General features: G+C 44.1%; 7 protein-coding genes, 3 long non-coding RNA genes and 1 pseudogene across 47 annotated transcripts; 4 read left to right on the top strand and 7 right to left on the bottom strand.

Moving 5' to 3' along the window:
• Window positions 1-14,096: 14,096 nt before the first annotated feature.
• On the bottom strand, window positions 14,097-17,940 carry LOC136506733 (caffeoylshikimate esterase-like). Of its 2 annotated transcripts, none has more exons than XM_066501623.1 (4): window positions 17,894-17,940; window positions 17,528-17,639; window positions 16,774-17,427; window positions 14,097-14,557 (listed from the first exon to the last, which is right to left on the bottom strand). In XM_066501623.1, exons 1-4 carry the CDS (start codon window positions 17,923-17,925, stop codon window positions 14,255-14,257), a joined length of 1,101 nt encoding a protein of 366 aa, XP_066357720.1. In that variant the 5' UTR covers window positions 17,926-17,940; the 3' UTR covers window positions 14,097-14,254. The 2 variants fall into 2 exon arrangements, with proteins under 2 accessions (XP_066357720.1, XP_066357721.1); XM_066501624.1 differs by lacking the exon at window positions 17,894-17,940 and adding an exon at window positions 17,715-17,733.
• Window positions 17,941-18,590: 650 nt separating this feature from the next.
• Window positions 18,591-29,898, bottom strand: LOC136508430 (caffeoylshikimate esterase-like). Of its 5 annotated transcripts, none has more exons than XM_066503099.1 (9): window positions 29,749-29,898; window positions 23,768-24,051; window positions 21,157-21,250; window positions 21,027-21,059; window positions 20,562-20,708; window positions 20,228-20,358; window positions 19,942-20,079; window positions 19,747-19,845; window positions 18,591-19,129 (listed from the first exon to the last, which is right to left on the bottom strand). In XM_066503099.1, exons 2-9 carry the CDS (start codon window positions 24,035-24,037, stop codon window positions 18,869-18,871), a joined length of 1,173 nt encoding a protein of 390 aa, XP_066359196.1. In that variant the 5' UTR covers window positions 24,038-24,051; window positions 29,749-29,898; the 3' UTR covers window positions 18,591-18,868. The 5 variants fall into 5 exon arrangements, with proteins under 5 accessions (XP_066359196.1, XP_066359195.1, XP_066359197.1 ...); XM_066503098.1 differs by lacking the exon at window positions 29,749-29,898 and adding an exon at window positions 28,517-28,587; XM_066503100.1 differs by lacking the exon at window positions 29,749-29,898 and adding an exon at window positions 28,044-28,462.
• A 20,047-nt stretch (window positions 29,899-49,945) lies between these two features.
• On the bottom strand, window positions 49,946-51,386 carry LOC136507858 (uncharacterized; the record flags this gene model as incomplete). Its single annotated transcript, XM_066502455.1, has 5 exons — window positions 49,946-50,482; window positions 50,571-50,628; window positions 50,723-50,741; window positions 50,830-50,889; window positions 51,006-51,386. Coding segments are annotated over 5 exons (537 nt in total), but the record flags the coding sequence as incomplete, so codon positions are not given.
• Window positions 51,387-58,848: 7,462 nt separating this feature from the next.
• Window positions 58,849-59,637, bottom strand: LOC136507857 (actin-related protein 3-like). Its single transcript, XM_066502454.1, has 3 exons — window positions 59,333-59,637; window positions 59,012-59,234; window positions 58,849-58,935 (listed from the first exon to the last, which is right to left on the bottom strand). Exons 1-3 carry the CDS (start codon window positions 59,377-59,379, stop codon window positions 58,849-58,851), a joined length of 357 nt encoding a protein of 118 aa, XP_066358551.1. The 5' UTR covers window positions 59,380-59,637.
• A 2,063-nt stretch (window positions 59,638-61,700) lies between these two features.
• LOC136507856 (exocyst complex component EXO70H1-like) lies at window positions 61,701-63,652 on the bottom strand (annotated as a pseudogene).
• A 6,878-nt stretch (window positions 63,653-70,530) lies between these two features.
• Window positions 70,531-78,121, top strand: LOC136508131 (protein GAMETOPHYTE DEFECTIVE 1-like). Of its 12 annotated transcripts, none has more exons than XR_010771878.1 (5): window positions 70,531-71,310; window positions 71,458-71,615; window positions 71,907-73,165; window positions 73,565-73,859; window positions 75,992-78,121. XR_010771878.1 is itself a non-coding variant. In XM_066502759.1 (5 exons), the coding sequence occupies exons 1-5, from the start codon at window positions 70,672-70,674 to the stop codon at window positions 76,067-76,069; spliced, it is 2,175 nt and encodes a 724-aa protein (XP_066358856.1). In that variant the 5' UTR covers window positions 70,531-70,671; the 3' UTR covers window positions 76,070-78,121. The 12 variants fall into 12 exon arrangements, 3 of the variants coding, with proteins under 3 accessions (XP_066358856.1, XP_066358854.1, XP_066358857.1); XR_010771877.1 differs by having other exon boundaries at window positions 73,565-75,242; XR_010771883.1 differs by having other exon boundaries at window positions 73,565-76,567; window positions 77,912-78,121.
• Window positions 78,122-79,417: 1,296 nt separating this feature from the next.
• LOC136508132 (uncharacterized) lies at window positions 79,418-81,508 on the bottom strand. Of its 3 annotated transcripts, none has more exons than XR_010771886.1 (4): window positions 81,439-81,508; window positions 80,374-80,632; window positions 79,879-79,985; window positions 79,418-79,702 (listed from the first exon to the last, which is right to left on the bottom strand). It is a non-coding gene; the product is annotated as an uncharacterized lncRNA (long non-coding RNA). The 3 variants fall into 3 exon arrangements; XR_010771885.1 differs by lacking the exon at window positions 81,439-81,508 and adding an exon at window positions 80,855-81,406; XR_010771887.1 differs by lacking the exon at window positions 81,439-81,508 and adding an exon at window positions 80,855-81,406 and having other exon boundaries at window positions 80,374-80,548.
• A 13,950-nt stretch (window positions 81,509-95,458) lies between these two features.
• On the top strand, window positions 95,459-98,424 carry LOC136508381 (uncharacterized). 2 transcript variants are annotated; one of them, XR_010771945.1, is made up of 3 exons: window positions 95,466-96,216; window positions 97,035-97,096; window positions 97,231-98,424. It is a non-coding gene; the product is annotated as an uncharacterized lncRNA (long non-coding RNA). The 2 variants fall into 2 exon arrangements; XR_010771944.1 differs by having other exon boundaries at window positions 95,459-96,216; window positions 97,035-98,424.
• A 3,922-nt stretch (window positions 98,425-102,346) lies between these two features.
• LOC136509054 (uncharacterized) lies at window positions 102,347-109,310 on the top strand. Of its 3 annotated transcripts, XR_010772205.1 has the most exons (5): window positions 102,347-102,682; window positions 102,780-102,841; window positions 103,520-103,663; window positions 107,920-107,969; window positions 109,046-109,310. It is a non-coding gene; the product is annotated as an uncharacterized lncRNA (long non-coding RNA). The 3 variants fall into 3 exon arrangements; XR_010772206.1 differs by lacking the exon at window positions 102,780-102,841; XR_010772207.1 differs by lacking the exons at window positions 102,347-102,682; window positions 102,780-102,841 and adding an exon at window positions 103,102-103,143.
• An 8,534-nt stretch (window positions 109,311-117,844) lies between these two features.
• Window positions 117,845-118,321, bottom strand: LOC136507855 (lysine-rich arabinogalactan protein 19-like). The gene has a single exon (XM_066502453.1). The coding sequence runs from the start codon at window positions 118,319-118,321 to the stop codon at window positions 117,845-117,847; it is 477 nt and encodes a 158-aa protein (XP_066358550.1).
• An 8,854-nt stretch (window positions 118,322-127,175) lies between these two features.
• Window positions 127,176-130,497, top strand: LOC136509024 (uncharacterized). Of its 17 annotated transcripts, XR_010772187.1 has the most exons (6): window positions 127,176-127,774; window positions 127,954-127,979; window positions 129,462-129,500; window positions 129,623-129,744; window positions 129,881-129,933; window positions 130,471-130,497. XR_010772187.1 is itself a non-coding variant. In XM_066503819.1 (5 exons), exons 1-4 carry the CDS (start codon window positions 127,584-127,586, stop codon window positions 129,709-129,711), a joined length of 345 nt encoding a protein of 114 aa, XP_066359916.1. In that variant the 5' UTR covers window positions 127,176-127,583; the 3' UTR covers window positions 129,712-129,744; window positions 129,881-130,031. The 17 variants fall into 17 exon arrangements, 3 of the variants coding, with proteins under 3 accessions (XP_066359916.1, XP_066359917.1, XP_066359915.1); XR_010772185.1 differs by having other exon boundaries at window positions 129,623-129,933; XR_010772191.1 differs by lacking the exon at window positions 129,623-129,744 and having other exon boundaries at window positions 127,176-127,844; window positions 127,954-128,092.
• Window positions 130,498-142,742: the final 12,245 nt, after the last annotated feature.

Genomic DNA, 142,742 nt, shown 5'->3' with positions numbered 1-142,742 from the left:
ATATATGCATTACCAGGAATAGACTGATTTATCCGATATGGACCTTCCCAATTAGGAGACCACTTTCCAAACTTTGAACTTTTAGTCCCAATCAGTAAAATCAATTTCCAGACCAGATCTCCATCGGCAAACTCTTTTACTTTCACCTTCTTGTCATACCATCTAGCTACTCTTTTCTTATTTTCTTCAATACTAACTAAAGCCCTTAACCGATGACCCGCCACATCTTCCAACTCATCCTTCATAAGAGTATCATAATCATCGGTTGTCAGCTGATTTTGAGAACGTATTCGTCTAGAGCCAACCTTAATTTCCCAAGGCAATACTGCATCGTGTCCATATACTAACTGATAAGGCGTTACTTTGGTTGCACCATGATATGACATCCGACATGACCACAAGGCTTCATTTAATACTGTATGCCACCTCCTAGGATTTTCTTCAATTTTGCGCTTAATGAGTTTGATGATCCCTTTGTTAGAAGCCTCAGCTTGACCATTAGCTTGAGCATAATATGGAGAAGAATTTAAAATTTTAATTCCCATACCTACAGCAAACTCATCAAATTCTCCTGATGTAAACATAGTACCCTGATCGGTAGTGATAGTCTGAGGAATACCAAATCGGTAAACAATATGCTCTTTCACAAAATCAATCATATTGACCGATGTCACCTTCTTTAAAGGAATTGCCTCAACCCACTTTGTGAAATAATCGGTAGCAACCAGAATAAATTTATGTCCTTTACTCGATGGCGGATAGATCTGACCAATGAGATCAATAGCCCATCCCCGGAACGGCCATGGTTTGATTATAGGATTCATAGCCGATGCAGGCGCTCTTTGAATATTACCAAACTTTTGACACCCCTGGCATCCCTTAAAATATTTAAAACAATCTTCAAGAATAGTCAGCCAATAGTACCCATTCCTTCTGATCATCCATTTCATCTTGAAAGCCGATTGATGTGCCCCACATACTCCTTCATGAATTTCACCCATCAAGCTTTTCGATTCATCATTGCTAACACATCTGAGTAAAACTCCATCTATAGTTCGATAATATAATTCATCATCGAGGAGCACATATTTGGTAGCTTGGAACCTTATATGTCTCTCGACCTTTCTACATGGATCCTTTAAATAATCGACAATCTCTTTTCTCCAGTCATCGGTATCAACTGCCGATGTTAGCACTTCCTGAATAGGCTGATACCCTGAAGCATGCTGAGCTAGTCGATTAGCTTCCTCATTATGCAATCGAGAGATATGTTCAAGACGAAAATCTCTAAATCCTTTCAACAATTGCAAACATCTTTCATAATACGGAATCAAAGCTTCACTTCGGCATTCATAAATTCTAGCTAATTGATTTATAACTAGCATAGAATCGCCAAAGATTTCAACAACATCGGCACGTATCTCCTTCAGCAATTCTAACCCCTTTATCAAGGCTTGGTATTCAGCTTGATTATTTGTCGCTGTAGCAACAATCGGCAACGAAAATTCATACTTCTTTCCTTGAGGTGAAATTAACACAATGCCGATACCCGCTCCTTCACCACATGTGGACCCATCGAAGAAAAGTGTCCAGGGAGCAATCCCCAAAGAATCCACCGTATTACAATGCTGAGTGACAAAATCAGCCATCACTTGCCCTTTAACTGCCTTAGTTGATTTGTAGCGTAGCTCAAATTCTGATAATGCTAACATCCATTTGCCGATTCTACCACTTAATATCGGCATCGACAGCATATACTTGACCACATCGTCTTTGCATATGACCATACACTCGGCAGATAACAAATAATGCCTTAATTTGACACAAGAAAAGTATAAGCACAGACACAATTTCTCGATAGCCGAATACCTCGTCTCAGCATCCACTAATCTTCTGCTCAAATAATAAACAACACGCTCCTTCCCTTCAAATTCTTGAATAAGAGCTGAACCGATAACTATATCATCAGCTGACAAATACAACCTGAAAGGCTTCCCATGTTGAGGTGGAACTAGCACTGGAGGATTTGATAAATATTTCTTAATTTCATCAAGGGCTAATTGCTGTTCAACTCCCCATACAAATTCCTGATCAGCTTTTAATTTAAGTAGTGGGCTGAAAGCCTTGATCTTACCCGACAGATTAGATATGAATCTTCTAATGAAATTAATCTTACCGATCAAAGATTGCAATTCAGTCTTATTGGCAGGAGCAATCACCTTGTTAATTGCATCAATAGACTTCCTACTGATTTCAATGCCCCGTTGATGCACCATAAAACCCAAGAATTGTCCTGCCGATACACCAAATGCACATTTATTAGGATTCATCTTCAATCCATGCCTCCTTGTGCACTCCAGTATTTTTCGCAGATCGGCTAAATGTGCTGTGATATCTCCAGACTTAATCACTACATCATCAATGTAGATCTCCACTAATGTGCCGATGTACTCATGAAAAATAAAGTTCATAGCCCTTTGATAAGTAGCACCGGCATTTTTCAAACCAAACGTCATGACTATCCACTCGAACAACCCCACATGTCCTGGACATCTGAAAGCAGTCTTGGGAATATCCTCCTCAGCCATGAATATTTGATTGTAACCTGCATTACCATCCATGAAGCTAATAATTTGATGTCCAGCCGCAGCATCAATCAACAAATCAGCAATCGGCATTGGATAGCCATCCATCGGTGTGGCTTTGTTGAGATTCCTGAAATCAATACAAACACGAAGTTTCCCATTTTTCTTATAAACAGGAACCACATTAGAGATCCACTCTGCGTATCGACATTGCCGAATAAACTTTGCTTCAATTAATTTAGTTATTTCGGCCTTAATGTCAGGAAGTACATTAGGGTTACATCGGCGCGCTGGCTGCTGATGTGGCCGAAATCCAGATTTGATAGGTAACCGATGTTCAACTATCGATCGGTCTAATCCAGGCATCTCAGTATAATCCCAAGCAAAACAATCTTTATATTCTTTTAACAAATCTGTTATTCGCTGCTTACACTTGGAATTTAACTTAGCACTAATAAAAGTAGGTCTTGACCTATCACCATCACCGATATCTACTTCTACTAAATCATCTGCCGATGTGAACCCTTGACCTAATTTTCCATCATCGGCAAACCTATCCATTAAAACTCCTCTTCAGAACCGACTGCTTGGATCGGTGGAATTTCATAATCAGCAACTCTAAGGAACTCTTTTTCCCAAGCTTCTCCTGATATGCATTTAGTTCGCTCATAAGTATCTGATTCTGCCGATGCGATGATATAAGAAGAATCACCAGGGACGACCTCAATCTTATCCCCAATCCATTGTACGAGGCATTGATGCATTGTAGAAGGAACACAACAATTAGCATGAATCCAATCCCTCCCTAGAAGCAGATTATATGCACCCTTGCCGTTGATAACAAAGAACGTCGTTGGCAAGGTTTTGCTGCCGATGGTCAATTCAACGCATACTGCCCCTTTAGCCGGTGACACATTGCCTTCAAAATCTTTCAACATCATATCGGTTTTGGTCAAGTCTTGATCTCCCTTACCAAGTTTCCGATACATCACGTAAGGCATAATATTAATCGCAGCCCCTCCATCAATAAGTACCTTAGACACAGGCTGCCCATCAACTGTGCCCTTCACAAATAAAGCCTTAAGATGCTGTCTCTCGTCATCGGTAGGTTTCTCAAAAACAGCCATCATTGGACCTAGCGTTAGCTGAGCTACTTGATCAGAGAAAACAACTTCTTCCTCATTATCAGATAGTGCCAGAAACTCCATCGGCAACACGAATACCATATTAACATCTGCCGATGGACCCTTATTTTTGTGTTTTACCTGCCACTGCTGATGACCAGGCCTTTCATTGGAAGAATTTTCCTCCTGGTATAAATCCTCCTGACGCTCACGTTGCATCCTCCTTCTCTGCGTCTTTGTCAGACCCTCTGGGCACCATCGAGGAAACTTGGTTTTCCAAACCGGCTGATAACAAGTCCTAGTTAGTTCTACGCGACGTATATTAGGGTCCCTGTAGAATATCTCCTCATCGGGAACTCTTGCGTTTGCCATTTCCTCAAGCTCCTCTTGATTCCTTGGAAAATATCCAGCGCGTTTACCAAGCCTCTCATGTACACTAAGTCTGCTCCCCAGCCGATCATGCACTGATGCTCTGCCTTTGATCGGCTCGTTGATAGACAAACCCTGATTACCACGTTGAAACCTCCTTTCTGAACGATTGACTCCGTAATAACCATTACACTCAGGGCAATTTTCAACAGTTGGCAATTTAATACCTTCTTCCCAGCAATGGATGAAGAACGGACATCTCCAATGATCTTTATGTCGATTCCACTCTTCCTGACGTCTCATTTCTTGCTGTTGCCGATATCGGTCATTACGTTGACGCCAACCCTCCTGCTGCCTTCGATGAGTAATCACAATGCCAGGTCGAGGAGGTTTTTTGGAACTACTGCTTTCCCCTAGCAAATCCTTACTCTTTGCATCATCGGTAGTTATCCGATGTTGGGGGTCTACTGACGCGTTTTTCTCAGCAGCCTCTGACGTCAATACCTTGGTCTTTCCTTTGGCATCCAACATATTTGCTGGAAAAGGGTGTTGATCAATTTTCATCGGCTTTTGGGTCTTGGAAGTACCAAACTTAATTCTCCCAGATTCAATAGCCGATTGTAACTGTTGCCTGAATACCTTGCACTCATTTGTACTGTGTGAAGTTGCATTGTGCCATTTGTAGTACAAAATCTTCTTCAACTCTTCTGCCGATGGGATCACGTGATTAGGTGACAGCTTAATTTGGCCCTCTTGAAGCAGAAGATCAAATATTTTATCGGCCTTGGTGATATCAAAGGTAAACTTTTCTGGCTCTTTTTGACCAAAGGGACATGATATCGGCTTTTTATTCTTAACCCACTCAGCTAAGCCGATAACTGGTTCTTCATCAGAGTCAGAATCTCCTACTTCTTCAACAAATGATACCTTTTTACTCCAGTTCTTTTTAGGTTCAAAAACCCTAGTATCTTGATCAGAGATCCTTTGCACAAGATGACTGAGGCTTTCAAACTCCTGAGAAGCATATCTGTCCTTAAGATGTGGCAATAACCCCTGGAAAGCCAAATCGGCAAGCTGCCGATCATCCAGCACCAGGCTGTAGCACTTATTTTTTACATCTCGTAGCCTTTGTACAAAGCTCTCTACCGATTCATCATTACGCTGTCTCAATTTTACTAAATCGGTAAGCTTCTTTTCATGGATTCCAGCAAAGAAATACTTGTGGAATTGTTTTTCTAGATCAACCCAAGTAATAATAGAATTTGGTGGCAATGAAATGAACCATGTAAATGCTGATCCAGACAAAGATGATGAAAATAATCGAACTCTTAATTCATCTCTGTTAGCTGCCTCTCCACATTGAATAATGAAGCGATTGACATGTTCCATTGTTGATGTATCATCTTGCCCAGAGAATTTAGTGAAATCCGGTACCTTGTACCGATTTGGGAGAGGAATTAAATCGTATGCAGGAGGGTATGGAGTCCGATAAGAATAAGTATTGACCTTGGGCTTTATCCCAAACTGATCCTTCATAATCTCTGCTATCTTATCGGCCCAAAAAGCATCAGCCTCCTGCTGACGAACTGGTTGAATTTCTACAGGAGGTGCCTGCTGACATCCTTCCACATATCTTTGTGGCCCACGATCTCCAGCAATCGGCATATTTGCCGCTACTTGTGGTCCATTAACCTGTTGGAAAGGATTCATCGGCTGGGCTGCCGATGCTTGATTCTGGAAACCAGCTTGCACATGACCTTGTTGAATCCCTGCAACCTGCTGATTTCGCTGAACTGTATGTTGAACAGGTAACTGTCCTGACCAATCATTATTAGAACTCATCGGCACAAAACTTACCGATGGCTGGTAATTTGCTGATATTGTTGGATAATTATAACTGGTTTGAGGCATGAACTGAACCCCAGTTTGACTCATAGCAGGGGCTTTCTGCTGCATCGGCAGTACGCTCGCCGATGGACTTGAATTGAATGTTTGAATCATAGGCATCTGGAAACCTCCTGGAGTTGGTTGTACAGAAGTAGTTGCGGCATATTGAGGCACTTGAGCCATCGGCGAAACGGCCGATGATATAGGCGCTCTTCCTGCTGCATCAAATACTTGAGGTAATCTAGGATTGAAAGCAGATGACTCTGGAGGCATGCCATATCCCCACCAATTAGTAGGAATCTGGTTATTCTGAGACACAGGGCCTGACATAGCTGATGCCGATAGATCTGTATTAAGCTGAACTCGCCCTCCTGGTAACACCTGATCTGATTGTATCGGTGTAGATTGTATATCAGGTGAGCCTGCCAATACTGGAGGGGAAGTAACTTCTGTACCCACAACGGCCGAAGGAGCCGATAGAGTTTTGACAGATGCCGGCTCTGGTTGATGATAGGCAGGCCCAACGTAATGTGGTGCCGCTTGTCCTTCTTTGAGAGTTCGAACCACAGCATTATGAACAGTATTGGACAGCACATTGGAATGATTAATCAAAGCATGATTTACTGCAGAATTAACCATCTCTTGAAGTTTACCAGGATTGGAGTCAAAGGTAACCTGCCGAGGCAACGGCAAATCTTGCTTCTGGATGACTTGTCCACTCTTGTTCAAGCTAAACGATCTCAGACAAAGCTGCTTGTATTCTTCTACAGCCTTTTCCATAGCCTGCCTCTGTTCTTCCTTGAGATCTTCTTCTGATACTGCGATAATGTTCCCTGGATCGATCTCGGAGTTGAACATATTGGTTGAAGCGTCCCACCGGGCGTGCCAAAAGATGTGTTGATGCAAAAGTGATCTGCAAACACAAAGGGCTAATACCCGAATCGATATCCAAAGCGTGCCAGTCGATTTGACCTGCTAATCGACAAGGATGAAGAAACGAACACTTTGGTCCTGACAACAGCGATACGCCCGGAAGTCACGGCCAAGAGGTGCTCACGCGGAACTCGAGAATCGCCGAAGATCGCACTGAAGCGATGCAGCTCGCCGAATCAATGAGAACTCGTAAAAAGGAAAATATGCAAATTGACGAAGTCGCCGAAAAGTAGATGCAAATAGGAGTAAAAGTTGGTTTTGATATTGATTGATCTTTTTTATTACATTGCCCCTTACTCCATATTTATACCCTGATCTAAAGAGACACAACCAAACACAACTAGGACACCAATCCCATATCTAAGGAAACACGTGACTCTTACACGAATCATAACCTAACAAATACAGAAAAGGAAATCAACTCCTATCTATTTCCCTGTCCGCCTCAATTACGATGGAAATCTCACTGTCCTCCTTCCCATCGGCATACTCCCTATTTCATCGGCAGTAGGCTTCAAGTCTTCCTTCATCGGCATACTCCCTGCTTCATCGGCAGTAGTCTTCAAATCTTCCTTCATCGGCATACTCCCTGTTTCATCGGCAGTAGTCTTCAAGTCTTCCTTCATCGGCATACTCCCTGTTTCATCGGCAGTAATCTTCCAACCTCATCGGCAACGCCCGAGTCCAAATCAACCTTTCCATCGATCATCACCAGCTATCGGCAACTATTTTTTTTACAAACTGGCTTTCATTGGCTATCAAAGTATTCAATAACTTTCCCCTTGCCGATTAGTCCACTCCGATTATTTTGACACGTGCAAAAAAACGGTGTCAACATTTCTTTATATAAAAAGGAGTTCGGTTACTTATAATCATTGACTCAGTACAAACCGATCATCGTTGATATCTTATTGTCATTGATTAATATTTGCTTAAATAACATTTATCCTAAATGATAACCGATTCTTCTTATACAACCCCATGAGCTTTAATCGATTCATTCTTGCGAATATGCTAGGATCAACTATTTAGTCGGTCTCCTCTCATATCGGCTCTCAGAGCCGCACATTCGGGACTGTCTGGCAACACTGGCATGTTCCGCCCTTAATTACTGATGAGCTTTCTTTTCTTGTCAATTATAGGGTCAAATTGACTGGCACGTCTCGGGAGGATTGCGTAGAATCGACCACCCTTGCATTGAAGCTAGGTGGATCTGCTCCATCGAGCGGACCCTTTCGGCTTGCTGCATGTGTCCTCGGCACAGAGATGAAAATTTTGTGTCGACATAATATAAATAGAATACCTATCATATAACCGACTAGGATACTTTCCTTGTAATCCTATCCCTCCAAAGTATATAAGGAGGGGCAGGGGTCCCCTAGTTGGCATCCCAAATATCTCAATACAATCCATCGGAACACAGGACGTAGGGTTTTACGTCATCTTGATGGTCTGAACCTGTATAAATCTTGTGTCTTGTGTTTCTGTTATCATCTAGTTCTTGATCACATGCACCTCTGCCAAACAATCTACCATCATGGGTATACCCCTCAGTGGACTGCCGATGATATTCTATCGATAGGGAGGCTGGAGCCGGTTGATTCCCGCCATCGGGGTGGGAGCCGATGGCGAGCGGTGGAGCGCGAGCACCACCAGCACTAGCCATGCTCGTGGGTTCCCTTGGCTCAGCTGGGGATGACCTAAGGCACCCTAGCGCATGCGCCTAGTGGCCATCAGTTGGGGCGGTGGCGACGGCCTACGGCGGTGAGGCATCCTAGCGGCGCTAGGGTTGGGGAAGAGACTGAGGAGGCGTTGTGCGAATTAAGGGAGGAGATAGCGTGGTTAGCTTGGGTGGAGGAAGGAGAGGCAGCGATGGTGGCGCAGGGCTTTGCTGCTGCCAGCGGACGCGAGAGAGACCAAGAGATGGGGAGGGAGAGAATGGGGAGAGCGAGATTGGGGCACAGTAGGAGATGGCCGCAGGGGCGCGCAGCACAGGCGGGAGCGAGCGGATGACGCGGTAGCGAGTGGGGAGATTTCTGTGGTCTACAAAGTCGTGTCCGTCCGAACGGACGCCAACATCTGAGCATTACTGATTATGTTTAAATGTAACTTGATTTTTCAAAATTGTAAACATAGCAAACGTATGTTTTGTTGATGTTGATAATAAAAAATGTGCTTCACTAATAAATTCCTACCGTCGAGCAGATGGAGGAAAATATTTAGCAGAACAAGAATCCTGTGATGTGGCTCGGGCAGAGAGCCTGGGCCTGTGAATATTTAGCATAATAAATTCCTGCCGCCAAAGCAAAGAAAGGACAAATTTGGGCTTTGCCATGCCCAAAATGCCTAGACCGGTTTCCCTGTGATGTGGCTCGGGCAGAGAGCCTGGGCCCGTGAAAACCAACCAGGCCGATTTTCCTGCCTATTTCAAGTCCAATTTATTTTCAAATTAGTTTTGGATCTATTTTTAACGTGAGAAACTTGGAGATTACGTGTTAGACATGTTTTTTACTGGAATAAGACTCCCACCTCTATATAAATGAGAGGATCATGACCAATTGAGGAATCCAACTTCCAATCATAAAAACACACATTTACTACCCCTTTTGCTCTCTCTCTCTATATATATATGCTTACTATTCTTCACGTCTGTCGATAAGATTTGGCGACGTTCTAAGTGATCTTGCCGATCCTAGGACAACCTCATTGTGCCCCTCCTTGATGGGTCTTCTCATTGTGTTCATGAATCTACCAAGCGAAGAAACGAGTTTCGAATTGGCTTAACCGGTTTGCTGGTTGGTTTCACTGATTTACTGCATTCTTGCTGCAATCAAGATCATGTGCAATCTCAGGCATGCTAGCCCTTGCTAGTATGTGACCTAAATCAGCGTCAACACATTTTTTGGCGACTTTGCTGGGGAAGAAAAAGAATAACAAGAACAAATCTACACTACTACAAAAACATTTTTTTTTTATCAACGGGAGCATTTTTTGGTAGAGGCGGCTCAATGCCCTATGAACCAAGCCACCTCTGAAGATGCATATTTAGAGACGACTCCAAATCCAGCTACCTCTACAAATTCATCTTCAGAAGCGGGTGGTGTTACCATCTATCTCTGAAAATAGGGGGATACACCCACCGCCTCTGAAGATCTTTTGTAGAGGTATAGAGCCACCTCTACAAATGGTCCAGTGTATATGTAGCAGCCCACTTCTTCTTCCTTGGGAAATTTACTATAACTCAAGGTGGAAGGAAGGAGTGCCTTGGGCTATCTCCCAAAAATTACAAATCTAAGGGGGGAAGGTTTTGATTTTGATTCCTTTGGTGGAGGAGGCTTTAGAATGTAAGTACGTGCTAATCCAAGTCTCTTTTTGCAGTTTAGTGGTTTTCATTTTCTCTCTCTTCCATGATGGTTTAGGCATTTGTGAGTGCATTTATATCAAATCTTTGAAGGCGCTAGGGTAAATTGAGTAGGGGAACAAGATTCTACTAAACTTTAGCGGCCATGTCTTCATTTTAGTGGTCTATTTAATAGTTTTTAGGGAGGGATTGGTTTGCATCTAGTTCTAGAACTAGGGTTTGAGATTAGTTTTTTTATTGTCAACATTGATATTTTTTATTTAGTAAATGGGATTAAGTTTACATGAACAATAACGGATGAAATATTAATTGGTGCCAATTATTTTCTATAAAATCATCCATTTCAATTAACAAAAGTTAAAAAAAATACTTGTTTAGTGGTTAGTTTCTTAACTAGGTTTTAATCTCTTGCATGAAGAATATGTAGTACCTATATGTGTATTTTACGATAACAAGATAATGAAAAAATTGAACAATATTATCTATAATTTTAAGTAAGAATGACTTTCTATAATTATATTGTTAGATACTAATTATATTCGTCTGGGTTATTAATTATTCTTATATCTAACTTAATATTTTTATTTTTTTGATTTGTTGGTGTTCATAGGAAAAGATGGAGTACAGGAAGTCATGGATGTATGGTTCTTTAAAGTGGAAGCCGTGTTTCCGACAAAAAGTCGATATATTTCTGGAAGTCGTAGAGAAAGCGCATACAATAGCGACAAAGAACATAATCGGAATTCTTTGTCTATATATGGATTGCAAGAACCATTTCACATGGGATGATGTGGCTGTAATTAGATCACACTTGATTGTGCGAGGTTTTGTGAAGGACTATACAGTCTGGATCCATCATGGTGAAACACCTGTTAACATTGAGACACGAGAAGCAACTACAGAAGAGAGCCTTGATGCATTTATAGATGGGCTTGATGCAGAAGTTTTCAGTGCCCGTGAACAATTTAGTGTTGGTGATGGTGGTTGGGCTACTGAGGAAGAAGCTGGTGGGAATGATGGTTGAGGACGTTTGGAGGACGAAGCTAGTGGCAATAATGACAACGTAGGACATGAGGGGGATAAAGCTGATAGTGATTATTTGGAGGAAATGCTTTGGGCCATTGGATCATAGGTGATACTCAAGAGTGCAAAAAGTCTAGAAAATTTGAAAAGGGTAAAAAACAGCAAAGGATAGTTTGTATGGTGTTGAAAATGGTGCTACGTTTTATGCTTGAGCTCCTCATCCTGAAGGCTAAGTAAGGTTGGTCGGACTACAATTTCAATGATTTGTTGTGTTAGGGTCATAACCCTGGGGTGTCTCAAGGCATCGATTAGTCAACAGGTCATGCGGCCCGCAATACATCAGCTAGCGAAGGCCTGAACAACCGAGGCCCAGCTAAGTCAGGTGAACCAGGCTGGACGCTAAGGCTAGGGTTAGCCACGACCCCTCCTTCGCGCCATAGCCACACGGCGCCGGAAAGGCGCACGACTCCTCCCCTGTCATGACCCCTGGAAGGAATGGAGAAAGGTCAAGCCCAGCCAAGCGTGCCTACTCAGACAAGAACAAGCACGCCGCACTGGCCCCGTAAGGACCGAGGGGACGATAGTCACCTCGGTCCAGTCAGACACCATCCTATGCCACGCCGCACAGACAAGACAATACCGCCTAGGGCAGTGACGATAGGTGCGATGACCACCGGCCGGATACGGCCTGACAAGACGTGGGTACGACCCCACCCACTACGCGATGAGATCCACGATGAGGGCTTTGACATAGAGGCCATCCGGGCTGGTGGGAACCACGATCCCAGCGACAGGGGTCGTGGCCCCCCACTCCCCCCACTCCTCAAGACAACGAGGCGATCCACGACCCAAGGGCGGCCACCAACTTCTGAACGGCGCCCTAGTAAACCAGGAGATGATGACGAAGACCACGGTGGAGACCACGTTGCACAGGACGACTGGCGAACCACCATCGTGCCTACAGTGCCGCCACGGCTGGCACAGTAGCACCACACCACATCATGCCACGACGTGGCCACAAGACCGTGACGATAGCCACTCCTAGACATACTCCACATGACGACGTAGCTTGCAAGCCAAGTTAGCTAGGACCCCTCCCTTAGGCTCACGACCCTTTGGTCGGGAGAACCTCCTCCATTGTATGTGCCCTGGCCTCGAACTCTATATAAGGGCAGCCAGGGCACCTGTCTCAGAACATTCTAAGTCCCCTACTCATTCACTCACTCTCCATCATAGTAGGGCTCCTAAAACTTCCATTCGGGCTACCCGTCTCCTAGTTCTAGCCCTTCTTCCTCTTCCACCATTCTTGCACCCCATTGTAAAAACTTCAGAGCATTCAAGCGAGGAACACGCACTCAATCATCTCTGAGACACGTAGGGCTCCGGCCTGAACCAGTATAACTCCTCGTGTCTTTTGGACGCTATCATCATCTTCCTAGAGTAGCGCGACAATCGTATAAGTTTACTAGTCCGGTTTATGAAACACCGACATGTCGTGTCTCTTGTCATGGTTTCTCCCACAGCCAAACTTAGTTTTGGCCAACACATATGAAGCGAAGAAGCTTATAAGTATCTAATATAGGCTTCCAAGGGCTGAGACTATATGACAGCGAGCATTTTAGGCCTCGAAGAGCACATAGATGTATGTGACAAGGTGCTTAGAGGAGGCAAAACACTGATTCAGTGCCATGGTGGAGCTAGCATGAGCGTCAAAAGGGTAAAGTCGAAGGGTTTAAGGCCTGTTTGGTAGAGCTCCACCAGCTCCAGATTCACCAAAACCGTCTAGATTCAACTTTTGTAGCCAAACGCTTTTAGATCCAGCAGCTTCATCATGGATCTGCTCCACCAAAATGGTGGATCTGCCCCTAGATTCACCAAATTTGTGGAACACCCCAATGGGTGCTCTACCAAATCCAACTTTGGTGGAGTTGAAGAAAATTACTCACCATGCCACCAAATCCAACTTTGGTGGAGTTGAAGAAAATTACTCACTATGCCACTGATTACACAAAAAATAGTGTGTTCTATTCTTTCTCGCTCCACGCCATCACCATGCCACTTTTCTTTCTATTTTTGCATTTTGCCCCCTGGTACATGGGGCCCATGTGGAAGTGAGATAGAGATGAAGGTGGAGCTATACCAAACGCTTTGACGAAAGTCATATCCACAGTGGAGCTGCTCCATGGTGGATCTAGGAGAATCTAGGATTCAGATTTACTTTTTTCATTGCCTGTGCTCTACCAAACATGCCTTGAAGACTATAATTATACTCCTAGCATTGAATCCGGTAAGCATGATGAAGTGCCAGATCAGCGTAAGGAAATACTAGTCTCCAAAGGGGAAAAAAACATGAGTTGGGCCATGGGGCTACAACCCACTATGTACTGCTGCTTCTATAAGGTGGGCTTGATCTGTGTTCCTTCTGTGCTTGTGTCCTATGTTTTTCAACTTCTTTTTCTTATGGGGCATATTGACTAACATGTATGTTTTCCCTAGGTTTCTTATGTTTTTATAAACATGTAATATGATTTTGAAAAGTCTACTGTTACATACATCATCGGCGGTTACTTTTAAATCAATTTGTATTAAAAAGATACGTGGATATACGATCATATTTGTAACTTTTATGTACTATGTAAGCATGCATATATACTGTTGAAAATTTACAGTTTGATTATTCCAAATCCTAATGCCTTGTGCTGGGGCTTCTTCCATTAGTAGTAGATAGGAATCGGATGTAGCTAGATTGCTGCAGCAATCCATATAGTGAGCGCATCAGGTCGGAGTATCAAATTTATAAAAGACTTGATGATATATATGATTTCATATATATATCGAACTGCTGATTGTTTAATTTCTAGGTAAGACCGGCCTAATAATTTAGTCGGGTATGTATCACTGACATGTCATGTGTATCCATGCATCACCAAATTGAATGGTTCGTTCTATGAAGAAGAATTGCAAGCAAGCAGCTATTTGTTGCCGCCGTGCTGCTGGTGATGATGCTGGTCGTCGTGCCTGGCCTTCTGCTCCACCTCCGACAGCAGCTCCTGCTGGTCCGTATCGGATGATCTGTGGTCGAGCCAGGCGATGATGTCTTGGAAAACTGCGTGGATGTTGTCGGGCGACTCGCCGGAGGTGAGGGCGTGCCACATGCCCGGGTATAGCTTGAGCGTCTTGTCATGGCTCGCCGCCGATCGGTACAGCAGCTCGCTCACCGACGGGTCCGTCACCTTGTCTGCCCCTCCGTGTACGATCAGGAACGGCAACGACACCTACACGTACGCAACATATATAAATTCTTGAACGTGCCATTGGCACACTATTCATTAAGCAGAAGAAGAGTTTTATAAATTAAAGCTGGGACGGTAATTTATGATTACCGAGCCAAACACCAACAAAGCTCACACAGTTGTGATTATAGAAGCATGATGTTAGTATGATTATAAAAGCATTATGTCAGAGTTTTACAAAAGCATGATGCCCGGGTACGCAACATATATAAATTCATTCAACAAATAGTATATAGCCATAGGTTGTTACTACTATCAGCGTATCATCGTCTCTTACCAGCCATACATACACCCAGTTATTCCTAATGTTTGAGTGGAGACAATGTGCCGCAAGTTTTGACTAGGAGAAGATAGTGACAAGTCCCGATCTAACTTTTTGAGTGGAGACAGGACAAAAACACACACACTGACACACAACAAAGGGGGTGTATCAAGTCACTCCTAATTAAACGACTTCGGTATGAAAACCGCCAAACCAATAACAACTTAGGACTTCACATTCAAGTAATCCTAAGCCAACTCAGTCAAAGCATCGACCCAACTAAGGTCCTGTTTGATGAAGCTCTAGCTCCTCCATGCACTGCAGTTTTTATCTCTCCTCTCAAAATAAAGTATGAGCTAGTAAAGCCACTATTTTTTCCTTCTTCGAGGAGCCATGCCAAAAGGGGCCTAAAGTTGCTCAATGGCACAACTAAACCACTGTCTAGACACCGAAACACCATTGAACTAGGCAACAACTCTATTTGGACTGACTCACATAGCACCCAACTAGTGAAGACTACTGCTCGGTTCTTTGAGAAAGAACAACAAAAAAACCACTAGAGGTACACTAGAATCAAGAAAAAGCTACCAAATCAGGAAGCATAAGGAAGATAGCCTTGAGCCATGGTGTCGAGTTCGACCAAGGCCTCGACATATAAATAGAAGCTCTGGCCCTCGAAAAATATTAACTCCATCGAGTGCCCGACGAATCACACGTACATGTGGCTTCATGTCGATAATGCCTTCAAGTTCACGACGCATATAGCACTGTCATTGCCAACCCAAGGATTATTGGTCGAGTTCTCACCAAGACAAAACCGCCTGAGGCGAAGCGCCACTAAGGAGACACCTTCAATAAGGTCTACGATGCCCATACGCGCCACTGCCAAGGCTCGAGCCCAACCTCCATCGAATCGCTAGGGGAAGGCACCCCAACCAAGCACAACATATATAGCTTAAGCACTGTGGGCACCGGTGTCAGTGTAGCCACCACCATGCCCCTCGATGCTAGCACTGGCGTGGCACATGCTGCATGATGCAGCAGAGAAATATGGAGATGGGGGGGAGGAGTTGGGAGAGGGGAGAGGAGCAAAATAGCCTATCACTTCCCTTCTCGCTGCTCGACAGACATTTTGCCAGCATTTTTAGTGGCGATGGAGACATGAAGAGTGGTAAGCGGGGGATAGGGCAAAGGAGACGAGGGAGCTGCCCCATGTCGTCCGTCTTGGATAACATTGGGGGCGAGAGAGTCACTATTATCACATTGAGATAATCATATATCACTCATAGTAAAAATATCCAATATAACATGGGAGTATTTACTTTCTAATGTAAATGTAATTTTATATTTTTGTATAAAAATATAAAAAGTATTGATGAATGGAATCAAAATATAGCTGGTAATATTTGGACAAATGTTAATATATACCACCTTGGTCCATAAAGGAATGCAATTTTTTGCATTGACTCGGTACTATGTGAGAATTGCATATTTTTCGGATGAAGGTAGTATCATAGGGTTTCAATATGGCGACCAATATAATTCCAATATCTGATATCAATCCTAAGTTTGTTTAGGATTTCTTTTAGGCAATGTTTTATGATTTGGACATCTATTTTTTTCATAATAAGTAGTATATAACACTCTTCCTATTGCAAGCCATATTGGTAGTCAATATTGTCTGATGGGGTAGTATTGTACTAGTGTATTCGAGTGCAGTAATAATTTGTGGACTAATCTCCTTGACTGGTCAAAGAAGCAACTAATCGAATAGGCTGGTAGATCTCCATCCACGTCTATCGTGAATCACATTAATATTGTGGGAAGCAAGATGACGACGAAGGGTCACCCGGCTGGCCCCATGTGATCGATCGATTTGTACAGCTAGGGAAAAGAAAAGAAAAGGAAATTGAAGACAAGGAAAGATGAATCTGACCTGGTGTAGGAGGTTCTGCTCGAGGTCCAAGCTGACCTTGAGCAGCTCGTAGGCGGTCTTGAGCCTGGGCTTGTCCTTGTAGCAGTAAGGGTTGCCCCGGATCTCGTCCCTCTTCTCCTGCGTCTTGTAGGCGGCGTCGATCACGTCGTTGCTGGGCACGATCTTCCAGGTCGGGATGATGGAGGTCATGGCCCTGAGGATGTTCACCACCAGCGGGTGCGGCCGCATGTCGTCGGCGATCTTGCACATGGGCGCCACCAGCACGGCGCCGCTCCAGAACTCGGGCCGCCTCAGGTGGAGGAGGAGAGCCACGGCGCCGCCCATGGACTCCCCGAGCAGGAACCGCTTGCTGTCCTTATTTGACTGCGACTGCGACCGCACCACGGAGGTGAAGTAGTCGTCGCAGTCCCGGACCAGCAACTCGAAATCCGGCACGTAGCCCTGCAGCCCGTCGGAGCGGCCGTGGCCCTCGTAGTCCAGCCCGTACACGGCGTAGCCCGCACGCGCCAGGCGCTCGCCGGTGCCGCGCATCGTTACCCCGCACTCCACGGCGTAGCCATGGCAGAGGAAGACGAGCGCCTTTGGTGTCCTCCTCTTGCCTGGCAGCCATGTGCATGCGAAGAGGCTCATCCCCCGCGAGTTCCTCACGTACTCCTACCATATACCAAGTATCAAGCTGTAGACTATCTAGATCCGTGAATCATGGATGGATGGATGGGTGGGGTCAGACGGAGGTTACCGATTCAATACCTACCTCTTTGTACTCGTGGTCCAGGAGCACCTCGCCACCGTCATCTGCCCCGCCGCCGTTGCTGCTGCCGCTGCTCCTCATCACGGTCCGGTCCTGCCGCCCGCCGCTGTGCCGCCTGCCGGAGAAGAATTGAAGGACGATTCAACTCTTCAACTGCTTTCAGGGAAAGAGCAGGGCAGGGAAGACGAACCAGAGGAGAGTTGACTCTCTAGATGATTGATATGGAGTATATTGTCTAGATAATATATATATATAGATGAAGACGAATGCCAATGCATGCAAGCAGGGAAGGGGAGGAAGGGAGATATATATATATATATATGCCATCTCTCACTTGTAGGATAAATAAATATATACAGTCTGATATACCTATGCAGGATTATATTGTTCAAACTCAGCATGCGCACAAGATTTTTATTTATGTATGTAGCACCTAGAGAGCGAATGAATTAATTTGAATGAATGGACAATATATCTCAATTAATTCAAACAAGCGCAGCAGTCCAGCGATGAAGGAGACCTCCCAACCAACAGAAAGCCAAGCCAAAAAAGGACCGGGTCCAACACAAAATACACACAAAGTTCCATCTATATCCATCCATCTTGCTGATGCATTTTATTTAACGACCTTGATGGTGGCCTGTGACATTACGAGAATCCCACATATGTCAACACCGTCGACTGTTCCACCTGTCCGCAGATGGATGTCATCTTCTCATACACTTATTACACCCAACTAAGTAACTACAAGCAGGGAAGGGGAGGAAGGGATATATATATATATGTATATGTACTCCTACATGCCATCTCGTATTTGTAGGATAAATAAATATATACAGTTATGATATATGCAGGATTATATTGTTCAAACTCAGCATGGGCGCACAAGATTTTTATTTATGTATGTAGCACCTAGCGAGCGTATGATGAATGAATGAATGGACGATCTCCATTCAACAAGAGCAGCAGTCCAACTGATGAAGGAGACCTCTCAACCAACAGAAAGCCAAGCTAAAAAAAGGACTGGGTCCAACACGAAATACACACAAAGTTCCATCTATATCCATCCATCTTGCTGATGCATTTTATTTAACGACCTTGATGGTAGCCTGTGACATTACGAGAGTCTCACATATGTCAACACTGTCCACAGATGGATGTCATCTTCTCATACACTTATTACACCCAACTAAGTAACTACAAGTCAGCCCACATCAACAAATTAAATGTCAAATCTAGTAACTACATCTGGTTTACTATCGTCTGCCTTTACAAGATGGTATATTACAAATTATCTCTAACAAATAAAAATACGTATTACCATCTACTCAATGTTTTTTTTGGCTAACAACATTGTTCTTGTAACCCACTGTTGGATCCAAGCTGGGAAACTGATGGTACCCTCTCATTCAACCATTTGATGATGTCTGCAAACACAATATCAATGTTCTCCTTGGGTTCTCCTGAAGTCAAAGCATGGCACATCCCAGGGTATAACTTCAATGTCTTGTCCTTGCTTTCCGCTAATGTATATAGAGCTTCACTTACTGTGGGGTCAGTTACAGCATCATCACCACCATGGACTATGATGAATGGTAGAGTAACCTATTCGGAATGAAGACACGAACATAGAAACACAAACATGCATTATTGTTTCAATGACAGAATGCAACATACAACATCCAAAATCTAGTTTTATTAACTAATGGATCATATCTTATACAATGATGCAAAATCAGTTGTGGCCACACATGATTTAATTTTCACATTTCTTCCAAACTATTTAGAATATTTTTATTCATTTATAACTTTGCAATGGTTTTCCATGTACAAATAAAATATGTGCATGTGTAGTCCACATGAATCTTTACAATGTTTGTGAAAGCAAGTGTTGTTCTTTTTGCACATTTACATCATCAAGAACAAACTAATCTCTATGATTATGAAACTACATTTTCAGAAGAAGGCAAATTTTGCTCAAGGACACCATTCTTATATGGTATTTGTTGATACACGCCATCAACCCTTGAATTTGCCCATTATATGTTATTATGAAAAGCATGTATTTTTATCAGTGGACACTATGCATTAAAATAATCATTTATCCAAAATGTCTAGCGCTCAAATTTTGTTAGGTTGGATGCACACAAAACCTCAAATGCCATTTTTTTTGAATCACAAGAGTATTGTAAGAACGAACACAATGATAACTTTCCTCATACCTTATCAAGATTGCTTTCAATATCCAAGCTTGCCATGAAAATTTCATAACCAGTCTTTAGCCTAGGTTTTCCTTTGTAGCAATAATGATTATTTCTTACCTAATAATAAATAATGGTATTAACAAGTAGCACAAAAAATGTTTTCCATGAAACATATTAGCTTTTAAGATTGGGTCATCCTATCTTTTACCATACCTCTTCACGCCACTCCTCGCTTTTAATTGCCCTATCTATGATATCTTCATTAGGAATGATTCTCCATGTAGGAATCACATTGCTGAGCTTACTTAAAACTGAAATCACAATGGGGTGAGGCTTCATATCTTCTACTATCTACACGAATGTTAGCATCAATAATCAATATCATGATCAAACCTAACATACATTATAGTGTCCTATGACGAACAACTATAGACAACTTATCAAAGATGCCAATGCACCTAAAAAATTTTAAAAAAAAGACAAATTGTTGGAAAGTAACCTTGCACATCGGAGCAACCAAAATGGCCCCATCCCAAAAGGTAGGTTCCTTTCTGTGAAGCATAAGCACAATTGCTCCCCCCATGGATTCTCCAAGCAAGAATCTCTTTTGTTTCTTATACTCTTCTTTCTCTATACAAGGGGAATCAGGCTATTAGTTCATAAAATGTTACATCAAGTCTAATAATAGATTGATAGGAATTTCATATACATTTCTTTTTAAGTTTTTTTTCTTAAAGCATGTGGTCATTTAAGAGAAAATAAATGGCTTCTTATGAATGTGGTTAAAAAAGGGCGACATAACAGGATGCTTGTATTAATTTTGTAAAACATACCATAGACACTTGCAAAGTACTTAGAGCAATCAACCACAATGTCATCAAAACTACTAATATATCCTTGAAGTCCAGAAGACTTTCCATGGCCTTCATAGTCCATTCCATGCACTACGAATCCAGCCTGCGCCAACCTTGTACCAGTGCCTAAAAGTAATAATCCCAATATGTATAAGCTAATTATGAGACTTTTAAAATATTTATGCTACATATGTTAAACTATAATGTAATTATATTACCCTAATATGACCTTGAAAGTCTATGGGGGTTTCTAATTATCATTCGTGTTTCTACCATAGTTAGTATGTCTAAACTCATCACTATTCATTCACGATCAAGATGCAATTCATATTTTTACCACAGTTAGTCTAAACTCATCACTATCCATTCGCGATCAAGATGCAATGACATTGTTATAATTTTAAGTAAAAGTGCCCATGGAATTCACCAAATTATAATATTTACCTCTCATTGAAATACTGCATTCCATGGCATATCCTAAAAAAAGGTAGCAAAAAATAAAATACATATGTAACAGGCAACTTCACTTGGATTGGAAAATTAAAAAACAACATCACAATAGTAACCAAGTTACCATGGCATAGAAAGATCAGGGCTTTCGGTTCAGAGTTCAAAGGTCTCCATTGGCATGTGAAGAGATTAATTCCTCGTGCATTCAACACATATTCCTGGAACACAAAAATCCAAATGGATAATATTGAGAGGAAACATGGTATGAGCTTTAATGAATGGGTGACTCTTCATATCGGCTTGAAAAGTATAAAAAACTATCTACATAAATCAAAGTATAAATTATAAGAATAAACAAAATAAATTGACCTCATCATACTTGATATCGCCGTTATCCATTTGCTCTCAAATGGAAGCGACAACACCAAGGCATAAAACAATGTGTACACATGCAACTTATATATTTAGGAATGGTCAAACAGAAGTAGGTACCCCATTGTGTGGATAGTTTAATTTGAAGGTAAGTAGTTTTGTGTGGTGGTGTTTTTATGCATGGATGGGAACACAAATTGTGTGGCAGAGGCATAGTTACATTTATGCGGTCTAAGTTTAGCCAAAAAAGCTATCTTCTCCATAAGCTCATTTTGAAATTTTATGCTATGGATTAGCATGCTCAAATTACCGAATAACCATTTTTTTATCTTTATAGATAGAGTATGGTTTATTCTGCCAAACAAGAGATTAATGGTTCACATCAAGAATATTCTTTTTCATTTTGTAGTTGAATCAAATCTTTAAGAAATTTTAGAATGGTCTGAGACCAAGAAGTCATCAATGCCTCTCTAACATGCTAACTAAGTTTCCATGCATATACTCGGGGCACCCTTTATCTGTGAGGAAATTACTAAGCTTAAGTTGTTCTTCTTTTCATTCACAAAGTGGCTAATACATTAGCAGGTGCGAAGGTTGTGCTTTTGACAAAGGTAGTCACAACAATTATAGTTTGTGTTTTCCTAGCCTCTATCCCCCTATTTGAGAAAATTCCTCATTGGAGACTTACTTTGTCTTTCTTTGACCCTGGAAATTTCATTCTTTCTCATTTGACACTAGACTTATCTTTTGTTCCTTATTTGACACTTTTATCACTTCTATTTACTTCTTCCATTAAATGACCTTTAGGACCATGGTAGAAAGACAAAGATACCCTTGGTTCCTCATACTTCAACCATGCATTCCACTCCATCCGCACAAAAAAGCACCTGGCATTGAAATCGTAGCCTAGAATCAGCAAGCATTCATGACTAGGTAGGTGGGCCAGGATTGGTGATCATATGACGTTGTCTTTTGGGCACCGTGGGCACATTGCCTCGGTGGCACTGGTGCTGCTTCATCGCATTGGGGCCGAACATGTGGCCTGGGAGGCACCCCGTGCCGGTTGCACACACTCCGGTAATGCGATAGGGTACTATCGCCGGGCATGGTAGTAGGCATTGAAGGTCTTGCAATGCCGGAACACTGCCATGTGTAGGATCTAAGGAACTGGCTAGAGGGAGGTGAACAGACGGTGACCAATAAAAATTCACAGCACTAGGAAAAACTAATTAGTAACACAAAAGAACCTAATACACTACTTTCACTATGCTAGGTGAAGGTTTGAAACATAGGGTGACAAACCACAAATCAAGTCTAAGAATAATGTAACAACGCAAAGTAAAACCTGAATGAAAATTGAGATTAAGAGATCACCACAATGGAGACACAATACTTTTTCCCATGGTATCGATGACTTATCATTGCTGATCCATGTTGAGGTGGGTTCATTGTTCACTAATTATCTATCAAGTCTTCACTTGATCTCTATGCCGGATAGAACAAGCTTGTGTTTTGTGCTTGCTTGCTCACTAGTATGTGTAGGAGCTCCCTTGTGCTTGCTTGAATAGCTACAAGGTTTGTGTGACCTTGCTCTAGAATTGATTAGGTGAGCTCTCACTAGTTTGCCACCTTAGTTTTCCTTGTGTAGGATCTTTTATAAGGTGCTTGATCAAATAGATAGTTGGGTGTGGTCGTGGCTATAGACGATTAGTATAATTCCATATTTGTTTCGACTAGCCAACATGATTAGATTTATAAACGACTATTCACCCCCCTCTAGTCGGTCATCTTGACCTTACAATATGCATAACACCTCTCTTAAACCTCCATCCCCTCTTTGTGTAAATGGGTTAACCCTGAGGTTCTATTTTTTGGTGCAATGACGATTATAGGATGACATCATCCTCCTAAATTTTGATTCTAAGGTGGTTCTTGGGTCACATAGGCCAACAACACCACTACTAGAAAGCTACTAACAGGCAAGGGTGCTACATATTAGAACAAATATAGGAGGGAGGTATTGAATTATGTGTTGAAATTTACTTTACGTATTTTGAACAAAAATAGGAGGGAAGTATCAACTTATCTGTTGAAAATGTATTTATGTGAGGAAATATTATCAAATAATGACATAGACAAAAAGGTATTGCTCACACGTTTAAACATTAAACACTTCATAGATATTGTAGCAATTCTTCCCAGCATATGCCATCAATAAAGTATGTATTCTTATTGTAGATTGATAATGACACATATAACAAGTAATTTATAAAAGCATTACATGTGCGTTAATATGAACCAACTCATTTTTATTTTACATATGTTAGTTATCGTACTTGCATGATCCAATTTCATACTCTTACCTGTAATTTGACTACTTCCACCTCTTGTATTTTCCTCCAAAGAACCCATGATGGTGATGCTTCCACCGTAGAAGGCCATGTTTTCATCCAAACCCAATATGCTTCCCAAATTTTCCATGCTTGAACTTTTCCAAATTTTCCATGCTTAAATTTGCCAGAATGCCCTAAATGGTGACCATGAGGGTGATGCCCATGGGTTAAGTGATGTACACCATAGGCAGCGGCAGCGGCAGCAGCTGCTGCCGCTCCGCCAACAAGTGCCGCCCCCATGTTAGATCCATGACCTGAGAACATGCAACATCGTGGTATCAAGTTATAGACTCACGAAAGAAAACCCAATCTGACCTAACCAATCATCACGTCAGGTGGATGCAAACTGTTTTTTTCTATCTTTTTGCTCGGAACAAATTTTGAGTTGAAACCAAGACTATTTTTTAGACCGTGGGCCGACCAACTGGCCCAACTAGTAGAAAAGAAAATTTGAGAAATTAGCGCTGGCTAAATCTCCGAGCATATGATTCTCAAAAAAAAAAACCTCCGAGCATATCGTCACCCAGCTTCCCAACCTAACATCAGCCCACCACCACGTATAGCCGTAAAGAAAATCAGCCCATCACGAGTTGTATCGTCGTAGCCCAATAGTATAGAGAGGCCAGATGTGGACCACATCACCCAAGCTCCAGCGGCTCCGCTAACGATTTTTTTTTTTAATTTTAACATTTTTTAGAAACTAATTTTAAATCTAACACGGTCGGCTTTTTTTAAACTAATATTTTTGGCCGCGCCTATTGCCTGGCGTGGCCAAATGCCTGTGCCGCGCCATACATAGTGGCACGGCACAGGGCTGACGTGGCGGTAACCGGGTCCGCTGACCGCTGACGGGGCAGGGCCGGCCGCGCCACCGATGTTGGCACGGCTGGGCCAAATAAAACCCCACAGCAAGGCTACCCGCCCCACCGCCGCCAGCCGCCTCTGCCCCGCCGCCGCCAGCCGCCTCTGTCCCACCGCTGCCTATGCTGCATCCGCTTGTCCACGCCGCGCCCGGCCACTCTTGCCACGCAGCGCCCGCACCGGCCGCACGCGCCCGCCCATGCTGCGCCCGGCCAGTCCCACCGCGCAACGCCCACGCCAGCGCGTCAAGGCCGTCAGCTCCTAAGGTACCTCCCTCTCGATTTCATGTTATTTTGATTATTATTATTTTAGGATAATTAGTGATTGATGATAATTAGTGATTTATAATAGTTAGTAATTTATGATAGTTAGGGTTTTATAATTGTTATTGATTTATGATAGTTTGTCAAATTTATGATACTTACTGATTTAGGATAGTTAGGTTAGTGAATTTGTTTGTGATTTACGTAGGTAGTTTTTAGGTTCGAGGTTGTGTGTTCTAGTATAGTTAGGAATTTGGGTTTAGGGATTGATTAGGTATTTATTATTTAGTTTATAGTTATTTATTTAGTTAGGGATTTTGGGTATACCTACTAGTTTACAAATGCCGGTACTTACTAGTGCGTGATACGTCGATTTTGATGACTTCATAAAGTTTCGTCAAATGCTTATATTCCTAGTGAAGTTGTTTATGTTATAAGTGTGTGATATGTCTGTTAATGTTACTTTAAATATATACATGTGCTTTCATATTGTGTTCGTATTGCATAACAAGTAGTTCAAATTTTGCAAAGCTACATAGTGTTAATTTCAATTTTGTTAATTTGAATACTCTAACGTTTTTTTATCAATTTGTAACAGGATGGCCCCACACACGCAGCACCCGTTGTACCCCATTCTTGAGGTGGAGTACGACGATCAGCACCGAGCACATATCTTGAGTGACAACGATGCAGAGGTGGCCTTGCCTCCTTTGAGGCTCCGCACGCACACCAGGGCGCACCAGTGGGACGAGCGTTACGCGCCGTACATATGGCGTGCCGGCTTCCTCAAGCTTGTCCGTGTTGTCAACCACGGTCTTCCGCCCCTTAACCCAGCACTACTTACTGCAGCTGTAGACATGTGCGATTGTATTCTTTGTACGTAAACTTTCTTGTAACAAATTTAAAGCAAGTAACAGTAGTTCTATTCTTATATCAGGTGGAGGCCTGAGACCCACATGTTCCACCTACCTTATGACGAGATGACCTTGACCATGCAGGACGTGAAGGCTATTTTTGGCCTTCGGTTGGAGAGACTTCTAGTGACAGAGATAGTTGACAACGGCCACTGGAGGGAGTTGGTGGCTCAGTTTATTAGCTTTCTTCCACCGGATGACGAGGCTTCCAAGAAAAATAAGTGAGAAATTGAAGCTTATTTAATACTTGTATTGCTTTCCTGCAGCCATCGGGTCTCATTTTGTTTGGTAAATTTTAGGAAAACTTCCGATGTTTCATCGTCCTGGATCACGAAGCGCTTTGATTACTTGGACCCACAGGCTGAGGAGGCTCAAATTGATAGGTTCGCTCGAGTTTGGCTCTGGCACTTTCTTGATGCTTTCCTCTTCTCAGACGTCTTGGGCAACACCATCAGCTGGATCTTCCTTGACATACTACGCCAGCCGTGGGAGAACATAGCGGCGTACAGCTGGGGCAGCGCAGTCCTGGCATGGACGTATCGACAACTATACGTTGCCTGCCGTCGCACCTCAGTGTACGCGAACCTTGGGGGTTGCTCGTACCTACTCCAGGTTTGATGTTGGGAACGATGGCCCATTGGGAGGCCCCTTAATACTAGTTTACCGGTAAGTACTTTGGTTCATTATATTCTTCGATATGGTTACATACGATGAGTTTATTAATGGCTAATTCATTATTGTGTTCAATGCAACACTGGAATGGATAGGATACACTCCCTACAGCTCTGTTTATCTGGACAGAATCAGAGTTAGTTAGAGGGAATGTGAGGCACAAGTATAGGGAGTACACGAACGGTCTCGATGTCCTGACACAGTACCAGGTTACACTCTCTTTACTATCATACATGTGTCTTGTTCGATCTACACTATATCACAGCCTAACTCAATTAAGAAATGTTCAGGTGCATTGGTGTCCTTTGGATGCTCTGGAGTTCTAGTACTACCTCAGTCCTGTCACTAGGGATAAGTTATACGAGTATCGCTGCAACGTTTCTCTTATTTTCTTCCACGTGGTCAAGATTTACATGCCCGTCAGGGTCTGTAGACAGTTTGGAAGAATGACAGGCTGCCCACCACCGCTTTACTCCACCAACCAAGGATTGCACGAGTGAGTTATCGATTAATAACAGAGCTACAATTCAGAGGTATGTGTGGCACAACTAACATCATTTTGTTGCAGGTATGACCGCAGGAAAAGGTACAAGACCAAGGATTGGCGCGTGACACACAACACGCGCATCCACTTGTGGGAGACCAGGGAACAACAACCGGTCCATGTGGGTCCTCCACACGACCAGCACATCTTCGATGAGTACCTGCGCTAGGCTTCACAGGTCTATGAGGACACATATCAAGCCCCCGTACACTGAGGAAGCGATTGACGAGGACTCGGAGGAAGATGTGATCGAAGATGTGTACGACGTTGCTACTAGAGAGGACACACAGCTATAGAGAGCCCCGCTACAAAGATACGTGGTAAGATACTTGAATGGTATAATTTATTATCCATTTGGATAATAAGTATGTATACTAAAACTGTTCAACCATGTTTCTGTACCTAGGCGACACAATTGTCGAGGCTATCCAACGAAGCAGCGTACCGACTTCACGAGTCTAGAGGGCAGGGGCCAGGCGTTCTACAGGCTTTTGTGGAGGTAAACATAAACTAGTCCGTTCCGAAATTGTTTCTTTAGTGTATATGCATTTGGGAAATGCACTAACTTTAACGTCTATTTATGCAGAAGGTGAAGAAGAGCTGCAGGAAGCTAGCTCAAAAGTTGAGCTGCATGGACACTCTTTATGAGAAACCGCCACTCCTAGCGTGGTCGGGTGGCACGTCTTTAGCCTCTTTGAGGACACCAGCCGGCTCTTCTCAGACAGTGACAGGTGCCACTTCCGCGGTGCATACAACACCACATCATAGCGCTGGCAAGGACCCTGCAACCGAAAACAACGAGAACGACGATGACGACGACGACCAGTGGGAAGATTGGCCGTAGGACGAGATCGGCATGTCTCAACTAGGTGGTGCCCCGCTTGGTACCCAAGGAGCCTCACAGATACTAACAAAGCTAGTTTCTTTAAATACGTAGGCTACATGAACTAACGATCATAAAGAATTCTAAGTAATCAGTGCATATCACATACTTGCAGGGTACGAGTCGTACACACCGGCAACGCGACCACCCCGACGTCGGCTACACTCCCAATGTGTTGCCAACAAATCTGAAGAGACAAAGGCGTCCGAGAGATCTTTATACTCCTGGGTCTTAGTTTGTTAGGTCGAACTATTATTGGCGTCCGAAACTTGCAGGCTTAGGCCCCGTTCGCTGGTCTGAAACTTGGCTGAAAAACACTGTTTCGGCTGAATTGTTGTGAGAGAAAAATACTATTCGGCTAGTTTAGTGAACAGTAAACTGAGAGGGGAATCAGCCGGCTGGCTGGTCTGAACCAGACCAGCGAACGGCCCCTTAGTTGATTATGTTATATCGAACTTATGTCAAACCAATTAAAATGTTATGTAGCAACTTGTCAACTTATGTTATTTGTTTCATATCTGTTTCAATGCGTCGCGTCATCACTGCTTGCGAGATTAAGTAGCAACTAGTTTAGAAACTAGCAGTCCCAGGGTATCTCAACACCGGTGGCCGGCGTCTTGCACGAGGAGTCGAGGAAGCCGGGGTCCATAGTCGCGTCGCCTGCCGATCCTACAATATGGGGGGTAAAAATATCATTGGCTTATCAAATTCTCTATTCGGCCGTAAAAAAAATTTAACAAAATATAGAAACAAATTCATTATTGACTTTACGTTAAGCGATACTTAGAATAACTCCCACTATCGACGCGACACGTTCCGGGATGGACGGCAGGCGCGGTGGCCAGGCTTGCTTGCTGCTCGGCGGGCGCGGCGGCCAGGCTTGCTTGCTGCTCGGGCAGGCATGACTGGCAGCTGGGGTTTTATTTGGTGCAGTCGCGCCATGCTCCGTGACGCGGCACTGCCGCGCCAAGATCGGTGGCGCGGCAAGCCCTACCCCGTCAGCGGACCCGGTTACCGCCACGTCAGTCCTGTGTCACGCCACATGCGGCACAGTCATTTGGCCGCGTCAAGGCAATAGGTATGGCCAAAAGTGTTAGGTTTAAAAAAACCTGGCCGTGTTAAATTTAAGATTAGTTTCAAAAAGTATTAAAATTTTAAAAAAAAATCGCGCTAACCGGCGGGCGGCGGCGTCCTCTCCCGTCTTCTTCCCCAGGCGGCCAGGCCCCGTCTCCCTCCCCTGAACCCACGCCACAATGGGATGTTGTGCCGTGTCGCGGAGACGCTACGCAGCCACGCAGGGGAGGCGGACTGGCGGAGGCAGCAGCAATCGGGCCGATGTATGATTGATGACTAGTACAAGCAAAATGAGTAGAGTAAGCTCTGTGGAAGAGAAGGGAAGACATGGCAGTGACAGCGGAAGCGGTGGCGGAGATGGGACTGGAGCGGCGGGCAGTACGCGCGGGTGGGGCTCCTCGGCAACCCCAGCGACGTGTACGGCGGCAGGGCGCTATCCTTCACCATCGCCGACTTCTCGGCCTCCGCCCTTCGCCCGAGCTGCTCATCCAGCCGCACCCGCACCACAATCTCGTCGCCTTCCCCTCCCTCCCTCAACTCGTAAGCACCCTGTCCCTCTTCTCTTTAATTTCTTTGTGTCGATCCATCTATCAGCCTAGCTATCCGATTCCCAATCCATTCAATCAATCGACATCGTTTATATTATTTAAATAAAATCGAAAAGAACAAGATAACTGAGGAAGCAAGAAGAGTATATAGTAGTAACAAAACGCAGCGGCAGTGCTTAGTGTTTGCATTACCTCCGAGGCTAGATCCATCCCGATGGTGAAACCCAGCTACTGTCTGTCTTTAGTTTTTTTGAACGTAAACTGTCTGTCTTTAGTTCCTCTCGCTTAACAAAGGAAGGAGGGGCCGGTGCTTTTTATTGGCAAGCTGCTCCTGCTACATGTTCTCCCCAGTCGTCTAATGCACTAACTCGAGAATAAGCCTTCCTCTCCTATTCTAAGATAAGAATCTTTTCTTCTTTCAGAATTACTTTATATTACTGAACGAACGGATGGAGTTAATAAATCCCTTGCACCGTGGGATTTGTTTTGATTTGATTCGATTCCACTCCATTGCAGAAAACATAGTTAACGAATATATTCTCATGTTTCTCTTGTCTTATTCAGTCCTCTTTTCACCAAATCAAACAAGATGGCCATGTCATCCTGCCTGAAACATGCTACGTTCTTCTGTTCGCTCCCACTGATGACCATCATGCATCATTGCAATGAATCAATTCTCTTGAGCAAACCCAATCATACAATGTCTTTGTGCATCTCACTTTTGTGCACATTTTCAGTCTGCGGAATCCATATGAGCCAAGAAGGAACAAGTTGCACACCGATATATCAAATTTTCTATATGAATTATGAATTCCGGACACCCACACCTTGTATGCCAAAGAAGAAAAGAATCAGAGCTTACAATACAGTAAATAGGGTCTTTCTTAAAATTTCGGCGCAAGGCAAATTCTTCTTGAACTGTTTTCAATACAAATGGAATGAACATCTAGTCCAAATACAAGGACAAAACACTTGAATCAGTCTGCGGAAACAAAAATCTTGCTGAAACATCGAGGCATTTCACTATTTTTTAGAGGAACTACAGAAGGCGATTGCCGGCCTGAACATTATATTGAAATATGCCAAGTTCAAGGCATTTAACTATCGCTAACATTATTTAAGCAAATAGCTTATGTTGCTATTATTTTTTTTCCTTTTTGTTTAGGTGAGTCGTTTGCAAAGTGAAGGATATTATGGTGGCGTCTGGCTGCTGATGGCTATCTGTAAAGTTTCTACAATCACTGTATTCAAAATAATATCAGTTTAAAAGCTCAAAATTTCACCTTGTCATATGATACTAATATTCCTCGGCAGGTAACAAGTCGGGATCCACTTCATTTGTTTCTCTCCATTACTCGCATTACATATTGGCAGCTGCAGATTAATCCTTGCTAAAAGCATTTTCTTGATATGCTGATGAGTTGGAGATTAAATGCATATTGTCTTGATTCTTTTGTTCTGTAGGCTGGGCTGTTGGGTTCGAGCGCGATTGTTTGTGCTGCTCTAAGCTGCCTTCTTGACTTCTACTGATGTCAGGCATCTAATAAAAGTTGAAATGAGACCTAATCTAATTCTCAATGCTGAGAAAGAGGTTGGAATTGTTGCTGGACACCAGGACCGAGTGGCACAGGTTTATGGGGGACTGGTTTATATGGTACGTGATATAAGCATTCATTATTGACAGTATAGGTCTTGCAAACATACTTCTAGCTAGTGTGAACTAATACAAGCATGTATTAGTTGTTGCATAAGTACTGCTAGCTAGTTTGAACTCTGTTTGTTAATGTTTCAGTTTGTGTATTACTCAGGATTTTAGCCAGGAGCATATGGACAAGCTGGGTCATGGTATATACATGCCACTGGATGTTAATCTGCTTCCTCCTCTATACCTCATCTAGGTTCTCTGGCGACCTTTTACAATGGTTGGAATCGCTTCCTATCGTCTCCCATCGCCTCCGCAAAATAGCCAATTTTTGTTAATTTAATTCGTCGAAGGGCAGTATGGTCATTGCGCAGGGTCCTCTCACTCCCGCCGTCCCCCACGCCGAACTGGGGTAGTGCGATCTCCCAATCGCAAGCACCTGCCTTGTCTCCCCTCGCTCTAGCCGCCGCCGCCGCCCTCGCATGTCGTCTCGCCGTCGGCCCTGCCCTCTTCCTTGCTCATCGCAGCGGCCGTCCTGCTCTCGCCCTCACTCATCGAGGCGGCCGCTATGCCCTCGGCCCCAAGTCGACGGCGGCACCAAGGCAGCGGTGCGGCACCCAGCCAACGACGCACACCCAGGCAGCTGCGCCGCACCCAGCCAACAGCGCGCCCCCAGGCAGCGGTGCGGTTCCCAGGCAACGGCGCGCCCCCAGGCAGCGGCGGATCCGGCTGCTCTCCTCGTCTCCACCTCGTTCAACTTGGCGCTAGGGACTCCAAGGCGGCGAGCTCCTCCATCTCCGGCACGGCAGCCATGGTCGCGTCACCAAGCTTTAGATCAGCAATCAAGGTGTGTGCCCTGAAACCCTATCAACTCTAGAAGTTTTGCTTCAAAATCAGTTCCTTTTATTAGGTGCCATTCAAATAGGAATACTGAAAATGATTGTGGTACTGTTCCTTGCTCCTTAATTCTTGTAGTCTATGCTTAAGCTAGAAGAGGTCTAGAAGTTCCTCTAACATAACTGCACTTTCCACCGAGCTGTGATGCTGTTTTACCGTAAGTTACATCCCAAAATTTTGAAAGGAAATAATGAATGCACTGTTAGTGTCAGTCATTGTAGAAAGTTTCTGGAAATAGCTCTGCAACCGTATGAACTGCCTAACTGAGGTGCATTCAGAATTTCAGATCAGTTGAATGAGTGTTTGATCAGTAGAGACGTTGTGATTGCCGTAGAGACACTGTTGGTCTGACTGTGATTAGTTTCAGAGGTCGCTTGGTTTAGTTTTTAGAGTAAGCAGCTTGCTGTTGGGTGAAATCCATCTGTGTTTCTTGTGCTGAATCTATGCAACATCAAGTGGTTATAAATATTGCTATGCATATGCATATATACAGTCCTATTGCAGAGCAAAAGCATGTTCCTTTATGCCAGTATGTAGATAACTAGTTAAATAACATTTCGTGATCATGGAAAGAGCTGGACATAACCATTCAACCTGATGACTAAGGTTATAATATAATCTTTGTTGGGATTGCAGTAATTTTTTTATCCTTGTTACTACTTGTACTGGTTTATAGTCAGCACTAGTACTGTGACCTGAGTCTTGGACCTTGAGTATTTAAGCATTAGATATCTTCAAAGTTCAGCTAGGCGCTAGGCGGAATCTACGCGCTGACCTATTGCCTAGCGTCTAGTCGGGAGTACTCGGTCTTAGGCGCTCCTAGGCGTTTTGGCAATATAGCCATAAATTATATATATATTATGTATATAACTATATATATGTATATAAGTATATAACTACTATATATGAGTCACAGTAAGTATAAAAAGAGGGTGAAAGCATCTAGGCCCCTAGTTGGATTTCGGTGATTAATGACAATACAAGATTACTATGACTAACTGTGTGTTTTGCAGAGGCAAATAAAGTTAGGTCATGGTAATGGAGATCGATTGGGCAATCGAAGTTGTCATGCCCCTACGATGGAAATCGTTTCGGTTTTCAAAGGATGGACGACAAGGTTAAGGATGACTAGTTCTAAGTGTCGATTGGAGTTGGAAAGACACTTAGAGTAGTTTAGGACTTTATTTTTCCTTTGGCCGTACTATTAAGAGGGGGTATGGACGGGTAGCTTGACCTAGTTGAGTCTAGTGAGTTAGGTGTGGTGCACACTTGTTAAAACTAGCTCTAGGTAGCTCCTATGAATGCCTAAGATCCTTTGGAGCAAACTTCATTCACAAATAATCGAGAGTTGGAAGTGAATGGAGGGTCAAATACTGACCGGACGCTGGCTCCGGTGCGACCGAACGCTGGCCGCAGGGTCCGGTCAGTTCATTTGACCGAGGAGAACAAGTCTGGTGTGACCGGACGCTGGAAGGTCAATGTGACCGGACGCTGAGAGCCAGTGTCCGGTCGACTCTAGTAAGGGTCCAGACTTGAGAAAGTTTGACCGGCCGCGTCCAGTCAGTGATGACCGGACCCTGAGTATCCAGCGTCCGATCGAGTACAGTAAGCATCCAAGAGCGACCGGACGCGTCCGGTCATTACTGACTGGACCCTGACAGCGTCCGGTCATCACTTGAAAACTGTTGCGTGGGTTGAGCTGACCGGAGCATCCGGTCAAAACGATCGGAGCGTCCGGTCATCCCGCAGAAGCTCATAACGGTTCGTTTTTCAGGCTGCCTTATAAATAGAAGCTCCACTCGTGTGTGGAGTCACTTTTGCTCATTCCAACAGCTGAGAAACACGTTTGTGAGTGCCAAGTAGAGCAAGGTCCTAGTGAGGTGTTTGTGATTTGAGAATCCAAGAGTGAAACCTCATTAGTGAATCAAGAGTAGACAAGTGTGCATCCATCTTCTCATTAGGCTTCGCGTGGTCAAGTGAGAGTTCGTGCTTGTTACTCTTGGTGATCGCCATCACCTAGACGGCTTGGTGGTGATTGGGAGCTTGGTGATCACCCGACGGAGCTTGTGGGTGACCCAACTCAAGTTGTGAGCGGCTTTGGGTAATTCGCCGCGACGGAGTGTCGAAGAATCAACCCGTAGAGAGCACTTGATCCTTGCGCGGATCAAGGGGAGCTACACCCTTACGCGGGTGCTCCAACGAGGACTAGTGGAGAGTGGCGACTCTCCGATACCTCGGCAAAACATCGCCGCGTTCCTCTCTCCATTTACTTTGAGCATTTACTTTAAGTATTTACTTTGAGCAATTCAATACTTGTCTTTACATTCATAGAATTACTATGCTAGAGTAAGTTTGGAACATAGGTTGCAAGTCTTTTGTGCGTTAATTTGATAGAAACACTTTTCTAGGCACAAGGGGTTAATTGGGCTATTCGTAGGATTTGATTATTGCAAGAGAATTTAGAATTAGCCCAATTCACTCCCCCCCTCTTAGGCATCTTGATCCTTTCAATTGGTATCAGAGCCTCGTGCTCACGTTTTTAAGCTTAATCGCTTAGAGCAAGATGTCTCACAGGGATGGACCTCCTCCAATCTTTGAGGGAGATGATTTTCCATATTGGAAATTTGCATGGAGGCATACCTAGAAGCTCTAGACGTTGGAATTCTTAGAGCCGCCTCTCAAGGGTTCCCAACACCTAAGAATGCCGCACAACTTCAAGGCGATGAAGTGAACTATGAAAATGGAATGCAAAGGCTCGCAACACCATCTTTAGAGGCCTTTGCAAAGATGTGTTCAATCGTGTAAGGAACCACAAAGACGCCCATGCACTATGGTCGGACGTTTGTGCGCTCCATGAGGGAACCAAGAGTGAGCGTGAGGAGCGCTATCATCTTGTAATTAAAAAGCTAAATTCTTTTGAGCTGTTTCCCAAAGAAAGTGCTAATGAGATGTATTCACGTTTGAATATTCTTGTAGAGGAAGTCAATGGGCTTGGACTTACTCAAATGTCGCCATCCGATGTTGTGAGAAAGATTTTGAGTGTCCTCCCCATTGATAAATATGGCCATATTGTGACCGTGCTACACCAAGGTGATCTTTCCACCGCTACACCAACACAAATCTTGGGAAAGATCAATGCTCATGAGATGTACATGCACATCGCCCCCACAAGATGGCTCGTCCTCTACAAAGAAGAAAGAGAAGGACTTAGCATTCAAAGCTAGCCAAGATAAGGGCAAAGCAAGACTTGAGTATGAGAGCTCAAGTGATGAAGATGATGAAGAAAGCCTTGCTCTCATGGTGAAGAAGACCGCCAAGATGCTAAAGAAGCTAAACAAGAGTGGCATCAAGTTTGACGGCAAGAAGAAGAAGTTCTTCACTACCTAAAGAAGAAAGCCAATCTCCGAGGTGGATTGCTACAATTGTGGCAAACTTGGCCATCTAGCTCATCAATGTACAAAGCCCAAGAAAGACAAATTCAAGAACAAGGGCAAGAAAGATGATTCAAGCAATGAAGATGAAGATGAGAAGAAAAAGAACAAGCCATACAAGAAGAGAGATGGCAAAAAGAGGGACTTCTATAAGAAGAAGAAGAGTGGCAAGGCCTATATTGTCGGTGATTGGCTCACGGACATTGATTCATCAAGTGGATCATCCGATGATGATAGTGACAATGAGAAGGTGGCCGCTATTGCTATTGATCTTGCATCCTCACCGCCACCATCGCCATCATCCTCTACTTACCTATGCCTTATGGCCAAGGGTGAACGCAAGGTAACTAAAAGTGATGATAGTAGTGATGATGAGCAAGCTAGTGATGATGATAGCGATAGCGATGATGATTCACCTACATATGATGATCTTATCAAAATACTAAGAAAATACACTAAGATCATTAGAAAGAGTAGAGCTACAAATGAAAAACTTGATGCTAAAAATGATTCACTCTTAGCTAAGTGTGATACATTGGAAAAGGCTAATGATGAGCTCAAAGAAACAAATGATTCTATATCATCCAAACTCAAGGAGCTCAAATCTTCTAAGAAAGAGCTTAAAGATAAACATGATAAACTTGAGTGGGTGCACAATGAGCTTATCACTAGTCACAACAAGCTAAAAGATGAATACACTACTCTTAAGATTAATCATGATACTCTTGTTATTGCACAGGAATTCTTACCAAATGAGCCACATGATGCTACTAACCATGTTGTTAAGATTGATATAGCTACCTCATGTGATGATTTAATTGGTGAGAGCATTGAGCATGGATCTAGTAGCAAAGGCAAGCAAGTGGTTGAGTGCAATGACTATGATGAGTATGTCAAGCTCGAGAGTGACAATGAGAAGCTCATGAAAGATCTTAAAGAGATGAAAAGTCACAACACCATTATGCTAGAAACTCTTGATCATGACAAAAAGTTGATCCTTGAGAATGAGAAGCTCAAAGAAGAAAACAAGAAACTCAAGGAAGAAAAGAACAATGATATTCTCAAGGAAGAGAACAAGAAGCTCAAGATGGAGAAAGAGCATCTCAAGGTGGGATTGAGCAAGTTTGCTAGAGGCAAGCATCTCTAAAGTGAGCTACTCATGAATACCGTCATGAAGATGGATAGAAGTGGCATTGGATATATGGCAAGTGTAGAGAAGATGAAGGCCCAAGCTCAACACCAACAATCAAAACCAAAGCCAAAGCCAAAGAGATGCTTTGAGTGTGGACAAGAAGGCCATTTTGCTCATGAGTGTCAAACTCCACCACCACAACCCTTGCCCAAGCATGCTAGACCCTTTGCTTTCAATGCTCACTACATGCTTAGAAAAGATTCTAGTGGAAAGATGAAAGTCATGTTCTTAGGACCCCCCAACAAGAGTAGGCCTAAGAAGATTTGGGTGGCTAAGTCACTTGTTGAGAAGGTGAAGGGCCCTCAACAAGTTTGGATCCCTAAAGCTTGAATCTCTTGTGTGTAGGTGAACTACAAGACCGGTGGAAGTCATTGGGTTATTGATAGTGGTTGCACTCAACATATGACCGGTGATCCTCGTATGTTCACCTCACTAGATGAAGAGGTAGATGGACAAGAGAAAATAACATTTGGAGATAATTCAAAGGGCAAGGTTAAAGGATTGGGCAAAGTGGCAATATCAAATGATCATTCCATCTCCAATGTGCTCTATGTTGCTTCATTGAGCTTCAACTTGCTATCCGTTGGGCAATTGTGTGATCTTGGTTTTCAATGCTTATTCACCGAGAAGGAGGTTGTTGTATCCAAGGTAGATGACAATCAAGTGATATTCAATGGATTTAGATACAACAACTTATATCTAGTTGACTTTACCTCCGAAGATGCAAACTTGAAGACTTGCCTATTCACCAAAACCACACTTGGGTGGCTATGGCATAGAAGACTTGCTCATGTTGGGATGAGCTCACTCAAGAAGCTTATGAAAATGATTTGATGAGAGGGTTGAAGGATGTGAAGTTTGAAAAGGACAAGCTTTGTAGTGCATGTCAAGCCGACAAGCAAGTTGCAAACACTCATCCAACCAAAGCTTTCATGTCAACCACAAGAGTGCTAGAACTCCTACACATGGATTTATTTGGACCAACAACATACAAGAGTTTAGGAGGAAATCTCTATTGTCTTGTGATTGTGGATGACTATTCAAGGTATACATGGGTGTTCTTCCTTCATGACAAATCCGAAGTTGCATCTTGTTTCAAGAAGTTTGCCAAGAGAGCTCAAAATGAATTTGAAGTGAAGCTCAAGAAGATAAGAAGTGACAATGGCAAAGAGTTTGACAACACAAATATAGAAGCTTATTGTGATGAAGTTGGAATCAAACATGAAGTCTCCGCAACCTATACTCCTCAACAAAATGGTGTAGTTGAGAGGAAGAACCGGACTTTGATCACTCTTACAAGGATAATGCTAGATGAGTACAACACTCCCAAAGCTCTATGGGTGGAAGCAATCAACACCGCATGTTATGCATCCAACCGCCTATTTCTTCAAAAGTTCCTTGTCAAGACACCGTATGAGTTGCTCAATGGGAAGAAGCCGGACGTCTCCTTCTTTAGGGTGTTTGGTTGCAAGTGCTACATCTACAAGAAGCGGCAACACCTAGGGAAGTTTCAAAGACGTTGTGATATAGGTTTTCTTGTTGGTTACTCATTGAAGTCCAAAGCATATAGAGTATTTAATCATACCACCGGCTTGGTTGAAGAAACATATGATGTGGAATTTGATGAATCTAACGGCTCCCAAGGAGCACATGAGAATCTTGATGATGTAGGTGATGAACCATTGAGGGAGGCTATGAAGAATATTCTGGTGGGAGACATCAAGCCAAAAGATGATGAAGATGATGTACAAGTCATTAACCAACCTTCTTCATTAAATGTACCACAAGATGGTGAAAAAGATGGGAGAGTGGAAAATGAAGATACTCATATCTCCTATGAGCAAATGGTGGTACAAGCACAAGATGTTGATGCTCCACAACCTCCTCCTCAAGTGGTCAATAGAAGAAATACACCTCTCCTACAAGATCATCCACAAGATCTCATCATAGAGAGTCCATCAAAGGGTGTAATGACTCGATCTCAAAAACTTACTTCATTTATTGCTCATCACTCTTTTGTCTCTTGCTATGAGCCTACCAAGGTAGAAGAAGCTCTTAAAGATCCGGATTGGATCAATGCCATGCATGAAGAGTTGAACAACTTCACTCGCAATAAAGTTTGGACTCTTGAAGAGCGACCAAAAGGTGCAAGAGTCATTGGAACGAAGTGGGTGTTCTGCAACAAGCAAGATGATCAAGGTGTTGTTGTGAGGAACAAGGCAAGACTAGTTGCAAAGGGGTTCTCTCAAGTTGAGGGCTTGGATTTTGGAGAGACCTTTATACCGGTTGCAAGATTAGAAGCCATTCGTATCCTACTTGCATATGCATCACATCATGAAATGAAACTATATCAAATGGATGTGAAAAGTGCATTCTTAAATAGCTTTATTAATGAACTAGTCTATGTTGATCAACCTCCCGGGTTTGAAGACCCTATATATCCTAATCATGTTTATAGGTTGTCCAAGGCACTATATGGGCTTAAGCAAGCCCCAAGAGCTTGGTATGAGCGCCTTTGGGACTTCCTCATTGAGAAGGGCTTCACCATTGGGAAGGTCGACACTACACTATTCACCAAGAAGCTTGATGGGCATATCTTCATTTGTCAAGTATATGTTGATGATATCATCTTTGGATCATCAAATGAAGACTCATGCAAAGAATTTGGTGAATTGATGTCGAAGGAGTTCGAGATGTCAATGATTGGTGAGCTTACATTCTTTCTTGGTTTTCAAGTCAAGCAAATGAAAGAAGGCATCTTCATCTCTCAAGAGAAATACACAAAAGATCTTCTCAAGAGATTCAAGATGGATGAATGTAAGCCAATCAAGACACCAATGCCTACCAATGAACATCTCGACCTAGATGAGGGAGGTAACCCGGTTGATCAAACTCTCTACCGTTCTATGATTGGTAGCTTATTATATTTAACCGCATCTAGGCCCGACATCATGTTTAGTGTGTGTATATGTGCTAGATTTCAAGCTAGTCCTAAGGAAACACATTTAATTGCCGTAAAAAGAATCCTTAGGTATCTTAAGCACACACCAAGCATTGGCCTTTGGTATCCCAAAGGAGCTTTATTTGAATTAATTGGCTATTCCGATTCGGATTACGCCGGATGCAAAGTTGATAGAAAGAGCACATCCGGAGGGTGCCACTTGCTTGGTAGATCACTTGTGTCTTGGTCCTCCAAGAAACAAAATAGTGTGGCTTTGTCCACCGCCGAAGCGAAATACATTACCGCGGGTGCTTGTTGTGCACAAATTTTATACATGAAACAAACTTTACTAGACTATGGAGTAGTTCTAGAAAAGGTACCTCTTTTGTGCGACAATGAAAGTGCGGTAAAACTTGCAAATAATCCGGTTCAACACTCTCGCACCAAGCATATAGATATTCGCCATCACTTTCTAAGAGATCATGTGGCTAAAAATGATATATCACTAGAAGGTGTAAGATCCGAAGATCAATTAGCGGATATCTTCACTAAACCGCTAGATGAGGCTATATTTTGTAGATTGCGGAATGAGCTCAATGTACTTGATTTTAGTAACTTCACTAAAAATTGAGCTTGTGTTGTCCCTTGCATTCATTATAATATACAACATGCTTAATTTGTGGCAATGCATATAGGGCTTGTCTAACATGGTTAAGATAACCGCCTGAAAAGCGTGTGAAGAAGCTTAACCTTGGATCAAACTTGACAAGCAACTAGATTTACTTACAAGTATTGCATATGCATGAATGTTGTTTTGTCGTTTTGTTCCATTTGCCCTCTTGTTGCCTATTTTCTTAAAAAGAATTATAGCCTAAGGCAAAATATTTTGAAAAATATGAGGGTTTGAGAAAGGTCACTCACATCAGTCCCAATTGGTGTTTATTTGGATCTTATTCAAGTTGGGACTTGATTGGGAACAGGCAGCGAGAAGGAAGTTTGAAGATTTGCTGGAAAAAGTGCACCGGACGCTGCTGTCCAACATCCGGTCAGTTCACAGGAGGTGAACTGCTGCCGATGGAGTGACCGGATGCTGCGTCTGTGCATCCGGTCAGGAGGGGATCCAGCGTCCGGTCGATCGAAGGAAGAACAAGTTGTACTGACCGGACCCTGCCTGCGTCTGGTCATGGACCACCGGACGCGTTCGGTCCCGATTCCAGAGAAACTTAACCTCTCTGGAATCGACCGGGCGCTGGGTGGTAGCGTCCGGTCGCTACCACCGGAGCGTCCAGTCAGTGGATCTCGCGCGGCTTCAGGACGCTTTTCTCCGTTTCCTAATCCGTCGCGTGTGGGGAACTATTTAACCGTAGCCGTACCTTTTTTTTCGCCCCTCACCTCGCCTTTGCCCTAGCCCGAGTCACCGCCATCCAGCACGCCACGCTGCCACAGCCTAGCCCGCAGCTGAGCTCCGTACCTCGGCCACGCACGCCACCGTGCTCGGCCCCCTCGCCAGCCGTGCGCCGCCGTAGCTCACCGCGCCGCCGAACCTCCCCACACGCCACCGTGCCACCACAGCTAGCCGTGCCCCGTGCCATTGCTCCAGCCTCGCTGGTCACCACGCCGCCGCTGAGGAACACTCTGCCGAGCCTCACCACCCGCCTCTCGCGTGTCTGCAATGCCGAGGTCAAGACCGAGGAGATCTCAAGGCCATTGATCCAACCCTTACCCTACCTCCTTGATTGGTAAGGCAAGACTTTTTCAATCTTGAATCTGTTCAATTGTGACCTAGATCAAATTGCAATGCACTGATTCCCCATTGCATTTAGGGCTTTTGACCTAACCCTAGCCGGTTCCAAGGTTCCCCGCGTGACATCTTATCTTTTCTCGGATCGCTGATCGTCAGGTAGAAAGTCATTCGATTCAAGTTTGCATCTACATTGCTTTCTCTATTAGGGTTTCGCATCTATTAGACATATTGTATTTATTCGTATATCCTATCTACTCTATCGCGCAGCGAGTCGGTTCCGTTGTGGTTCTTGTGGTAGTTGGCAGTCAACTCGAAGCCAAGCTCGCGAGTAAGGATCGAGACCAAGCCTCGAGAGGTTCAGTTTGTCTGTTGATCTTCATCAATGTCAGTTCATCATCTTGTCAGTTCAGATGGCTCGCACCAAGAATGTTGGTGGTGGCCCTAGGTGATGATGATCGGAGGCCTCCACCTCGCCAGCTAGCCGGATCAAAGGGCAAGTCAACCAAGCAGGTGACATCCAAGAAGCGCAAGTACCCCTGATGCAGAGACAGCGAGAGCAGCAGCTGTTGTAGAGGCTGCAGAGCAGTGCCGAGAGAGGCGCTGCCCACAGCGGAGTTATCATTGTAGATCAATCGGTTTCACCAGTAGTCAGAGCTACGATTGAGGAGGTTGAGCGTTCATCACGGTAGTCCAGCTAGGACTACCACATTTGTAGGCCGATGGGTTGCCATTGAGGAGGGTCAGTCAGCCGAGCAGGAGCCAGTTCAGTAGACTCAGGAGGGCGAGCAGGCACAGCAGACCCAGGAGGCCGAGGAGACAGAGCCGGCACCCCAGCTTTGCCGCTCTGGACGGACCCGTGTACTAGTCTCGCCGAGGCCACCGACACAGCGGAGGGGATCACGTCCTCCACCTAGACCATAGGGTCCACCTCCAGTGGTGCATCTTGACTTGAGGGCCGCCACTGCCAGACAGGTTCAGCAGCTACGATTTGTAGAGTTTGAGGTTTGGTTTCCTCCGAGGAGGGATGAGAGAGCAGCTGAGGGTTTCTACACGCCACTATAGGAGGATTTCTACAATGCTTATCTTAACAGTGGGGCCGTGTTTAGATCTCAGAGAGTCTGTCGGATAGAGTCTATTGTGGCAGCCGCTGGAGAGCACATTTGGCCTTACTTATCATATTTGTAGGATTGACAGATTTTATTGGATGGACGGGGATATATGTACCATCTTGGGTCTGGTAGTTTTATGCTTCACTCTTCATCGATCCACATCATAGATTTATTCACTTTGCTTTCAGAGGCAAAGACTACAGAGTGACGAGTGGCAGAGCCAGAGAGATACTGAGGCTACAAGAGCAGCCTGTCAAGATGCATGAGGTGTGTTATGGACAGCAGGAGCCTCCCAGGCGTCCTCATGGAGGGCAGGTGCCCCCTACAGATTTAGTGCGATATTGCTTCAAAGAGCCTTTTGGTGAGGGGTCGAGCAGGAACCCTAGTGACTTGACTCCTACAGCGAGAGTGCTAGAGGCCATTATCAAGAGGACACTGCTTCCCTAGGTTGGGATATAGGGAGGGCCTGACTCGCTTATAGCTATGGCTTCTCAATGCCCTGATGCAGCAGATAGTATTTAATATCTAGGATCTCCTGCTTTCAGAGATGGAGGATACAATAGCTGAGGGATTCAAGGGTCATAGGCAGCTTCCCTATGCTCACTGGATCACGTTTCTCATCCGCAGAGTAGTGCTTGATAAGCCCCTAGGTATGATGGATGAGTATACAGGTGCCACCATAGAGTTCCCAACTTACAACCTATCACAGAGGATCAGGCACAGCACTCCTCAGGCACCCAAACAGCCTAGCCGTCGTCCCAACATGCCAGAGTCCGCTAGCTCAGCAGGATGAGATTATCAGAGGGATTGCAGCCACTGAGGAGGAGGAGCTAGAGGCACATCAGGATGTGAGCGAGTATAGTGACAGCTCTGACGACGACTACCAGCCTATTCCTCAGATGCCTCCATGCAGACATGATGTAGAGGCCGGTAGCTCCAGTTCTGCTCCACCTGCTCCTCAGACAGACCCCACTCTCATTGCTATTCTTGAGCAGATGCAGCAGACACAGGATAGACAGGCACAGGAGACAGCTGCTACTTTTGCCCAGTTTCAGACTCGACAGGACGAGTTCTAGAGGCAGCAGCAGGCCATGCAGCAGTAGTAGCAGTAGATGCATCAGCAGCAGCTTATGGGTTTCATGCAGCATGTAGTGACAGCTCTTGGGGCCCCACAGCCACAGTCTTCACCCCTAGCTTGCTCCGCCTGCCACCACTTCGATGACTCTAGCAGTACAGCCCAGTGGGCTCCAGAGTCAGGGATAGCCTCTAGCTCAGTTTGCTTCACCTCTTGTACAGGTGTCCTAGTGGTTAGCCTCACCCGTAGTAGCCCCGTAGTTCACTCCACTTCAGACGGGCTTCACACCAGAGCAGTCTTCCTCGCTATTCGTGCATGACATGTTAGTCTCTAGGAGTCTTGGAGCATCCTTCAGCGAGTTGACCGGCATGCCTACTCCGCCTCATATGCATACCGTCGGTCCATCTACAGCAGCTCCAGTCGCAGTGACTACACAGAGGCTCCCCTCGTCTATCGCCTTGTCAGATCCTACGACAGACATACTAGCAGCTTCACAGGCAGCACCAGCCCTAGCTCAGACCCAGACCGCTTCAGCGACACTTCCTACCATAGAGGGTCAGTCAGTTCAGAGCTCAGGGTCAGATGATGATGGTGCCCAGTTTTAGCTTGCCCCATGTTCTTCAGCGCCCGGCTCGTCCGCTGCAGCCCCGCCGACCGACCCCTAGGTTTTGGTGTTTGACGCCAAAGGGGGAGAGGGTTCGAGTATGTAGACTCAGGGGGAGCGTCATTTAGGGGGAGCTAGTTATATAGTATTAGCTTGTTATATACATTTGGAGTTTTATTTGTGTGATACACTATTACTTTTGCATTCGTGTGTTTACTTTCACGCATATTATTCTATCTATGTGATAGTGTTATCTATGTGATTGTGATATATGACATGTGTGCTTTCTACTATGCATGATTTAAATGTCATATCAATTGTGTCATGCTCATTTGCCTTTACTTCCGCATTTATACTCCGATGCAAATGAGCTATGTTAAGTCATACTCATGCTTAATTCACATCCTTTGAGTACATTGAGTTGGCTTGGGCCATGTAAGCTTGCCTAACTTTTTTGTTCTTATCGACAAAAGCTTATATGAACCAAGCCCGTCAAAAACCTCACTCATTAACATACTCGAGGTAGTATTGTCATCAATCACCAAAAAGGGGGAGATTGAAAGCATCTAGGCCCCTAGTTGGATTTCGGTGATTAATGACAATACAAGATTACTATGACTAACATGTGTTTTGCAGAGGCAAATAAAGTTAGGTCATGGTAATGGAGATCGATTGGGCAATCGAAGTTGTCATGCCCCTACGATGGAAACCGTTTCGGTTTTCAAAGGATGGACGACAAGGTTAAGGATGACTAGTTCTAAGTGTCGATTGGAGTTGGAAAGACACTTAGAGTAGTTTAGGACTTTATTTTTCCTTTGGCCATACTATTAAGGGGGGTATGGACGGGTAGCTTCACCTAGTTGAGTCTAGTGAGTTAGGTGTGGTACACACTTGTTAAAACTAGCTCTAGGTAGCTCCTATGAATGCCTAAGATCCTTTGGAGCAAACTTCATTCACAAATGATCGAGAGTTGGAAGTGAATGGAGGGTCAAATACTGACTGGACGTTGGCTCCGGTGCGACCGGACGCTGGCCGCAGGGTCTGGTCAGTTCATTTGACCGAGGAGAACAAGTCTGGTGTGACCGGACGCTGGAAGGTCAATGTGACCAGACGCTGAGGGCCAGTGTCCGGTCGACTCCAGTAAGGGTCCAGACTTGAGAAAGTTTGACCGGACGCGTCCGGTCAGTGATGACCGGACCCTGAGTATCCAGCGTCCGGTCGAGTACAGTAAGCATCCAAGAGCGACCGGACGCGTCCGGTCATTACTGACTGGACCCTGACAGCGTTCGGTCATCACTTGAAAACTGTTGCGCGGGTTGAACTGACCGGAGCGTCCGGTCAAAACGATCGGAGCATTCGGTCATCCCGCAGAAGCTCATAACGGTTTATTTTTTAGGCTGCCTTATAAATAGAAGCTCCACTCGTGTGTGGAGTCACTTTTGCTCATTCCAACAGCTGAGAAACACGTTTGTGAGTGCCAAGTAGAGCAAGGTCCTAGTGAGGTGTTTGTGATTTGAGAATCCAAGAGTGAAACCTCATTAGTGAATCAAGAGTAGACAAGTGTGCATCCATCTTCTCATTAGGCTTCGTGTGGTCAAGTGAGAGTTCGTGCTTATTACTCTTGGTGATCACCATCACCTAGACGGCTTGGTGGTGATTGGGAGCTTGGTGATCACCCGGCGGAGCTTGTGGGTGACCCAACTCAAGTTGTGAGCGGCTTTGGGTGATTCGCTGCGACGGAGTGTCGAAGAATCAACCCGTAGAGAGCACTTGATCCTTGCGCGGATCAAGGGGGAGCTACACCCTTGCACGGGTGCTCCAACGAGGACTAGTGGAGAGTGGCGACTCTCCGATACCTCGGTAAAACATCGCCGCATTCCTCTCTCCATTTACTTTGAGCATTTACTTTAAGTATTTACTTTGAGCAATTCAATACTTGTCTTTATATTCATAGAATTGCTATGCTAGAGTAAGTTTGGAACATAGGTTGTAAGTCTTTTGTGCGTTAATTTGATAGAAACACTTTTCTAGGCACAAGGGGTTAATTGGGCTATCCGTAGGATTTGATTATTGCAAGAGAATTTAGAATTAGCCCAATTCACCCCCCCCCCCTCTTGGGCATCTTGATCCTTTTAGAAGGCCAGTAGACATATCTGATTCCTAGCTGGCTTACTCTTGCATGTTCCTAGCTCCTGCAACACATTTTGACAGCTAGTAGTTAGTAAATTAGTCAATAGACAACTAGTTGTTCATAAAAAATAGAAAACACTAAGTTGTGACTTATCTAGATGATTTCAGCAGCCTTCCATCCATGAGCACACCATATCAGCAGCTAGTAATTACAATACAAGTGGATAGGACAGTAATATAAGTGCACAACACAATTTATAAATAAAGGATAGCACAAGCACATAGTTCTTAGTTCAGGTCTCACAAATCATAAAAGAAGACACACAGACATAAAGTGACACAGCTGCAGTTCATAAGACCAGGGCATCACAAAAGGCTTCACTACTAGATGGAGATGGTCCAGATCATATTTCTTCTTCACTGTAGTACACATCCTCATAGTCATACTCTTCTTCTTCAGACTCAAATTCTTCTCCTTCATAGAGCTCCCTCACTCTTACACTTCTACGCAGCTGAAGTTGTTCATCTGCTCCCACTGCCTCTCCAATGACAGACCAAGGTATCCCTGTACCTTCCATCTCATCTTCCTCCCCATCTCTAAAGTCAACTAATGCACAATCATCCCCACCCTCTTGGAGAAAACCTTGAGCTTCAGTTGTATCACTAGACAAAAGAACATCAGTGAATTTGTTTGACTTGATCTTTTCTCTCTTACTAAGCAGCTTGGAGTTGAATTGGATATACACCAGCTTGTTGAGGCAGGTTGTAGTAAGCCTATTCCTCTTCTTAGTGTGTATCTACAATTTAAAAAGAGCATTCTCAGTTCTACAATTTAATTGTAATGCTGCTGAAACTGAAATGTTCATAATAGATAGGTACTAACCCCTTCAAACCCACTCCAATTTCTTTCACAACCAGAAGAGATTGATGTCAAAGATAGGATCCTTATAGCCATCTTCTGTAAAGCTGGTGTTTCATATCCATATAGTCTCCACTATGATGCTGAAATACCTCTACCTAGATTGTAATCAAAGTTTTCAAAAGTCCTAGCAAGCTTCTTGCTAAAGGGTCCTTCTCTATTCTGAAACTTCTTTAGTTCAATGTTGGCAGCCTGATGCTGCATGTCCTCATCATGATAATAAAATTTCTCAACACAAGCTATAAACCCTTCTGATATTTTGGGCTAATCAAAGATTGATGGGTCACTATAGCTATAGTGAGGATTCAGCAAATAGGCTATCAAATGCAATGGAAAATCAAGTCTTCCATTCATCTTCTTGTCAATAACAGCTATTACATCCTTGAACCGAGCCTCAACATTTCTAAAGGCCTCTTTGATCTGTCTCTTTGCCTTTAGTAGTTCTCCATAAAGGAAACCCATGGATGGCCTCACATCCCCATCAACCAAACGGAGGACTTTGACCAATGGCTAAAAAATAGTCAATGTTAGCTTCACATCCTTCCAAAAGCTTGGACTCAATATAGTTGTTGTTGCCTCTTTTCCTTTCTTTGTTTTCACATCCTTCAATGAGTCCCACCTACTATGAACCACCATCTTCCTTAACTGGTCCTTCTTCTCTTGCATGCTACTCAAAGTGAGAAAGTTTGAAGCAAACCTAGTCACTCCTGGCCTCACTACCTCTTTCCCCTCTGTGAAGTATCTCAAGCACTCCAATGTCCTTGTGTGGCCATAGACAAATATGGTAAATGCCTTTGCTTGGTCAACCACTTTCTTCAACCGAGTCATGTTGCCAATTCCTTGGAGCATAAGGTTGATTGTGTGAGTTGCACAAGATGTCCAAAATATGTGTGGTCTCTTCTCTTCCAATAGCCTCTTTGCTCCCATGTTGTTAGAGGCATTGTCAGTCACTACTTGCACCACATTGTCTGGACCAATCTCTTCAATTGCTTTGTCCACAAGATCAAAGATGACCTCACTGGTATGTGAGACATGTGACATCTCCTTAGAGCTGATGAAGGAGGTTCCATCAGCACAATTGGTGCACAGATTCATTATGCTTCTCCTCTTCCTATCTGACCAAGCATCAGTCATAATAGAACACCCATTTTTCATCTTCTTGGCTTCACGCTCCTACAACAAACTCTTGGTTCTTTTATATTCTTCTTCCAGCAACTTTCCTCGTAGTGCATCCTGAGTTGGAGATACACTACAAAAAATCTGGGCTTGTATGACAAACCGAAATTGTCATGTAAAGTACTGAATTTGTCATAAAATGTATTATATGACGAAAATGCGGCGTCACGCCGGTCGTCATATAACGACCGTCACATAATGTACCGTGTGACGATTGTATGAAAAGCCGTCACAAAATGTGATGACCTTTTGTGACGGTACCATTTGGTCATCACATATTGTTACCTTTTATGACGATAGTATTTGTCACATATTATTTAGTCAACCCGTCACTCAATATATTAACCGTCACAAATGCCGACTACGTATCCTGGTTAATGCTCACTATTATGACGATAAGAAGCCGTCATCTATAGTGTAGTTAACCATGGTTAAGAAGCGTCGCGCATTATATATTCATTCAGTGATGAATCTTAGCACAGGTCATATAACATAGACATAAAAGTCACGCCATCATTCACTTAGAACCCAAATCATATGATATATTACATAGCGCAAATAGGTTCAACCATCACACAAGTTTGTCTTTTGCATATGCAAATAACTTCATATAGCTTATGATAAGACAGAGTTTGTAGTTCCAGCAATACATTAGCCCCCATGTCCTTTACTACAAAGTTGAAGAATTTGCACCTTGCAAGCATTTATAGCTCACATGTCCCTCACTTCTCTCCTTGCTGCAACTTTCAATTGAACAAAACAACACAAAACAAAATAACAAATCAGCAAGTATGCATGCTTGGTGTTGGATTCTTGAAAAAATTACAAAGAATGTAACTTAATTGGAGATATCAATACCTTGAAGAGGACATAGTAGATTTAATTAATAGATCAACTAAGCTTCACATTGGCACAATGGATCTGTCTGGCACAAATAGCAAAACAACTCCCTTTAAAAAAATAGCAGACCATCATACTGGTTAGGGGCAGGAAATAAAAACCTATGCAGTGATACATGAGCATTATATGAACTAGTATAATGCCCGTGCTAACGCAACGGATTTATCTTGGAGACACACATGAAAACAACAAATGTTTTTATTCCATAGTTCAACTTTTACACAATATCTTTGAGCATGTATACAATCCGGGAAACTAAGAAGTAATAGTAAAGTTTTTTCTAAAACATTTGGTCTCATAATTACGGGGAATGTTAACATGAAAGGTGCAAAAAGATTCCCTGTTCTACATAGGATGTTGATTACATCAACAATATTAAGACAGTGCTAGTGGATGGCCTTGTGCTGCCCACATGACAGGACGCCTCAATTATAAACTCATACTTTTTATCACCAAAACAAGGCTTACAGCTGCTCGGTTTCGCACAGTAGCGAGGGAATAGAAGGTGCGAATACCTGGTGGATTAGTGCCATATGGTGTTTCAATATCCGTAGAACAACTTGACATTATATATTTTAGTCATCTCTCTCTATCCCAATCTGCAGAAGGGAACCATGAGATCTGCCTGTTGCTAGGTGTTTTATCAGCATCAGAAGAGTTGTTCTTTTCAGCATCTTGATAAAGCACTTACAATCCAATTGATTTTAAAGGGATATGAATATATTATAACAGGAACATACAATTTACATGCTACCGTTGCTGTAACCTGAAGAAGGTAGAAAGAGAAGAACCATAACCTAGTAAAATTCCTTATATTCCGATCTACACATTCAAAGGCACACTAACCTTAAAGTCTCATGTGCCTATCTGTTCAGCAGAAGGGCATGGCTGGCCGGCCTGGTCATTGGGACGGAGGAACAGCAGCAGGACCTCTTCCTCTTTAGCTGTGGAGAAGAACTGCAGCAAGGCCTAGTGGGTATGTTGAGCGCCGGTGATCGCGCCGGTGGGTATGATGCAAGAGACCAAAGAATGCATAATCAGATAAACAAATGAACTCTAAAATCACAGTATTTCTTACAGTTGTTCTGGTCTCTGCTCTTTCCTAGCTATTCTTGGTGCCCTGAGTCCTGTTGCTATTCTCCTGGATCTACACAAGAAATTTTCTCCTATATCCATGCAAGAAATTATCGGATGAAGTTAAAAAGCAGAATTCAGAGGACGCATGAATAACTAATGCACCAAAAATCTCCTCACCTTTCTGTTTGTTCCCGGCCTGGCTTCTGCTCTGTCACTATGACTCTAAGATGCCTATCTGCAAGAAAGACGCAACGCAGAGAAGACCGATGTATAAGCATCAATAGCACGACCTCGACAGTTCTACTCAAAATCCCACATTAATCCTCTACCTCCAAGGGCGAGACACGTCTGAAGAAAGCAATTTGGGAGCAAAACCAACAAAATCAGCCCAAGAACCAAGCAAATCCCACAACCGTTTACAAAAACGGTTTCTTACCTCGTCGATCTTGTATGAATCCAGATTAACGTCGGTGAGAGACAACCCCGGGTACAGCATCTGCAATCAACCAATACGAGCGAAACCAGACAGGATTGAGCAACGGCGGCCGAAAATCCGCGCACCAGACTAGAACATGCTAGAGGGGAGAGAGGAGGTAGAAAAAAAATCGTTACATTGACTGGCGCTGCACGGCGTGCGGGTGCTTCTTGGGCTGCCGCGGCGGGCGGCTGCCGCGGATGGCGGTGAAGTCCGCGGTGATCTCGTCCCTGGTGAGCGCGGCGAAGGCCCTCTTCGTGGGCAGGGCCGCCGCCGGCGGCGGCGGGTGCCCTCCACACGCCGGCGCGGACGCCTTCCCCGAAGCGTCCGATCTCGACGCGAGCAGTGCGGAGGTTCCAGGGGCACGGGGGCTGCAAAGAGGCCGCGGCGCCGGGGAAGGAGGCCTGCTGCGGGTGCTGGTGCGGCGGCTTCTCCTTGTCCCGCGACGGCGTTTGCGGGAGCGGCGACGGGGACGCGGGGCCGCTGCCGTCCTTGGAGCAGCGGAGGCAAACAGATGGGGATGGAGGCCGAGCGGTGAAGTGGGGAGATCGGGGGTGGGAGATCCAAACAATGTGAGCAGTTGGTAGGGTTTAGGTTATTTATTTCAAGCGGAATGAATGTGAGCCGTCCGTTGATCGATCCAACGGCCAGGAATGATATGCAGATCAATTTGGGATGGGCTGAATCTACGTTTGGGCTGAATCTGATGTTAATACAGCGCGTTTATTATGTTTATAATTTATCGTAAAATTTATGATAATTATTTTAAGAATATAAATTAATTCAAATGAAAAAGTTGTCAACTACAAAATTTTAGAACTCATCAAGATCTACAACTTTCATATTGGTTATTTTCCCATCCGTGTTTATTTGAACTTTTTAAAATTTGAATTTCAAAATATTTAGAATTCAAATAGATTTTTGAGGTTATAAATGATTCCAGCCGGAAAAGTCATCAACATCAAAGTTGTACAACTCATCAAGATCTACAACTCTTATTTTGGTCATTTGTTCATCCGACAAAGTGATAGTAACATTGTTCACAAATTTTACATATCTCTCTCAAACTTTCATAAACTAAGACAGAGATGTAGAAATTGTGAACAACGTTACTACAACTTTGTCGGATTTGTAAATCACCAAAATAAAAAAGTTAGATCTTGATAAGTTCTACAACTTTTATATTCATCACTTTTTCAGCCGAAATCATTTTGGGTTTTAAAATTTGGTTTGAAGTTGTCATTTTACAAAATTCAGAATTTGAGTTCTTCAAACTTTGACACATGACAACAAGAATACAATAACTACATAGATCATGATTTTAGAAAAATTCAGAAAAAAAAATCATCGCATTTGGAGTTACTATGTGGGAGAAAAACTTGTTACAAGTTTTAAAAGGAGATTAAAAAGAGAAATCATTCTTGTTCGTCACTTGTTAATGATGAAGAACAAGTGATTTTTCTTTTTAATCTGCAGCTAAAATTTGTAACTAGTCTTTCTCCCACATACTAACTCCAAATGCGATGCTTTTTTTTCCTAATTTTTTCTAAAATCATGCTCTATCATTGTATTTTGTTTATGTTTCAATGTGACAAAGTTTGAGTAATTTAAATTTTGAATTTTAAAAAATTACAAATTGAAGCCATATTTTAAGACCCGAAATGATGTCGGCTGAAAAAGTCATCAACATCAAAGTTGTACAACTCATCAAGATCTACAACTCTTATTTTGGTCATTTGTTCATCCGACAAAGTGATAGTAACATTGTTCATGAATTTTACATCTCTCTCTCAAAGTTTCGTAAACTAAGACAGAGATGTAGAAATTGTGAACAACGTTACTATAACTTTGTCGGATTTGTAAATCACCAAAATAAAAAAGTTAGATCTTGATAAGTTCTACAACTTTTATATTCATCACTTTTTCAGCCGAAATCATTTTGGGTTTCAAAATTTGGTTTGAAGTTGTCATTTTATAAAATTCAGAATTTGAGTTCTTCAAACTTTGACACATGACAACAAGAATACAATAACTACATAGATCATGATTTTAGAAAAATTCAGAAAAAAAATCATCGCATTTGGAGTTACTATGTGGGAGAAAAACTTGTTACAAGTTTTAAAAGGAGATTAAAAAGAGAAATCATTCTTGTTCGTCACTTGTTCATGATGAAGAACAAGTGATTTTTCTTTTTAATCTGCAGCTAAAATTTGTAACTAGTCTTTCTCCCACATACTAACTCCAAATGCGATGCTTTTTTTTCCTAATTTTTTCTAAAATCATGCTCTATCATTGTATTTTGTTTATGTTTCAATGTGACAAAGTTTGAGTAATTCAAATTTTGAATTTTAAAAAATTACAACTTGAAGCCATATTTTAAGACCCGAAATGATGTCGGCTGAAAAAGTCATCAACATCAAAGTTGTACAACTTATCAAGATCTAAAACTCTTATTTTGGTCATTTGTTCATCCGACAAAGTGATAGTAATATTGTTCACAAATTTTACATATCTCTCTCAAACTTTCATAAACTACGACAGAGATGTAGAAATTGTGAACAACGTTACTACAACTTTGTCGGATTTGTAAATCACCAAGATAAAAAAGTTAGATCTTGATAAGTTATACAACTTTTATATTCATCACTTTTTCAGCCGGAATCATTTTGGGTTTCAAAATTTGGTTTGAAGTTGTCATTTTATAAAATTCAGAATTTGAATTCTTCAAACTTTGACACATGACAACAAGAATACAATAACTACATAGATCATGATTTTAGAAAAAATCAAAAAAAAAATCATCGCATTTGGAGTTACTATGTGGGAGAAAAACTTGTTACAAGTTTTAAAAGGAGATTAAAAAGAGAAATCATTCTTGTTCGTCACTTGTTCATGATGAAGAACAAGTGATTTTTCTTTTTAATCTGCAGCTAAAATTTGTAACTAGTCTTTCTCCCACATACTAACTCCAAATGCGATGCATTTTTTTCCTAAATTTTTCTAAAATCATGCTCTATCATTGTATTTTGTTTATGTTTCAATGTGACAAAGTTTGAGTAATTCAAATTTTGAATTTTAAAAAATTACAACTTGAAGCCATATTTTAAGACCCGAAATGATGTCGGCTGAAAAAGTCATCAACATCAAAGTTGTACAACTCATCAAGATCTACAACTCTTATTTTAGTCATTTGTTCATCCGACAAAGTAATAGTAACATTGTTTATAAATTTTACATATCTCTCTCAAAGTTTCATAAACTAAGACAGAGATGTAGAAATTGTGAACAACGTTACTATAACTTTGTCGGATTTGTAAATCACCAAAATAAAAAAGTTAGATCTTGATAAGTTCTACAACTTTTATATTCATCACTTTTTCAGCCGAAATCATTTTGGGTTTCAGCCGAAACGATTGTGAAGTTGACAAAGTTTTAAAATTTTAAATTTCGAATTCCAAAAAAATGAAAACTTCAAACCAGATTTTGAAACCCAAAAAAAGAAAAATATCTCTTGGCCCTAATATTTTAGGCCCAGCCTGTCTCCCTCCACACGTGCGCCCTCCACATTTTTACATGGTCCAAGGCCTAGCTCCGAGCCCAACAGACATTGGTCAAGGGTCCATATCCTACTGGGTATTTTATGACGTTGGGGTCGTCATATTTGATAAAACATTCAGTGACGACTACTATCGTCACATAAAAACTATATGAATCGTCATAAATTCACAATCGTCGACTGGCTTCTGGCGCCTGCCATTTTGTGACGAAACTTGGTACCTTTACGTGACAAAAAAAATGATGTCGTCATAAATAGTTTTAGGTCTTCTAATTTTATGACGCTAGAGAAATTTTTGTCATATTATGTTACATTATATGACAAAAACAGGCCCCGTCATGAGGCATTTTGTCATAGAAAGACGGATTTCTTGTAGTGATACAAGTCCTGGACCAAACTATCCAATTGCTTCGCACATTTGCTTGAACTCATCATTATCACATGCATTGAAAGCAATTCCTGCCAACACAACATTGAAAGAAGCATAATTAGTGTTCAGTACAGGAAAACAACATCTAATGAACTTTGAAATGTAAAAACAGCATAGTATACTAGCAATTTACCATGTGTATAGGCCCATCTTGCAATGTACTTATGCACCTCATTGGTTCTTTCTTTCCAAAATTCCTTGTTTAGCTGTTGTTGCTTCAAAGAATCAGACTTGGTAGCTTTAGGATCAATAGCACATGTCCATTTGTCAATGGGTCCTAATTTGTGGGGCTCTAAACTTCCAACACAGGTGACTTCATCTAAATCTGTTTCAACCCTAGATACATGAACTTCCTCTCTAATTTCTAGCTCACGAACAGTCTTCTCCTCCCTCTTCCTTTTTGCATCAACTAGTGCCTTCTTGCACTTCTCTTTAGCTTCCATAGCCTGTGGTGTTCTTGCTGTGCATTTCTTCACATTCTTTCCTTCATGGGCCAAATGCTCCTTCAACCTATGAATCCCTCCTCTCATATCCTTGTCACAGAGCTTGTACTTCACCTTGTCCTTGTTGCTAGCATCAACAAGAACATCATATTCCCATCCAACATCATCTGAGTTCCTTTTCAGGAGATTAGTTGCCTCAGTTCCTGTTGCATCTGGTGCAGAAACACCTTGTTCTGTCGACATCCTACATTCAAATTCAAGAGTTCACCAATGAATTCAAATACAGGGGAGATGAGCAGGGGAGGAGCTACCGGCATGGGAGGGGAGAGGAGCATGGGAGGGAAGGGAGCTCACCTTGGGGACTTGGGGTGGCCGGCAGGGAGGGGTTCCAGTCGAGGACGAGAAGGATGGCGACGGCGAGTCGACGACGAGCAAGACCGGCGGCGCGCGAGTCGGGGATGAGCTTGGACGAGCAGGGGAGGAGCAGAGGAGGAGCAGGACCGGCGGGAGGAGCAGAGGAGCAGGACCGGCGGGGAGGAGGTTGTGCCGCGGCTGGGTCTCCCTTCTAATCCTCCCACGGCTGGGCCTGGTGGCCGCACGGGAATTCCTCCTGCGCTCCGATTTGGCACGCCAAAATTGGCCGCCCTCGAGCTCACGCTCATCTCGCGTGCCTACGCTCCGCGTCCACGCTCGCCTAGCGCCGCCTAGCGCCGCGATGCGTGACTATGCCCCTAGTCATGGCGACGGGCTTCGCCCAGCTACTAGGCGCGCGTAGTCGCCAAGTAGTCGCCGCCTAGCTGAACTTTGGATATCTTGTATGATGATGCAACTATTTCGGCGTGGCATACTTATGCATTTTTTTTTTGAATTGAAAATATTAACATGGACATGAGGCTTTATGTTGCGCCGCTACGGCCATGTTTTTTTATTTCTTTAATTTATTCTGTGGAATTTTAATTAATTTAATGTTGCTGATTTATGCAGGAGGAAATGTCGGGTCTTGATTCTTTGTTGGAGTACAATGAAATTGTTAGGAAGATGTCTGGTAATGAAGAAGAAGGATTTCAGTTTTATAACAACTACGCTAAGGAGAAATGATTTAGTGTGAGGAGAAGCTACTGTGAGTGGGGCAATGGCCACAATGAGATGACCTTTCGGAAGTTTGTTTGCAGTCGTGAAGGTTTCCGCGAAGAGAAGGAGCCGAAGAGGGAGACTAAGAAGCGGAAGCCGCGGAATATTACTCGAGTTGGATGCCGTGCTAAACTTGTGATTGCACGAGATCAGAACACAGGGCAGTGGTATGTGAAGGATTTCATCGATGAACACAACCATCCGATGGCAGAACCCGACATTACTTGTCTGTTGTGTGCTTCCAGACTGTTGTCTTTTGAAAAGGTGGACAAGGGGGCCAAGAGTGCATTTCCTCCTATAAGGAAGAGCACCATGTATAACTATTCTGATAGCCTACAGAGGTACCGTGAGCTACGTAATATCAGTCACACTGCATCCTTCGTAGCATCTCGTTCACCTGAAGCATATGAGCGGCTGAAACGTGTTCTGCATGAGGAAGCTGTTATGATCCCGCCAAATGGAGGAGAGAACGGAGGCAACAGGTATGGTCCGGTGCTGCCGCAAGCCTAGGATGTTGATTCCGCAAAGTTCACAAATGTCTTGGATCCCATGCATGTGACTGGCTGAGGGGCCCTGAAGAAAAAGGTGAAATCAGTTTCAAATAAGAAGAAATCTAAGGTGAAATGTACCCTGTGTACGGGTGAGGGTCACAATCGGCGAACATGCTCCATGAGAAAAGAGGTAGTTAAGAGTAATGTTCATCAAAGCTGAAAACTGTCTGTCTGTGAGGCATGTGTAGTTACGACTAATGTTCCTCTTCATTTGTAGGAAACAAAGCTCCCTGAGGATGTGCTGGATATATGATTTGCCACTTGATCCGCTTGCTGGATATATGATGTGCTGGATATATGATTTGCTACCTGACTGCTATCTGATTATATGTTTTAGCATAATAGAACAAACTCAGTTAAAATGGATATGAATTTGTACACTGAATGGTACAGTTGCAATGGCCGTGTGGCTCTGAATGAGTTATTTTCAACTACTAGCTGATATCATTGTTTCCTATCGTATTATTTACCATCAGCATTCTAAAGTTGCCATCATTATTTAATTGCTTCAGTAGTCAGTAATGCTTTACAGCCTGTTCGGTTGGCTGGTTCGTATCGTTGCTGGTTCGTGAAGAAGTACTGCTGGCTAGTTTGTGTGAGAGAAAAATACTGTTCCGGATGAAAATTTACGATCGTTTACGACAAGCCACAGCCAAACGAATAGGCTGTAGTAGCCAGTTATCCTAATTAATGTAGTTTTCTAAGGCAGTGTTCGGCTGGATGGTGGCTGGCTGGCCAGCCACCTCACGAAATCACTATTCATGTCCTGTCAGAACAGTATTTTCCTCTCACAACAATTAGCCAGAATAGTATTTTTCAGTCCCGCCGAACAGACCCTAAGTTTCCCAGACTATGTTGGTTTGCGTTCAAGTCAGTATGAAACGCTACATATGGTGTTCCCATAATTGCAACATACACACTTTGTTCCACGTAACATGTCTAACGAGGGGCGCAGTTTTTCGTGAGATGTTCCTGCTTTCCAAACAAGGCAGCTCAGTGCCTCAGTCTGTCGTAGGCAGGTGCCTTCTTTTGTAGCTGATCACCACTCAAAAGAATACACTATAAATCAACTTTGGCCCTTTTGCCCTATGACTGAATCACTGCAGTGATTAAGAGAAAACTGTTGGATGATTGACAGCAATAATTTCACAGTTTCTGGATCAATAAGAAAATCTCATCATCCTTACCTTGCCTAACCATTCAATGTACAATACAGCAAGCATTAGCAACAGAAATGATTTTTACATAAGCATTTTGATTCCTGACCGCAATTCAAGGATAACCTAACATAGTCTACATAGAGATAACACAAGTTCAGTAGCCGTTGCTAATTCAAGGATAACATAAGCATCTTGGAACTCTAAAGTTCGCTATCATTGTCGTCATCTCTCGAGTCGTGAAAACCATAGACAACTACTTCACATCTTCTGCCTTCCCTGTTGCTGGTTCTTTGTCATCCATGGAGTCAGAGAAGGCTACATCTCATTAGTCAACCTGAAAGTTAGCTAGCCATGGCATCAAATAAAATAGATGACCGAATGGATTCACCACTCTAGCTACATACTTAAATTGTCACAGATGAACCTGAAACAATAGTAGCATAATTGTAGTAACTAGGTATTAAACTCTAGACCTTAGTATTTTTTATAGCAAGGTACACAACTAACTCAGTTATGTAATTATGTTGGCTCAAATATCATGAAAGTCAATATAACATTTATTTTCTAAAAGGTCTGATGATCTATCTGTTAGAGCCAGGCTGTTGATTAATTAAAAAAAACAGAGGGCGCAGGAATGGCCATCAACAAGATAAGTTGAAAGTTGAGTAGTATCTTGTGACAATCAACAAGAAAGCAAAGGAAGCTACCTTTAGAAGTTGATGAACAAACTGGGTAACATCCTTGCCTGTAATTGGAATTGATCTGATACTGCTCCCGATGACATATCCATCAGCAACTGGAACAATCGTAAGTAAGGTCGTGAAAAAACAGCAGCAACTGGACACACAGCAGTACACAGCTGGAGCGCCCACCTGGCCGTTGCGGATGGGATAGCTCAAACTGTGCGTGCTGCTGGTGTGGGATCGGGCCAGCGCCTCCTCGCCGATGTAGAAGTCGAGGTCAGCCATGACCCCCCTGGCGGGGGCGCCCCTCACCGCCGGCTGGGCGGTGGACGAGAAGGAATCATTGACGGCGACGACGGTGGGGGTGATGAAGTAGGGCTCCACGTTCCCCGCGAACCCCATCTTCGTGTACCTGCCGCGAGAGTCAGAGCAGATCAGCAGCGTAACTCACCACCATCGCGCCTCCGCTCCGCCCGCAGATCTAGGGAGAGGGAGGGAGGAAGGGCGTACCCGGTGCCGTTGTGGATGACGACAGCGGGGCGGGACAAGGCGTCCATGGCAGGCGCCAAGCGTGTGGTCGCTCGTCAGCGGCGGCGGCAATCGGGGTGGCGCCGGCTCGAGCAGGGCGAGTGGTGGGCCGCTTTTGACAGCGGCAGGCGGAGGCGGGCGGCGGTCGCCGTCGCGGCGGGCATCCCAACAACAGCACCACCCGGCCGGGCCACCCACCGCACCGCCTCGTGCACGGTGGCTCCGCCCTCGCCCTGGCATGATGCCGCAAGCGCCGCCTCCCTCGTCCACACCCACGCACTCACCCAGCCCCGCGCAGTCCCCTCCCACCGGCGGCGCCGGCTCCTGTAGCACGGACTGGTGGACGGCGGCGAAGTTTTTTTTAAAAAAAATGACGAAGATGATTTTCATCTAACTATACTACTTGAATCATATACCCTAACTATACTATTCAAAACATTTTTTTTTACAATTATGCATTTACCCTTTTACTCTTCACTAAAAAAAAACTACGAAAAAGAAATTACCACTTCTCTATTTGGGGTCCTAATCTCCTCAATTTCAGAGGTGACATGACGCATATGGGTCCACCGACCATAGACACACCTATCGTCTTACTCCCATCGCCTCTCATCGCTTTCTCATGTTCTGGGCCCACCAACCATAGACACATCTATCGCCTCTCCAATCATTGTAAAAAAATTCTAAATCTATAAATAAACTGCAATTCATTCTTTAATCTTGTCACATGCCACAAAATAATATTGAGATGTTTGAGTCCGGCTAGTTGACAGCCATCAATGTTTTTTTTAACGTAGGTCCATAGCAGTGTTATCCGTTCGGCTGACCAAGAAGCCGGTTTATTTGGCTTCTTTTTTAGCCGGAACAGTATTTTTCTCTCACAATATTTCAGTCGGAACAGTGTTTTTTAGTATAAACAATATATTTTTCATACCAGCCGAACGGGGCTTTTAGATGGCTTGATGGTGATGAGTTTATAATATCAGGTATGAAGGAAGTAGCGCAGCTAGCATTCGATGGCTACAAGGCTTTGCTGCAGAAGGATTATACTGAGCTAGCGAGACTTATGAATAAAAATTTTGATCTGCGAAGGTAAGATTAATGTGCCTGCCTGAGCACATGCATGGAATGGCAAGGTAAGACAGAGTCATATGTGGTTATTGGTTATGTGATTGTAGGGAAATGTTTGGGGATGATGTACTTGGTTCGGCGGCTTGATCCGCTTCTTTTTTCATCCGGAACCGTGTTTTTCTCTTACAAATTCCTCCAACATTTCTCCAAATCATCCAAATTCGTCCAAGCGAACAGACCATGGTGGCAGCGGAGGTGCAGTGGTTGCGCTGTGCCCAGATGGGGATTCGCAGGTGGAGCTTCTCCGCAAGGCATGCCGGCCAGGAGGCCGGCTTTGTAGTACAGCAGGTGAAAGTTGCTCCCTCGGTGCTGACGGATGCGGAGCTGTCAAGTTTATTAGCTTCCTAGTTGAACGATGAGAACGATAAACAAGATAAAACAATTGTATGAGGTTCCTGGTGTTTTTGATATGTGTGATGGTGTGTGGCTGTTTAGTCGATGCCTTGTACGATACATGACGGCCAAGGCAAGGCTATTGTTTTCAACAATGAACAAATGGAAGAGTACTGCAAAATTTTGTCTTGGTTAGTGGTGACAATGTGGATGTGGTGTATACAAAACAACTTGTGCTTGCATTAATTGCACGATGGGACTGGGATTAGTATATTGTTACTAGGTTATTAGTAGAGGTGTGCGAAGAGGGCAGGACACGGACGAATGGAGAAATAGCTTACCTTAGCGTTGGTCGCTGAAAGCTGGTTTTGTATATTGTTGCGCGTCATCCTTTGTAGCATAATGTATGATCCAGCTGACATGCATTGCTGTCTGCTGTCTGGTCTGTGTGTCTGAGCAATCTATGACGATGAATGCGATCCAGCGACAGCAAAGCAGAACCTGGTCCAAAGCTAGCCGGCCGGCCGGCCTGCTTCCCCTCCTCCATTTTCCAGGCACCGAGTCTTTCATTTCATCATCCATTACACGTCATATATCCACTATGTCCTTTCAAACAAAGTAAAAGCAAAGTTGGAGCCAGTGACCATTCACTTTTTTTGTGTGGGTATTATTACCATTGAGCTCCATCATCTCTGGAGGACAACTCTTCTGCTTAACCAAATGAAAACTTTTTTTTTTTTGGTATTATTACCATTGAGCTCCATCATCTCTGAAGGACAACTCTTCTGCTTAACCAGAAGAAAACTTTTCATGTTACAGGTGATACCTAGTACTATAGCAGAAGTAGTCCACTGTGATCAAATGAAACACTGAATCAGCTTGAATGTTATTCCCAATCTTTCAAATGCTGCTTAAAGTTAACTTGTGTTTGGGGAAAATGAAAAGGAACGACATTTGTATTGATATACAAGGAATTCTCTAGATCTATTGAGCTATGTACAATTGTACATGCTGATGATTTCTCTGTCAGGCGAACAGCTGCTGCGGTCTCCTTGGGTTTGTGTTTGAATTTGGATCCTTGAGATGGTGCTGCAGCGGCTCTGATGCCATGGAGTGCTTCTAGTCCCGCCAAATAGTGCGGCGATCATGGTGACCACGTCGCCCGGCGTCAACCGCACTGCAGCGCCATACCGCCGGTAGAACATCCTGTACTTGGGCACCACCGCCGCTGTTGCCGCCGCCCTCAACGCCCCGCCCATCTCCTCGTCCGCCGCCACCCACTGATCCTGCATGCCCACCGCTTCCAACACCGCCGCCTCCACAACCTCAGGCTCCTGCGGCACGGACGAGATGGCGGCCATCACCTTGCCCCACGCCGCGCGCACGAACACATCCACGTGCGCCCGCGCCTTGGCGCCCTGCGCCTCTGCCCACTCCTCCCCGAGGACCCCCTGCAGCCTGCCGCTGCCGGCCACCTTGTTGGCCACGTACTTGGTGTTGTTCGCCAGGAAGAGGTAGCTCAGCGCCACCTCCCGGTAGCACCCGGCCTTGTCGTCCAGCTTGCCCAGCAGAACCGACACCAACCGATGGATCGGGCTGTAACTGTAAAACGACGACGACGACATGCTCGACGACGGAGACGATGTCGTTGACAGCGCATAATGTTCCGGCGAAACGTTGCCAGAAACTGACGAGGTGTAGTCTGCGCCTTCTGCATCAGCTTGCTCGTAGATGAGAGCAAGGCCCTCCTGGTAGTCGGCGAGGAAGACGAGGTAGTTCATCACGTAGCGGGTCAGCGGGTGCACCGCGCCGCCGGCCGTGGTGGCCTTGGACGGCTCCTTCTGGATTGCCGCCTCGAAGCTGCTCAGGGTCCCGCGCGCAGCCTCGCCCACCTTGGTGACCACGACGGCGGCCCTGGTGGCGACCTCGGAGTTGTCCCCAAAAACGGACAAGAGCGTCGGCAGTACCTCGATGAGCGCGTCGTGGACGTCGAGCACCCGGAACAGGCGTTCCGGGGCGCGCCTTGCTCTTGCCACCGCGGCCTCCGCGATGCCGAGGAGGCTCGTGGCCTGGTCGTTGGCGATGGCCGCGAACACAGCCTCACGAACAGCCGCGTCACGGGCAAAGACCGTGTCGCAGAGGTCTTTCTCCCTGGTGAAGAGGGAGCTGAAGGCGACGGTGGCGGTGGCGATCCACGACGGTATGATGTTGCCGTCAATCTGCTCCCAGGTGAGCTTGTGGAAGAGCGACGACGACAACGAGTTACTGCTGCTACCACTAGCAGTTGGAGGTGAGAAGCCGAGCAGACGCTGCAGCTTGGTGGCCAGAGCCGTGCGACGGTGGGACTTGAAGGTGGAAATGCACTCCTTGCCGTAGCCGGCGGCCATCATGGCCTTAGCCACCTCGCGTATACTGCTGGCACCGGCAGCGGATGCGCCGGCCGCTTGTTGTTGGCTTTCATCGTGCTTGTCGAGCAGGAACTGGAGCTCGAGTTGGAGCCTGCGCATAGCGGTCTGGAGCAGCTCCTGCGCCTGGACGAGGCCGTGGCCGCTCTGGGAGCTGGGGTTGGTGGTGTCGGCGGCGAAGAAGAGCATGGCTCGGTGGAGTTCGGCGGCGGCGCGCAGGAAGCCCTGGGCCTCCTCCGCTTGACCGGTGGCGTCGTGGAGGAAGAGGGAGCATGATACGTCGGGATGCCACGTTTTGACGAGCGCGGCGGCGGCAGCAACGCTCTCCTCGACAAGCGTGGAGGAGAGCGTGCGACGGTGGCGCGGCGGAGGAGGGAGGGCATGGCGTTGGCGTGGCAGGCGAGCGCGATGGGGAGGAGAAGGCGCGAGGCATCGGTGGACGGACCGGCAACCCAGCTGCAACAACAGGCGAAGGCGATCGAATCGAGCAAAGGAAAGCTAGCTCTTGGGCCTTGGCTCCTCGATCGCTCCTCCCTCTATTTGCCAAGAATGATAGTGTGTGTATGATGTAGAGACAGACCCAAATCAAATCAAATATATACATGGGGATTGCAGCCTGCCCAGCACATTTTGCTTGTCCTGATCTTGCCTTCATCAGTTTGTTTGACCCAGTACGTACTGCTCTTTTTCATGCCACTGACAGTGCTAAGCTAGCTGCCCATATTGACCTAGTCAGATTCCTCTCCACTTAACAATTCTTATTAGTTGTGGTATGTTCGATTTAAATTCAGGTAAGCTGATGTTACGCTGCCAAACCAACTGCAGGAACTCTCTGGAAAAATAAAACGGCTCGTAGTCCTTCAATTTCCCATTTTACTCTGGACAATAATATGTTTGTTGAAGAGAGCTAAGCAATATTCCACTGTCTCATGGTAGTAAATATGAGGAAATCAGCAAAAAGGACAGTCAGATTGTCGACCCAAGTCAGTGTTGTTATTAATAGGCTGGCTACGAAGAAATATGTAATTCTTTTTTTAGTATCGATCTCATATTTTATAGAAGTAATTAGCTAGTCAAAACTTTCACTTGTCTGCTGTGTCGATACCAAAAACAACTTATATTTGTGAGTTGAGAGATTAATCAACAATCAATTTGTTAACATCTTGGCTTCATGCATAGAAGTAAAAAAATATACATTTCCTAAAGAAAATGTCTAATGTACAACAATTGTCTTTGCAATCTTTTGCGTATTCGAGAAAAACAAGTCTTTGCAAAGAAATTGCCCCATGAGACAACAAAAGGAGGCTCCCTCCGTCAATTGGACATAGAAGTTGAAGGTGGAAGAGAGGGAGGTCATCAACTGAACATAGAAGTTGAAGGTGAAAGAGAGGGAGGTTCAGCAATCAGCAGTGGGACAGGGTTGTGTGTTGATTTGGGTGGGGAGTGTCTATGCAATGCAAGGGTTGTGTGATCATTTTGTTAGCAATCAAACCCCATGTCTGGTTAGTTGAGCTTGCTTGTTCTTTAGTGTGATAGTTATGTCGGATTTGATTGTGTATGTGTCATGGTACCGTCGAGAAAAAAATATGTTGGTTCGATTCTTCAGACAAAACTAATTTAAATGGGTCCGTGTGTACGTAGATTGGGTATCAACATGTAATTAACCAATTGACAAATTCCATGTTCCTGGGATGTTTTCCTTAGGGGAGATCCCCACTTTAATTATTATGCCACAAAAAATAGGCCTCCTAATGGAGGGCCCTAGAGGGAGTTAAAATAGTTTTTATATGAATTTTCTAGCATTAAATTAGATTTTATATTATTAAATGCATATTTATTTTTTAGATAATAGTTCTGATAATTTTTTTAGAAAATACTTCTCTATACTTCTTTAAAAAAATCTAATTGATCTCCTCGATCAATCGTGAAATTCTAATTTATCTTCCTTGTCACTTATGTGGCGCCACATATGACGGCTATCGTGCTACATCAGTGAAAACCGTTTTCAAAATGAAAGGGCTAGCTCAGACGCCGCTCCTCCCGCGCATTATTTTGCACCGCATCCCACGACCCAAGTCCGCATCCCATAGCGTCAGTGCCCCCACATCTGGATGTCGCACCAGCCCATCTCACGCCCCGCTGCCCATCCCGCGTCCAGCACCCATCCCCAGGCCCCACGTGGGTCCTAGTCACCTGCCCGCTTGCGTGCCGCGGAGGCATCTGCCAGCCTCAGTGTGGCAGAACCGCTCGAAATAACACACCTTTAGAGACGCTCGTCTTCCACCAGACACTAAGCACCCCGAAAGTAAGCTACATCGGACGGATTCCGTCGAGCACACCCCAAGGGAGAACTCGAATATTCCACGTTTTCCCTCCAAGATCTAATAATGAGAACGAGTTTACAATACTTAGTCTATTTCATACAACTAGGGTTCTTAGAAATACATTATTACAATACCAAGTTCAGAGTGCGGAGTTTAAACAGCGGAATTACAATAAACATCTAACGGTAGAATACAAGGATCCGTATGTGCTCACCAGAAGAATCCTCCACATAACAGCTACTCTTCAAGCTGCACCTGCAACAGGGTAAATAAACCCTGAGTATACAATGTACTCGCAAGACTTACCCGAATAATGAGAATAATTTTCCGACTCGAAAGGATATGATAAGCTTTATGGGTTGCTGGGTTTTCTTTTTGTGGAAATCAATACTAGTAGTGGATCCTTATGTATGGTTCTTATTAGTAGTCATGATTAGTTCATTATCTAACCATTCTAGGTAAGCGCATGTTCTACTTTCAAGCAAGAGTTGAGCAAACAGATTCCATTTCACCATCTTTCATCTTTCAGTTCTCACTATGGTGCTAGATTATAGACAAGTCGTACCGGATTGCCCGGTGATTCGTGAATCAATATGCCCAGCTAGGGTACCCTGAAATATATGCCCCGCTTGTACCTTAGGCACAAACAAGATGAACTCACCACTTTCCTGTCAAGGGGTCTAGGTCCCCGTCCAAACTTGGACTCCAAGCCCCCACACTTGAGTCCCAGACTCAGTGTGGTACTTAGACCTCCACCATCCCCTGCCTCTAATCAGTCGGTCCGAAAAGAGCAAGGAACCCATGACAAGAGAGCAACGAGCCTTCCCTGCTCCCATAAATAAGTATGTGCTTGGGATAATAAGTCTGTGACCTGACTAGAATCCAATGCAACGACCAGTTCTTAACTGATACGGACAGGGAAAACAGTGTAACTAAGCTATGCCCCATTAGCCGTGGGACATAACCTCTTACACCCACCAATACCCGTACCATATCCCTGCCCGGCCTCCATTTCCTTTCACCATTTTATCATGAGTGATAATAATAATCACCTATTGTGAGTAACGACAGGTTAGTCATGCTACCGATAGCCTAAGCATAGCAATCACTCAACCTATACTAGTAGGACTCATAGGTAGGTTATCTATGCATGTAGTTTTCATAAAATACCTGTAACATAAATACACATCACATATATATATATATATCCAATGATTATTTAAAATAAGGGTTATGCACCGGGGCTTACCTTGGGCATTCGCGGTGTCAACTCAGTCAGTTAGTGGTGGCTCTAGGACCTCCTCCTGCACGAGGATCTCCTCATCATACTCTTCAATCACCTCTTCGTCCGCGGTCACGAACTCCACCAACTTGTTCTCTACATGCATGTAATGACGATGTAACACTCAATATTAAGGCAACAACAGTTCTTAAAATAAGAATATATCTACTAAGCCACTAAGCTAACTTTAATGACTAAGATACTGAGCTAATCATCATTCCCCTCAAACCAGCAGGTTTTCACCTACAAGTGCTACTTAGCCATTAAAATATATTCTTACTCTTATTAACGATTTCCTATATACTACAAGAAGGAGCACTTAGCTATTATATTTCTCAACTGATTCTAAGGCTACAAAAATTATAGTAAGCACATAATAATACATTGAATCTACTGTAAAAATTTCATGGTCAAAGCTATTACCAATTTGCTACAAAAATTCCTACAAATACTAACCTAAATAATACTAAACACTCGCAAATGATTTAATAGCCACCGGTATCAACAAATATATGAATGAACTAAATACACTAACAGATAAAGCATAATTTTAGGAATCTAACAAAATTAGTTTCATATTTTTTGGATATCTACGTGATTTTATATGATTTACCAAAGTTTAGCTCAAAATTACAAATGAAAAGCTATTTCTATTTTCCACGAAAAATCTAAACCGATTTCGGCCCACGCAGCGCAACGTGTGCGCGCGCGAGCGTGCGGCGGCCCACAGGCGAGGCGCGGCCCACGCGCGGAGGCGGCCCGCGGCAAGGAGGCCTGTGCGCGCTGGCACATATGCAAAAACGCTTTTGGACTATGAGCAAAACAACCCGTAGTCCATGTTACTATTCTTAGAGACAACACTTATGCAAAAAAAACCCTCGGACCTTTCTCCTCTTTACAATGGTGAGGCCCTCGGCCATCCCTGTGCGCTCCGGCACGGCGAGCAGTGGCACAGGCACCTATGCTGGCCACGCGGGACCCCTGCTAACCTAGTTACGAGGCCGACGCTCACCTAGGGTTCGACGCGAGACGATAGGCGGTGGTTGCGTGAGCCAGGACACCAGTAGAAGGACCTCTCCATGACGGCGGACACCCTGTGGTAATGGCGATGGCGTTCAGGTGAGCTGCTGCAACAATCAAGGCAGTAGAGCAACAGGTGAGCAACGACAACTCACCGGTGACCTTACCAAGAAGCAGGCTTGGCCAAAGATGATCTGAGCGAGGCTGGCTGCGTGCACGCGGTGAGGTGAATGGCAAACCGCTAAGGCACGGCCACGTCAGCGCCGAGGAGGCGACATAAAAGCTGTGACTAGCGTGCGCACGACGAAGAGGAAACCAAGGCGAGCTAATGGTGCAAAGGAATTGGCGTGGGGTAAAGTGGTGGAGACTGGCCACGACGCGGGCGGCGATGAGCCTTAACGGCACAGCGGCGGCAAGATTCCAAAACTGGAGCTTGGCGTGATGCGAGTCAAGGTGGGGTGGGGGTCGGATGGAGAGGCGGCATGAAGGCAGAGACGTGAGCACAAGGAATTGATGAGAGGTGCTCGCTCTTTGGCTTCACCGTGACGTGACATGACGACGACGGAAACAGAGGGAGGGAGAGACCGGCGTGGCAGTGGGTTTGGCTTGTCCACGCCTTGGCGGGACACGAGCGGCGGGACTAGGAGGCCCACGCGCCGATGCTAGGCGATGGCTGTGCACACCCGACCGGCGTGGCCCACGTGGCCACAGTGCCATAAATGGCAAAGCGACGGCGGCACGCATAGCCACGTGTGGACGGCACCCAACCAGACCAGGAAGGGGCAGCGTAATGCAGCACGTGTATAGGAGCGACACGATGGCAGCGGCAGCGTCACGACGTGAGGCAGTAGTGGCGGACGCGATAGTAGCGCAGCGTGGGATGGGGCAGGGCAACGACGGCGTGACTGGCGCATGGCTGGGAGCTAGCGATGGGATAGGTAGCGTGGCAGTGAGGTGGGGCAGCCGCGTGCCAGGGCTGTCGCCCATAGCGTCCAGCGGAGCGTGGCTAGGCGCACGCGTGGGCGATCAGCGCGTCAACGTCAGTGGTTCAGGGGCGCGGTGACCGTGCCTACACGAGGAAAACTGACCGAGGACGTGCCATGCATGCTTTTTAAAGCATCCAAAACAATTAATTGGTTAACCAAACACCCAAATCATCTTCACCATATTTTAGAGGGTACATTAGGCTACTAAAACAGGCCATGACACTACTCAGTTTCTTAACTAATTTTTTCTACAAAAATTGATGAACAAAGCAATGTCTACCCTTTCCAAAGTTCAAGAAATTTTCTAAGTCCTAAGTTGAACTCTATTTCAAATTGTATTTCTAAGCTATTGGAAATCTTAGCTAGTACTATTATTTTTCGACCGCAGGTATTTCATTGCCATCTACAAAGTTTGTACCTCAAACTTTATTCAAGTATCACATACATGTTCTATAGCATTTTTGCTTAATAAAAATTGGTTTGAAATCCCTAAGTGATATAACATTACTATGGAATTAACTTTCATTTCGCATTTCCGTTGATCATTTTGAGCTACGGAAATTGATCTACACACTCTATTACGTGCATTAACACATAAACATGATGCTTATGACATGTTTTAGTAAATGATTTATGGTGTAACACCGAGGGTGTTACACTCAGGAGCCCGCACGGTGACCCACATCGGCTGCCTCTAGTATCAGCAGGCGGCAACGACAGGTCGTTGTCCGCCAGCCACTGGCGTCATTATTGCAACATGTGCTCTCTCAGATCTACTTTTAAAACATTCAGATGAAACACTTGTAACATAAGTCTAAAACATATGAAACATTCAAAACATACGCTTGAAACATGCGTGTATAGCTATAGCAACATATGCAACATCGAGATCTACTTATGCAACATCTAGATGATACACTTGCAACATGAGTCTGAAACATCAGAAAAACTTGAAACATACGCTTGAAACATGCGTATAGAGCCATAGCAACATATGCAACATCCCAGATCAATTTGCAACATTCAGATGAAATACTTGAAACATAAGTCTGAAATGTCTGAAACACTTGAAACATAGTGTCGCCATGCGGCCACACCTACGTGGTGGGGAACTCCAGTAGCCAACAAGCTCGAGTTAAAGGGATGTTGAGAGCAACGGTCCAGCATACACTCTAGGCACAGTGCGTAGGCCTCTCCTTCCTAATGACGGGGCGCGCTGGATGGGGGCACAGGCACAGGCACAGGCCTCCCTAGCGCTTAGGCCTCCAGTGCCTCTCCTTCTGTGACGGGCGAGGTGGATGGGGGCAAAGGCACGGGGCCTGAAAGTAGCGCGGGATGTGGCCGGGCATGACGGCGGAGAAGAAGGCTAGCGAGAGGCGCGGCAGAGCGTGCGTAGTCGCGGCGCTGCGGCGATTTTGCTATGAAATTGCGGTGCCTGAAGGGAGGCGGATATAAGAGCGAATAAGAAAGCCTCGTGGGCATCACGGCCCACCAACGAGGCAGTCCGTTTAGACGAACATCTGGGACAAAGCATTACTGTTTTCAAAACCGCTCGCAGAGGTAAATCAGAAGACCGTGTTAAGGGTCGGGGAGTCTAAACATCATATTTTCCAAATATAAGTGTGACAAATCGAACTCGCGTATTAGTTGATCAGGTAGAGTTTTCCGAAAACAAAATGCACCTAATGTTTTTATTATGGGCCTGGCCTGCTTCCTCCTAGTGGTTGTTAATGGGCTCCTGGGCCGAAGGAGGGTCCATGCTACTCGTCTCGTCTTCTTCCTCCGTCCCTTCTTCTCCTTGGCTGGCCTTTCCGCGCCGCAGTCGTTGGTTAAGGCGGGGATGGCGGCGCCGCTCCTCTTCTACGACCTCAGCCTCCTCCCGTCCTCCTTCTCCTCCTCCGGTGACGGCGGCGATGGCAACTCCAACTCCTCTTCCTCCTCTGGCCTCCAACTCTTAGTCGCCACGGCGCGCGCTCTCGAGCTCGGCTACGCCGCCGTCGCTCTCGACCACCCCCACCGCGGCCTCCTCGCCGACTCCCACCGCTGCCGCACCGAGCCTTTCGCGCCCCTCTCCTCTCTCCCGCTCCCATCCTCCGCCGCTCTCCATCGCCGCCGCCTCGCCTCCCCCGCCTCCGAGCCCTTCCGCCAGTACACCCGCATCACCCTCTCCCTCGATTCCGCTGCAGCCACCGCTTCCGCGCTCGCCCCCTCCGCCTCCCGCCTCCTCCGCACCTACGACCTTGTCGCAGCCCGCCCCCTCACCCAGGCCGCATTCGATCACCTCTGTCAGGCACCCCTCTCAGCTCAACACCTTGATCTCATCTCCATCGATTTCTCCTCCCACGGTAAGCTGCCCTTCCGCATCAAGCCCCCAATGCTCAAGCTTGCCCTGCAAAAGGGGCTGCATTTCGAGATTGCCTACTCCCCACTCATTTCTACTGACGTCAATGCCAAGAGGAACCTCATAGCTGAAGTCAAGGTCAATGTTATTCTACTCGTACCCAATGACCCAACATTGTTTTCCCTTCGTGATAACGCCTTGCTCTCTTGAGAAAATCATCTATTTTCAGACATCATATGGTACATACAACTTTTATATATCTATAATAATACATTCTATTTTCAGCTTTTGGTGGACTGGACTAAAGGAAAAAATCTCATCATCTCAAGCACTGCTCATACCGCTTCCCAGATCAGAGGCCCCTATGATGTCATCAACCTATCTGCTTATTTACTTGGCATTCCCATTGACCGAGCAAAAGCTGCTATGTCCACAAACTGCAGGTGAGCTATTCTTTTGTCAAGCCCCTTGTCTCAGAAATCATGCATGGTAGCCAGCCATTCTGTCAATTTACGCTACTGATTGGGTTGGTTTTGGCTCGTGCAGTAACCCCTGTGCAAAGAGCATCTTTTGCTGTTAAAATATATCAGCCTTTTGTTTTATTGAGTTTCAGCTCTCTGATTGCAACCTGGAACCAGCCATTCTGTCAATTTATGCTACCTACTTTCCATTTAAAAATACAGCAAATATTGCTTGAATTGTGATGCGATTTTGTGCCATATTCTCATTGGCAGGTCACTTGTTTTCAAGGCTATAAGGAAGAAACACTTCTACAAAGAAACAATTAGAGTTGCCAGACTATTACCAAATGAAGAGTTGACTTCAACAAAATTCAAGCTTGCTGATTGGATTGGTTGGAATTCTGTATCGTCTGAAGTAGGAGCAAATCAGCTGGAACCTTCTTCCAACCTTGATGAACTTCCTGGTTCACCCATATGTGGTGTAATAGAAGGTTCACATGAAAAACCTCACAATCCTGATATGTCTGTCTTTGCTAAACTGTCAGAACAACCTAGTGATCAAGATCAAATCCCATCCGAAACTCAAGAAGAGACACTACAAGTTGACAGAACTGAAGTCCTGACAGATTGTGGCCAATCTATCTTGCCAGCATCTTTCAATTATCAGAATGCTATACTTGAGAAGGCCGAAAACAATAAAGTTTTTGTGAATCCTTTTGTGCAGCCTGGTACAGGTTGTTTTGCTGACCCAAAAATTAACGCCAAGCATGTTGAATTCGTGCAGGATGCAATGGAAGTAGATACAATAGAATCATGTAGGCCAAAACTCGTTGTCGGTGACAATATTCCTTCAACCTCTGATACTAGTGCGAAGCTAGCATGTTCTGCTCTTCCCCATGGCATAGAGCTTTCTGGTACTAGTCTTGAGGATCAGGGGCCAAGTCACTCTAGTGAAATGCTAGCTAATGATAAGTCTTATATGAAATATCACACTGATTGCACCTCTGGTGTGAGTGAGGTTCATGAAATTTCTTCTGGTGCTGATGTTTGGCCTGAGGACAAGGATTCAGACAGGTCTAATGGAATGCAAGCTGATAATGTGGCTTGCAGAGGTACTTCGGAACCACTGGAGTGTCCCCTATGTGGGGTAGATGACAAGGCACCATCCGATCTTTCATTTCACTCAAGTCATGAATTATGCAGGGATGTTATAATTCAGCCGAAAGTTATGGAGGGAAAAGTAGAGCAAAGTAGGGATGAAAACATAGTACAAACTGTGGAAAATGAAGCAGAATCTGTTGACACAAAAACAAGAACATCTATTTCAGTGGAACCTGCGTCCCATGGTCAGGAGATCAGCTCAACTATTCATACAAGAAGCACTGGTGCAAGCTGTGAAAGTGATGAGCTGAAAGAACAGAATTCTAAGGACTTAAATGCTTCTTTGGATAAAAGTATTGCTAAAACACATGAGGTACTTCTAAAATTTCCTTATCCAAGTGGTAAGGCTGGGATGTCCACAGTCAGATCAGGTAAGATATGATGCCTTGACTATTCTTTTTTTAAAACAAAATTTGGGACACTCCTAATCTTTCTACTCTTTAATATTCAGAATTGTTTCATTTATTTACGGTGCATACTGCCGTTTTGTGTTGCATACCTTTTTTTTTCTCTGTTAATTCTCTAGTTTCTTGAGATGATACAATGGGGTTTCTGTCATCTTTCTTTTATAAGGGAAAGGCAATCAGAAGTATACCCCTTGTTCCTTGCCTCGTTTACATATTTTGTTATAGATTAAAAATAAACTTCCTTTTGGAGAGGAGGGGGGGGGTGATCATCTTGTGAAAAGGATTTGATTCTGTTGAAAACAAAAAATAAGTTGATATTATATCTATCTTCTAGACAAGTCTAAATTATTATTGGTTTTGCAGAAAAGCGAAGACATAAACTAAGGCCGCACCATCCGGCTTATCTTCCTTTCTTGGGCTTCCTTCGGTCCGTTTGTTTCAAGAAGAAAATATGCAAAGTAAGAGGACTAATCAAACGTGCATGAGGTTTTATTTCACTCTGACAGGAGTTTGCTGTCAATTACCATCCCTGAATCATTATGTTACAAGGGAAGATCAAGAAATCTCGTTTTAAAGTTTTGATCTGAAATGCAAATCCGTTTACCAATCAGTTGTATTGTACATATGGTCATATGGAAAACAGAGCCATACCTGAAAGGTGGAAATTTTTCTTTTTTGGTTCATCCATATGTAACCTAGGTCTAACTTTCCCCAGTGCCACTACAAATCTCAACTTTCATGTTTTGTACAGTAAAACTCTCCTTTTGGTTCCTACTTTCATGTTTGGTGACTTTGATCAAATTAACCTTGGACAAATTAAGATACATACTGATCTGACCAATGACTAATGGGACTGGCAGTTTCACCTGGCTCACTACCTTTAATACACAAGCTCATGAAATCTGGTGAATATTGCAGTAGATATGTTTTAAGTTTGACCATTGACTGATAGTACCATGGTTCTGGAAATAAAAAGAAATATAGGTTAGGGAAAACTAGTGTTGGTTTTACTGTTTCGCAAATGTGCAAAGTTGCAGTAACAATCTGATTTATCTTTTTTCACTTAGCAGGCTTAGTAATTCTGCATTAATTTGATTCTTATTAGGTAGTTACATTCTTACCAAGTATTGCTGACTTTATTGTAAATGGAACAGAAACATTTGGCTGCATGTTTGCTCATGAAGTGTTCTGTCATGCTAACGCTGAACGCTGAAATTAGGAGGATATTAAACTATTAGCTCAATCCTTTGATCAGCCTGCCATGGGTCTATCTGACACTTAATTCTTCACTGCCTGTGAAACATGATTTCATATATTCTTGTTGAAATAGATATTGTTGGCATTTGTTGCTAGATCCTTATTACAGGATGCTCTACACTAACAAATGTGTATAATCATCAATGTTGGTGTATGCATATGTACCTAAAAGAAAATCCATTTGAAAGTGTTTGCATGTCTAGCCTTGAAACACCTTACATATAGCACCTCAATTGGAGCAGCTTCTTCCTTGCTTAACTGAAAATAAACCTGCACGTGACCACCATGTATGGCCATTATGTTATTCTTAGGCTTTGTAGGCTCTCTGAAGTAGCATTATGTTATTCCTACTCATCCTGATATCCTCTATACCTAACAATACTGAAGCAGTAAAAATGTTATGTTTTATAGTGATTGCCTTGAAATAATATGAAGCAATGGCTACTAAAACTGGATTCATCATATAATTTTTTTTATACAAAATGTAATGTCATTTTAGTACCTGGCACGGTGGAGCCTGCAAATATAAATTTTTGTAAACAGACATTGTAGCATATGGTGCTCCCATGTTGCCATAGTATAGCAAATCAACTACAAGATGAACCAGCTATGCTGTTCTCAAATGCCTCTGGAAAGATTGAGTTGGATGTGCATATTTCTTGTTTTCTTTCATTTGTACTTAGTATTCTATGGATGTAGTTTAGGGATTAAACATGAACTACTAACAATTTTCTCTTTAAAGATAGACTGTATTGGAAGGGAAGATAAGTGCAGATAAAGTACAGTAAGCTCCGCTTGCATTGCTGTGGCTTTTCAAAAGCATTTGTTTCCTGATTTTGGATGCAGTAACAGTTAATAGCATTATTTTTGGAGGCCAAACAGCAATATCCTATTATAATGGTATAAGATTCCACTATAACTAGTTAGCTATTACAGCATAGCACATGAACCATGAAATGACCATGCTTCTATTTGATGTGAAAAGTTTCTAGAGACCATGATCATGATAAAAAGCCATAGCCATACCCCACCACACTTGCACCTGGAGGAAGATTTGGGGCAGGACCAAAATCTTTCCTCCATATGACACATCCCACCAGAATGCGAGGTCTTATCAGCTTCCATCTATGTGGCCTCCTTCAGCTAAAGCTTATTACATTTGAAATGGCCGGTTGGTTATTCTTAACTTCATTTCATTTGAATAGTGATTTGCAATTTTATATTAGGCATCCTATTGGAGTTAAATGAACTTCTCTGTACTTGAATACCAATTATTTCAATAGCTGTGTATCTATGTAGTCTGTCAATAAATTCTCCGTGCACATCAACTAAACAATCATTGCATCACCACTCATGCTATAGTGGTGTGACTATTCTTATAGTTGACCTAGTAGAAAAGGAAAATCTAGGAGAACTGCACGCTATCCTATCACTCCCACTTGTTTTCATTATCTTACATGAATGATTTGTTGATGTGTTGCTTGACAAAGAGGCATTGGCTTATGAAATACTTGTTTTTCTCTTTCTATGCAGTGAAGTGTCAGTGGTTTAATGTGCGGTTGCTTTGGTATCTTGAAATCGATGCAGGTGGCATGTAAAAGGAAGTCGTAAGAAACAAGCAATTTGGCTCATGTCAAAGGACAATAGATCTATGGTGCCCTTTGACTTTATCTTGTCGGTTGGCTAAGTCCACTTCAAGTCGTCAGGGCATATGGCTATGTCAACGTGACACGCAATTCTTGAGTGGGCTACTGTAGGGATTCACGAGAAGCTGCGGCCACAATAGGAGCAGGGAGTGCTGGGATTGGTGCAAGGACACTCCAGTGATGTTACCAACCAATTGCCAACTGAAAACAGCATCCTGGGTCAATAGCAGGAAACTTGTGCCCAATAGTTGCTCGAAACAAAACTGATTCTTGTGGGGCTCAGCCTTGCTGTAGGCTGCATTATTCAAATGCGGTATCATACCATTTCTTCCTTCCCCACCAAAAATCTTGCGAGATGTCACTTCTGATTTTGGAAGCTCATCATATGAGCCAGTGCGGTGGACTTTGTAGGGACAAAGTCTTTTCAGGGGATGCTTTTGCGTTTAATTGCGATCATCATTTGGTGAGTTTCCTTTGCAATGACCTTTGTTTCTCGAAACCTGGGTGTAAATGAACTAACTGCATGGAAAATCTTGGGAGATGTCACTTCTGATTTTGGAAGCTCATCATATGAGTCCCAGTGCGGTGGACTTTGTAGGGACCCAAGTCTTTTCGAGGATGCTTTTGCATTTAATTGTGACCATCATTCGGTGAGCTTCCTTTGCAATGATCTTTGTTTCTCCAAATCTGGATGTAAATGAACTAACTGCATGTGTTGCTTACCTTTGCATATGTGTCCTGCATCACATTACTCTGACTAGGGAATGATGAGGGATGCTAGAATCAGGCAAATATTTTGCATGTTGATCCCCTCCCCAGAACCTGGACCCATACATAGAGTGGTAGTGGTAGGTCCTTTCCCTTAGTTGCGATGTTGTCAACTGCAAGTTGAGCATGTGTCTGTCCTGGTGTAACAGCAGCACATGGCATATGGGATGGGAGTATCATTTTAAGGATATCAGTGGAACCGAAAAGGTATAAGCGATATCTCCAACTTACTCATGTCTCCTTGAAAAATAGAAATTTAGATAGAATCATGAGCACTATATCATTTTCGATTTCCAGCGTTGGTGTTGCTCATGTGCTGTGCTCACAATCTATTGAGATTCTCATTGTCAGAACGTACACATGCATTGTGGTTTTGGTGCTAGCTGCATTGATCCAATTCCTTGGCGCATAACATGGAGAATTCCTGCCTGCATTGTGGTTGTGCAGTGCACGCCCAAAATTCAGTAAAGCTGCTGCTGCGCTTGTATGCGCACCAGCTTACTTTTGTTAGGTTGTGGCAGCTAGCCGTGGATGCAGCACTAGCACCTGTACATGGCTCATTGTGTATGTATGTATGTATGTATGTATGTTGGTCTCCATCTCCTCCTGTTGCATGTGTTTGTTCAAGTCTATAAAACCCAAGAGGGCCTGCCTGCCTGTCAGCTGTCACCACATACTACCGATCGAGATACATACATTATTTCTATTTATTCTTGATGTTGACAATAGGCATATTTCTTATTTCATCTCCAAAATGATGTGCCTCTGATTTTCTAATTAGAGTTAGTGGAGAAAAGTATTAGGTCTTTCAGTTTTGTTGATGAAACCAAATATTAGCTAGTATCATCTAAGCTATAAGATCTTACTGAAATTAACTAGTTCATAAACTTACTGAAATTTGTGGACTAGTGTCTAAACACTATCTTGAGTTATGGTTAATTCAGTTCAATGTCTATTAGAAATTACTTTTCTCTTTACCTCTGAATATTTTTTCCTATTCACAAGATTACTCTAATTAATGAAAAATGGTCTTTTGCAGGAGGCTTTGGGAATTTCTTAGTTTGAGAATAGATTGTAGATATGTTAATCAGTAGCCGTGCTTTGTTTATATGGTTTCAATAACATTGTGTTTTGTAACTGCATAATGACATTGAAACATTGAGTCCATTGTTATGAATAACAATGATATGTAACAACTTTCATGCTGATTATATGTATCGAGATTGCTGAATGTAACATGTTGATGCATGGCTAAATGATACTATTCATGTATGATGAAATATGATGATAGTCATTAGTTATGAGCCGTGCTTGTAGACTTCATTACTGTATGGATTTTTCTGTGAGGCTGGCTACACAGAAATATTATTTTTAATCTGGGCGAAATGAATTTTTCTATGAGTTCACTAGACCGATAGAAAAAAACATGTGTTTTTCTGTGCGTTTATTTCTTTTTTCCTGTGTGGACTAACACACAGAAAAATTAGTTTTAATCTGGGTGAACACAATTTTTCTGTGCATGTGAGACCCACAGAAAAATTATTTCTGACGGTGAACCCATAGAAAAAGTCGATTTTTCTGTCATTCTATTTCTGTAGGTTATTTTCTGACAGTACATCGTCAGAAAAATATTTTTCTGACGGTATTCGAATTTTTCCGTGGGTTTTCGCACACACAGAAAAAAGAGAGATTCCAGTAGTGAATCACTAGTGAGAATAAGATCCAAACACTCATAATTTTATCTAGAATCCAGATTCACAATCTAGAGTCTAAAATATTGCTACGAGGATGAGATCCAAACATTGCCTTCGTATCATCCTAATATGCAATCCATGTTACCAATCTAAACCTCGTAGTTTTTTATTGAGATTAGGCACAATGCTGAGCTACTTATTCTCAAGTCTATTACCACCAAATAATAGCAATAAAACTTATGATTCATGAAAGAAGATGATAAGTCCTAGCTTAATAAAAAAACAAGGCACAAACTGTGTTTAACACATTGTGATTGCCAAAAAAAAAGCACGCTTGTACCTCAATCAACCCTAAATGAACTCGTGCTAACACCACGGCGATATTTAAACCACCAAAATATTATAATCACCACCAAGTTGAGTCTCCCCATTTGGAGGCAAAAAAGTATTCAAGGGAGATGGCTGCAGTGACTAAATCGATGCTATATAATGACATCACATGAACCTACATTTAGGTGATAAACATGCTATTTGGCATATATGTGGTCGGACTCCAAACAATGTGCGTAATAACACAACATATTTAGGAACAATGGACACATGCCAAAAATCAGTATCACGGGTCAATCAAATGGCAGGAACTGAATTCACGGCTAATCCCAACAAAGAAACAGGTCACGTGCCTACAGGTAAGGACAGAGCATTGACACCTTTACAGAAGAAACCTAATCAGAAATAAATAATCTGTTGCTAAGTTGACCACACCACTTTCATTTTTCGGATTACAGTGATAAGTCATGAAAATCACTCTATCAATAAAAATATATAGTTTTCCCCAATCAACTATTTTCTGCTGCAATTCTAATGGCCTGCATCCTGAATTATCATATAAGAATATAGTAAACTATCACAATTGTGACATACAAAATATAGTAACCAAAACCTCTTCTGATTACAGCACATCAAAATGGAAATTGGATCAAAAAAAATTTAACTCACAGACTATACATCTACATACACACCAGGATTGATGAGCAGCTATAGATCGAGCCAGTGGCGGAGTGGAGCGCACGGCCCTTGCGGCGTCGAGGCGGCGGAGCGGAGGTGCAGGGTCGCAACGACCATGTATCTCTGTGCTGCAAATTGAGCCAGGAACAACTAATGGTGGATCACGGCAGTATGTTTTCTTAATGGTGTCTGAGTGAATACCAAAACGACTAAGCAGAAACATGGACAAATGCAGTTGATGCAATTTCACAGAAAAAACAGCTTCGGGCAGTCATTGTAATCTGGTAGAAAAGGAGAGAAATACCATGTATCCATCTCACATCTCCCCTGTTCGATCTTCGTGATATTTTTCACCTTTGTGAAATTTTCATGTTCCCGCAAGCTAGCTGCATCAAGCTCCTTATGTCCTTGCTACCAAAATGACTGAGGTCAAATGAGCAAGAAATATTTTTTGAGCTGAATGCACAGAGAGCTCATGCCTCAACTAACATTCAGATAATAAAACTAAAACCCTAACTCTCCCTCATCTCTTTCAAAGGCATATTTCTAAAAATGTCCTACACTCTCTATGGCCTCATAGCTGAGTATATATGTAACAAAGGAACACAGTGTGCTATCTACTTTCACCAGGAAATAAAATTAAGAAAGAATTTTATCGTTATGAGATGTGGGAGAAAATTCTTGAGGAAGCCAAATCTCAACGCCCGATAGCTGAGTATATATGTAACAAAGGAACACAGTGTGCTATCTACCTAGATTTTGAAATGCTCTATTCCATGTTAAAGTTCTTTTCACAAACCTTGAACATGCAGGAACTGTAATCGGACGTTGATGGAGAGCAGATTCATTTTTCACCAGTACCGGCGAGCAAGTAGGAGAGCAGTTTTGACCGTGGCACTGTGGGGTGGTGCTGCTATGGCTCCTTTTCATTTTGAAACCTCTAAAAATATTAGCTGCCTCGTGCACTCTTGGGTCTGCACAAAAGAACTAAAATCGACCTTCTTATCGAATTCATTTTGAAACCTCGACAATAATAGGTGCGTCGTCCACTCCTGGGTCTGCACAAAAGAATTAAAATCGGCTTTTTTATCGAACTATGAAAAGGATGTCATGGCCATCAATTCCAACACGATAAGAATATGTAATAGCTAAGATTACTCAATCACTAAGATGCATTTGGTAGGATATGGCCTAATAATGTAGACAATGAACATGGATTAGCAAAATAATTGAAATGATATCTACTAATGAGTGTATATGGGTAAGGATGGTGAGCTTACAGTGTTGATGAGATCCATAGGTGTTAGTAATGGTATGATGTTAATCTATTCCCAAACCACCTCCAATATTCAGGTAGTCCAACTTAAAAATCTTTGTTCGAATTTCATCAACATAATTCACCATAAGAACTGCAGCATGTCTGAATATATCAAACTAAAAAAACGAAGAACACTTTAGATACATTTGCTAAGAAAGAAACATGTATTCTGCAAAGAATACAACCATGTAAGCAAAGAGGGGTACTGAAAATGTAAATGTTATGTATGGGTCTTTATGGCAAAAAGATGCGAGCTGTAATCAGTATCAGATCACTTTAAGCACAATAATTTCAATGATATCTACTATAATGAGTGTATATGCCGTACATGGAAGGCTGTACCGCTTGATGCAGTCAAATATGCATCTTATTTTCCAAATAGTTGAGGCAATACATGGTCATCCCCAGCTTATAGTAACAAAAAGCAAGGCCCGTTTTTATATTGATATACTAATAATGTATGAAATCTTATCTCTGCAGTGCGCACATGCTGCAAATTCCATGATTGCCTCACACTGAACATGATAGTTCATGCAGAAATCTTACCTCTGCAGTGCGCACATGCTGCAAATTCCATGATTGGCTCACAAATCGGGGCAACAACAAAACCCTAGAGCAGCAGTGTCGACGAAATATGGTCGGCAGTCTATCTAGGGGTATGCCCAAGGTAGTAGATTATCGGCAGACAGATACGCAAGCCACAAACAAGACGGTGACGTAAGACAGACACGAGGTTTTATCCAGGTTCGGCCGCCAAGAAGGCGTAACACCTACGTCCTGCGTCTGATTTGTATTGCTGTATGTCAATAAGAGATATTTTTTAGAGGGATCCCCTGCCCGCCTTATATAGTCCGGAGGGCAGGGTTACAGATCTGGAAACCAATCCTAGTCAGTTACAATTGCCATATGTGGCCGGATAAGGATTCCTATTCTAACCGACCAGGATCCTGCTTGATCGCCAAATCTGCCTTGACTCCTTGTGCGGGACTCCGATCAGGTTGGCTGGGCCGCACGTCATCTTTCGGGTGGACCGGACCCATCGATCCGGGCCGGCCCAAGCTTAGCCGTAAGGGTATAGGGGTTAATACCCCCACAGCTAGTCCCGAGCACCATGTATTATGCTGAGACACGCCATTTTAACCTTCTCCGACAAGTAAGGCTTGAGTTCTTGACATTTCTGACCACCGTCATCGCCGGAGAAGTAAGTTGTCCAAAGAATGTATGGTGCTCTTAAAACAGAAAAAGATTTCCGTCCTGAGAAGTGTGCCCACTTGTATTTCTGGAAAGAAATGTAAGTGGTCTTGAAGCATAGCGTCCTTGAATCGTCAGAGGTGTAGGGGTAAAAAAACAACACATTCACCGCAAGGTGAAGTGTGCCCACTTAGTCCCCGAGCCTGGTAGTAGGTGACGTAGGCACGTGGTGCCAGGGTCTAAAAAGAATTCCCAGTTAAGTTGAGAACCCAATTGTCGTACAAACAAAAACAAGATGCACCGGTAGGTGCATCGTACCGACGTAGTCCCCGAGCTTGCTGGAAGGCGATGTATGAACCTTGTAGCAAGGTCTAAATAAATGTCTCTCAACTATATGTGAGTACAACTCACATGTAGCTGAGGAGAACCATTCTCCGAGCAGTGGTCGGGACAGTCCCCGAGCACATTGATAATCCTTACAATCATTCAAAGCACAGGGGTCAATTAAAACACATTCACAGCAAGGTGAAGTGTGCCCACTTAGTCCCCGAGCCTGGTAGTAGGTGACGTAGGCACGTGGTGCCAGGGTCTAAAAAAGAATTTCCACCGAAGTTAAAAATCCAATCGTTGTACAGGCGATACAAGATGCACCGGCAGGTGCATCGTACCGATGTAGTCCCTAAGCTTGCTAGAAGGCGATGTATGAACCTTGTAGCAAGGTCTAAATAAATGTCTCTCAACTGTATGTGAGTACAACTCACATGTAGCCGAGGAGAACCATTCTCCGAGCAGTGGTCGGGACAGTCCCCGAGCACATCAGTTGTCGGAGCAGTCCCCGAGCACGGTAGTGGTCGGAGCAATCCCTGAGCACGGTAGTGGTCTTGGCAGTCCACAAGCACGGTAGTGGTCTGGGCAGTCCCTGAGCACGGCAGTGGTCTGGGCGGTCCCCGAGCATTGTAGGAGTCTGATCCATCCTTGAACACAAAACAAACATCGAAAATACGAACGCCATTGATGTATTTATTTCGTGTATTTATTTATCTCCTTTCTCTGCCAAGTTCAGTCTGACATGTCTAGTCAAAAAAGCAGATGGGTATAGTACATCATTCTGTCTTCTTACTCTTTTCTAGCAAACAGTCGCTTGGCACCTGTATAGAGGTGCGTCAGTGTGGGCCCTCTTACACTATCAACGAAGAGGCGCGTACACTGGTAACGAAGGGGCGCGTTTATTGGCGTAGATCTCGAGGTTGTGTGAACAACCATCTGCGGCGCGTGCGCACGTCTCCCAATAATCTTGGGCGGACGAAACAACGGAGCTCTTTGTTATTTATAATGTAGATCTGGTAAGTTACTCATACCGTTCCCCATTGTCATTCGCCTGCCGCAACCTTCTTCTTCCTCTTGCCGAAACCCTATTCCTCCGAAAATCATCGCCAACCCCCTCACCACCGCATCCGCCCCCTTAGTAAGGATAGACTAATGGCGAAGAGAGACTGCCTAGAAGAAAGGCGGAGTCATGGCGAAGGAGTGGTCGAAATCAGCAGAGCAATGAGTAGACCATCGAAGACCTCGTCAGCCATGGGAGTGCTCCACAACAAGGCACTCGCTGGGATGGCGTGCGCCGGAAGGAGAAAGCTTCCCCGATCCACAACCAGGTGAGATTGTGGTGTTCGAGGATTTCTTCAAACAGGGTTTTGGGGTTCCAGTGCAACCTTTCCTTCAGGGTCTCTTCTTGTATTACAAGATTGGGATTTGCAATCTGCATCCCAACTCGATTCTTCTTGTCTCCACCTTCATCCATCTCTGCGAGGCTTATGGTGGCTTCCAGCCCCATTTCGACCTCTTTCGCCACCTGTTCTGTCTTCGGAAGAAAGGGAGCGGTGGCTCGAAGATAGCCGGAGGCGTCTACCTGAATCTACGCGACGATATGAAAGCCCAATACTTGCACTGCCCCTGGAACACCTCACTGGACGAGTGGTACAAGAAGTGATTCTACATCCATGAAGAGTCGAACACCATCACCCTGTGCGACGTGGGGCTGATTCTGGAGAAGAAGAACAGCTGGTCGGAGAAGCCCGAGAACTTGGAGCAGATCGTCGAACTGCTCGGGATGATCCCGTGGGGAAGGCTAGATGGCCCAAGTGTGGTCGGGAACTTCATTAGCCGAAGGATCTAGCCCTGCCAGAAGAGGGTACATCCTAGCTTCGAGTACCAGGGAAGCGTAGATCCAACAAGGACCAGGAAAGAGGTGCTCGATAAGATAGAAATCAAGGCTAGGATTAGGGAGCTATTCAACCTGACCGATCCCAATTATGTCAGGTTGAACGACATCGAGCACGCCTTCAAGCTGGCCCGACCTCCCCCAAAGGTAAATGATCCTTCCTTTTAACTGTAGAATCATGTTGTAACAAGAAATTGACTGTTGTCTCCGTTATGTGTCTCAGAGTAATGGTCATGACCGAGCAACAGTGTTCGTGTCTCCGCCCCCCGGTGTGGATTGGCCACAAGTTGCTGGCCCAACTGCCCAGACCAGTGCCAGGACCGACAACGTCCACTGGGCGGCACTCGAGGCTGTGGAGGATGCATCGACCAGAGCCACTGGCAAGCGTCCGGCTGCCAACAAACGATGCCAAGCCATCTTCCCCCTTTCGGACGACGAAGCAGAGGATGCGGACATCTTCTGGCTCGTCCCCCGAAAGAGGAGGAGACAAATGGGGTCGACGGAGCAGGGTGGCTCCTCTGTGCCAGCAGTGATCGCATCACCGACCACTACAACACAGAGGACAAACAAAGGAAATGTCGAGCATCAAACCCCGACACCTGTACCGGTGGTGGAAAGAGTTCTGGTGGAACCTGCCGAGCACGCAGAGTAGGGGCGGTCGAGGAGACGCTCCTTTACCACATCATTCCACGCTTCGAGGCTATAAGTATCTATAACTTTGATGTAAGCTTGTAATTTATATTGAATACTATTATCTTCTGAACTTTTCTCTGATATATTAGGTCGGCGTCCACCGAGAACCCCGACCAGCTAGCTGGGTGCGGCACAACTTCGCCAGCAATGGCTGGAAAAACTGCCTAGCAGCCAGCCGTGGAGGAGCCTATAGAAGGAACTCCGCCGAGGCCTCAGCAGGCAGGACGACTAGACATTAGTCCCCGAGCGGCTGGTCGAGAAGACAGCCGAGCAGAATACAAGTGCTCCGAGCACAAACCCTACTGAGGTAGATACCTTGGCGCCAAGGGAGCCGGATCAAGCCGAGGAGCAGCAGCCAGAAGTGGCACAGAGCACTCTTGCAGATGCAACGGCTCATGGAAAAGCCATGGTGGTCGCGGAGACTGCAGACTCTAGACCAGCGCCGCCCCTCGAACAGGAGGCTGAAGAGGACAAAGTAGAAGAGGTCCTGGGCCGTCCCTAGGATAAGCGACAACATGTATATGTGTCGCACTAGCGGAACGACGAATGGGTTATGCACGAAGAAATCCCAGAGGTCGAAGAGACCCTAAGAGTCGAACGGGCGGCAAAGCGTCTGGTGACAGAAGTCCAGGTATGTTTGGCTTGACCACTTGACCCTGTTATGTAGTCGATCTGTCTGACTTAGCTTATTTATGTATAGGACTTGATGAAGACCACGAAGTACCGAAAGAGGTGCTTCGACCAGATTGAGGGGATCATGGCGAATAATAAAAAACTAGTGGCCGAGGTGGAACACTTGCGCTGCCAATTTGAAGCCGCCGACCAGAAGAGGGTAGAGCTAGAGGCACAAAACCAGAACCTAGTCGGCCAGCTTAATAACAAAGAGCGGGAAAGAATAAGTAAGTTGTCACTTTATCACAGCAAGTGTGTAACACGTATTGTTGTGTTATTGGTAGTGACAGCTGTAATGCAGGCTTAGAAGCTGAAGTAACCCGCCTCCAAGAGGGGAATAGCCGCGTGACCTCAGAGTGTGGTCGTCTGAAGGAAGACAACGAGAAACTGGAGCGCAGCCAGTCTCAACTCTAGGACCACACCACCAAAATGAAGGAGGAACTAAAAAGTAAGTATTCCAGACCACCTTTCTCATTCTATTGCCCGCCTTGTCTTGTCGTGCCATAACATTTTGATGTCTTATATGGTGTTTAGTTTTAAAAGTCAATGCCAAGAGGCATTTGGAGGCCGTGATCAAAGAGCATGACGGCTGGAAAGCACGATGCCTCGAGGCCACCGAGGAGTGGGACACGTGGAAGAACCGGTGCCAAGAAGTGGCAACTGGCATTGTCCCCATCCTCGACCTTATCGACCCGGCGCTCATAGAGGAAGAGCCAAAGATGCCCCAGCTCAAACTGGTCGAGAGATGCAGACAAGCGTGGGGATGGTTTCAAGAGTTCGTGAATGAGGCGGGTGAGTACACAGGTGCCCATGTACTAAGCATGGTACGTGCTCACTACCCCCTGATCGATCTCAAGCGCCTGGAGGCTGGGTACCCTGAAGGAGGTAGACCCAGACAAGGCAGAGGAGCTTCGGATGGCCCAGCTAGACTTGTCGTCAAAGATAATTGGCGACATTAACCTGTGTGGAGGTGGGACAACACCTGTACAGGGTACGCCATTGACAGGTTAGCTGGAAATGCCATCAGTTGCAAACCAACCAACGAAGCCTGCGGTCTCGACCAGCCAGGCATCGGTGGGGCCATCCCCTTTAGCTCGACTAGCACAAGAGTCCCTGAGACTTGAGTAGGATGTCGGAATCGGCGAGCAGTAAGTGCCACGCGCCCCGACCAGCCAATGTAATAGGCTTAGAGCTATAGAAGGAGGACATAGTTGTGTTATTGTAAACTTGAGCCTCTTCAGGCAAGCTTGTAATAACGTAACTGTATATCATTATAAGCTTGTTTGCTTTGTATGAAACGTATTTAAGCTTGAAACTTTATGTTGGTGTAACTAAGTGAGAACATGTTAGCGTTCTATTTAGTTGTACCATTTTGCTCGACACATCATCCTAAAAAGTTTGTGTGGCCCTAGCTTGGCATGTGGTCAGAGTGTGAGGTACAGTGACCTATGCACACGTAGACGCGGACAAGTCAAACCAAGGGGGACCTGCCGATCACCCATAACATAGAGAGCGGATCCCATGCACGTGTTGGGAAGAACTGGAGATAGGGCCTGCTCCGAAAACCATAGAAGGAGTGGTGGTCGGCTTTTACTAGCCAAGTTAGAATAACCATAAAATTCAAAGTGACACATTAGAGTGGTCGGAGGAATCATAATTGCTTTATTGAAGTAAATCGAAAAGTACAAGAGGAGTACATATCTCAGTAGTTAAGCATAGAAATGTCTAAGCTTGTCGATGTGCCACTGAGTTTGGTATGTCTGTACCGTCTAGGTGAGCTAACCTGTAAGACGTTGGTCATGTGACTTCCTTGATCATGAAGGGTCCCTCCCATGGGGTTGCGAGTTTATGGACGCCAGCCTGGTTCATTTTCTACTTTAGGACCAGGTCCCCGATCACGAAGAAACGCTCTTTAACGTTCTTGTTGTAATACCTACGCAAAACAGCAAGGTACTTGGCCGTATGTACACAAGAATCGAGCCTTTTCTCTTCTACGCTGTTCACTTCTAGCTCCCATACTTCATTGACCTTGCCTTCATCGAAGTTCTCTACCCGTGCTGATCTGAAAGCTATATCTGGTGGGAGGATAGCCTTAGCGCCGTAAACCATAAAGTATGGTGAGACGCCGGTGTTTCGACTGGGCTGAGTTCTGAGGCCCCAGACCACGGCTAGTAACTCTTTGAGCCATCGTCCAGGAGCTTTGTCGTTTTCTCTGTACATCCTCTTCTTCAATGTGTCCAGGATCATACCATTTGCCCGCTCGACTTGTCCATTAGCTCTAGGGTGAGCCACCGAGACGTATTTTACTACTATGCTCCTTTCATCGTAGAAGTCCCAAAAAGCGTTTCCGGTGAACTGAGTTCCCAGATCGGTGATGATGCTGTTGGGTATGCCGAAACGGTGGATGACCTGGTTGAGGAACGTGACAGCCTTCTCTGAGGATGCCTGTACCAAAGGCATGTATTCTATCCACTTAGAAAATTTGTCGATCAGCACGAAGACGCATGTAAATTTCTCAGGAGCCGGTTTAAAAGGCCTAATCATATCCTAGTCCCCAGCATGCAAAGGGCCAAGAGGCTGGAATCAGTCTGGATCTCATGTGCTGGTACGTGGATTCTCTTGGCTGAAGAACTGACAACCCTCATAGTGGTAGACCTAGCTTCTCTAGTGTCGGACTACTGCTGACGGCCAATAGAACCCTGCTCGGAAAGCCTTACCTGACCAGTGTTCTTGAGGCATGTGGTTGCTGCAGGAGCCAGAGTGGATTTGGTCCAGGAGATGTTCGCCTTCCTCCTGGGTTATACACTTCATCAAGATTTCCTCCTTTGTGTTTTTGCGCCATAACTTGCCATCGACGAGCAGATACTGCTTACTACGACGCATCAGGCGCTCATTTTCTCTCCGATCAGTATAACCGCTGCCATCTGTTAAGTACTTGATGAAAGGTACTCTCTAGTCGGGCTCATGAGTGGTCAGGAGGCGGCCCGATGGTGCTCGGCGCCGGAAACCATAGCCACCAATTGCTGGTCTGGAGGCTTGACTGCCGTGGAAACTTCCTCTTTGATGGAAGGCGTGAGTAGGTCTTGGACGAATATGCCATGTGGGATTTTGGCTCAGGGATGATCCTAACTTTGATAGCAGCATCCGCTGCTTGGTTCTTGTCCCGGACCACGTGTATGTACTCGATGCCATAGAACCTGCCTTCCTAGCTTTCTTATCGATTTGCAGTATGCGTCCATCTTTTCGCTGGTCGTGTCCCAGTCCTTATTGAGTTGGTTGATGACCAGAGCTGAGTCTCCAGTAGACATAGAGACATTTAACACCAAGCTCAACCGCAATGCGTAAACCATGCAGGCATGCTTCATATTCGGTGGCGTTATTAGATGCCGGGAAATAAATCCTGAGGACGTACCGAAGCTACTCCTTGGATGGTGACACGAAAAGAACTCCTGCTCCCACACCAGTCAATGTTGAGAGAGCCATCGAAGTACATCGTCCAATATTCATCGGATCCTAGAGAGGCAGCCATGCTTAAGTCTGTCCACTCGACGATGAAATCGACGAGTGCCTGAGACTTGATTGTAGTACGACTTGCAAATTCCAAGGAGAAGGGGCATAGCTCCATTGCCCATTTGACGATGCGCCCGTTCGCATCCTTATTGTGAATGATGTCCCCAAAGGGTACTCGGTCATGACCACCACACGATATCCATCGAAGTAATGTCTCAACTTTCAGGATGTTATCAGTATTGCATAGAGTAGTTTTTGAATCTATGGGTACCTAGTCTTGGATTCGTTGAGTACCTCACTGATGAAATAAATTGGCCGCTGTACCTTATAGGCAGTGGCTCGGCTCAGTCGCGCTCGACCACCATGGTAGTGGAGACCACCCGATTGGTTGCCGCAATGTAAAGTAGGAGAGTTTCGTCTTCTCTGGGAGCAGTGAGGACCGGAGGTGATGTAAGGTATTGTTTTAGCTGCGTGAAGGCAGCGTCTGCTTCCTCCGACCACTCAAACTTCTCAGATGCTTTGAGTAGTTTGAAGAATGGTAGCCCTTTTTCTCCTAATCTTGATATGAAACGGCTGAGAGCAGCCATGCATCCGGTAAGCTTCTGGACATCCTTTACCTTTTTTGGGGGCTTCATGTCTAAGACAGCTTTGACTTTCTCTAGATTAGGGCGTATGCCATCGTAGCTGACGATGTTGCCTAGCAATATACCAGAAGGAATACCAAAGACACACTTCTTTGGGTTTAACTTCCATTAGGAATGTATTGAGGTCTACAAAGGTGTGTTTTAGGTTGTCAACAAGGGTATGTGCTTCCTTGGTTTTGGCAACTACATCATCCACATAGGCCTCTACAAGGTCGTCTTTTATCTCATCTGCGAGGCAGGCCTGAAATGGCAGTGTTGGTATGTAGCCCCAGCGTTCTTGAGCCCGAACGACATAGTCGTGTAGCAGTAGGCACCGAAAGGCGTGATGAAAGACGTCTTGATCTGGTCAGTCCTTTTTGAGAGCGATCTGGTAATAACCAGAGTAGCAATCGAGAAAGGAAAGGAGCTCGCAACTAGCGGTTGAATCTACTGACCTCAGTCTATGCGAGGTAAGCTGAAGGGGTCCTTAGGGCAGTGTTTGTTGAGATCAGTGTAATCAACGCACATTCTCCATTCATTATTCTTTTTGCGTACAAGAACCGGGTTGGCTAACCACTCTATATGATACACTTCTTTGATAAATCCAGCTGCCAAAAGCCGTGTAACTTCTACCCTAATCGCCTCCTTTTTGTCACGAGTGAACTGTCGTAGCTTCTGCTTGATCGGTTTGGCCTTGCTGTTGACATTCAAGGAGTGCTCGATCAAGTTCTGAGGTACACCGGGCATGTCGGCAGGTTTCCATGCGAACACATCCACAGTTGCTCCTCAAGAACCCGACGAGCGCAGTCTTCCTATTTGGGATCCAGGTTGGCCCTGATAAGGGCTATTTTGCTAGGGGTCGCCGTCGACCAGCTGGATCACCTTGTGCTCCTTTGACTTGATGTTCTTGCGTGGAGCCTCAAGCTCTAGGATCTCCAAGTGGTCGGCTAAGGTCTTCTTAGCGTCAAGCATGGTCTCGGCCATGCGAATAGAGAGGTCATGGGCCTCTGCTATTTTGAAACTGTCGTCTTCGCAGGTGTAAGCGGCGTACATGTTACCTCGGAGGGTTAGGACTCCTTTCTCGGTAGGCATCTTGAGCACCAGATACCTATAATGAGGTATGGCCATGAACTTGGTGAGCGACGGTCGACCAAGAATAGCATGATAGGTGCCGTCGAAGTCAGCGACCACAAAGTTGACGTAGTCAGGTGCGGAAGTGGTCCGGGGTCCCAAACTGCACTAGGTAGCGTGATCTGCCCGAGAGGTGTAGAGCTCTATCCAAGGAGAACACCCCAGAATTGTGCCTCGTATGGCTTAAGATCCGCCTGAGCTATCTTCAGGGTGGGCAGACTGTTCTTGAATAGTATATCAATGGAGCTGCTGCCGTCGATCAGTACTCTATCGAACTGGACCTTGTTGATACAAGGATCGAGGACCAGGGGAAAACGTCCTGGCTCTGGTATTGCGGCCCATTGGTCCTTCCTGCTGAAAGAGATTTCAGCGGTGAGACCACGGAGGGAGCCGAGGATCGGCGAGGAGGTTATCGGCGTTGGCCACGTTCAAGCAAGCACGGGCGAGCAGCTTACGTTCCCGCTTGGTCTCGATGGACACTTTGCCTCCGATGATGGTGTGCACGCGATCGGTTGGCTTGACGTACTTGTGACGAGGGTCTAGCATCGTCGTCAGTCGTTATCCTCGTTGCGCTGTTCCGCTGCATCGTTAGGCTTGTTGGATATATCCAGAGCCTATTGACGTGTATAGATAGACTTGAGAATGCGGCAATTTTCCATGGTATGGTTTGACTTAGGATGGAGCTGGCATGGCCCCTTCAATGCTTTGGCGTAGTCAGTCTTCGTAGTTGCGACGTCCACCACCCTTTTTAACGGTATTGACCTCGCCATCGTCTTCCCGAGCACGCTTGCTCCTATAATCGTCATGGCAGGTTACGTCGCTGATTACGTTGGTCGTGGTGGTCGCGGGAAGTCATTGCACTGGTTGCGGCGGTCAAAACTATCGTTCCAACCATGGTTGCCGTGGTAGTCAGTCGCAGTGTGAGGGGTGGTCGGAGCGTGGAACCCTTGCTGCTTCTTCAATAATTATCTTCTTGGCATCGTCGGCGTCCGCATATTTCTTAGCGGTGGATAGGAGCGCTGTGACCGATTCAGGTCTCTTCCGGAGGAGCTTGTCTCTTAGGGCGTCGTGGAAGCGAAGGCCAGTGATGAAAGCCTCGATTGCCTCGTTGTCAGAGATTGATGGGACCTTGATGCGCATCTCTGAGAAACGCCGAACGTACTCGTGCAGTGGCTCATCTTTCCAATCTCGGATCCGTTGCAGATCATACTTGTTGCCCGGTTGTTCACAAGTAGCGATGAAATTATCAATGAAGGCTTGCTTAAGCTCCTGCCAAGAATCAAAGTAGTTCGCCGGCAAGCTAACCAGCCATTGGTGACATACATGGCCAACAGCGACTGGGAAGTAGTTAGACATGACGTGCTCGTCAGCCATGGCTGATCTGCACGCGGTTTCGTAGAGCATGACCCATAATTCGGGGTTTTCTTTACCGTCGTACTTCTGAAGTTTCTCGAGCTTGAAATTCTTGGGCCATATGACTTGGTGAAGGTGTGGAGTAAACTGCTTCAAACCCAGCTAGACCGTGGGCAGTGTCATACTCCATACGGTGATAGCTTTTGTGGGATGCTCGATCGTCGGCTCTCTGGTTGATGCGAGCGCGTAGATCGCGTCCACCGAGGTAATGGCGGAGATCGTTATTGCCATCGCGGCGATCTCGATTGCCATCTAGATTAGCCCTGCTGACCGCGGTTATTGCGGCGATTGTCGTGGTTGTCTCGGTGATTATTAGTCCCGGACATGTCGCGACGGTTGCCCTCCTGACGGCGGTTGTCATCCTGACCACCGTCATGGCCACCGTTTCCGCCTTGACAGTTGTCTGATGGGTCGTTGTTGCGCGAGCCACATGGGTTGAGTGGCTGTGAGCGACTTGGAAGCTGGCGGCTGTGGCTTGACTCGATTGAGACAGATGGAGCCTGGACTTGATTTACAATCTCTGCGGTCTAGGCCATGTTAGCCATCAGATAGGCTTGTATTTCATCGCGAACCGCTTGGGTTTTCTAGGGTGTTGGGTAGCCGTTGCATTATTGCCATGGCGACGGCTACGTTGGCACTTGGAGTCTTGAAGACCTGTTTGTCCCCCACCCTGTTGAAAGCATCGTTGAGGTCATGTGGCTGGACCCTTATGCGTCGCGCCTCCTGGTCTGCTTTGGCTTCGATTTGTCGGCGATTGAACCGATCAATATTGCGTGCTTCGCGCGCGGTCCTTTCTTGTTCTGTTTCGCCAACCACCGGCGGTTCGTCATTGTTAACAACATGGATCAAATCCCCTCGTCTTGGCAGGAAAGACGGGAATTGTGAAAACCCCGGGGCGTGGTCTAGCATATCCAGATCGTACTTGGTGCCGTCGTCTTCGTGATGCTGAAGCTCGGTGTGTACAGATGCTTTAGATGCGATGCTAGACGAGGAGCTAGAGTCACCCTCTTGGACTGTGTGGATGGATCCTTCTTGATAATCTTCAGTCTGGATCATGTTGACGAAGTCGCGCGGCTTCGGCCGAGGTCGGTGCATAAAACACAGATCCAAGCGGCGTTGTAGGTTATACGCGTAGCTAGAGGCAGCGTTTCGTAGGCCGTAAGGCTGGACCTGGTGGTTCTCCGTCGAGGCTTCGTACTCAAAGAGCTGGAGACCCATCGCGGAGGCTGGCCGGCGACGAGCGGAGCGCCCTTCAGGAGTAGATATGACCACGAGATCTATACCAAGTCATGTAGGACGACTGGTCTGAGCTGGTCGGGTAGATCTGTTGTGGAGAGCGGTTACCTGCTCGTTAGGTTGACTTTGAATCGTACTTACCAGAGCTAGGGTTTCAACGAGTTTGGTACCGATCCGATCGATGGAGTTGAGCAGGTCGGTGTTGTCGATCTGCTTCCCTTTGTAGTGGGGAAGTGGACGATGAGTCGTCGGCGTGGCTGAAGATGATGCAGGCATGGTCGGAGCTAGATGTACCATGGTCGGAGCTAGATCCATCGTGGTCGGAGCCAGACGTACCGTGGTCGAAGCCAGATCCATCGTGGTCGGAGTTGTACCCGTCGTGGTCGGAGCCATAGCCGATGTAGGTGAAGCAGTGGTCGGCGCAGACTGAATCCATGCCTCCTCCGTGGTCATGGCGATGAAGTCGTCGAAGCCGATGGTCCAGGTGATCTGGCCGACGGTGAACTTGAGGTCGTTCGGCGTTGCCATGGAGGCGGAGACGATGACCATCTTGTTTGCTTGGAGAGCAGTACGCACACACCCTACCTAGTGTGCCACTATCGACGAAATATGGTTGGCAGTCTACCTAGGGGTATGCTCAAGATAGTAGATTGTCGGCAGACAGATGCGTAAGCCACAAACAAGACGGTGACGTAAGACAGACACGAGGTTTTATCCAGGTTTGGCCGCCAAGAAGGCGTAACACCTACGTCCTGCGTCTGATTTATATTGCTGTATGTCAATGAGAGATATTTTTTAGAGGGATCCCCTGCCCGCCTTATATAGTTCGGGGGGGGGGGCAGGGTTACAGATCTGAAAACCAATCATAGTCAGTTACAATTGCCATATGTGGCCGGATAAGGATTCCTATTCTAATCGACCAGGATCCTGCTTGATCGCCAAATCCGCCTTGACTCCTTGTGCGGGACTCCGATCAGATTGGCTGGGCCGCACGTCGTCTTTCGGGTGGACCGGACCCATCGATCCGGGCCGGCCCAAGCTTAGCCGTCAGGGTATAGGGGTTAATACCCCCACAAGCAGGTACATGGATGAGGGCGAGCATCATCCCTTGGCATGCTGCGATGGCGGGGAAGTAGGGTCAGGTCGACCTAAGGACGCGGACATGGAGGCGCAAGGAAGGGAGACACGGCAGTACATGGATCCGCGCGCGCCAGCGTTTGGGGTGCGGCGCTAGGACCTGCGGGCGACCTGAGGATGCGGAGACGACAGTACCTAGATCTGTCACGCTGGAGGGCTTGCGCGCGCCGGCACCCACGGCGGCACCGATGCTGTTGCGGTGGTGCGCGCGTCGGGAGCTGCTGGTGATGCGGGCGGAGGTGACTCGGCGACTGGCGTTGCGGCGGCCGGTGGGCGAGGTGTCGCGGTGCTCCGGCGGGGTTGCGGGCGGCGGGTGCAGGAGCGAGGGCGATAGTGGTGCAGTGTGCGGGGATGGGGATGCACGCGCCGCGGCGGCCCATGAGATCCAGCGGGTCGCAGGGGGCGGTGATTGCGGCTTTCGCGCGCGGACGGGAGGCGTGGATTGCAGGGGAGGGGCGGACCGACGGAGCTACTATCGTCGCACGAAACTAACAAGGAGGAGCGACCAAAAAAAACCGTGCGAAAAAATAGTTTACTTTTGTTCTGTTTAGTTGCAGAAGATATTAAAGCGAGTAGCGAATCCTTCACGCGTTATGCCCTATTAATTTTCGTCCGCCGTCCTCATTTTCCAAAAAAAAAAAACCCTGACCTTTCGTGAAATCAACCCACAGTCAAAATGCTGAATAGAGGGGGGCTCGGATTGACAAAGCAGGTAAGGGAGGGGTTAAAGGGGAAAAAGCTTCTCCTTTCCTCCGTCTCTTTCCCTCCCGTCCGCTGCCTGCGCTCCCTCATCCACGCCCCCGGACCCTGCCCCGAGCCTCAACGGGGAGGCCGGCCGATCCCCTCTGCTCCCCGCGCCGCACCTTCCTCCTACACTGGGCGCGTTGCCTCTGCTGCCGCCGCCGTCCCCCGTGCCCCTGCCCCCGTCGCGGCCGTGGAGAGGGGGAGGAGAGAGAGTGTGAAGGGAGGTCCTCTCCCCTCCTCACCTCGGCGAAGGAGGCGCTGGAGGCGGGGCGCCAGCAGGGAGGCGAGGCAGAGGCGGCGTCGAGCAGCAGCCGGCGGCGATTGGACGAGGGATTCGAGGGAGGGAGTCCCCTGGCTGTGCGGCCGGTGCCCGGGCCGGTGGGGGCGAGCTCCCCAGTCCGGCAGGGGTGATGTCCCGAGCGGTGCGGCTGGGACCTGCGTCCAGTGGGGGCGAGGTCCCCGGACGGTGTACCCCGCCACTGGAGGCGGTGGGCCCGCTTGGCGGCCACAGTGCCTGGAGCACGGGGCGGGCGGGGCCAGCGGCAACGCGGTCGCGCAGCGTCTCAACCACAGACGCGCTCTCGCCGCCGACGGCCGTAGCAGCCTCTGCAGCTCTCCTTTCTGTCCGTGCATATGGCCGCTGATCCCTCTGACGAGCTGTCTCTACTGCACACAAGTTGTTTGTAGAAATGCCTAATAACAAGAACGGAAGCAAGAGCCTGTAATATTGTACATGATTATGACCCCGCGCAGGTATTAATCTATCCACAATATATATTCATTTGAATTCAATATCCACCAATTTCCTACCAGCAGCTGAACATAACCAAAACAGCAATTACTAGCATTACTCACTGAGAAATGACTAGAAGTCTAGAACTATTCTTCTGTGCTGTATAAATTACCATTTATATTAATTATTTCTCAAGGAATTGTGCTTCTTTTGTGGTACTCAGTTTGTTGAAACGATGATTGCTCAAATTTGTATCAAATGGTAACATTCAACTGGGTTCCATGGCGACTCAGCTGAAGGAAACATGTCTCTCTAAATAGGAAAAGCATATGGCTGCCTGTACAAGTCGGAGATAACTACTTGCTGTTAATAAACATAATTAATTATACTTATCCTTAGTCTCGCCGGATACAAAGCAACCATATAACAATGTTGTCTTAATCTCATGTAGAATATGGGCTTAAAATTTCATAACAACTATTAGAGAAATCAAATAGCTCTCTTAGTTTCTGAACTGGAAATACTGCTCTTCTAATGTTTTGGGCCACAGACGTGTGCTCAAACAGGCATCAAGAACAAACTTTCTGCATGTATCCATGCATGAATGGCTATGTGAAATTTAAATGCTACGACATAGAACATATGAATCAATAAAATAGTAGGTTTTGAGGTTGCAACCTAAAATTAAAGCACCCGGACAATACTGATCTGAAACTTGGTAGATAGTTCGAGAGCATATATAATGAGTTTATTGCTGTAAAACATTTTACATAATAGTATGTCCATAGCTTTACTTCCTTCATGACTACTTGAAAAAAATTTCATTTTTATTTTACAGTGTTGATTCTCTGAATGTCAACTGTCACAAGATATTAAGAACATGGAAATCGTAGAACCAAGGTAATGTAAATCATTGCATTCTGTATTAGATCTAATTATTAAGCAATGAATCTGTAATTCCCAAAGCTTGCAAAAATTCGAAATGTTATCTGATCACTTTTTAATCTCTGTATGCCACTACGGGGTGTTTCCAGGAAGCTCGGCAGCTCATGGTTAATCCTTAATTCCTTATATACTATATGCTTGCCTGGGATATGCCTTGGGACTGTTGAGAAGTTCGGTGCCCCTTGCTATGTTAGTTTTGCACTTACTGAACCTGCCTAAAATTTCTGAACTAGCTCCCACTCACATGATGTCAGCCATAAGCTTTATTTCACCTTTGATAAGATCTGAGTGCTCATACACAAAACAAGGTGGAACAGTAAGGTAATGTCTTTGCTATATTCTTGATGTCATTTTACATAACCCTTTTATTTAAAAAAATCATAAACCTGAAACCAAACCTGATGATTCCACCTCCGTTGACAAGTGCATCAGTTAAGCCTGAAAAGACAAGTTATGACAGTACTTTTTATTGTGACTGCAGCATCTCCACGAGCACTGTTGTAGAAAAAAATTTGCCATACAGACATAGTAGGCCAAGAATCAATGCATGTAAAAAGTTCATGCGTTGAGACAGAGTCTGGATATTATTTATAGATAATACATGTAATGTTCAAGATCTTCACCTGTAGATCCGTAGCAACGCACGGGCATGTTTGCTAGTATTTCTAAAGCAAGCAATGTTGCCGGTCCGTCCTTTTTATATTTCACCGATGTGTGGGCCTCATCAGTCCGATCCGCCCCTGACATGTTGGTAAATGGGTCTTCCCATAATATTTTGGTCATGTATCAATTACATGTGGGCCCTCCATCTCTTTTTGCATGTGCCTGGAGGAGAAGCAAAGAGGAATGAGTTAATGTACTGCACGTGAAGAACAAATAAGCAAAGAGGAGACGGAAGAGACAAATCGAACAAATAAAGAGGAGGGGCTTCGGCTCCTTCTGCCCGGAATAAACATTACATATATAACCCATTTCCGTTGAGCCGAAATGGGTTAAAAAATGTTGTATACCGGAATGTTTCTTGGTGAGCACCGGAAATGGCTAGGCTTCCCGTTGGGCCATCCGAGAAGAGAAGAAAAGAGAAGCCTTGGCCTGCTCTGTCTATCCGTGTCTGCGAGGCCCATGTACTACGTACACGCCGGCAACCTAAGCCTGATGATGATGATGATGATGATGCTAGAAGGCAAGTAAAGTTGGCAGGTAAAAAAAAAGTAAGGCAAGTAAAGTATTTGACTATTGTCCCTTCGTATACATTATGATCAAGGAGATGGTTGCAAATTAAATCGTTGCAACAAGCAATTCAAGTTGATGCAAGTGTGACATGTAATTGTCTCCAACTTTCCCTCCGTCGCAAAGCAAGGTGAGGGAGGCTGGCTAGCCAGCCAGGGACGACGATCGTGCATGACAAGAGGCAACAGAGCACAATCTACAATAATTGGAAGTGGCATATGCACAGAGCAACGCACAGGCATATTTACTAGTAATATTCTAAACACAATAATCTTCCTTCCCAAATAATGTTCCTACAATTAAAACAGAATTATATTCGAATTTCAATTCTAAACCCTCATCTGACAATCTCCGAAATTTGAACATTTCCTAAACTCTCCTCGAACACAATTCGAATCCACATCGAACCAAATTCGAATTTAAATCCTATTAAAACTTTTCCAAACTAATCCTAATCTTGGTGGATGGCTGTGAGGCTGAATTTGAATGGCAAAATGGCGGGAAGCTTCGGGTACATGTGACATGGAAACAGGAGAAGGATGGTGTCTCTGATGTGGCCTTCAGTTACTGGGAGAAGAGAGGGGGGAATTGCTGAGTTGTTCTCACTGGTGGAGAACTCACTTTTAGTCCTGGTTGGTAGGGTGCAAATCTCCTGAAAAACCATCTAGGATAAAGCAATCGAGACAAGGGGGGGGGGGGGGGGGGGGGGGTCTTTAGTCTCGGGTCACTCAACCGGGATTAAAGACATCCTTTAGTCCCGGTTGGTAAGTGCATCCGTAAAAATTCAGGCGCGCGCCATGCAGGCACCTGCATGGCGCCTGTAATTTCATGCATCACGTACCCCTTTAGTTAACCTTTAGTAGTTGAGAGTTTTTTTTATAATGAAATCAAACTAGTATTTAAACGAATCAAACTAGTATTTATACAATTACTATATGTACAATTCTTAGTATATATACAATTAATTACTATATGTACAATTTTTAGTATATATACAACTTTTAGTATTTATACAATTCCTAGGATATCACTACGCCTGATTCTAACACTAGGAACAGGACATTTTTACTGTAGGGGCGGCTAGGGTTGGGGGCGCCCGTACAGTGGGCGTCCTCGGGCCCCATCAGCCCAGCCACCCCTACAGATGGCACTGTAGGGGCGGCTGGTAATCTGAGCCGCCCCTACAGTTGGGGCTGATCTATAGGGGCGGCTCAATCACCAGCCGCCCTTGCAGTGCCCATTTGTAGGGGCGGCTGCCACCAGCCGCCCCTGCTGTTCGAACTGTAGGGGCGGCTGAATCACCAGCCGCCCCTACTAATGGCGCACGAATAAATAGCAGCCAAAATTTGAAAGGTTCAAATTTAGTCAAATGACAAGATAACCAAAATAAAAGTTGTAGATCTTGATGAGTTGAACAACTTTTGTATTCATCACTTTTACATCTGAAATCATTTAGGGTTTGAAAATTTGGTTTGAACTTATCAAATTTCAAATTTTAAAATGTGTAAAACATTGTCACATCCAAGTTTGATCAAACTTAAATGCTAAAGCATGATTTTAGAAATTTTTAGGAAAAAAAAACCATCATATTTGGAGTTAGTATGAGGGAGAACAACTAGTTACAAAGTTTACCCACAGATTAAAAAGAGAAATCACACTGTTCTAGATGATCCTTACATAATCATAGTGAACAGTGTGATTTCTTTTTTTAATCTGTGGGTCAACTTTGTAACTAGTTTTTCTTCCTCATACTAACTCTAAATCTGATGATTTTTTTTCTAAAATTTTCTAAAATCATTCTCTATCAATTTATTTTGTTGGTTTTGTTAATATATACATATGAAAAGTTCGAGCAATTTAAATTTTGAATTTCAAAAAAATGCAACTTTAGACAAGATTTTGATACCCCAAATGATTTCAGCTGAAAAAGTGATAAATACCAAAGTTGAATAACCTTTCAAGATCTACAACTTTTGTATTGGTCATTTCTTCATATGACAAAGTGAAACTGACATTGTTCACAAATGTGACATATCTCTCGTGAGGTTTTATAAACTATATAAGACATGTGTAAGATTAGTGAACAATGTGTGTTAAGAATTTATCAAATGAACAAATGATCAAAATAAAAGTTGCAGATATTTATGAGTTGAACAACTTTGGTATTCATCACTTTTTATGTTGAAATCAATTTGGGTCTCAAATTTTGGTTCGAACTTGTCATTTTTTAAAATTTTAAATTTGAAAGGTTCAAATTTTGTCAAATGACAAGATGACTAAAATAAAAGTTATAGATATTAATGAGTTGAACAACTTTGGTATTCATCACTTTTTATGTTGAAATTATTTTGGGTCTCAAATTTTGGTTCGAACTTATCATTTTTTAAAATTTCAAATTTGAAAGATTCAAATTTAGTCAAATGACAAGATAACCAAAATTAAAGTTGTAGATCTTGATGAGTTGAATAACTTTTGTATTCATCACTTTTACATCTGAAATCATTTAGGGTTTGAAAATTTAGTTTGAACTTGTTAAATTTTCAAATTTCAAATTTTAAAATGTGTAAAACATTGTCACATCCAAGTTTGAACAAACTTAAATGCTTGAAGCATGATTTTATAAATTTTTAGAAAAAAAACCATCACATTTAGAGTTAGTATGAGGGAGAACAACTAGTTACAAAGTTTACCTACAGATTAAAAAGAGAAATCACACTGTTCTAGATGATCCTTACATGATTATAGTAAACAGTATGATTTCTTTTTTTAATCTGTGGGTCAACTTTGTAACTAGTTTTTTTTCTCATACTAACTCTAAATCTGACGATTTTTTTTCTAAAATTTTCTGAAATCATTCTCTATCAATTTATTTTGTTGGTTTTGTTAAAATATACATATGAAAAGTTTGAGCAATTTAAATTTTGAATTTAAAAAAATGCAACTTCAGACAAGATTTTGGTACCCCAAATGATTTCAGCTGAAAAAGTGATAAATATCAAAGTTGAATAACTCATCAAGATATATAACTTTTGTATTTGTCATTTCTTCATATGACAAAGTGGTAACGAAATTGTTCACAAATGTGACACATCTCTCATAAGGTTTTATAAACTATATGAGACATGTGTAAGATTAGTGAACAATGTGTGCTAAGAAGTTGTCAAATGAAGAAATAACCAAAATAAAAGTTGCAGATATTCATGAGTGGAACAACTTTGGTATTCATCACTTTTTACGTTGAAATCAATTTAGGTCTCAAATTTTGGTTCGAACTTGTCATTTTTTCAAAATTTCAAATTTGAAAGGTTCAAATTTTGTCAAATGACAAGATGACTAAAATAAAAGTTGTAGATATTAATGAGTTGAAGAACTTTGGTATTCATCACTTTTTATGTTGAAATCATTTTGGGTCTCAAATTTTGGTTCAAACTTGTCATTTTTTAAAATTTCAAATTTGAAAGGTTGAAATTTTGTCAAATGACAAGATGACCAATATAAAAGTTGTAGATCTTCATGACCTCTACAACTTTGATGTTTATCAAATTTTCATTTGAGATCATTTGGTGTCTCAAAATTATTTTAGTAGTTTTGATTTTAATTTTTTAAAATTTAATTTTTTTTTTCATTTTTAAAGGTTCAATTTTGCAATTTTAAACTGTTGTAGTTGTTTTAGTTATTGTATATGTAAATATATCTATAAAAAAATAATTATAAAATTTTGTATTGTATTATTTATTATTTACATGTGAATAAAGTTTTGGCAACAAAATATGCAAAACTCTCGGAGATTCTAACAAAATCTCCCCAACGCCGCTGCCTCCCACGCCCGTTGCAGGCCACCTCGCCACCCAGTCTTCGCCCGCCCCTCCATCCGCTGCGGTCGCCTCCTCCGCCCTGCGCCCCGCCCGGCGCAGCCGCCCTCCTCCCTCCGTGTCGCGGCCAGCTCCTCCATCTCCGTCGCGCCTGCCGCGGCCAGCTCCTCCGCTCGCGCCTCGCCCGTCGACACCCCGTCTATTCGCGAGAGCATCTCCGAGCCCAGTTTGCCCTCCCCAACCTAGATTCATCCAGCGTCGACGGCGCCCCCACGCACCGTACCTACTTGGTGCCGCCCCAACAGGCCATGGTCCTCACCACCACCTACGACTCCTCCACAGCGGGGTCTGGGCCAGGGCTGTCGGATCCGAGACCGTGCTGTCAGTCTTCTTCCTCAGGGTGGGTCAGAGTAGGCAGATTCCGCGGACGCCCCTTTCCACCGGCAACGTCGACGGTCGTTCCCCACCCCGTGGAGGATCCATCCCGTGTCGAATCGAGGTATTTTTTGGATCTAGCATTTCATCCAATCCGAGCAGGATAGCAATTGCAGAAAGTAATTTTCTTTAAACTATTCATGTTTTGCTTTCGGATGCAGTGTAATTGTTCGATGGTATTCCACTAAGAAGGCCTAGGTTCAGTCCTGTCTGCATCTTGGATGTATGATCTGTAGAATTGAGTCTCTTGCTTTGCCTTTAATTGATTCTTTAGAATTGAATACTCATGTAAATATCTATTTGTTGAAATAGAGATAGTGTGCCACTGCTAAATATTTTAGTCACCTTGATGCAGTTTTGTGTAAGATTAAAAGAAAAACGATAGTCACATACAAAGGGTTTTACTGAACTGACTTATTTCGCTTTTGTATGAACTCTGAACTTGTAGGTTTCACCCTACCTGAACATGAATACCTGATCATACAGAAGTTGATTACCTCTAAATTTGTGGTACCATGATCCATTGTAAGAACTAGAACATTAGTGTGTTTTTATAATGAACTCCAATTTATGAGATTCATCATATATTTTATTTTTTAAATACTCACATGAAAGTTCCAGCCCAAACTAAATATTTGTATACTCAATACATATGCTACTGTAAGTGTATCCATACCTAGTAATATAATGCTACAGATTTATGCATATTTATGTATTTGCTGGTCCATCTTGTGATGCTTAGGTTAGCTTCTTAAATTTGTATATGACAAATATATCATAGAAGCAGGACGCATATGACAAGGCTAACTGGACCTCGACCAATATATATAGTGATAGTGATCGTGCTGATGTTCTAAGTGAGAATAATTTATCCCTTGTTCTAAAAGATGTGACACTACAGGCAGCGGCCGTGTTCCTGTGCTGAGCGTTACCATGCGAGTGGAGCTGCTAGTGGCAAGAGCGAGTCTGCTAGTGGCCGAGCAGCAGGTGTTGATGTTCTGACTTCCAGGGAAGAAGCAAGCAAGCTTGAGGCTTCAAGTACTAGGTATAAAAATACATTTTCCTCATTTCCTGTAATTAGCTCTTGTGTTGATGGTTTTATGCCGTCTTAGATCACTAGTAGAGAACAAACCTTTGATCCAAGAGCCAAACCAGGCTAGTCTCGGGAAATATTGCGCCCGAGACTAGAGAGACCTTTAGTCCCGGTTGGTGGCTCCAACTGGGACTAAAGGTCCCTACCCAACGGCTCCTGCGCCAGGCCGTTGTGGTAGGGGACCTTTAGTCCCGGTTGGAGCCACCAACCGGGACTAAAGGTCGACCTTTACTCCCGGTTGGTGGCTCCAACCGGGAGTAAAGCTCTTGTCCCGGCTAGTGGCGTGGCCCGGGACTAGAAAGTGACCTTTAGTTCCAGTTGGATCCACCAATCGGGACTAAAGGTCCCCCCTATAAATCCTGCTGGCCATCTTCTTCATCCCTGAGCCCGCCCGAGAGCTTCAGTTCAAATTTAAGCAGCGTTCTTGCTCTTTCTCCATCTATTCTTTGATTCCTCCGTCGATTTCTTCGATTCCTCCATCGATTCTTCGGTTCTAAAGGTTACCAACTTCATACTCTCATGTTTCACCATTGTCTTATCTCATTTTGTTCACTATATATATATATATATATGGTTCTTTATTGTGGTTTTTTTCATTTGTAAGCAATTTGAGCTCAAAATCACTTCAAGCTTGCATATTTACATGAAGGAAGGTTAAAGTAGCTATTAAAAACTAGTATTCACCATTCATTTGTAGCATGCATAGCACACTTCATTGTTTAGAGATATAGAGAATTTTAGAGTTTTTTTTAATTTTATTTGTTTATAAAATGAGAAATTTATAGTGTATTAAAAAATGAGTATAGAGAGTAGCTGGCAACTGCTTCCGGGTCCTCGGCCTCTCATGGGTTTCCAAAGCGACTTAGGCCGGGTCTCCCACTCATTGCATGTGGCAAGTGTTGTGATGAGACGAAGATTGTGATGGAGTACCAAGTGAAGAAGGAGGGTCCCAACAAGGGTCACATTTTGTACAAGTGTCCGGATCGCAATGTGAGTTATTTTATCGTATTTAATGACTATGGTTAGTTTATACCTATTTTCATGATGGTTGTGATTAAGTTCTAATTTTCTGTTTTAATTTCAGTGGGATGGCACTGGATGTTCAGGCTTCTACTAGGAGGAAGAGTATGTTGAACTCGTGTAAAAATATCTTGCACAATAGGCAAATATGGCGGCTAATGAGGCAGTGATCCAGCCAAAGAAGTCCAAAGATGTTGAACAAACGGGAGATCTGTCTGTTTTAGTTGGGATTGGTCGCGAAATCCTTAGTGCTGTTGAAGTGCATTTTAGCTTTAGTGTTTTTAGTGGTAGTTGGGATTGTCTACATTGTAGCGATGCTTTCTTAAATTTATAGCTTTTATGGTGGTATGCATGTTGTATAATTAACTAATTATGTTCTAGGTTTTAATACGGTATTTATGTCATGTAATGCAGATGAGTTGGCATTGGATGTACAATGCTGATCGTCGCTCCCAAGAGTTCATGGACGGCGTGCATTCTTTGTTACATGCGGCCGAGGCAAACAAACGCGATGGTTTCATGTGCAGCCCATGTGCCGTATGTAAGAATACGATGGAATATGCTAACTCAAACACTCTTCATTCACACTTGTTCAAATCGGGTTTCATGCCAAACTATATTTGTTGGACGAAGCACGGAGAAACTGGAGTTGTAATGGAAGAAGGTGAAGAAGAACAATGGAGCGATGATGCCATTTTTGCTGAATATGGTGCCTTCAATGATACTGCAATGGGGGAAGCTGAAGAAGAGGCGGGGGCAAAGGAGAAACCCGCTGAAGAAGAGGTGGGGGCAGAGGAGAAGCCCGCTAAAGAAGAGGTAGGGGCAGAGGAGGAGCCCGCTGATGATCTTGGTCAGGCCATTCGTGACGCACAAAGAGAATGCGAAAGTGAAAAGAAGAAGATCAAGTTTGACCGCATGCTAGAGGATCACAAGAAATTGCTATACCCAACTTGTGATGCGGGGCAGAAAAAGTTAGGTACCACATTGGAATTGCTGTAATGGAAGGCAAAGAATGGTGTATCTGACAAGGGATTCACGGAGTTACTAAAAATCTAAAAGAAGATGCTTCCAAAGGATAATGAATTGCCCAGCACTACGTACGAAGCAAAACAGGTAGTCTACCCTTTAGGATTACAAATCCAGAAGATACATGCATGTCCTAATGACTGCATCCTCTACCATGGCACGAAGTATGAGAAGTTGGATGCATGCCCTGTATGTCACGCGTCGCGGTATAAGATCAGGCGAGATGACCCTAGTGATGTTGAGGGCGAACGTCCTAAGAAGAAAATCCCTGCCAAGGTTATATGGTTTGCTCCTATAATACCACGCTTGAAACATCTTTTTAGAAATAGAGACCATGCAAAGTTGTTGCGATGGCACAAAGAAGACCGTAAGGTAGACAATATGTTGAGACACCCTGCTGATGGGTCCCAGTGGAGAGCAATCGATAGAGAATTCCCCGAGTTTGCAAGTGACGTAAGAAACTTAAGGTTTGCTTTAAATACGGATGGTATGAATCCTTTCGGGGAGCAGAGCAGTAGTCACAGCACTTGGCCTGTTACTCTATGTATCTACAACCTTCCTCCCTAGTTATGCATGAAGCGTAAGTTTATTATGATGCCGGTGCTCATCCAAGGCCCAAAGCAACCTGGCAACGACATCGATGTGTACCTAAGGCCACTAGTTGAAGAACTTCTACTTTTGTGGAACAAGTCAGGTGTACACGTGTGGGATGAGCACAAGCAGGAGCACTTTGACCTGCGAGCATTGTTGTTCATAACAATCAATGATTGACCAGCTCTAAGTAATCTTTCAGGACAATCAAACAAGGGATATAATGCATGCACGCACTGTTTCAGTGACATGAAAGGTATATTCTTGAAAAAGTGTCGCAAGGTCGTGTACCTTGGGCATCGACGATTTCTTCCTACAAATCACCCCGTAAGAAAGAAAGGCAAGCATTTTAAAGGTAAGGCAGACCACCAGACCAAGCCTCGCAACCGAACTGGTGAGGATGTCCTCGATATGGTCAATGATGTGAAAGTAATATTTGGAAAGGGACCTGGCAGCCAACCTGTTTCAAAGGACGCCAACGGTCATGAACCCATGTGGAAGAAGAAGTCCATATTTTGGGAGCTACCCTATTAGCAAGTCCTAGAGGTCCACAGCGCGATCGATGTGATGCACCTGACGAAGAATCTTTGTGTGAACCTGCTAGGCTTCATGGGCGTGTATGGGAAGCCTAAGGACACAATTGAAGCACGACAAGACCTGTGGTGTTTGAAATAACGAGACAACCTGCATCCAGAGAAGACAGATGATGGGCGCCAGTACTTAAGTCCTGCCAGCTACACTCTTAGCAAAGAAGAGAAGGACATCTTGTTTGAATGCCTAGATAGCATTAAGGTACCGTCTGGATTCTCCTCGAATATAAAGGGTATAATAAATGTGCCAGAGAAGAAATTTGGACACTTAAAGTCCCATGACTGCCACGTGCTCATGACTCAATTGCTTCCGGTTGCATTAAAAGGAATTCTACCGCCAAATGTACGTCTAGCCACCGTGAAGCTATGTGCATTCCTCAATGCAATTTCTCAGAAGGCAATTGATCCAACAGATCTAGCAAAACTACAGAATAATGTGGTTCAATGTCTTGTCAGCTTTGAGTTGATGTTCCCTCCTTTGATATCATGACACACCTCCTAGCTTTGAGGGTACCTTTAGTCCTGGATTGGTGCTCCCGGTTGGGAAACCGGGACTAAAGGGGTTTCCCAACCGGGAGCAAAAAGCCTTGCTGCACCTAGTGGATTAAGGTATTTAATGGAGTAATGACATATTATCATTAGTCAAGAACTTTGTGTTACTTGGCAACTCTGATTTTGCACTTTGGTTGACAACAAAATGCCCAAGTTACTTTAGTTATGCTTGGTCTTTTTGTATATTGAGCAGCTCTTTAATGTATGATTACAGTTGCATTGCTATTAGCTAATAGACTAGTATTCCTAGTTAGAGTTGCACTGATTGTTAAACTTGCATGGATTCAGTTCGTGAACTGATTTTTAACCTTGCAGCTTTAATTATTTTGGGTCAGTACATGCTTATAATGTAAGTCTAGTATTATTGCCATCAGAACGGGTGGCTTTCTTGTTTCTAATGCATTGTTGCTTTACTTATAATTTGCACAGAAATATCCTGATAACCTCAAGCGGAAGAAATGGCAGTTTCTAGTTTGCAGGTATCTCAGTCATGCTGCTCTGTACTATGATGTGAAATTTAGCACGGTTTGTTATGCCTTGTGTATGATGAATTTAGGCAGCATGGTGTAGTAGCACTACTAATTCCTTTGTGTATTTCATGGGTTTTCCTCACATATAAATTAAGACAAGAATTCTTATGCATAGTAGTTACTGTAATACAGTACAATTCTTCTGTTCCACGGAATGGTGGTTTAATATTTACTGTAATATAGTACAATGGTTCTGTCCCAGCCTCCCTCTTTGATCCGCTCTCCCAACCTCAAATCAGTTTTGCTCCTTCTGGATGATATGCAAATTATTGGCTAGTTAGGTTCTACACATGCTATAAAGCATTGGTTCAATTGAAAATTGCTAGAAGACCATGAATATCAAATTATGTAGTTGTGCTGAAGACCAAAAGGAATGGGCCGAAAACTCTGATTGCTAGAAATATTGCCACTGAAGAAGTGTTTGGTTTAGAAATTTTAGTTGTAGTGCTGAGATGGTTCATTGAACATATTGACATCCCCTAATATTTCCTAGAAAAATGCTTTTTGTTTCACAGTATGGATTATCTGCTGAAGAAATAGCGAGAATAGTAGATGCATTTCCTAACCAGTAATAAGTGTATATATTCCTTTTGGGCTGTTTACAGTTAATTAAAAACTTTCTACTCTTCGCCGGGCCACTTAGAAAATAATTTAAGCATTTATCAATGGAATAGTTTTGCAGCAAACATGTATTGCATGATAATTTTTACAATCAGCTGAAGTGGTTCTAGAACTCGGCAAATTCAATTAATATCTCTTATTGAGTTCAGAAAGCAACAAATATTAATGCACAACAAAGTGAGCAGGTGCAGTACCTTACCATGCATTTTCTCTAGTGCTAAGATGCATATGCATAGCTTTGAAGCTCGTGTTTTTTTTTTCCAAATAGTTATGATTTAGGACTGGCCATTTAATTGTGCATATGTGGCTCAGAAATTTTGGTATTTAGCCCAAAAATCAGTAACTGACCAACATGTATTGCATGATAATTTTTACAATTAACTGAAGTTGAATCATCCTTGTAGGTTACTGAGTCATCCCATGCTGAAAATGAAGCTTTTGGTTCTCATAATAGAGATCGGCAAGTTGGCAACTAAGGCAATGGCAGCAACATTAATCTGGAATGAAAAGGCAAAGCGTACAGTTAACCTCTTTTGTGTAGTTAGTATTATGCTCCTCTGGACTCAATATAGCTAGGAGATAGACTTGTGTAATATGTGACCACATAGTATAGGAGGATGTCATGTTGTCGAATTCCCAATGCCGGGACCAGCTAGCTAATATGTACAGATCAAGCACAAACATTTATATTTGTGGCGGTCAGATTCGAATTTAAATTATAATATATATATATATATATATATATATATATATATATATATATATATGGTCAGATTTGAATTTGAATTATTCATTTTTTTTTGTTAGAAAATCCACTGTAGGGGCGGTTCTTGATTGAACCGCCCTTACAAATACACACAACAGGGCGGCTGGTGATACAGCCGCCCTTACAGAAGTCCACTACAGGGGCGGCTGATATTACCAGCCACCCCTACAGAAGGCACTGTAGGGGCAGCTGAAAACACCAGCCGCCCCTACAGAGGGCACTGCAGGGGCGGTCAAGAAACCGCCCCGACAGAGGCACCCTGTGTAGGAATACCCTGGGAAGGGCGGCTGGCACAAGCCGTCCCTACAGAGGCTCTAGAGCCGCCTCTACAGTTAACTTCTGTAGTAGTGTATTCCCGTCGAGGTGTTGCTCGGTGCGTCTTAATTTCATCCATCGTAATGAAATTCTTCTTGTGGATTTATCACCTCGTCCACCAGGAATCCTACGAGACCTTCACATATTGCCCATATTTTTTCCTTCTCCAAGATGCTATGTTGAATATTATGCATCTGTAATTTGGAAATATGTGAATAATGTTACACGAACAATTAAATATAAGGAGCTAGAAAACAATTAACTATTAATAGTTTTATTTTACGTACTTTTTTTTTCATGCTCCGTCAACCTGGCCTTGTGTGACACAAAACTGTGCATGTTCTCACAGATGTAGTAGCCACATAGATTATTCCCGGGTTCCTGTCTAAAGCACTTCAGTGGAAAAAGAAACGAGTTATGAAATATTCGTGATATACAAAATGTGCAAACTTCATACGTACCGGGAAGTCTGTGTTCCACGTAAGTTTTTCTTTGAATGCACCTTTGTGTTTCTTGAGGAATTGTCTCCATGCGCTACGGATTAAAATAATGAATGATACAGTGTTAGGCGAAAATTTAGGAAACAAACTTTTCCATTGAGATAAAGGTCCAGAATTATTACAAGTTTAGCATGTCTTGAATCTCTTGGTACTCCGCCGGTGGTTTCCTCAAGGAATCGAAGATAGTGACGTACGCGTGGCTTCTATCAGGCTCAATTATTATGAGGATCCAGTGGAAACTGCGTACGTAAATGGTCATATATATTAGAACTAACTAACATTAATCAGGTAAGGAAAAGAAAACGAAAATAGACGGTATACAAACGCTTACTTGAAGTTGTATGGAAGTAGCACTACTGGAGACGTCCTCTTTGTCGAGGGCTTCTGGGTTTGCCGAGGGCTACATCTCGGGCACTCGGCAAAGGGGATCTTTGCCGAGGGCCAGCCCCAGGAGCCCTCGGCAAAGCTAGGCCCTCGGCAAACAAACGGCCCTCGGCAAAATAAATCTTTGCCGAGGGCCTAGCCCTCCGCAAATTGGCCCTCGACAAATATGGCCGGATGGGTCACGACGGCCACTGGCGTCAGTCTTTGCCGAGTGCCCGCCGTTAGGCACTCGGCAAAGATTTTTTATTTTTTTAAATATTCTTTGCCGAGGGCCATTGGCTAGGCCCTCGGCTAGACCCTCGGCAAAGAGTTTTTTTTTGGTTTTTTGAACCCAGTTTTTTTTTACCCTCGGCAAATATGACTTGAGGCCCAGGCGGATCGGGCGGCTGCCGCAACTTGTAGGAAGTACGTCACCGAGATGCACCACCATGGGCGCGTCCAAGCCCACGTAGACTACTACAGGTCGGTACTTAAGCAGTCCCTCCCCAAGCCTCAAGCAAGACTGATTACGCTGACCCGGGACCAGTACCTTGAGGTAGGCGAATAACATTCATAATGATTCGTTTTGATATTAAGTAGGTTCAATTTTATCTTCTTATATATCAAATACTCGATGACTTGTAGGTGATTCCTTGGTGGTGCCGATCGTATCCCGAGTGCTGGGCCATGATCGTGGACAAGTGGTTATCATAGGACTTTGTTGGCACGCACGAGAGGCTGCGGGAACAGCGTCTGATGAGGCAAGGTCCAACTCACCATCAAGGCAGCCGCAGCCTTCCCGGATACAAACAAGCATACATAAGTGATTTCTTTCATTTATTTTGATGCTCAATTCTGCTTTCTCACCATCTTCTCGTCTTTCTCGCAGGAGGCTGCGCACCCGGGCGAGGAGGTCTCAGAGTTCTCTACGTGGGCTATGTCCCACATGGGCAGGGCGTCGTCCTCTGTCTCCTTCGACCCGACTACCCCGCCCCAGGTGTACTTTGACCCGAACGTATACACTAAAGTCCAAGAGTACACGTCCTCGGTAAGGGAGATCTATGGGGAAGATTACAATGTGCGCACTGAGCCCATTGATGCAGAGACGATCATGAGGCTCGGAGGAGGCAAGAAGCACGGGCGGCTGTAGATTGCAGACGGCGCCATCGACTCCACCACTGTTCCCTCCCTCGACGCTATCCGAGCACGGAGCACGAGCTCCAGCCAGCCCATACGCTCACGGCCTTCTCCAGCACTGCAATAGGTCCAGGACACTCCAGGTAATTCCTGTTTTACTCGTCGTACGTTGATATTTACACACCTAAATTATATTTGCATTACTGATACATTGGAGTGAAATATTGCAGGCCGAGCTGCAAGAAACAAAAAGGCAAAGTCAAGAGCAGAACGCGAAACTGACCGCACAGCTGCAGGCCCAGCAGGTCGCGTTCGAGGCCGCGCAGAAGCAGATGGCGGAGATGATGGTGATCATGCAAAGTCTTGGGCAAGCATCAGGTGTACCTGTGCAGTTTTCAGCTCCTCCACCTCCTACTCCTACAGCTACTCCTGTAAGTATGAAAGTTCACTTTTCGCTTGTACTTTGCATGTATGTCGGCCTTCGTGCCGTTGTGGATGTCGGCGTTCGTGCCGTTGTTTCTTGCAGGTTTTGGAAACCTCCCCGTGCAGGGGAGGTGTTGCCGAAATTTTCAATTGAGTCTAATCTTTTTGTATTCCTAGATTACTGATGCAATCTCTAAGTTCCAAAACTGTTTTCTCGGATTACTCACACATGCAATCTCTGCTCCTTTGTACAGCCTCCGTCCGCGGGTTCCAATCAATTTGGTAGTGCGTCACCGAGTGATCCCACCTTTCCTTCACCACCAGTCTCATAGGCTACCTTGATGAGGACTAGTGCTAGGTGATGTGGTTGGACTTTATTGTAATATTTGTGGTTTATGGTTCGGACTTGTGCTTGGATTTCATGAACTTATTGTAATAAACATGTGAATGATGATGAACATGTGACTTGTCATTGTAATATGTTGTGATTTGTGGTTCACAATTATGGTTGTGATATATTGTGAGAAAATGGGTTCTGTGTGATATATATATATATGTGATGGTTGATATATATATGTATATATATGAAATGCTTGTGTCGATGGAATGCAAAAAACAAAAAAAAAAATTAAAATTTCTGCCTCTTTGCCGAGGGCAATGACCAAGGCCCTCGGCAAAGAAGGGTCCTTTGCCGAGGGCCGTCCCATTGTCCTCGGCACAGTGGCGGAGCCAGGATTCCAAACTTGGGTATTCCTACTTCCACGTCAATAAAAAAATCAGTTGTTTTTAACTGCAATGAGTGAAAATACTACAAAATATAAGCCAATTTGAGAGACTGTTTTTTTACTGTTTTGGGCTTCAATGAGTGAAAATACTATAAAATATGGCATTATACATATACATATACAAGTATATACACATATATACATAGAAGTGTGCTAAAATAGTTGGGTATTCCTGGGAATATGGGGAATACCCTCTGTATCCGCCCATGCCTCGGCAAAGATTTTTTTTTAAAAAATAAAATTTCTGAAACATTTCTTTGCCGAGGGCTATGATTAGAGGCCCTCGGCAAAGACTTTTTTTTAAAAAAATAAAATTTCTTTGCCGAGGGCCTGCGTGGAAGCCCTCGGCAAAGATTGTTCAAAAAAAAAGAATAATTCTTTGCCGAGGGCCGTCCCATTACCCTCGGTAAATATTTTTTGGAAAAATTCTGCACATTTCTTTGCCGAGGGCCATGGTTGTAGGCCCTCGGCAAAGATTTTTTAAAAAAAAGAATAATTCTTTGCCGAGGGCCCTCGGAGACGACCCTCGGCAAAGACCCCGTCCCAGGCGCCGGCGCCGTGACGGCTGCTTTTCTTTGCCGAGTGCCGCTCCAGCCCTCGGCAAAGACCCTCTTCGTCCGACTCAAAATTCCCCGAGAGCTCTTTGCCGAGGACCGCCCTTGGCAAAGCCTTTACCGAGGGTTAATGGGCCTTCGCTGAGGGCCTCAGGCCCTCGGCAAATAGGCCAGTCTCCAGTAGTGTAGTATGTAACTCTTGTAAGCTTGTTTGTCCAGGAAATTGAATACTTCCATCAACGTTTTCTCTGGAAAATCCCGTATCTGGTCTTGGTTAACTAGGGATGGATCCATGAAGCCAACATGGAAGTATCCTTCTCGTCGGTACTTCTGAATTAGCATCCTACATAAAATGGAAGACAAAGTTAGTAGGGCGACGCACACACAAAAAATAATGATATGATCCAAAATTTACATATAGATAAACGGATACTTACAGAGCCCAGGCGCTGATGAGAGAGACGTCTAGGGCATCATGATGGTACACTTCGTATATATCTTTGAATTCCAGCCAGAGGCATTTCTCGCCTTCGCCGAAAAAATCTGTCGGTTTTACCTTAAGGCCGAACATCACCGTCTGGTCGGCGGACGTCTTCATGTACCATTCATGGAATTCGTACATCTTTGTTGATAGCTTCCCTACCAACTCAGGCCTTACTAGAGACTTCCCTAGCTCAAAGGTCCATTTCGGTCGAACTGGCTGTGCAGCTGGCAGGTCACCTTGCCCTAGACATCACTACCTAGACTCAGGCTCTTTGCCGAGTGCCTGTGACACTCGGTAAATCCCCATATACACTCGGCAAAGCCTTTGCCGAGTGTAACCCTCAGCAAAGCCGGTGACGGCAAAGGCCTCTTTACCGAGTGTCTTTTGTCGGGCACTCGGCAAAGGCTTTGCCGAGTGCTCGTAAACCACTCAGCAAAGAAAAGTTGCCTGACGGCGCCAATTGCCGGTGATGGTTCGCTTTGCCTGAGTGTCAGTCCTACTACACTCGGTAAAGGTGGCTGCTTTGCTGAGTGGCTAATGGCGACACTCGGCAAAGGCAGGGAGGCTTTGCCGAGTGCCTTACTGGTGGCACTCGGCAAAGCCTCCCTGCCTTTGCCGAGTGCAATGGCGATAGCACTCGGCAAAACCTCCCTGCCTTTGCCGAGTGCAATGACCATAGAACTCGGCAATCTTCCCAGCTTTGCCGAGTGTCTTGGTGATTACACTCGGTATAGCTGGGAAATTTGTTTTTTTTTGCATTTTTTTGTTTATTGCATCCACACATACATATATCACACAACCATCACATATATATCATATATCACACAACCATCACATATATATCACATATCACACAACAATCACATATATCACACAACCATCACATATAATCCATAACCATGACAAATATCATCACAAGTTGTCCACAAGTATCACATAGTCCACAAATATCATCCAAGTGCCGCCACAAGTGCCACCATTCACAAATAAGCATCACAAGCACAAGTCCATCTACCTCTATTGTTGACGGCCACTCCACCGGTCCCACTGCGACTGGAGGTGTGCCCTGAGCTGGAGGTGTGCCATGAACATCATTCGACTGCCGCCGATTGCCCCTGCACAAAAGAGAAGTGATTGTATGTGTGAGACAAAATTTAAGGTAGGTTCTATATATAGGGGGGGGGGGGGGGGGACAATAGATCAGAACTGCTTGCCTCGTCTTTGTCAGTATATATAGGTAGTTTTTTTGGGAGTATGAGGCATCAGGATACATAGTTGATTTCAAGCCGCTGCAACACAGAAACCAACACATCTTGGATTTCTGCACTTAGAACATGGACAAGGCACGACGGCCAGCTGCTCCCCAGCAAGGCATGCAGCCGCTATCTCCCGTGGGACGTGAGAACCATGCAGTGCTAATGACATGCTGACTGTACGTGCACCTACCGCCTGTGCCTGGCCATGTACTGATGCCACAGGCAAGATGTTCAATGACAGTTATTACTGTCTAGTGATGAACACTTGAACAGCATCTGGACGAGCTTGGTCTACAGCCACAAGAAACAGTCCAGGTCCAAGTGTCCAACCAAGGACGAGTTTTGGTTCAATGAAGAATTTGCCATGCCGATTTGCAGACAATAGAGGTGTGTGGTACAACGAATTGTCAAAGGTCATCTCACATATTAGGGTCATATATCCATATCCACATTCACATTTAGATTTAAAGTAGAGAAACTCACATGAGTGACAGCAGGATCATTTGGTGGAGTGAATATCATCGGTGGCGGAACATAGCCTGAGTAAGCTCCAAGACCTTGAATATACTGAAACATCTACTCCATCCTCCGTCGATCCTCCTCAGCCCTTGCCTCAGCCTCCTCCCGTCGCCTCCTCTCTTCCGCCACCTCGGCCTACAATATTTCACCCCAATGTTACAACGCAAAGCAAAGGTATGTAAAAATCAATGAACAACGAATAAAACAGAAATAACCTTGAGTGCCTGCACCGTGTGCTGTGTACAGTCCGGCCAGTGTGCGTATGGCCGGGCTCGAGCTCGTGCTTCCTTGCTCGAATCTCGGAGAGAGACCTAGTACGGGCCGGGTCGATTGCGCCGTCGCCAATCCAGTACCGCCCGTGCTTCTTCCCTCCTCCCAACCTCATGACGACTTCTCCATCAAGGTCCTCGGAGGTGGTATATGTATTCTTTTAGAAATTTTTCTTGGTATTATAAGTTGTTTCTTGAAATATATATGATTCCGCTTTTTAGATTGATTAATTAATATGGACACACAGGACATAGATGACGACTATGAATATTTGATGGAAGGAATAACCGTGCTCCCGGACCTTACAACTCTGCACCTCATTGTCAAGTGGACATTGCTTTGGGGATAGCTCATTACATGTTCTCAGGATTTGTACTGGTATAAGAAAGCTGGTCCTGGAATTATCAAGTTTTCCCGAATTGAAGGTAAAGATGTGCTTTGCTTATCTAAGACTCTCTAGTTAGCTAAAAAGAAGAGAAATATAGCCCCAGATGTACAACTTGTGTGGTGGGTGCTAGTAGGTCACAGATATCGTAAAATGCTCAGCTTGGTCAATTAAGTTTCTTTAGATTGTATGTAATGATGACATGGATTGATTCAGCGTGGCTAATGATCTTGAAGTAATTTGGTTGTCTCATAATTTGTTTTTAGATTCCTCTACTTTCATGGCATCCAAATTTTTAGTTGATCTCATCATGCTAATATGCTTTGTTGTTGTGTCAGGAACCATGCCCATCAGGCTGTATTTGTGGGCAGCAGTCAAACTGGCAAACTGAGGAGCTTGTGTTGGTTTCCCTACAAGAAATAGAAATCCAAGGATTTGGACGATCTGAACATGATATTGGTTTTGTGGAGCAGCTATTTGGTTGGGCGAAATCACTGACAATGGCGGCAATATTTTTTGATGAATCGGTCACTGAAGGCGTGGCCAAGGAGTTGTGCTGGATGTTTCAGTTCTTCCGTATGCCTAAATTACATATAGACTTTAGGTATCATAACAACAAGAAGGTGCCTGAAGAATCTATTCTACAATCTGTTAGCTTTTGGCAGCCGGACATGGATACTACTTGCTGTAAATATGTATCTTTTCTGCATAGTTATCAGTCTGTTTGAACTTTGAAATATACAGAGGTGGAAATATACAATCCCTGAAGTTTCAGTAGTTTTATTTGTATACTAAAAAAGAAATCCTTTTAGCATAGAACAATCATAACTACTTCCTCTATTCCAAATTACAAGGCGTTTTAGCCTTTCTAAATACATAGCTAATTTTGTTATGCACATAGATATAATTTTGTTATGCACATAGATATACACTATATCTTGATACATAGTAAAATCACACTATAGAAAAGTCAAAACATTATATAATTTGGAATATAATGGAGGGAGTATTTGTTCTGCAATGTGTGTTAGCTTTTGATGATACAGTATATCTCAGGGTATTTAGGCAACAACATAATCTGATAACCTTAGGCATGCTGCTCTTCTTATCTGATAGAATAACAGCAGTTAGTTTTGCAAGGATTTGGTCCCTGTTTCAGGCACAAACACTCCATCCTCATCCGGGAGCTCTAATGGAATCTCCTTAGACAAAGTAGAAATCCATGATGAGTTGTGAGGATCTGAACTTGAAGCTATTTTGTGATCTGACTGTCCAATTGGGTGACAGTGCTAAAATAATTTTACAATAAACATTGTAAAGGAAATAGCCACTACTAGTTATCAGATGCTCTCTGGAGATCATCGTGCACTATATATATAGCGTCCCTGGCTATCAGAATTTTACAATAAACCTTGTTATCAGATGCTCTTTGGAGATCATCGTCCACTAGTCATCAATTCCAAATAACATGAAAGAGATGAACAAGGGATTACCTAGGTACTGCAGCAGGAGGCCGGGCGCTGGAGCCTGCGTCGTCGGCGCGCGGGGGAGGGCGCCGGGTGCGGGACGCCGGGGGCCAGCCGCGGGAGCCTGCGTCGTCGGCGCGCGGGGACGGGCGTCGGGTGCGGGCGAGACGAGTCCAGGCGGCGGGCCGCCGGAGGGAGCGGCCGGCGTGGGCGGGCGGGCGCTGCGCGGGGCGGCACGCAGGCGCGGCGTTGCAGGCGGGGTGGCGTGCGGGGCAGTGACGGGGGCGGCCAGCGGGCCAAACTTTGCCGGTGGAGGCGGCTTCGGGGCCGCGGCGGGCGGGCACGAGCGGGGCAGCGCGGGAGAAGGCGCGGCGGCGCGAGGATGACGGGCAGAGCGGGGGGCGGCGCTAGCAGGGGCGGTGAGGGAGTGAGGGGACGGGATTGTGCGTGCGTGCATGAGTGAGTCTCGGCCGTGCCAGTTAAGTCTTCAGTCAGGCCTTTGCCGAGTGTCCGCGATCCGACACTCGGCAAAGCTGGGATTTTTTTAAAAAAAACATTAAAAATCTTTGCCGAGAGTCAAGCCGATAAGGCACTCGGCAAAGACTATACTTTGCCGAGTGCTAACCCTAGGACACTCGACAAAGATATTTTTAAAAAAAAACTTTTCTATTTCCTTTCCCTTTTCCTTAACCGTTTTTTCCAAATTTGTTCCAATACACTTTGAAAATACCTTGTCAAATTCACTCAACAATGCAAATTTGATGCTTCAGCGAAAAATAGACCATGATTTCATATAGTTATAGCTCAAATTCCATTTATATAATTGCAATTAAAAATTAATAATTATCAAATGGATCCAAAAAATCACTAAAATTTAACATGACACAATCTTTGATGTCTATTGGCTATACAAAAAGTTTCGGAGTCAAACCACATCTCGACCGTTACTTTCACTCCAAATCTTACCAGATCATTCTCAACAATCATGAAACTTCTTCGGAGATGTTTCGGTTTGTAAGCAATGTACGTGACAACTTATGCGACACCTTCTCAATTTTTTACCACAACCTCCACATATGATATCATGACATCTTATCAAATTTCATGATTTTCGGACTTCCTTTCCTTTTTATAGAATTTAAAAACCATTCAACCACACAAGCTCGGGGTCATATTTCCGAAATAAGATGTTCGAAGCCCCTTATAATCTTATAGGTAAGGCCTCAAACTGGGTTGAATAACATGAATATCAATTTTATACTCATTTTTTTTCCAAATATTTGAATCACTTGCGGTTCAAATTTAACTTAATTCAAAAAATTGCTTGAAATGCAATTAATTAGTTAAATACTAGCAAATAAATTCAAAAATACACCAAACTTAAGCATGAAGTACCACATGTGGTACGTGGAGAGGTGAAAATTTTTGAAGTGCAGGAGTAAAAAAAATTATACTTTGCCGAGTGTCTGCTTTTGACACTCGGCAAAGAGCCTCTTTGCCGAGTGCTGCATTTTAACACTCGGCAAAGAGCTGACGGCCGCAGGCTGGTTTAACGGCGGGCCTAAAATTTGCCGAGTGTGAGACATTGACACTCGGCAAAGAAAGTCTTTGCCGAGTAGCATGTCTGAGCACTCGGCAAAGAGGACGTCTTTGCCGAGTGCCGACCCTGAGCACTCGGCAAAGACCAGCTTTGCCGAGGGTCGTGTCGTTGTCGAGTGTTCGAGTTTGGGCACTCGGCAAAGACATCCTTTGCCGAGTACCCGATATAAAAAAACTCAGCAAAGTTCTTAGCACTCGGCAAAGCTTGCGATTCCGGTAGTGCATGCATCAAGTCCCATACATGAATCTTCCATGAATTTCAATACTTGTTCTTGTTGATCCAAGGGCGTTGCTGCTATCCTTTTAGTGTCTTTTTCTGGTAGATGCCCGAGGCGGGGGACAACACCACTTGAAGATGACTTTCCTTTCCTTTTTTTTTCCTCTCATCGTCTTCTTGACACTACCGGAGACTGGCTCTTTGCCGAGTGGCAAGTGGTTTGCCGAGTGTTGTTTTTCGGGCACTCGCAAAGACGCCTTTGCCGAGTGTTTTTTTTGACACTCGGCAAAGAAGCTCTTTGCCGAGTGTTTTTTTGACACTTGGCAAAGAAAATTTCAAAACATATTTTGAAGCAATAAATTAATTCAAATGAAAAAGTTTTCAACTACAAAGTTGTATAACTCATCAAGATGTACAATGTTTGTTTTGGTCTTTTCTTCATATGACAAAGTGAAAAGTAAATTTGTTCACAAATCTAACATATCTCTCTTGTAGTTTATGAAACTACAAGAGAGATATATAAGATTTGTGAATAATGTTAGAACGACCATGTCGGATGAACAGATGACTAAACAACCAAAATAAACTTTGTATATCTCGAAAAGTTATGAAACTTTGTAATTGGCAACTTTTTTATTTGAAATCATCTTGTCATGCAAAACTATGTTTGAATTTCAAAAATTTAAAATTCGAACTTTTCAAACGACCTTGGATGGAAAAACAACCAAAATAAACTCTGTAGATCTCGAAAAGTTATGAAACATTGTAGTTGACAACTTTTTGATTTGAAATCATCTTATCATGCAAAACTGTGTTTGAATTTCAAAAATTTAAAATTTGAACTTTTCAAACGACCTCGGATGGAAAAACAACCAAAATAAACTCTGTAGATCTCGAAAAGTTATGAAACATTGTAGTTGGCAACTTTTTGATTTGAAATCATCTTGTCATGCAAAACTGCGTTTGAATTTCAAAATTTTGAAATTCAAATTTTGTAAACGACCTCGGATGGAAAAACTTCCTAAACTAAAAGTGTAGATCTCGAAAAGTTATGAAACTTTGTAGTTTACAACATTTTATTTGAATTCATTTAGGGCCTCAAACAAGCAATTTACACTACTGGACTCGCATGCTTTGCCGAGGGTCGGCAAAGGACCAGAAACCCTCGGCAAAGGCTTTGCCGAGGGCTGCCCTCGGCAAAGACCCCTCGGGGAATTTTTAGATGGCGAAGGGGTCTTTGCCGAGGGCCCTTTATCGGGTACTCGGCAAAGCCTTTGCCGAGGGCCAGGACGGCCCTCGGCAAAGAAAAGAAGCCGTCACGCGCCGGCGCCGTTGGCGGTTTCTTTGCCGAGGGCCGACCCTCGGCAAAGAAATGATTTTTTTTTGAATTTTTTTTGCCGAGGGCCTCCTCCCTGGCCCTCGGCAAAGAAATTTTCAGGATTTTTCCAAAAAAATCTTTGCCGAGGGCTATTGCCAGGGCCCTCGGCAAAGGTTTTTTTTTTAAAAAAAATTGTTTGCTGAGGGCCGGCCCTCGACAAAGAAAGTTTTTTTTTTTGAATTTTTTTTAAAAAACCTTTGCCGAGGGCCTGCTCTCAGGCCCTCGGCAAAGAAATTTTCAGGATTTTTCCAAAAAAATCTTTGCCGAGGGCTATTGCTAGGGCCCTCGGCAAAGGACCCTTCTTTGCCGAGGGCCTTGGTTATTGCCCTCAGCAAAGAGGACAGAAATTTTTTTTTGTTTTTTGTTTTTTGCATTCCATCGACATAAGCATTTCATATATATACATACATATATCAACCATCACATAGAACCCATTTTCTCACAATATATCACAACCATAACTGTGAACCACAAATCACAATATATTACAACCATAATTCTAGATGTTCATGCATCTACACAGGGCACAGGGCACATTACACAATAATTTAACACAAGTGATCCATGAAGAGTTTATTCATCATAAATTCACATGTCCCCAATCCAAATAGACCGAACTGTACAGACTAGTGAACTAGGAATACAGCAATATGACAGCCCTTATATACTGTTGGTTTAGAGCAACATGCAAATCTTTACTACACAACAGGTCTAGCTCCTAAATACAGAGTTCACAGAAACATTTGGACAGCACAACAGAAAAGTCCTTGCTTGCACAAAAGAAAAGTCCTTGCTGGAGTTGACATCACTACAAATATGGGTGTGACCCAATGACCTACAAGGAGTAGAGTTATAGATTATGCACTCTGCAAAAATAAGATATTATCTTTATACACAAGGCAGCCAGATCAGTACTTGCAGGACACAACTATAAAATCTGTACAGACCTCTTGCACTCGTTTTGATGTAAATTAGAGACAAATAGGAACAAACAACATGAGGGACGGTATGTGTACTTGCAGTTCCCAGTTAGCTACTACAGAATGTATTTGGAATAAAGGGAAATGGAAAGAAATTCAAAGGAATTGAATGTAGCAAGAGACAACTACTTGTAAAATCCACCAAGAGACATTGTCAGTAGTGGTCTGCTTAGTCTGGACTATGGAAAACAGACATTGGCCCATTATTTTACTTCGAACTCTTTTCATTTCACTTCAAGTCTGATACTTCTTAGATAAAGATATGTTGGTACAGATATTTTTGCAAGTCATTCATTTTTCATTCCTTTCTTTCCTTGTTAAATTGATCAGATACTACCTTAACTTGTTAAGATCTTTTGCTATCTTAAGATTGGTAACAGGAAAAAGAAAAAAACAGTTGCACAAATGACTTTTTTTTCATCCTATTTGATTATCTGTTAACAACACTAGTGTTAGTGTGACCAGCATCTGTAAATCCTACAAAAGGAGCAACTACTTTTGTTTCTTGTAGTTCAAGAGCCAACTGATAATAGTAGTAAGATATCGAAGTACTACTATAGCTGCTGCTTTAGCTGAGCACAAGCATATCCATAATATTGCATAAATGATAGATGCAAATATTTGCACACAATTACCCTTGCGATACTTCCCTGCAAGCATATTAGGAACCGTTGCTGTAAATTGGAGTGTATGGAGCAAAAAAGGGAGTTTTGTAATTAACAATGTGCCGTTACTCGCAAAAAAAGGGAGGGAAAAGCTACACATAACATCAGTCTGAAATTAGACTGGCCGGGCAAGCAGTAACGTGAGGAAACACAAAAAAACAGGAGCAACTAAAGGCTATTGCTGCACAATAGAAGCATGCACAAATGAGACGCAAAGGCAAAGCAAGATATACCTATAAAAGGGAGAAACCTGAACTGTTGGCCCCCATCTGTAGGTACAGTAGCAGCACCTGAAATCTGAGGGCAGGAGGATGGTGAAGATGACAATGAAGTTTTGACACGCTCACAATTGCAGATTCTACCTACTTGGCCAACAGCTAAAAAGCCAAATGAAAAATATCAGACTTACTTTTTAAAAAAGGGCCCGCCCTTCATCAGACTTACTTTTTAAGATAGAACAAATTAATTTATGCCACTATAACAGTAATTAAGAAAACAAAAACAAAGAGGAGGGCAAATAAAATGCAGTTGGCTGCTGCTTCAGGTCACAAGCATGTGCTAATATGCAGTTGGCTGCTGCTTCAAGTCACAAGCATGTGCGGCAGGGTAACAGGTATATGTGAAAGTTTGTTAAATACTCGACAGCGGAGAACGGTCAGCTGCCAAGCATAGAACCAGAGATGATGCACAATTAAGTTGATAAGTATGTCATCGCCGTGATGTAATCACAAGCTATTGGTGAGTCGTGCAAGCAATACATGAAAGGGAAAGCTAGCAGTCATAATTTGCAGCATGGAAGACACAATGAAGGTGAACAGAGTTCGGACCAAATAATCACAGCAGGAAGCTTATACTACCTGAATAAGGCGAAGGGGACAGGGGGTCTCAGATCCAGCCAACAGACATGGATGGTATGGAAGATTCGGGCATGATCTGAAATTTGTGAGGAGCATGGTTAGACTAAGAAGAACCTTTGTGTGTAGCAGAAGGGTAAATAGGCAAACTGGACCCGTTATGAACAGGCGGCTCACCATGGAGTCGATGTACTCCACGAACGGCTCCCAGTACCTGTGGTAGAGCTGCTGCGACCAGTCGTGCGGCGGCCTCGGCGTGCACACGCTGTATATCTTCCTGCGTCAAGGGGACGAGAACTGTAGATCAGAGTCGGATCGAGGTGGGAAACCCTAGAGCTGCCGCGAAGGAGATGGCGGAGGCGAGGAGACGCTGGTTGACGCACCGAGAACGGTGGCACCGTGCGCGTAGAGCACTGCGAGGAGCAAGATCCGGGAGGGAGAGGGTGCGGAGGGCGAGATAATGCGGTGGGGCGAGCGGAGGCGGCGATGCGGCTGTGGGGCGACGGGCCGCCGCCGTCCGCGCTGAGCACTGTGAGGGTCGCGAGGCTCCACGCACAGGACGATGTGCCGGCCCGTGGGCTGCAAAGGCGGACGCGGTGCTTGGCAGCAGTAACCTCGCCGGGGGCGGGGGCGGCTGCGGCGCTCGGTGGCGGTGGGCACGGTGCGGAGGGACGAGAAGCGTCGGGAAGGAGCAGAGAGTGGGGAAGGAAAAGCAGAAGCTGGAGTATTTTTTTTAATTTTCTTTGCCGAGGGCCATTGGCCCATGCCCTCGGCAAAGATCCCTTCGCTGAGGGCCAAGCTAGGCCCTCAGCAAAATTTTTTTTTGTTTTTTTTTTGAACTCAGTTTTTTGGTGCTATAATACATTATTTAAAACTCAATTTTAAAATTTGGGTCAATTTTGACTTTTTTTTATATATTTCCCTAATTTATTTCTTTTCGTTGTTTTTTTTCGAATATTTCAAATTTGAACTGTAGGTGGATGGAATAATACAATTTAGTGATTCAAAAAATGTTATTCATGGTATTTGGTGTATGTTGAGTCCCTATTCACGAACTCGCATCAAATTTCGGGCATCTTCTTCACATAACATGTCGAGAAACTTGTCGGAAAAGTGTTTTTAAATTATATAAAATCCATACGAAGTCCAAAAATCACGAAACTTGTCGATGTGTCATGTTATCGCATGTGTAGGCTGTGGTAAAAAATTGAGAAGGTTTCGAGCGAGTTGCGACGTCGGATGCCTGAAACCCAGACATCTCCACATGAGGGGGACTAAATGTGATGTGGAGATGTCTGGGTTTCAGGCATCCGACGTCGCAACTCGCTCGAAACCTTCTTAATTTTTTACCACAGCCTAGATAACATGACACCTCAACAAGTTTCGTGATTTTTGGACTTCGTATGGATTTTATATAATTTAAAAACACTTTTCCAGCAAGTCGGTCGTCATGTTACGTGAAGAAGATGCGCGAAATTTGATGCGAGTTCGTGGATAGGGACTTAACATGCACCAATTAACATGAATAACATTTTTCGAAACACTACATTGACAATATTCCATGCACCTGCAGTTCAAATTTGACATATTAGAAAAAAATCAAAGAATCGAAATAAATTAAGGAAATATACAAAAAAAGTCAAAATTGGCCCAAATTGTAAAATTGAGTTCAAAACAATGTATTGTAGCACCACAAAAAAACTGGGCTAAAAAAACCAAAAAAAAAAATCTTTGCCGAGGACCTAGCCTGGCCCTCGGCAAAGGGCTTCTTTGCCGAGGGCCTCGCCTCGGGCCCTCGGCAAAGACGATTTATATAAAAAAAAATTGGTCTGAAAAACTGGTTAAAAAAAACTTTATCGAGGGCCTGGTCTAGAGGCCCTCGGCAAAGACTTTTTTTTAAAAAAATTTTTGCCGAAAAACCTGGTTTCACAGAAAAAAACCTTTGCCGAGGGCCTAACGGGTGGCCCTCGGCAAAGCTTGACGGGAATGGCCTGCCTGTGACCCAATGGGCCTAATTTGCCGAGGGCATCTTTGCCGAGGGCCGCAGCCCTCGGTAAAGATTTGATTTGTCGTGGGCCTGTATTTGCCGAGGGCCGTTCTTTGCCGAGGGCTCCTGTGGTTGGCCCTCGGCAAAGTGTGTCTTTGCCGAGTGCCCGAGATTTGGCCCTCGGCAAAGCCTCAGGCCCTCGGCAAAGCACGCGTTTCCAGTAGTGTTGCACTTGGTTTAGTATAATATGTTGGGAACTAAAACGGAATCTAGACATAAGTGACAGTGTGGTGTAGTGGTAGAGGAGGTTTGCGCGTAGGGGGAGGTCGCGGGTTCGAATCCTGTCGTCCGCGTTGCTGCGAAATTTACGCGAAAAATACCGGAGATGGGCGCGGGGGCCTCCACCAATTAAAAAAAATTCCATTTTTTTTTCCATTTTCCCATTTTTTCCGGGTTTTTTTTTCGGTTCCAACTTTGCCGAGGCTCGCCGAGTGCCCGACAAAAAAACACTCAGCAAAGACACCTTTGCCGACCCATTTTTGGCCGAGTGTCTTTTGCCGAGTGCAGCACTCGGCAAAGCCTTTGCCAAATGCAAATTGGGCTTTGCCGAGTGACCCTGGCACTCGGCAAAGCCACTGAGTCTGGTAGTGTGACTGATTCTGACATCTTAATAAAAAATTGTAATTTATTTGGATCTACCGGTTGTGGCACCATCTCCCTTGCTTTTTTTTTCTTCAGCCCTTTTCCTGAACAACACCCTGCATTCTGCTTGGATTTCGGACCAGCGTTCCTCGTGAGTCATTGCCTCCCAGCGTTCCTCAGGAGTGACTTCAGGCTCCTTTGGTTTCTTCTTTCTCTGTGTTGGCTTGGGAGGCGGTGGTCGCGACTTCTTAAGTGGTGCAGCAGGTTCCTTGCTCGGGGCTGCTCTTAGTCCCGGCGTCGTCGTCGCCAAGATGTGGTGGAGATGGAGACCTTGATCGAGCACGAAGCGACGGTCCCGGTGGTGACGGTCCTGGAGCAGGCCGTGGTGGAGAAGTCGGTCTTGACCTTTGAGGAGATGGTTGCGGCCGGGGTTCTGCGGGGAGCGGTGATGCCTCCGTGCCGGGATGATGACGTAGCGTTTGCGCCATAGAATGATGCCTGCTTGAAGCGCATCTCCTAGTGTCCTTTCCCCATCGCCTCCCGGGAGCTCGAGCTCTAGGCCTTCATATTGGTTATCAGCGAGCTGCTCTACTCCGACGCTGGCGTAGCCAGGTGGAATCTCCATGCCATGGCTTGTCTGCCCTGCCAGGATTGGTAAGGCACTCCCGTACGCCACCTGTACATATAGCAGAAATAAAGATGTTATTCAATTCAACCCAAACAAAGATGGCCAGCTCCTCTGAAGGAGCACCTATGCACGTCACCCCAAAATCTACCGTCTGTTGGATCTGAGAATTTACGATCAAGATTTTGCTACACCAGCTTTTGCCCTGAATCAGCTTCGCTTACCTTTTGTGTCTCAATCAGCTTTCTTCAGCTTCTGTTCTCATCACCCCGCTTAACTTCACTTCAGAATCTAGATATCTCACCTTCGACTTCCCAAAAAAAACGCGTCTCTCCTCTTCCTCTCCGTCTCAATTTCCCCCGAAGCGGCGGCCACAGGGGCGACTGCGCCGGCCGAGACGGCGGGCGCCGCCCTCCTCCTCCCGTGCCTCCTCCTCCTCCGCACAGCCTTGCCTACCTCTTCTTCCTCGCCGGCGGCCGTGATGAAACCTAGCTGCCTCTTCTTCCTCGCCGGCCCCCCTGCGCTGCATGCGGTCCGCGGCCGCTCGACGAAACCCTAGCCGCGTCTTTCTCGCCGGCAGCAACGGCGGCCAAGTTCGCCAGCTTTGTATGGCGGTGCATCACCATCTTATTCCCCTACCCCTCTCCTTCTTCCTCTCCCTCTCCGTGTGGTGCCGAAGGCGCGGTACGGGGCGAGCACCCTACCCGGTGCGAGCGCGCACCGTACCGTAGCGACGCGGACGTGCGGTGGCGTAGGCAAGCGTGCGCCCTCCATGCGTGGCCATGGGGCGGTGCAGGGCCGGTGCGCCCTCTGGCGGGCCACGTCGGTGAGCGCGGCTTTGGGGCAACTGGGCGGAGCGCGCGACGGCTCCGACACGACCAGACCAACAAGGACCACCTCGTCGCTTTCCCGGCTAATCCTCTCTCGCCCATCTTCCCCTTCCTCCGTTCCAGATACTTATTGGTGAGGCTCCATTTTTCTCCCTCCCCTCGTGCTCTTCCTGCTGCACACCACAGATGAATTTATTTGAGGGGTATTTTTCACCTTTGTCCCTTTCCTGTTTGGTTTCGAGGATTCCATTTGAATCCTCTTCGATTCTTGGTGATTCGAACTGAATCTTCTCCGATTTTTGCGGATTACAGGAGGAACACGCTGATAGAGAAACGAGGTACTGACCAATCAGTTCTTTTGAGGAAACATATAAGCTGATGACTTTCTTGTACTTTTGTCCAATCTGTAATTTTCTATGTATATGGCCAGATACTCCTACAACATGATCAGGTGATGATCTACAATATCTGATGATTACATCATAAATTATGTTTAACTTTTACAGCAATGATCACGGGAGATCTTTCCTTCTTGTGTTTTTCTTTTTCTAGAATTCAGCCTATTTTCAGTGAGTTCCATTCTTAATGTTTGGCTGATTTGGTGTGTTCGAGTTTTATTAGAATCAAATTGGGTTTGAACCCATTCCTGGTGAATTTTGGACAGCCTCCGTTTGTACACTGCATACTATTGTGCTTTTGAAACAATGGTTTTCACATACACATCAATAGCAAAAGCAGCACTCTTCTAATTTTCAGAAACGTGACTCCTTCCCAGCAACAGTTACCTACTCATTGTCCTTATCTAATTTTCCCACCTTTTATTGGTTTGATTTTTTTGGTGAATTTGAGAGTTGTTTAGTCAGCAGGCTTATGTACTGTTCCGAAACTTATTGAAAAGCAATAGTTGCCAGGCTGCTTTGGTTTCTCAGTCTAGCTGCAATGCAGCAGTGTGCTATTCCTCCTGACCGCCAGATAGCTGCTGACTGAGTTTGGACAACAAGTTCAATCCGCTGAACCTGGTAGCTGCATCTCCTTTCAGTGTTTTAGTCATCGGGAGTAGTAGGATTTCGGTGGCTGCAATCTACCAGGAAAACATCAGTTGTAGCTAGGCCAATATTATCTATGCACTCCATAGCTTGTGTAACAAATTTGTACTATTCTGGAATTCCGAATACAGGTATCTTATTTGCGTTTGCTTTTTTCAGTTCCTAATTCCCATGACTCTAGACAAAGGAAGTTATCAGTCATGGTTGATCCTATCCGTTTTACCTTGAATCGTTGCATCCATTGTAAAATGCTTATCTACTTTTTCCTGTTTAAAACTAAAAGCTGGGTGCTGATCAGGTACTGCTTCGCATCCATCTAGAATCCACTGTTCTCTATTTTCATACATAAAAATAGATGTATTGTCTTCTATCTCCTGCTTGTTTCAAAGTTCTGCTATACACATATTAGAGTTTCATAGTATGATAGTACAAGTCTTGAATTTCCATTGGTAGTTCTAGATTTGCCTACCACATTAACAAGCAATTTATCCATTGCAAACTTGGGATCAAAAGAACAAAATCAATGATGCTTTGTACATTCACTAAAATATTGTGTTTCTTGTGCTTACTCACACTTAAATTTGAAGCTCCCTCTTCATGACACTGCTTAACTGCTAATGTCGATTTATTGTACAGAGTATTGCTTCATCTGGTTGATCTGCTATTTTTTTATAATGCCTCTTCTGAGAAGATTACATTTTAAGTTTACATAAGCTAGCCTTGTATCTTGCTTCCAGTAATTTGTTAACATGGTGGTACACTCTATTTTTTCAGAGAAACAAGAGGCAGTGAGGAAGCTGATGGAGACCTCAGGTATCTATGAATTTTTTTCTAAATCTCTAATGTCTTCCCTCCTAATGCTACAGCTGTCATATCCTCCATTGATTATTATATGCCTTTAATACGTTGGGGCTAAAGAGAATTCAGGGATGTAGCTTTTTTAGAGCAAGGTGGTGCTGGAGGTTTTGTCGGTATCAAATTGAAAAATCCTGAAATGAAACGTGTGTGTGCTTCTATGGAATAATTGCATTATGGTTCTACCTCTGCTTTCTATTAGGTAACTAAAGGTACCTGTACAGATAAAAAGTGGTATGCATTTCCATCAATTTTGTACCATTAAATGGTGCATTAACAACTGTGTTCCCTGGACTAAATATAGTGGCCTGATCCTATTCATGGCTGCTGATATGCAGGTTCTTTCCCTTATCAGGATCTCGGGTTGATGATATTTGTAGCTCATTCTAAGGTATCCTGTTTCTTTGATGTTAGGTTCTCATAGTACATGCTCATTTCTTTTTATTAATCTTACATATAGTGCCATGATCCTTTTCATGGACAAGTGCTCTGCCAATTTGAGTTTTTTCAATGGTTCTTCCACAAACATACCATGTCACAATTTTTTGAGTGCCTCGTCCAATAAGAGATTGAGAAACATATCATGATCCGTGTTAGGATTCGATTCCTATATTTTTTGAGATTCAACGCTTTTCCTTGTGTTCTATTTTTTAGATTTAAGAGGAATATATATCAATTGAGTTTAGGATAATAGGTACATTTAACTCTGCCCAGCTTTACCCACTGTTAACATGATTTCACCATGATATGATATTTCATTACAATCTAGGTTTACCGTGCACACGTTATTCTTCAATTTAGTTTGCAAACAAATAATAGTACCCAGTCCTATTTTTTGCTATTTCAGTATTGGCATCCATTCATCAATAATTTAACGTACCCGCTGATCACAGCTTGCTAAGAGAACTTCCTATTTGCTTTCCTATAGGTCCAGGAGGGAGGACACGAGTGTCTCCACCATGGAAGCCAGGGAGAGGCAGGCCACAGCCAGCAGCTGCATCGCCCAAACATTCTGCTGCGTGTACTCATGGGAAAACACCAAAAAATACAGCACAATAGATATTCTGTACGAACGATCCACGAAACCAGGGACAGATCATACATGTTCGATATTCTTGCATTGCAAGTACCGTACGCCGAAGCCCTACTTGTGTGATATCCAGGCCATTGCACCACCATCTATGGTTAGTTAAAAGACGTAAACTTACTTGCTTCCTTTACAGCCTATTGAATGTATCACGATGAGCATTCTTAAGGTACAACGATGTGGCTGCGGACTAAACTTATGTGGCTATCTATTTCAATACTTAGAATAATACTTATCTACTGTCGTAATGCTACCACACCATGAACTAGATTAAAGTCTTTGCTGTCGCGCCTCAGTTTTCTCAGATTTTTGACCGCACGGGCGCGCAAAAGTGCGCGCCCCACCACTAGTTAAACTCCAATCCCGAGGCGTGGATCGATGGATTGAGAAGATTGCATAAATATTATGTATAAGAGTATACCTTAATGCACTACTACAGAATGGACTTGTTGTCCCGGGCGGTAACAGCCTTTAGTCCCGGTTACCGTGCCGGGACAACGATCCCAGGACTAAAGGTGGAACCTTCAGTCCCGGGTCATCGAGCCGGGACTAAAGAGGGACCTTTAGTCCCGGTTGGTAACACCAACCTGGGACTAAAGGCCCTCCAGCCGAGCAAACCTGGTGCACCCTTTAGTCCCAGGTTGGTAACACCAACCGGGACTAACGGTTCACCCTTTAGTCCCGGTTGGTAACCCCAACCGGGACTAAAAGTTCCTTTTCTTTTTCTTTTTTTTGTTTAATTTGTTTTCAGTTCAGTTACACATATTTGTTTAATATATAATATGTTTTTATGTATGTATTCTACGCTGCTAATATAAATACACGCATGCGTATAATTACATCTAATTCTCATCTTGAGCATTATTATATTCGAATAAAGTATAAAACTATATATATTATATATATATATATATATATATGTATATATACAACACTTTCATAATCTTGTTCTCAAAAATAACGATATCAATAAACATTTAATTTACATCATTTATTCCTTAGGATCAAAGTAGAACTCGCCGTTGGGATTTAGCACTTTTTCTAGAAGATATCCTGCTATTGACTCTTGAACTGCTTTCAGATGGTCTTTTTGCATGACCCTTCGTTTCAACCATTCAGTCTTGCATTTGAAATAAAAGGAAAAGTATTAATACACATATATGTATATATATTCATTTAAAAATAAATAAAAATTGATATATACGTACTCTGAGGACATCTTCAGGAGTTCTTCTTATGTGCGCAGTGATAAATTCACAAACGTAGTATCCACATAAGTTATTACCTGGTTCCTACCGCAAACACCACTGTACGAGAAGAAGATTATTCTCATCATCTCACACGTAAATTGAAGTACGATATAGTAATTAAACACGTGGGGAAAGTGTATATAGTACAACTTACTGGTATTTCAACTACATTAAGTGGTGCCTTGCAATCCTTGCGATGTTGCCGAATAAACTCTTTCCAAACCCTGTGCGACCAATAATGTATGATCGTTAATAAATTATGGCAAAGTCTATTCAATAATAGTTGTGCGCGAGAGATCGAAATTACCCCTAGATAATGTTTATCATATCTTGGTATAGTGCCCGTTCTTTTCTCAACAAGTCAAAGATTAGTAACCGACTTGAGTTTAACTCAATGACAATGAGTATCCAGTGAAAACTGCATTGGTTTATACACACACGTACATGCATATAAGTTGTATTGATATTACATAAAATGTGTAGACTACATTATTATTAACACTTACTCAAAGTTGTATGGGAAAAGTATTATTGTCTTGTCGTGCTGCTTCACGAAGAACATCATGATATTCTCCTATGCTTCAGATACCCATCGTTCCTTGACAATAATACCGGTTTTGAATACGATATAAGGATCAATGAAGCCAACACTGGTGTCTTGTATTCTTTGGAGCTCTGACATCTGGAATCTGTATATAAATATAAGTTACATGTGAGGAATAATTATATACACGTACGCATGGAAGTGAGTTTATTAAATAAAAGTAAGAATCACTTACAAACAAAAGGAGCTAATGATTGATTTGTCCAGAGCGTCCATGTGGTATAGTTGATGCAATTCTTCGAAACTAATATGTAAGATGTCATCGCCACGGAAGTAATGATGGTCTCTAAATCTGACAAAGATCCACTGCTCACCCCTGCCACACGCCTACATATACCACTTGTTGAGCAAGTACATTTGCGTACCCAATTCATTCAGAGCCGCAGGGTTGTACAGACTTTTGCCATATTTATAAGTCTTCTAGGTATCAACTTCTAGGTTCTAGGATTGGAGCTTTGCCCGTCAATTGATCCAAGGTTAAACCAGTATCTTGAAAAAAAGCATTAAGGGCTTGAACCGACACTTCTCCAGAGTTGTCTGGTCGATAGACTTCTATGTTGGAACCATATTGATTAGCAACAACAAGATTTTGCATTGGTTGCTTCTGTTGTCCGAGTTGTGGGACATCCTTCCCTGATGCTCTTTTCCTTTTCTTATCTGCATCATGTGACTTCACTGAGGGAGCGGTCATAGTCTGATAGTGGCGAAGGCTTACGAAGTTCAATCATCTTTTTCTTGTGAGCATCGACCTTCTGCCTAGCACCTCTCGTGGTAGGTAAAAGTACGGCTTCTCCTTAAGCTTCGCTTGACTCTTCTTTTTGGTATCTATAAAAAAATCTTTCACTTTTTTGTCTTCTTCAGTTGCTATTTGCTCATCAGTCTTTTCAGAAAGTATTTCTTGAGAAATAACTCTTTTTCTCGGGGTCTTCTTTGCCGCCGAGACCTTAGACGTCTTTGTAGTGTGTCGCTGTGGAGGGGGTGGGGGCGGTGTTGGAGACCGGCGTGGAGGCGATGTGGCCGATGTTGGTGGAGACCGGCGTGGAGGCGTTGGAGATCGTTGTGGAGGCGGTGGGGCCGGTGTAGGAGTTGGAGATCATTGTGGAGGCGATGGGGCCGGTGTAGGAGTTGGCGATCGCCGTGGGGATGAAGTCGTCTCGCCCCCCGCGACGCTGTGATGAGATGGGGAATTGAATGATTCGGCTAGGCTGGGGGGAGACCCTGCTACAAAAACAAGTTGTGTGTCAATTATTTTTTAAGACAATAGAAAATTAATGGAAAATAATATTTCATTCACTTTCATTCAGTACCTAGGGTGAGGTAGGGGAAGCGGTGGCGCCCCAGGAATGATGATGAAGCGTTTGCGCCATTGAATAAATGTCTTCTCTGCTTCTCCTAGTGTCTTCTCCCCATCACCGCCTTCAATGTCAAGAGGAACATTGCTGTAACCTTTGAGCACTCTATCGACCGAGACTGCTAGCATATCCAGGTTGAATAACTGACCCATGGATTCTTAGTGTCTTCGTTCGGTCTATTGGAGATACAACCCCGACAGCCACCATGATTGATGCATTATTACCATCTAGAATGTGCAGCTCACATGTTGTTAGAGGCTCGGTAATGTCATCAACAGGGAAGCACAACCCAGCGTCATCTTGAATAACTGGCAGCTCCGTAGAAGCACAATTGCTTTTCATCTGACCAACGGGGCTAATGGTGACTCCCGACGTTGATTGCGATTGCATTTGACTCATTGCTAGCTGCACTTGCCTCTTGATCTCCTCCTGCATTCTTGCCTCAAGAGATTTTTCTCGTTCACGTGATTCAAGCAATGCTTGTCGTGACTCATCAACAAATTGCTCCAATGCACGGATTCATTCTGCCTCCTCATCCTTCTTTCTTTGGCGGCTTCTGTAGGTATCCTTGTCTACTGGGAATGCGTATAGCCACGGAACCGCTCCATAGCCTCTTGTTCGACCACCGTGTTCGGGATTCTCTAGGGCATATGTCAATTCATCCTTCTCTCTGTTGGGCTTGAAAACACCACTATCAGCTTCTTCCCTAGCACGAGCTAGTCTCTGTGTTGCTCTCTCAATGTTTTTGGCTAAAAATTAGCTTGCTAGTGTCTGGGTCTAGGCTTCCCCCATGAGCGTAGAACCAATACTTCACGCGTTGAGGCTAGTTCTTCTCTATTGTTTCAGGTATGATTTCCTTGGCAGTAATCTCTGCTTCTAGGTTCTGCCACTTGGGAAATAGCACTCTTATAACCACCTGATCCCATGCGATGATGGTATTGCTTCTGTCGGGCATTCTGTCGATTCCTCATCACACGTTCCTCACTGTCTTGGGATGTCTTGTATTCTACGAAGGCATCCCAATGGGACTCCAACTTGACAAATGCCTTAGCATTGAAATTCGGTGTAGCATTCTTCAAGATAAACTTTTTATACAATGTCTTCTTCCAACTCTGGAACAATGTTGCCATCTTCTTCATTGTCCAATCCCTCACTAGCTCCTTCAAAGCATCATCTGCTTGTAATGTGAAATGCTGAGTGATATCTCTCCAAGCTAGGTTCTTGTCACTGATCAGATACAAAACTAACATTAGGAGCGGATATCTTCTGCTTCCATTCACGAGCACTAACTGGGATCATATCCCTTACAACGAACCCACATTGATTGACATATGTCTGAGCATGTGGTCCCAATGGTTTGCCGGTGTCGGTGTCGAATTCTGATATTATGAAACGGCCCTCTAATGGCTTTTTTGGCCCTCGGACTTTCCTACTTTTGTCGGTGGTTGATGTAGATCCAGAGACCGGCTACATGAGTAGAAACACAACGATTAACAACAAATATACGTACGCATGCATCTATAAGAGATGATAGATAATCGAATATACCTCGCCAGTATTTTCTTGCGCGACAATTTGTTGATCTTCAACCACCGGCATATTCAGGATATCCTCATAATCAGCAAAGTACTGACTCGTGTCATCTACATCCACATTGGTGCCGGCGTTGATAATATCCACCATTATGTCATCACTCAAGTTATCATCCGGAGCAGCCATTTGTATCTTCAAGATAACACATAGATAGAATTACTATGGTACATAACATAAGTACATGTGATAACACATATAGAATTACTAAATCCAATTAAATATAATAACACATAATATTTCATCAACATGGAAATAAGTACATGTATATATATACACATAGAATGATACAATATATTTTCTCTCTCTCTCAACACATAGAAATAAGTGCATATATCTATATCTCTAGATATGCATGTGATACACATAGAATGTCTCTCTAGATACAATTTTCTCTCTCTCTTAACACATGAAAATAAGTACATGTATATATACATATAGAAATAATTAAGTACATATGTATACATATAGAATCTCTCTCTAGATATAATATATATAGAGAGTTAGAATATATAATTACTAAATCCAATTAAATAAATCTAACATGAAATTAGATAAACTAGTAATACTGTAATAGATAATACATTTTAATCTAACATATATCAAAAACTATAATAAAAAACTATCTAAATAAAATACTAATTAAATTTTAATACATTTAAATCTAATATATCAAAAACTATGTAAAAATAACTAAAAAACTAACAATAAACTACTAATTAAAATTTAATACATTTTAATCTAACATACAGCCGAGACTTTGTAAAAAAAATCTAAAAAATATGGCCTGATCGAGAGCAGCAGATCAAGATCGAGTTCGACGGAGGCCGTACGGCGTGGGCGCGCGGGAAGCGTCGGCGACGGAGGGTGGGGTCGGGTGCGGCGGCGGAGATGGGATGCGGCGATGCGGGCCTAGGAGAATGGCGCGGCCGGGCGGGGGTAGACGACGACGGTGGCGCGGCAGAGACGAGCTCGACGACGGCGGATGGCGCGGCTAGGCAGGGCTGAGCGACGGAGGCGAGATCGAAGATGAACAGAACAGACGTTCGATATATATAGCCCGCGACCCTTTAGTCCCGGCTAGTAACACCAGCCAGGACTAAAGGACATCTAGTCCCGGCTGGTAATACCAAGTTTGATCATCTCAGCAAGATCTACAATTGTGAAGTCATAACATATTACATAATATCCGTGTCTAAAACAGAATATATTAAACATACATCGTTGTATCATGTGGGCACAACAGTGAATTTCTTCTTGACATATGACCCTTGTTTATGATCTTGTCGTAACTATAGAGTGTCTTCATCATTTAACATGATGCTTGGATCTTTCTTCACTATGAAGGGTGGAATTTAGACATTTCTTTCGTAATCTTCTAACATGTCTGACTTGTCTTCAATTCCCACTATATTTATTTTCCCAGAAAGAATTATGTGGCGCTTTGGCTCATTGATCATTGAGTTGATGTCTTCGTTTTTTCCTCTCTTTGATTTTGTAGACATGTCTTTCACATAGAACACCTGACTCACATCGGCAGCAAGGACGAATGGTTCCTCTTTGTACCCAATATTGTTGAGGTCCACTGTTGTCATTCTATACTCTTTGTCGACTGTTACCCCTCCTCCGGTCAGCTTCACCCATTGGCACCGGAACAAAGGGACTTTAAAATTAGGTGTGTAGTCTAGTTCCCATATCTCTTCTATGCGGCCATAATATGTTTGTATATTCCCATTTGGATCTGTTCCATCTATGCGAACACCACTATTTTGATTGGTGCTCCTTTTATCTTGGACAACTATGTAAAATGTATTCCCATTTATCTTGTACCCTTGGTACGTGAGGATATGCCACGATGGCTGCCTAGCCAACAAATACAATTGCTCATCAATATTGTCATCACCTTGACATTCTTTTCGCAACCAACCACTGAAACTTTCCATGTGCTGACGCCTAATCCAAGCTTCAGTCTTCCCTAAAAATTTGGATCGTAAGAACTCCTTATGTATCTCGATGTACGGATGCACCAATGACGAGTTCTGAAGAACTGTGTAGTGTGCTTTATTAAAATAATCGTCTTCCATGCCGATATATGTTTTCTTCCCTAAAGTTCCTTTACCACTGAGTCGCCCCTCGTGTCGTGATTCGGGAATGCCAATCGGGGCAAGGTCAGGAATAAAGTCAACACAGAACTCAATGACCTCCTCTGTTCCATAGCCCTAGGCGATGCTTCCTTCAGGCTTAGAACGGACTTTCACATATTTCTTCAAGACTCCCATAAACCTCTCGAAGGGAAACATGTTATGTAAGAACACAGGTCCAAGAATACTAATCTCCTTCACCAAATGAACTAGGATGTGTGTCATGATATTAAAGAAGGATGGAGGGAACACCAACTCAAAGCTGACAAGACATTGAACCACATCATTCTGTAGAGTAGCTAGTTCCACTAGATTGATTGCCTTCTGAGAAATTGCATTGAGGAATGCACATAGCTTCACGGTGGCTAGACATACATGTGGAGGTAGAATTCCTCTTAAAGTAACTGGAAGTAATTGCGTCATAAGCACGTGGCAGTCATGGGACTTTAAGTTTAGGAATTTCTTATCTGGCACATTTATTATACCCTTTATATTGGAGGAGAATCCCGATGGGACCTTGATGCTGCTTAGACATTCGAACATGCTGTCCCTCTCTTCTTTGCTAAGCGTGTAGCTAGCAGGACTTAAGTAATGACGTCCATCATCTGTCTTCTCTAGATGAAGGTTGTCTCGTTCTTTCATGCCCTGCAAGTCCTGGCGTGCTTCAAGTGAATCCTTTGGCTTCCCGTACATACCCATGAATCCTAACAGGTTCACACAAAGATTCTTTGTCAGGTGCATCACGTTAATTGTGTTGCGGACCTCTAGGACTTGCCAATAGGGTAGCTCCCAAAAGATGGACTTCTTCTTCCACATGGGTGCGTGTCCCTTAGCATCTTTGGGAACAGATTCACTGCCTTGTCCCTTTCCAAATACTACTTTCACATCCTTGACCATTACGAGTACATCTTCTCCGGTTCGGTTATGAGGCTTCTTCCGATGGTCTGGCTTACCTTTAAAATGCTTCCCTTTCTTTCTTACTTGGTGATTCAATGGAAGGAATCGACGATGGCCAAGGTACACGACCTTTCAACATCTTTTCAAATATATACTGTCAAGGTCATCAAAACAATGTGTGCATGCATTATATCCTTTGTTTGTCTGACCTAAAAGATTACTTAAAGCAGGCCAATCATTGATTGTTACGAACAACATTGCTCGTAGGTCAAAGTGTTCTTGTTTGTACTCATCCCAGACACGTACACCTGGTTTGTTCCATAAAACTAGAAGTTCTTCAACTAATGGCTTCAGATAGACATCAATATCGTTGCCAGGTTGCCTCGGACCTTGGATGAGGATCGGCATCATAATGAACTTCCGCTTTATGCATAACCATGGAGGAAGGTTGTAGATACATAGAGTAACTGGCCAAGTGCTATGACTAGTGCTCTGCTCTCCAAAAGGATTCATACCATCTGTACTTAAGGCAAACCTTAAGTTTCTAGCCTCATTTGCAAACTCTGGAAATTCCCTGTCTATCGCTCTCCACTGGGACCCATCAGCTGGGTGTCTCAGTATATTGTCTACCTTACGGTATTCTTTATACCACCACAATAACTTTGCATGGTCTTTATTTCTGAACAAACGTTTTAAGCATGGTATTATAGGAGCATACCACATAACCTTGGCAGGGATTTTCTTTCTAGGACGTTGTTCACCCTCGACGTCACCAGGATCATCACGCCTAATCTTATACCGCGATGCTTTACATACCGGGCATTCATCCAAATTCTCGTATTCATTGCCATGGTAGAGGATGCAGTCATTAGGACATGCATGTATCTTCTAGATTTTTAATCCCAATGGGCAGACAACCTTTTTTGCTTCATACGTAGTGGTGGGCAATTCATTTGGCTTCGGAAGCATCTTCTTTATGAGGTTCAATAAATTCCTAAATGCCTTGTCGGATATACCATTCTTTGCCTTCCACTGTAGCAATTCCAGTGTTGTACCCAGCTTTTTTTGCCCCTCTTCGGCCATCGGGTATAGCAACTTCTTATGATCCTCAAGCATGCGCTCGAACTTAACTTTCTCTTTTTCACTTTCCCATTCTTGTTGTGCATCACGAATGGCATCGCCAAGAGCATCACCGAGATCATCTTCTACCGCTACCTCTTCTTCATCTCCCCCCATTGTAGTATCATCAAAAGCACCATACTGAGCAATAATGTCATCAATGTCTAAATCTTCTCCTTCACCTTCTTCCATTATGACCCCGCTTTCTCCATGCTTAGTCCAACATATATAGTTTGACATGAAACCTGACTTAAGCAAATGTGAATGAAGACTCATTAAGCTTGAATATTCCTTTAAATTCTTACATAGGGCACATGGACAGCACATGAAACCATCCCGCTTATTTGCCTTGGCCACACCTAAGAAATAGTGCAAGCCCTCAATAAAGTCTTGGGAGCGGCGATCGGCATTGTACATCCAATGGCGTGACATAATCTGTATTACACGACAAATTATGAAAACCTTGAATATAATTTAGTATTTTATTACACAACATAAATGACACACACACGGTTGATTAATTAACTAAGTCTGGCTACAACGTAAGCAATCCCAACTATCACTAAACAAACTAAAACTACAATGCACTTGAGTAACATAATTATTTCGTGATCGTACGCAACTAAAACAGACAAATCATTCTTCTGTTGAATATCAATAAGCTTCTCCTGCTGGCTCACTGCCTCATCAGCAGCAGCCGCTACCTCAAGCGCACCCAAATTCTGCACGTATGTAGCATAATCTCCCTTCCAGTACCAACCATCACATCCATTGCCCTCCCACTGTAATTAAAGCCAAAAAATATTTAGTCAAAAATATTCAAGAAAAGCAGGTCAATTAGCCATAAAGATAAAATGCGTAAGAAACTCACATCGCGATCCGGGCACTTGTAGAAAACACGACCCTTGTTGGGTCCCTGTCTCTTGACTCGGTACTCCATCACAATCTTCTGCTTACACTTGCCGCAGATAATGAGAGGGAGTTCTGGCCTCAGTCGTTTCGCAACCGAATGAGAGGCCGATGATCTGGTACCAGTTGTCATCTACTTTCTATACTTATTTTTGCAAACTAGTGTAAATTTCTTATTTTCTAAAATGATATATTTAAACAAAACTAGTATGGATTTCACATGTTTCAATAAATAACCATCCGTACTAGTTGACCTTGCTTACGTGATCATCTCGGCCAGTATTTCTCCACCGGACGACACCGTACTTGGCCAAGGAAGAGCTCCGATTCTACGAGAAAGGGAACACGGTCTTCCACGACCGTTGCCGCTCTCCCTCGTAGAATCAAAGCTTCTCCTTGACATCCGTTACCGCTCGGCAGAGAACATGCTCGCCGACTTGAACACGGTCCGCAAGTTCAACTAGTACGGATTTTCTACAATTTTCTAACTATTTTCTAAGTTTTTCATTTCATGGAAAATTTAATTCTAAAAAATAAAAGGCATGATTTCTAAGTAGTTCATTTCATGAAAAAAATAATTCTAAGTGACCTGCTCGATATCGGCGAGCTCGCGGACGTTTAGGTTGCCGAGGATAGTAACATTTGTAGATGATATTTGTAGGTCTGAAGTTATCAAATATCCATCAAATTATAGCTCAAAAACATGTTTCAATAAATAACCATCCGTACTAGTTGACCTTGCTTACGTGATCAACTCGGCGAGCATTTCTCCACCGGACGGCACCGTACTTGGCCAAGGAAGAGCTCCGATTCTACGAGAAAGGGAACACGGTCTTCCACGACCGTTGCCGCTCTCCCTCATAGAATCAAAGCTCCTCCTTGACGTCCGTTACCGCTCGGTAGAGAACATGCTCGCCGAGCTGAACATAGTCCGCAAGTTCAACTAGTATGGATTTTCTACAATTTTCTAAGTTTACATATAAAATCATAATAAAGTCCAACATATAAAGTTACACATGCATCTACATCGCAAAATGAGATAAGCTACTGATAAAACATAAGAGGATTAAGTTTGTTACCTCCAAAATCAAAGAGCAACACCAATGGAGGGGGAGAGAGCAAGAACAACAACAAGCTGAAAAACAGAGGCAGTGAGTTTGAATGGAATGGCTCGGACTCGGAGAGGAAGAAATGAGCTGAATTATAGGCCGGGATTATTAGTCCCGGTTAGGGGTCCAAACCAGGACTAAAGATTAATCTTTATTCCCGGAGCATCACCCAAACCGGGACTAAAAGCTTTAGTCCCGGCTGGTATTACCAACGGGGACTAAAGGTTTACCTTTAGTCCCGGTTGGTAATACCAGCCGGGACTAAAGACCCCTGCCCCGCGGACGACCGTTGAGCAGGGACCTTTAGTCCCGGTTGGTATTACCAACCGGGACTAAAGGGTCCTTTAGTCTGGGGACAAAAAATGCCGAGGCTAATGCTAAATTAGGACATCGTTTTAAAGTCTGTTCTCTAGTAGTGATGGTCAGGTTGCCGACCGGTATATGCAGCTCACATGAGGTGCGTTGCCTGATGAAATCCACAGCGAACCGTTGCTCGTCCCGTGGATCGGGCTGTGCTCCAGATTGGGCAAGGGCCATTCGACGATTGATTTCATCCTGCATTCTTACTTCTACAGAATGCACTTTGGATTTAGTGTGCGCCGCCAGCTCTCCTCAACCAGTTCCTTTCTTCGCTTGCGGCTACTGTGCGAGTCTCTGTCGCCTTGGAAACCGAACATCCACGGAATGATCCCGAACCCTCGGCAACGTCCTGGGTGCTCAGGATTCCCGAGGGCCAAGGTGAACTCATCAATTTCTCGGTCCACCTTCAACCTCCCAGCCTTAGCATCTTCAATGTTCTTGATAAGCTTTTCAGCCTTCTGACGTATTGCCTCAGTGAAGATCAGCGTTGATGTAGACTAGACCCGATCTTCCGAAAGATATGATAGCGTTGATTGGTGGAGACTCGACGTTCACGATCTAGGCTTCGAACCAAGACTGATTCGGACCCCCGTAACCATTACACCACTGCTCCATTGGTTATCAACCACGCGAACGCGATTGACCTCATCGAGAAGGCTTTCCTACAAGCGAATCGAGAATACAAGCAAGAACGGGATGAACACAATCTGAAATTGCAAATAAATATGAGGCTTATGAAAACAAGAAGGAGTTCAAGTCTTTATTCGAAAGGACTAATCGCC

The sequence above is a fragment of the Miscanthus floridulus genome, chromosome 15 (assembly GCF_019320115.1).
Source record: "Miscanthus floridulus cultivar M001 chromosome 15, ASM1932011v1, whole genome shotgun sequence".
Taxonomy (NCBI): domain Eukaryota; kingdom Viridiplantae; phylum Streptophyta; class Magnoliopsida; order Poales; family Poaceae; genus Miscanthus; species Miscanthus floridulus.
The sequence above is the reverse complement of the archived record's forward strand: the minus strand, read 5'-3'. Positions and strand labels throughout refer to the sequence as shown.

Coding starts and splice junctions, on each gene's coding strand:
- LOC136506733 (XM_066501623.1), bottom strand. CDS start 17,925: ATGCTGAGTTTGAACAATATAATCCTGCATAG. Junction 17,640..17,893: donor AACAATATAATCCTGCATAG/GTATATCAGACT, acceptor CTTCTCCGGCAG/GCGGCACAGCGGCGGGCGGC. Junction 17,428..17,527: donor TGGACCACGAGTACAAAGAG/GTAGGTATTGAA, acceptor GGTATATGGTAG/GAGTACGTGAGGAACTCGCG.
- LOC136507857 (XM_066502454.1), bottom strand. CDS start 59,379: ATGGACGCCTTGTCCCGCCCCGCTGTCGTCATCCACAACGGCACCGG. Junction 59,235..59,332: donor GTCATCCACAACGGCACCGG/GTACGCCCTTCC, acceptor CTCTCGCGGCAG/GTACACGAAGATGGGGTTCG. Junction 58,936..59,011: donor ATCCCATCCGCAACGGCCAG/GTGGGCGCTCCA, acceptor CGATTGTTCCAG/TTGCTGATGGATATGTCATC.
- LOC136508131 (XM_066502757.1), top strand. CDS start 70,672: ATGGCGGCGCCGCTCCTCTTCTACGACCTCAGCCTCCTCCCGTCCTCC. Junction 71,616..71,906: donor GCTATGTCCACAAACTGCAG/GTGAGCTATTCT, acceptor TCTCATTGGCAG/GTCACTTGTTTTCAAGGCTA. Junction 73,166..73,564: donor GATGTCCACAGTCAGATCAG/GTAAGATATGAT, acceptor TTGGTTTTGCAG/AAAAGCGAAGACATAAACTA.
- LOC136509024 (XM_066503819.1), top strand. CDS start 127,584: ATGCGTGGCCATGGGGCGGTGCAGGGCCGGTGCGCCCTCTGGCGGGCC. Junction 127,980..129,461: donor CACGCTGATAGAGAAACGAG/GTACTGACCAAT, acceptor CTATTTTTTCAG/AGAAACAAGAGGCAGTGAGG. Junction 129,501..129,622: donor GAAGCTGATGGAGACCTCAG/GTATCTATGAAT, acceptor TCAGGGATGTAG/CTTTTTTAGAGCAAGGTGGT.
- LOC136508430 (XM_066503098.1), bottom strand. CDS start 28,583: ATGGACCCCGGCTTCCTCGACTCCTCGTGCAAGACGCCGGCCACCGGT. Junction 21,251..23,767: donor TGGAAGTAGTCAAATTACAG/GTAAGAGTATGA, acceptor TTTGTGTTCCAG/GAATATGTGTTGAATGCACG. Junction 19,130..19,746: donor TTGAAAGCAATCTTGATAAG/GTATGAGGAAAG, acceptor CATTCCGAATAG/GTTACTCTACCATTCATCAT.
- LOC136507855 (XM_066502453.1), bottom strand. CDS start 118,321: ATGCACGCACGCACAATCCCGTCCCCTCACTCCCTCACCGCCCCTGCT.